The 144,179-nt window shown below is 36.5% G+C and overlaps 2 protein-coding genes across 2 annotated transcripts in view; both read left to right on the top strand.

Annotated features, from left to right (window-relative positions):
• The window catches only part of ADAMDEC1 (ADAM like decysin 1), a 16,614-nt gene extending 7,027 nt beyond the window's left edge, over nt 1-9,587 (top strand). The window contains exons 8-14 of the mRNA XM_026518979.4: nt 701-772; nt 1,067-1,236; nt 1,590-1,671; nt 2,354-2,484; nt 3,680-3,857; nt 7,549-7,634; nt 8,896-9,587. Of these exons, the coding sequence (XP_026374764.1) occupies nt 701-772; nt 1,067-1,236; nt 1,590-1,671; nt 2,354-2,484; nt 3,680-3,857; nt 7,549-7,634; nt 8,896-8,902 (726 nt within the window). The 3' untranslated portion in view covers nt 8,903-9,587. The remainder of the gene's footprint in view (nt 1-700; nt 773-1,066; nt 1,237-1,589; nt 1,672-2,353; nt 2,485-3,679; nt 3,858-7,548; nt 7,635-8,895) is intronic.
• Nucleotides 9,588-40,143: 30,556 nt separating this feature from the next.
• ADAM7 (ADAM metallopeptidase domain 7) lies at nt 40,144-124,057 on the top strand. Its single transcript, XM_026519084.3, has 23 exons — nt 40,144-40,285; nt 43,222-43,284; nt 44,277-44,380; nt 48,697-48,773; nt 72,470-72,548; nt 73,291-73,367; nt 74,174-74,366; nt 76,508-76,561; nt 79,586-79,657; nt 90,175-90,344; nt 92,747-92,831; nt 94,518-94,648; nt 96,220-96,394; nt 98,065-98,154; nt 99,157-99,352; nt 99,746-99,848; nt 100,826-101,015; nt 108,733-108,813; nt 109,948-110,026; nt 110,545-110,650; nt 111,018-111,117; nt 117,842-117,918; nt 123,817-124,057. The coding sequence occupies exons 1-23, from the start codon at nt 40,144-40,146 to the stop codon at nt 124,055-124,057; spliced, it is 2,685 nt and encodes an 894-aa protein (XP_026374869.3).
• The last annotated feature ends 20,122 nt before the right edge of the window (nt 124,058-144,179 follow it).

The raw sequence follows: 144,179 nt of genomic DNA, 5'->3' as shown, positions 1-144,179 counted from the left end.
AGTCAACTTTTAAGTTTTCTTATCAAACGAACAAAGGAATTAAGCTATCCTAGCTGAAAATGCAGACTCTGGCTACCTGATTGTCATGTCTTTTCTAACTGCCTTGCTGGCTGTAGTTCTTTTTTTTATATAATAATTTTTTATTATATTCTGTTAGTCTCATTCACTCGCTGACCCTTTAATATCCACCTGCTGCCAATATATTCAGATATTGGAAGTATTCTTATACAAGATAGCTGTAAGAAATCAACCATAATAATGAAAAACAAAAAAGAATGGGTTATTAAAATATTTTTAAAATTCTAACTCTATTATGTAATTATAAAGTAGATACAAAATTATATGTATTTTACAAATTATACTTATAGCCATAAAAATACTATAACCTGTGATCCTAAAGTAGCAAATATTGTTTTATAATCAAATTTTAATAATACTGAAATTGTTAGAAATATTGAAATTGTTAATTTGATTTCCTCGAGTTAAAAATGAAAAACACTGATAATATAAGAATTTCTACTTCTTTTCTTACCAAAAAATTCTGACCTTTAAAAAGATTTTGTTGAAACACGGTGTTATATAAGTCAGACATGAATGAATACACATTTACTTATGTTGAAATGTATAATTTTTCTTAAAATGTTAAATCCTGTACCACATCAACTTTTTAAAAATTATGTTTGCATTTTGTACTTTACAGTATAACACATATAAGGGGAATCTAACTTTGATAAGAAGCTTTGTGTTTGATGTGATGAACCTACTCAATGTGGTAAGATATTTGTCCTGTAAACATGTATTTCCACATACAAGCTTGGGTCTTCCCTATGGTTTCACCAAATAAGGAGTTGGGAGGGTCACAATGGCTTAATGTCAGCAGTTTTGGGAAATTTAGCAGGCAAGGATCAACATCAAGGTAAAAATCACATGTACTATAGCAAAGGCAACTTCCAGGATTTCTATTTTCAAAATATTATACACTTATCCATCACTTATGGTCAACAAAAGATCTAAGACAATAAAGAAATCTCAAACATTTTAATGAAGAAAAATGCTCTTCCCACAGATTTATAATACCATAGATGTTCAAGTGGCATTGGTAGGTATGGAAATCTGGTCAGATGGTGATAAGATCAAGGTGGTAGCCAACGCAGGTGACACTTTTAACAACTTTCTGAATTGGCATCGTTCTAACCTGGGAAAAATGAAGATACATGACCATGCACAGCTACTCAGGTGAGCATATGCTGGCTGGGGCCAGGTGTATGTAGGCAGAGTGGAGAGTTAACCCAAAAGGTTCTTGGCAGAGAATTCTGTTCAGTTATATCTCCCCAATCAGTTGTCAGAGAGCCTGAAATTCTACCAGTAGGAATTCACCTGTAAGAATGTGAAGACCCATGTTTACTAAACGAACTCCTGGATCTGGTGATCATCTGTGATCATATAATGCTATGGAACAGCAGAAACATTTCTGGAGCCTAGTGAATATAAAAAGGGTGGAACAACACAGGAAATCTAAAACATAATTGACAAAAGCTAATGGCTCCAAAGACTCAGATCCTGACAATAGATCTTTAATTTTCACACAGTGGAATTGGTTTCAACCATGGACGTGTAGGAATGGCAGCCTCGAATTCCTTGTGTTCCCCAGCTTCGGTTGCTGTTATTGAGGTTTGTAAACTCACAGTAAGGCTCCCTGTGGTTCTGTGTCCTCTGTGAAGACCAGAATGATGCCTTATACAGAGTTAGCCTGAAGAACATTTGCTGAGTCAGTAAATAAAAGTAGAAATGAACCTACTGGTAAATCATTACGCTGAAGGTATCTTGGATTGTGAAACAGAATATCTCCTTACATTGGGCCTTCCAGAAGTCTTCATTCTTTAGTTGTATTAGGGAATAAGAACAGGAAGACTGGAACAGAAAGGGAACCCAGATGCCCTCTGTGGCCTGAGCCAACTTCAAATTATCTTCAGTATCAATGGTCAGAGAGGTCAGAGAAGGTGCATTTTGGTGTCATATGGCCAAGTACTACCTATGTCAAGCATTATGACAATAGGTTTTGGAGGCCTTTGAACATCTAGTGTGGTACTTCCTAGGTAGAATGTAATTACCTTAATTTACTCCTTGTTTACCAAGAACTCCTCATTAGCTCAGAAAATATTTATTGAACACTGATTCAACGGTTAGATTCACAGAAGCCAGCCATTTCAAATGTTAATTCAGCATTTTACAATAGCCGATGACAGGGAAAGAAAGTTAATAACTCATTATTTTTCATCTGTCAAACTATTCTATTAAACTAGGAAATAACTGAATATAAGTAATAGATCTTTCTTCTTTTTTTTTTTTCCAGGCTAAGACAAAGAATAATGTGGCTCTTGTAGGAGTGATGTCACATGAGTTGGGTCATGTCCTTGGTATGCCCGATGTTCCATATTATACCAAGTGTCCCTCAGGGAGTTGTGTGATGAATCAATACCTGAGGTGAGACCTTGTCACCCTTGAGAAAAATATATATATTCTTATATCTTAAAGAATTCAGATTCAGTCTATATAGTGAATGGGTATTTTTTGCCAAGGGCTATGAATCACATTAATTCACCCTATAGTCTCTTGATGCACAGGTTTTACCAGCTTATCGGGGCTCATTATTTAAGATTTCCAAGTATGCCAAGTTAGAGATGATGAGTATGGTAACTGTGTTATTTTAACTTAAAATAACTTTAGCATTAAATAACATATTTTTTAACAATAGCCAAGATGAAAGCAACCTAAGTGTCCATCAATAAATGAATGGATTAAGAAAATGCTACACGCACACACACACACACACACACACACACACAGAGACAGTGGGATATTACTCAGCCATAAAGAAGAACAAAATCTTGCCATTCGTGTCAACATGGATAGACCTAGAGGGTATTATGCTAAGTGGAATAAATCAAACAGAAAAAGACAAATATATCATTATTTTACTTATAAATGCAATCTAAAACATAAAACTAATTAACAAACAAATGAACAAACAGACAGAAACAGAAATATACTCATAAATACAGAGAATAAACGTGGTTAACAGTGGGGTAGGGGATGGGTAAAATAGGTGAAGGGGATTAAGAGGTACAACTTCTATTAAATAATAATATGTTTTCCAAAAATATGTATCTAATTAAGATAATGATGACAGTCATATATCTCCATCACTAATCACTCAATCCATTTTTATGTTATTATTAATTAGCTTCTAAGCCAGTCACTTTGCAAGGACTTGGGATAGAAAAATAAAAAAAGAATACCTTTCTCATGAATAGGTAGAGAAATACATCCACTTATATCCAAATATATCCTAAGTCTGCAATTCTTCCCTTTCACTAATTCATTATTATTATCTCTTACCTCTCAGCCCTCAATGGTGATCACAAATGGTGAGACTCATTCATCATTCGTGCCATTTAGGACAGTACTGAATCCACACAGGAATTTAAAATCTTCCAGTTCCACAAGTTCAATTTTCCTAGTGTAATATGTATGCTCTTTCATCCTCCACATGTGACATAGTGCAGTCCTAAACAGATACTGAATTTGGAGTTCCCATTGAACCAGGTGATAGAGTTAGACAAGTCAGATTCTCATGTTAATTTATCACTAGATATCATGATTTTTCTTCTCTTTACAGTTCAAAATTCCCAAAGGATTTCAGTACAACCTGCCTTTCACATTTTGAGAAATACATTTTATCTCAAAGACCAAAGTGCCTACTGCAAGCACCAATTCCTAAAAACATAATAACACAACCGGTGTGTGGGAACCAACTTCTGGAATTAGGAGAAGACTGTGATTGTGGCTCTCCTAAGGTATGAAAATATCCACAGTTTAAAAATTTATTAGAGAGTTATTGCAGCATGAGAATTATGCTGTTTTCTTTTTCTTTTCCTTCTTCAGGGAATGTTCTTTTGGAAATTCTTTCTAAAGACAAACATGGCATCATAGTAAAAAAAATAGGGTTGCACTTGTGGTTTTCTTTTTTTTTTAAGGTTTTATTTATTTATTTATTTATTTATTTATTTATCTATTTATTGAGAGAGAGAGAGAGACAGTGCAAACAAGGGGAGGGGCAAAAGGGAGGGAGAGGGGGCAGGGAGAAAATCCTAAGCAGACTCCACACTGAGCACAAAACCCTACATGGGGCTCGATCTCACAACCCTGTGTTCATGACCTAAGCTGAAACCAAGAGTTGGAAGCTTAACTGACTGAGCCACCCAGGTGCCCCACACTAGTATTTTTAATACTGATTTTAGCCATATTTTGAAAGGCATTTCAAAAGCCAGCATACACTTATGGGATGATTGTATAAAGTTCAATGTAAAGAAGTAAATCTTTAACATGTCACTTACAATCTTTCCTAGACATATTGGTCAGAAATTCTTAAATCACCTAGTCACAGTTGATCATTTGTTTAATGAAAACAATTACAAATCTAGAAGAAAGTTCTCTCCATGAAGAGAGCTGGCCTTCCTTCACCAAGCCAGTGTATAAACCAGAAAGCAAACGAAACAGAGGAGAAAAAGAAAAATCACATAAACCTGGAGAAAATGGGATATTAATATAAAACATCTAAGATAATTACTATAATTCTGCTAATCTTTATAAAAATCTGACACCTGCAAGGTATCAGTATACTGTAAAGAATGTCTCTGATAAAATATTGGCCAGCAATCCCACACTAGTTTCTAAGAGAACATTCTGATTTCCTAGTAATCTTCTCTTGCTTTAAGACTGAAAAAAAATGAGTTACTATTTGAAGAGATTTTTTTTATGTGTCAATCAGCAAAATAAATTTTTAAGCACACCATATCTCCTTTATTACTCACAACAAACCTACAGAATGGGTTTTGTTATTATCCCAATTTAGAGAAGTGAGACTCAGAAAAGTTAAGTAACTAGTTCCAAAGATCCAAAGCCAGTAATGAATGAAGCCTGTGGCAACCCAAGATTAATTCATTACTTTAAGAGGCTCTATGACAATGGAGAGGGCATAAATTTTCTCTGTCCTTCAGTTATTTATTCAGACATTTTAAGCTGTTGAATTACATTAGTAGATTTCATGGTGTGACTTAATCATTTGTAAAAAGAGTACTACAAATACTCTTTCAGTTAGAATGAAATGCGAAATAATGGAAATGATTTGTAACTTTATAATAGGTTAGATATAAGTTTATCTCATTCCTACTTGCTTGCATTCCCATATGGCTTCTTGGGTGGAAGACCACTGAAACTGTTCACAACCCAGGGTACTTCTGATCTCAGCAGGCCCAGGGCCTGTAGTCAGTGCACACTGACAAAGAGAGACAGGGAGAGAGAGAAACACCGTCTATGTGATGGGTGAGGTCTAATATTCTCTATCAGCCAGCTCCTGTATGGCTTCCATTTTGTGTTGATTTTCTTCTTAAGGAGTTGAATAAAACTAGAGGTCAGACTTACGAACAGCTGAATTTTAAATAGCTGTTTTCCTATCTAAAAAGTAGTATATAAACATTATATAGTATCTTTTAGTGAAAAATCCAATTTTCCATGATCCCATATGCTATTTTACTATTTTTATGTACCCATTTAGGTCTTTTTCTAGATCTTAAAAACAACCATTCTACCGATCTACCTAGATATTATCACACAAGCATCACACACTATTTTAGTGACTTTAGTCATAGAACACATTTTAATATCTGCAGTGCCAAGTGTGTTCATTTTTTGAGGTGGAATATGCATTGTCATTCTTCAGTGTTCATTCTCCCATATAACTTGGTATTTTTTTTTGGTCAGTTTGCTCATAAATACAACTGAGATTCTGATTGAAATGCATGAAATTCATATTTTGCTCTGAGGGTCACTGGGATTTTCATGATATGATTGTTTTATTGTTTTAATTTTTTAAAAGATTTTATTTATTTATTTGAGAGAGAGAGAGAGAGAAAGACAGCAACAGAGATAGCCAGAGAGAGCACAAGCTGGGTGAGGGGCAAAGGGAGAAGCAGACGCCTTGCTGAGCGGGGAGCCTGATGTGGGGCTCAATTCCAGGACCCCAGAATCATGACCTGACCCAAAGGCAGATGCTTAACGACTGAGCCACCCAGGCGCCCCTCGATATAAATATAAAGTTCTTCATGTAGTTCTTGCATATGATGAAGCTCTTTTCTATTTTTCTTTTTGCTATTAGTATGTGTAATGTTTACTTTTTTATATTAGGTTCTACTTTATTACTCCTTTTGATGCTATTTTATTATTATCTTAAAAAGTGACTTTATTTTAAAAAGTGACTCATCTATTGTTTTTAGAGTTGATTCTCTATTTTTTCCCAGGTCAAATATTTTACTACATATAAAGAATGAAAATGTGATTTATACTTTCCAATTATTATTATACTTTCATATCTTTTCTCTCTCATAGCATTTGTCATAATTTTCATAAAAATATAGACTATGAATAATCCATGTCTTACTATTTATTTTATTAGTTATATTTTTGCTATTTATTAGATAGATTTTCTTTCTTTCTTTATAGATTATCTTTATTTTCTAATCTTTGCCATCTATCACAATAATATTAGTTGTTTTTTACCCTCAGTCTCTTAATGTGATGGATGATATCACTTTATTCTGTATTGTGCAGACACCCTTGTATTTTTGGTGAAAAAAAAAACCCTGCATAGTTGTAATGGAGAGTTATAATATTAATAATCTGTTGTTCTGTTAATATTTTATTCAAGTTTTTGCATTTATATTCAAAAATGAGAATTGTGTATGTGTATGTATGCATGTGTGCGTGTGTATATGTATGGGTGAGTATGTATACATGTGTATGTGTGTGTATGTGTTCATGTATGTATGTGTGTATGCATACGTGTGTGTAAATGTGTGTGTGCATGTGTGTGTGTGTGTGTGTGTGTATTCATTACCAGCTGTCATTATCAGAATCATGCAGGCTTAGTAAAATAAATTGAGAGTTTTAAATTTTTTTCCTACCTTCAAATAGTTTGAATAGTATAGAAATATTCTTCTTGGAAGTTTTAAATTAATTTACATGTAATATCATCTAGGTCAAATCTATTTGTGGTAATTCTTGGATAATTCTATTTTTGTCCTTTTAAGAGTAGTTTTCATTGCACTTAACATTATTTTCTATTATTGTCTCCTTGGTCATTTCTTCTGGAATCTGTATAGTAGAGTAATTTAGTTTAAAAAGTGAAATTTCTGGGGCGCCTGGGTGGCACAGCGGTTAAAGCATCTGCCTTCGGCTCAGGGCGTGATCCTGGCGTTACGGGATCGAGCCCCACATCAGGCTCCTCCACTATGAGCCTGCTTCTTCCTCTCCCACTCCCCCTGCTTGTGTTCCCTCTCTCACTGGCTGTCTCTATCTCTGTCAAATAAATAAATAAAATCTTTAAAAAAAAAAGTGAAATTTCTTTGCCATCTTGTACTAAAATTGTACGCACCTGGTCTATAGAAAAAAATGCTGAACCCACTTTCCCATCGTGTGTGTGTTTTAAAGGAATGTTCCAATCCTTGCTGTGAGGCCATGACCTGTAAATTAAAATCTGAAGCTGATTGTAGAGGAGACACTATGAACCATATCATGTAAGACATTTTTTTCTCTTTCTTTGTTCCCAAATATTTTCTCACTTTTATTTCAGATTTGAGAAAGATGTGTCACTGAGTTCTGCAATACAATAAAACAAAATTCACTTCACATTTTTATTAATTTTTTGAAATTTTTATTGTTTATTTTTTAATATTTTTTACTTCATATTTTTAAAATAATTCAATTTCAGAAAAGAAAAAAGAAAGCCGCCACACTGAACAAAAACAACTCAGGGTTGTGTGTTTACTAATATACTAATGAGAACAGTAGCTACATGGTCATCTGGGAGATGTGAGATTAAGACTGCTTAAATCTACGCTAAAAACTATAAATTTCTGTGAGGTTGTAATGAGTTTAATACAAACTAAGATGAGGGAAAGAAAAGTTCATTTAAAAAAACCCTCTGTTGATTAAGAGCTGATAATTGTAATTTAAAAGGTAGTCAGAAAATCAGTAACATTTAAGAACATATACTATATGATTTGACAGTTTTCTTCCTTTTAAGTGTTCCAATAAACTATAATCTATGTATTACTCTTGGGTTTTATAGAATCCTACATCAGTTGGGCTAGAGATTCCAACTGCTCTGACTGAATATGGTATTTGTTTCAGTGAAAAATAGTCTCTGAACAACAAAAATCATAAATGGGGAAAAATTCAGGATAAAATACACGGAAAGTGCTATTACTCCCCACTCCCTCCCCTGAATCTTTTCTGGAATTGAACCTGCAGAAACATTATAAAGGGAATAATTGACTCAGAAACCATCGACTACCACTTCCTTAAGAAAGGACCAGCCAGGTCCTAAGACGAGGAGCAGCACCCATTCCTTCAGCAAGCCCCATTTGACCCGGACCGTGTGATCCACTCTGCAGGGAACTCTGGAAATTATGCCCATCTTCTTATTTGGTCACAGAGACAAAAACTTAGCATCTCAAAAGATACCCATTCAACCCCTCAGGGGCTTGGAATGATAGGTGTACATGTCCCATTACTGGGCAAGATTGGCAATCTAGTATCATGGAAAGGAAATGGACTCAGGAAACTTCACTTCTTTTCTTAGTTCTGCCCAAAACTAGCTGTGGGACTTCAAACCAAGTTATTTAATTAGTGTTCTCACCTACAAAATGGAGCTACTGTTGTTGTCACCCAGTAGGGTTCTTAGTATTATTTAAACTTTATAAATGTTATCAATGTTACATAATATTTTATAATTTGTAATAACCGTGGCTTCCAATTTTTTTTTATTTTAATCAGACAATGAATCAAAGAATCTACTTCATTGAGATGCTCTTTGCTAGGACAAGAATGAAGAAATCTAAACATCCCAGGAATCTCGTATTTAGATATATTTTGCTTTTCACTTGGCATTGTACTTCTTACATTGTTATCAGTCCAGCCAAGAGGTAAATGTACTCAGTGAAATTTCCTGTTTTCTAAAGCCTGATCTTTATGTATTTTTAAGGATGGTGAAGGTTGTTGCCTAGCTCTGCTCTTTGGAGAATGAAAGAAATTAGCCCTTGACCAAAACCCCTCAAATTATGCAAGCTCAATCAGAACTGTAAAATGACAAGTGGCTTATGTTTTTACCCCACTTTCATGTTACTAGTATAGCCCATGACAAAATAAGACCCCTTGATGAGTGAAGCCTTTGGTGGGAGAAGGGAGAACAGAATTCATGTGTCATGTACCGATCCTCAGTATTCCACTTACCTTGCTCTTAGAAGTGAGATAGTTGTCTGTATCATGTGTCTGTATCATGTCAAGATTAACTAAGCATAAACATTTTTCATTTTGTCTTGTATAATCCTCTCACCATCACAGATAGTGTTAATTTTGAGAAATCTTCATGCTCACAATTTAGCCTAACCATCAAGGAATGCTTCATCCATCTGTTGATTTAATGTACCCTATAATGTCAATGAATAAAACCACAACTTTTTGAGCCTCTTGTGTGTGGTCATTTTCAAAAATGAATATTTTCCAGCTTTGTTGTAGGTTTGCATTAGGTGTTAAAGTCTCACATAATTAATTTGACTATTTCCCCTGTGGTCCTCTAATAGTGTTGCCACAGGCAACCAGGCATCACCATGTGAAGATGAAAAAAGAAGGCCACACCATCTTTTAATGTCCAAAATGAAATGACTTGAGGCCTGTCACACAAGAAGATTAGATTTCTTTCTGAGGTTTCTTTCTTTACAAATTTTTTAACAATTATTGAAAAAAATTACTCAAAATTCCACTGATGCTTATACTGGGAGAACAGGAGATGAGAGATACATCTAAAGATTGGGCTTTGAAAAGAACAACCTTCCAGAAAGCCCTGCTTACAAGTGTCACCTGTTTCCCCCTTCACTGCCTCACTGTTATTGTTGGGCTTGGCACTACGAGGGCTACAGGTGAAGCTGCATGTCCAATGTCACTGAGAGCCATGCTACAGCCCACGTGCATAAATTGTCAATATTTTCACTGTCCACTGGTAGGATACAGACTTCCACCAATTCCTCCAAGGCAAAAAGCTTTCTTTTGGCATATTTCCCTCCCCTACTTCATGCTCAGGTAAAGGTTTCTTATAGTAAAGTTGCCTGAGCTGCAAAAATTATAGGCAGTGAGTATGTGAGTGTCAATTGTTAGATTTTCAGGAATATTATGAGTTGGTTATGAAACACAGCCATTACTCAAAACCAATAAATTTTTATAAATATAAATTTATAATTAAATATGTTATATTTAATCTCATAGAGTTCTCAGAGGCTTTTCAGAGTTTTTCAGAGAAACAGAATATAGATGATAGATAGATAGATAGATGATAATAGATAGATAGGTAGATAGATAGATGATAGATATAAAATGAGATATATTTATTTTATGTATTTTATGTATTTAGTCATGGATATATATTTATGTATTTTATTACATACATTATTTATTATATATCATATAATATACATATTTATAGAGAGATTGAGATTTATTATGAAGAATTACTTATTAGGAGGAATTTGCTCACATGATTATGAATGCTGAGAAGTCCCAGAATCTGCCATCTGCAGGCTGGAAAGCCAGAAGAGCTGGTGGTATAATTTAGTCCAAGGGCAGGAGAAAATGAGATGGAATGTCCCAGCTTAGGCAGGCACACAGAAAATAAAAAGAGTGAATTCCTTTTTCTTCTGCCCTTTGTTTTACTCAGTGCCTCAACAGACTGGATATCAGGCACCCACGTGGAGGAGGGCAATCTGCTTTACTCAGTCCACAGATTCAAATGTTAAGCTCATCCAGAAACACTCATACAGACACACCAGCAATAATGTTTAATCTGGGCACCTCATGGTGCAGGCAAGTTGATACATACGATTAATCATCACAAAAGCAAAGGGCATACTCAAAACTGACAACTTCCTATTACACTACATTTCAACCTATGTTCTTCTGATTGTTTAGTTCTACCAAAGCTGCATGCTGGCAGTGCTGTACACCCACGGGGGGCATATAGCAATGGTACACCTCTACTGCACGTTCAGTGATGTCACACTGGTAGCTTGAAATGGACCATGGTGGGAAAATTATATTACAGAAAAAAGAAAATACTATTAATCATTTATTGATTTGCTTATTGTCTATACTTAAGAAAGTGATAGAAAAAATGTTATAATGCAGATTAAATTTTAAAAAATGTGTTTTTATAGCAATTATGATGTGAATAGCATAAAACCCTGAGATACTATTCCTTCAGTATTTGAAAACTCTTATCCAATTCAGCAAAAAAGTTATTTACATCTTTGATGAATGAGTGAAATTCCAACATATAGCTTTGATGTTTCAATTTCACTCATTTGCATAAACAAAGATATGAACTAATATTCATACCAGAATTAGACTCACACATCACATGCAACTATAGTTTGGCCTCAGACATAAATGTTCAACAGAAATCAGTGAGAGCATTCTGTGAAAACCTAATGACTGTATGGAATTTACAATAAAGAATATCACATATTTTATTATTTTAAAATTATATGTCACACATACTTTCTACCTGTAAAATTTACAATAAACATATGTATTTATGTGCATACATGCATTTGTTTTTCTGAAGAGTCAATTATTAAAACTTTACCAGCATACCACTGACTAGAGCACACTAAGTGTAAAGTTTTTAAGTCATATACATGCAACCATTTCACTGTATTCAGAATAGGATGGATTCTATTAGCCTAGAAATCTGATCCTGAACCTGTCTCCACACTCTTCTCCCCTACTGAGTAAATCCGGGTATATAATCTGGTCTTTTTCTCTACCTTCCAGTGTTTTATGTTTTTTTACCTAAAAGATCCCTTGTGTCTTTCTGAAATTTGCCTTGATCAGGGCTACTCCAATCTATCCAACATAGAATTATAAACCTCAAAGGAAAGCAGTCAGGATTCTGGTTCTTTTCCACCTTCAAAGAATGTTCTACCTCAGTTACTTGAGACAAATATAGATATATGGGCTGGGCAATGAGGTGCAGAGGGCCCTTCCAAACTCTACCTAGTAACATTCAAGCTTCAAAAACTGGTGTATATCATGGCAGGGGGCGGGGGGAGCGCAACACCTAACTCCAAGTGGCTTCAGTGTCTAAGTCCTAAACCTTAGTCTAGTGAAAAAGACCTATTACGTAATTTTCAATTTCTTAATGATTCTTCATTTATCATGAAAAGATATGCATCTTCCAAAAAGGGGCCTAGAGATTTGGGCAACTTTAAAAGCTGTGTATACCCAGCATATCACCAAAAACCAGTTTAAATGAAACTTTTTCCACTGAATTTATCAGGTGTCATAGAACTATTCAGGAAAGAAAAAAAAAAGAGCATGGCTATAATAAAGATATAAATACTCTTTTTGGAAACCTCCAGATGGCTGACATGTTGGTAGACCAAACATCTGAATAGTTTCCTTTTGATGTTTGGCAATATGCATATAGTCTAACAGTAAAATGTGATGTGTTTTTATCATCAAGAAATTCTTTCAAAAGCACAATTCTGTTTCCAACCAAAGCAAAATCAAAAGACTACCATCTATCTGCTCAGTGTTATAAGTTTTTCAAAGTATTTTTATATCTTTTACCTAGTTTGAGTCTTAATGAAAGCATTAAGAGACAAGCATAACAAGTGTTATCTTATTGATCAAAATGATTTTCTGTGAATCAGTTGCATTTCTATACACGAATGACGAGACTGAAGAAAGAAAAATTAGGGAATCCATCCCATTTACAATAGCACCAAAAACCATACGTTACCTTGGAATTAACTAAACCAGAGACGTAAAGGACCTATATTCTAGAAACTGTATATCACTCTTGAAAGACATTGAGGAAGACATAAAAAGATGGAAAAATATTCCATGCTCATGGATCGGAAGAATTAACATAGTTAAAATGTCCATGCTACCCAGAGCAATCTACACTTTCAATGCTATCCCGATCAAAATACCGAGGACATTTTTCAAAGAACTGGAACAAATAGTCCTTAAATTTGTATGGAAAAAAAAAAGGCCCCGAATCTCCAAGGAACTGTTGAAAAGGAAAAACAAAGCTGGGGGCATCACAATGTCGGATTTCGAGCTGTACTACAAAGCTGTGATCACAAAGACAGCATGGTACTGGCACAATAACAGACACATAGACCAATGGAAGAGAATAGAGAGCCCAGAAATGGACCCTCGGCTCTTTGGACAACTAATCTTTGATAAAGCAGGAAAAAACATCTGGTGGAAAAAAGACAGTCTCTTCAATAAATGGTGCTGGGAAAATTGGACAACTACATGCAAAAGAATGAAACTTGACCACTCTCTCACACCATACACAAAGATAAACTCCAAATGGATGAAAGACCTCGATGTGAGACAGGAATCCATCAAAATCCTAGAGGAGAACATAGGCAGCAACCTCTACGACGTCGGCCAAAGCAACCTTTTTCATGACACATCCCCAAAGGCAAGAGAAACAAAAGATAAAATGAACTTATGGGACTTCATCAAGATAAAAAGCTTCTGCACAGCCAAGGAAACAGTCAAAAAAACTAAGAGGCAGCCCATGGAATGGGAGGATATATTTGCAAATGACACTACAGATAAAGGACTGGTATCCAAGATCTACAAAGAACTTCTCAAACTCAATACATGAGAAACAAATAAACAAATCAAAAAATGGGCAGACGATATGAACAGACACTTTTCCAATGAAGACATACAAATGGCTAACAGACACATGAAAAAATGTTCAAAATCATTAGCCATCAGGGAAATTCAAATCAAAACCACACTGAGATACCACCTTACGCCAGTTAGAATGGCAAAAATAGACAAGGCAAGAAACAACAATTGTTGGGGAGGATGTGGAGAAAGGGGATCCCTCCTACATTGTTGGTGGGAATGCAAGTTGGTACAGCCACTCTGGAAAACAGTGTGGAGGTCCCTTAAAAAGTTAAAAATTGAGCTACCCTATGACCCAGCCATTGCACTACTGGGTGTTTACACCAAAGATACAGACGTAGTAAAGAGAAGGGCCATATGCACCCCAGTGTTCATAGCAGCAATGTCCACAATAGCTAAATTGTGGAAGGAGCCGAGATGCCCTTCAACAGATGACTGGATTAAGAAGTTGTGGTCCATATATACAATGGAATATTACTCAGCCATCAGAAAGAACGAGTTCTCAACATTTGCTACAACATGGACGGCACTGGAGGAGATAATGCTAAGTGAAATAAGTCAAGCAGAGAAAGACAACTATCATATGATTTCTCTCATCTATGGAACATAAGAACTAGGAAGATCGGTAGGGAAAGAAAGGGATAAAGAAAGGGGGGGTGATCAGAAAGGGGAATGAAGCATGAGAGACTGTGGACTCTGAGAAACAAACTGAGGGCTTCAGAGGGGAGGGAGGTGGGGGAATGGGATAGGCCGGTGATGGGTAGTAAGGAGAGCACGTATTGCATGGTGCACTGGGTGTTATACGCAACTAATGAATCATCGCGCTTTACCTCGGAAACCGGGGATGTACTGTATGTTGACTAACATAATATAATAAAAAAATTATTAATTAAAAAAATGATTTTCTTTGGATGGTGATGAATGAAGAGACTCTGAAGTACAAAGACAGGAGAGCTTAAGACAACTTGAGGACTTAAAATGACACTGCATGGCAGATGAGGAAACAAAGACAGAGACAAGACAAAAGACCTTTGTGAGCGAAGTTGTGTGATATATTTTTTGGAAAAGGAAGAGAGAAACAGGATTGTGAACACTTAAAAGGGGAGACTGAAATATTTTCAAATCTTAAGGAGCCCATGTTTGAAGAGAAGAAATAGGCTTAGAAGATAATTTTGTAGGGTCAATTTTAAGAGAGTAGCTCTTAAAAGTAACAGTAAAAAAGTAAAAGTAACAGTAAGCATGCTGTTGACATATTGGAATAGATCATGGAAACATGTGGCACAAACACTGCGTTTTAAGTGAGGTATTTGCAAGTGGGCATTCTGGAATTTTGTACTAGAAGATATCTCTGGATTGGACTTTCTTATGAGAAGTTTCTTTAGAACGAGGGTTTGAGGAAAGAGTAGAAGGGTGTCCATAAGCCTAGCACCTTAACACCTAGCACTTACCTTAATACCTAGCATATAGCTTGGTACCAACTAGACACAAAAACAGAGAGAGGGGGTGGGAAGGAAAGGGAGAAAGAAAAGAAGAGAAAAGGAGAGAGGGGAGGGAGGGAGAAAGTCATGAGAGAATGGGAAAGAGTTGCACACAAAGTCTGAGGAAAAGTTATGGTTCAAAAAGAAAGACTGCTTAAAAGGGCGTTTATAAGTCCTTCAAACTCTGAAGCAATGTGTAAAAAACACAAGAAACATGATTTTGACCTCTACTCAGAGTGGGGTAGAATTTTCAAAGAAATAAAGTTAAAGTGTAAGAACAAGATTATGTAATGCAACTCTGTACGGTATAAATCTATATTTTGTTTTAGAGAGAGGGGGTCAATTATCTGATGATACAGGCCAACTTTAAGAGTAAGAACAAAGTACAATAAAACCAAGCTCGTATTAACTAATTTAACCTCGGTAGTTTTGAAAATTTGCAAAGTGCAATGGTCCATTTAATGAACTAATTTATACTTCCACTGAAGTATGCATCCCTATCTGCAAGAGAGCTGCTGTGGAAGGCCAGCGCTTAGCCAGGGAATTAGCCAAGGCAAGCACCAGACTCCATGACTCTACATGTTGTATCTGGTCATACTAGTGCTGAAGGTTCAATCATTCCTGAGAGGTGAGAAAGAACTAGAAATAAAAGAGGTAGAAAGAGACAGACAGTGAGCAGTAGGGGGAGAGAACCCTGAGGAACCCTGTCACCACCAACTCTGGACACAGCAGTATGACAAAAGGCTGGGTTTTCTCTTCTCTGGAGGTTTTTCTGCAGAATACCATATTTGGGGCCCATTAATGCCTCAGCATCCAAATCTCCCTCACATATCACAGCAAGTAAAAACAAACAAACAAAAAACCAACCTTGGGTAATGGCCAAGTGAGGGGTCTGGCCCTACCTCATCTCTTATGACCTTCTTCAAAGAAGGCCTCATTTTTCCTGTCATGTTCTACCCAAGGGAGGGAGGAGAGTGGCTTATCCCTCAGCCTTTCTTCATTATTTCTAAATCTGTTCCCTCTTCTCTGTTGTTCACAGCATCAACCAGTATACCTCTTGGTGCTCTCTGAACATTTTCAACACCCTTCCATCTGTGTCAGGGAATGAGAGATTGCCTTATGTGTCCACATCCTTAACATTTGCATGCTAATGCTCTTTTTCTTCTTCTTCTTCTTCTTCTTCTTCGAGAGAGAGAGAGAGAGAGAGCGCACATGTGTGTGAGCAGGGTGATGGGGAGGGGCAGAGGGAGAGGGAGAGAGAGAATCTTAAGCAGACTCCATGCCCAATGGGGAGCCTGAAGTGGGGCTTGATCTCACAACCCTGAGATCATGATCTGAGCTGAAATCAAGAGTCAGACACTTAAGGGACTGAGCCACCTGGGCGCCCCAATGTGCTAATACTTCTTAAAAGCAACACAAATAATTGCTCAGACATTTTTAACTTGATAACACTTCAGACTTCCTTAAAGACCAGTGGGATGCATTGGGGCACCTGGGTGTCTCAGTGCCTGTCCCACTCACCTCTTGCGCAGGTACCCTCTACCTCTCTCTCAAAATAAATAAATAAAATTAAAAAAAAAAAAGACCAGTGGGATGCAACTTTATGCCAGCCCTTGGAGCAAGCCTTCTGCATGTCTTGAATGCCTTGAATGCCATCAATTACAAATGGCTTTTATTCTAAGATTTTGGAACTGGGACTTGCCTTCTATGACTGTTTCTGCCTTGTTTTCTTAAAAACTCCCATGTCTGCCCATTCTTGTGGTGGGATCTGCTTCCATGTACTGACTTTGTTCTAGTTATTTATACCTTTCCCCTCTCTTGACTTTATGACCCAGATGGAATCCCATAATTCATCATTTCAGTGCTTTCTTCCCTACTCTACTCTGTCCTTTCCAGTCAGGCTCCTATCATGTTAATCACACACGACCTTGGTATCCTTACCTTCCATTTCTCAGGTTGGCTGCACCACAGAGTCACATGAAATTCAGCAAGACTCTTGCTGCTATTCACCATTTCTTTTATCAACCTCACATTAACTCCTGAATCTTTCCCCTGAATTGGCTGTGTTAACTCATCCTCCCTTCTTTTCAATTTAAGGACTGCTTTTCCCACAGAGCTGAAGTGAACCATCAGAAGGGAATTCCAGTCCCCAAATCTTCCTTCATTGGCATTTCAGGCCATCCCTGGGTCCACATTGGTCTCTGCCAGGACCCGGGACACCTGCACCACTCACTCTTCTGCTGCCATTTGCTGCTTCAGAAAGGATGACTTCTTTTTATTTCCTGTTTTTCTGTCCACTTCCTTCTTGATTGTTTCCTTGTTGACTTCTTTATTGATTCCTTCTGCTTGAATGACTTTAGCAATCAGCATCTTTCTTCACTATTCCTGGCCCCCTCTTCAGTTACTCCTCCCCCCTACCCTGTTCTATTCATGCCCCCTCATTCATTCCTAATGCCTTCACCACAAGCTGCTCTTTTGTTTTCAGTTGCCCCTTGGGTCTCCATTCCTCCCCTCTTCTCCACCCTAGAAAAGGCTTAACAAAAAACTGAGGGGAGGAACACTCTCAGCAGGCAACTGCTTTTCATGGAGAAGAGGAAGAATTCGGTAGAGAGCACAGCCTTCCTTTCAGGTCTTACCAATATCAAGGAAAGAAATTAAATTGTTATTAACTCTAAACTCCTTCCCAGAGAGAAGGAGCTGCCTCAAGATGGCAGTCCTGAAAATTACCTGGAGAGGAGTTAAATGTGGCAGGAAGGACTTGGGGTCTTCCCTGACCATCTACATCAGAGGTGGCAACAATGAGGGCTCCCTGAAGGTGAAGGAAGCAGAGAAGCAGTAGTGGCCAAAAGAACATTTGCTATGTAAACATTTATGAGCATATTTGAAATACAGTAAATGTTTACTTTCACTGATTATATTTTACAAATTCTCAATAATTTTAAAATAAAATATTTATATTAATATTGGCAAATTTGTATAAAAAAGACAAACCACTGGCATTGTCATTTTGTTCCCCTCTTGCGACAAACTTTTATGTATATCATGTCAAGTTCTCCCTCATCTAAAACTATTTTGCCCTCCATTCTGAATGCTTCTTGAATGTCTTCTCCATTTTAGTTAACTTCTGCAAAGAATAGGCTACCATCACTGCCTCATTTTCCTACCACTTTGTCCTTCCTTAGCTCTTTGCAATCATGTTTTTGACCCCACTGCACTACTGGATCTCCTCTTTGCAAAACCAACAGCTGCTTCATTGCCAGAAGCTATTGGCTGTCTCTGATCTCTTCCTTTTGTAGCTGAATCTCCTCTTTGAAACTCTTCTCCCTCAAACCCCATGATGCTGTAACCCCATCCCTTCCTTCTTCCCTGCTTTCACACTGACAAGTACACTCTCAGCCCTTTATTCTGTCTGCACTCTTCCAAGTTAAGAAGGTACCAGCTATGAACCCGACCCAGTTGAGCCCTGTTGAACTTAGCATGGGTGTGTGTGAACCTGCTTTCTGAGCTGCAGGCCACGGGGATTCTTCAGCCCTACCAGACATCTCCACCCAGCTGTCTGGCTTTCATCTCAAATGCAACATCTAGGACTGGATTTTCCTGCTGTTTCTCTCCACGGAGACTGCTTTTCAAATAAATGCTTCAGGAAGCTTGAAACATAGGAATCATTGCCCTCCTCTCTCCTCCCTGTTATCACACACTTAGTAAAGTCTAAGGAATGGCAGCAGAAAAATCTCACCAGGAGAACGGAGGCGAGAGAAGGGGAGAATGAAAAGAAATCCCGTTCTCCTCAATAGTGGGATCAGAGAAGCTCCCTTTTAGGCAGATACCCCACTGTTGCAGGAAAGTATAAAATCATTCTTCATCTTGACATTAAATATCAAAATATCAGAATATGAGGAAGTCACAGCATATCAGCTTCACCCATCTCCAAAACCACCACCACCTAGTGACGGCCTAAAATTGACAGACCTTTCCATTTCTGAAACCACATTAACTTGGATGTTGGTATCTTCATAGACACATGACAATAATCAAGAACAGACAAACCCATAAGATAAACAGATAAACAGATATCCCCCCCCTCCCCCGGCCAGCACAAATCAATCTTGGGGTAAAAGAAGTACTGTTTCTTCAGGTAGAATTTGGTCCATGGGGTGTGAGAAAGCAGTGAGAAATCAGGGTAACGTGAGGTGGTAAGATTTCTGTGGACAGACAGGAAGAAGCTGAGAGGGAGTGAAGCCTATTATTCCTGCTTTTGGGGACCCTGCGGACCCTGCGGGCTGTGGTCAGGAGCGATCAGGGTTCGGGAAGGGCGCCGTTCTGCCCTGAGTGGACCAGGCGTTCCCAGCCGCTCCTGCTCTGAAGTCCACGCTGAAGCCCTAGGGGCTCACAAACATGTTTTCCTATTACAGCTTTAGCATAAGCTCTCGGCCAGGGGCCGGGGCAACTGTCTGCTTCATAACAGCAAGAAATAGCAGTATAAATCCATTGTGTAGGATTTAAGTAACGCAAACATGTAAACGCAAACATAAATACAACCTTCTTCCTGAAGTTCAGCTCTGCTCTTTTGATAAGCTCCAGCCCAAAGCACTGGCACATTTTTGTGTGCTTTGCCCAGGTCCCTTAATCGTCTTATTCATTTCCATGTGAAGATTCCAGTTTTTGTTTACCTATTAACCTTTCTTTCTCAATTTCTGATTCCTGTTCATCCCTAAAAATCCCACTTGTGAACCATCTACAAGGCTCCTCCCCAGAGGTTTATAGGAAAGCCACTTACTTCCCTGCTGGAGACTCTTTCCCAAAATTCTTCTGACTAGGAACGCAGTTAGGTGGTGACCGAAAGCATGAAGCAGATTCCCTCAGCCCAGCGGCCCGGCAGCCCACAGAGCAGGCTTCGGGGCTTCTCCAAGGTCGGGCTAATCCCAGGCCCTCCAAGAGCAAGGACCTCTTGCATCTCAGTCTACTCTACTTTTTCCCCCCATTTGAGGTGCTGTGGCCGGTGCGCTGTTGCTGAGCAAAGTAAAGGATTCCAGCATGGGGGCAAGTAGGCTTTAGTCTAAAGTTTTGAATCTTAAGAGAGGGGCTCAGACCAGCCCCCTTGTTTTGTGGACTCAGAGAGGACATAAACCTTTGTAGACAAAATCTTGGGCTTTGGGCGCCCCCCTGTGGATGTAAAGTGCACAGCAGCAGAGCCCTCTTCTGAATCTGTTCAGCTCGGAAATCCTCAGTGCTAACACCACCCTCAGGCAAACCCAGCTCGAGAGAGAGATTATTTAGGGCCTGTTTCTGAACCAAGTCCGACCTGCAGCCTCTACCATCAGTCCAATCTGCACTTCCTGCAGGATATTTAACAAAGTTGATCCTCTCTGGCTGGAAGATGCATTCCTAGCCAAGCCTTACCCGTTCAGCCTGATACCGGCTACAACAAGCAGCTCTTTTGTTAACTATTCAATCAGTAAGTAGCTGACCTCTGTCTTCACCCCAATTCCTTGGTTCTACTTTTGATTTGAAAACAAACTTGGGACTTAGAGTTTACAATAACCCTCTTCCTTGTTCATTAAAGATTTGACCAGTTTTCTACCTCAGCAGTTTTTTTTTAAGTTAATTTTCATGTGTGGTATCAGGTAAGATCTAATGCTCATTTTCACCGTATATAAAGCCTGTTGTCCTTGCACCATTTGTTGGAAAACATGTCCTTTCCTCATTGAGTTATCTGGATGCAATTACAAAGGCAGCTGTCAACGAGTATGTATGTGAGAGCCATTCTGGTCTCTGCTCTGTTCCGTTGATCTATATACCTGATTACCTTTCAGTTCCAGTAGCTTTTTCCTCCTAATTTTATACTGCTTTCCTTGTTTATGTTGCCTACAGGACTGCAAATGCCAATGTTCTTCATCAGCTTGTCACATTATTTAAACACCGGTTGGCCATTCCTAAATCAGTTTGAGCAGCCAGTTCAGTGACTGCCAATTCTTATTTAGTCTGGGTCTGGCACGTGTGTGCTGTTCCGTGTCCCGACACCTGACTCTTTCCTACTCCTGCTATGTGATGACTTCGCTGTCCCATACCCAACACCCTCTCACCCAGAACCAGGCCGATATGATCCTCACTCTCTCTTCCCCATCCTCCTCCAAGCCGGTGGTATCATCCATATTTTGCTTAGACAATAACATTAGCTGAGTAATTCAGTTTAGAGACTGGATCTTTCAACCTTTGCCCTGAAGAAGGCTGTATCTCCATGGGAGGAAATATCCCATATTCATTGGTAATTGGTCATTTAAAAGATGTTTACTTTTTGTCTTATTTTATTATTGTTTATGTATTTGACTAGTTAGGGTAATATTTCTTATTCTTGTGGAATAAATAGAAATAGAGAAGAAATATTTTCGAAGATGATGTATCTATGTCTGGAATATGCTAGGATATTTTTCACAGCTCACCTGCTGGAGGACATTTTTTTTTTAACACAGTACAAATACAAACAATAGTAAAAGCTTCTCTAAGAATGGGAGCAAAGGAAGATAACAGCTTCTGCTGAACTGAGAGGCGAAATTTCTCATGGTCTGCCGCCATGGTTGGGATGGATATTGTCCAGAGATGATTAGCTGGTTTATTTTCCTTGCATTTATTGAGCTATGGGCCAAGTACCAAAACAGCAGGCACTTGCTGTAGGCTCCTATTATAGGAAGCGGGGAGAGTTCCTTATTTCTCTCCTGACCACACCAAAAATGCAGATGAGAAGAAGAGTACTAGCTCCTGTGTCCCTCAGCAAACTCCCAGGGACCACTACCATCCTTCACTACCCCAGGCCCCGCTGGCCTCAAAATTCCTTGTTGTTTTTTGGAGGCATCAGCCAGCAGGGATGTTGGCACTCAGTTGGCATCCTTCAGAATTAGAATCCGCGTAAGGAAAACTGAACCTGGGAAACTGGGAAGCAGTGGAAAATAGTATGTGGTTCATTACTGTATTTCCTTGGTGCTAACGGTGACATTCTTTCACACTTTGACATTTATGAAGTTGAGATACTGCTTGTAGTATACTTAGGTATATGTTTTTACACATATATGCTTACATGCATTTGATGAGATAGCAGTCTCTTTTTTTCCCTTAATAACGATTATTAAATCAATGCTGTAGCTTACCAGCATGTGACTTGTCAATAGAGGAAATGTGCTCATTACCATGTCAATGCTAACATGCTAATGGTACCAACTGAATATTTTAAAGGCATATTTTAAAGTGATTAGTGCCTTTCTCTTTTGCATTAAGGAAACAGACTCCTTCTCTTTTACTAGGCAATTGTGACACCTGCTGTCAGAAATAAGGAACTTACTCTCCCGTTGTCAACTGGCCTTTCTGATGGATCAGATATAAATACTGCTAGAATGGAAAACTTCTAGGAGAAAATGGGCAAATAACGGTTTTTATGTTTGCATTTATTAAAACTATATAAGTTATACACAAGTAATGAATCATGGAACTTTACATAAAAAACTAGGGATGTACTGTATGGTGACTAACATAATATAATAAAAGATATTATTAAAAAAAACTATACTAATTATTTCTGACCATTAAAATTACAGTTTTGAGCAGGTAGCATTTGTGTTGAAACATTGTAAGCAACCCAAGGCCTGTCTTTGTCCTTCCCCAATGTTTTCCTGAGGATTTGGTGCTGAGTGATTTAGCAACCACTAGATGGACAAATATTTGCAGACATCTACCCTGTCTTTCACAGGTAGGTAGCACTGTTCTTTAGTTTCTAGTTCCCTCTATGTTTGTTTCTATTTTTTCTATTTTTCAAAGTACAATTTTATTGAAGTATGATTTACATAAAAGGTACTTACTTTAAGGATACAGTTCAATATGTTTTGATCAATGTCACCACTACCACAATCAAGATACAGAACACTCCCATTCCTTTATGTCCCTCTCGGGTCAACCTCAACCCCACCCCAGGTCCCAGGCCATCACTGACCTGCTTTCTACCACTATAAATTAAATGTGTGTTTTCAAGTTTCAAGTAAAGGAAATCATACAGTATATATTCTTTATGTTCAGTAGCTTTCACTCAGCCTGTTTGGAAGATTCATCTATTATTCCAGGCATTATTAATACATAACTATTCACTCCAAAATTTAGTGGCATAAAGCATGTTAGTATGTTCCCTGATTCTGTGGGTCAGCATTTCAACAGTGCTCATTTCAACAGGGCACAGTGGAGACAGCAAGTTTAGAGAGGGTCCTGAGCACAGGGGCTTCTGTTCTCATGCAGTTGGGGTGCATCAGCCTCCTGGTGGGTATGTTTACCAACCTGGAAGCTCTTCAAACCCCCTTCAATTGGGATTTTATGGAGGCTCTCTCATGTAGGCATAATCTATTATTAGCTCTGTTTCCAGCCCCCGTCCCCTCTCTGGAGAAGTGGGGGAGGAGTGGAGCTGAAAATTCCAAGCTTCTCATCATGGTTTGGTCTTTCTGGTAACCATCCTCCATGTTGGAGCCCATCCAGAGTCACCTCAATAGAATGATCCTCTAAGGTTTATTAAGACTTGTTTTGTGGCATGACATGATCAATCCTAGAGAATGCTCCATGTGCACTTGAGAAGAATGTGTACCATGTTGCTTCTGGATGGAATGTTCTACATATCTCTATTAAGACTATCTGGTCTAATGTGTCATTTAAGGTCACAGTTTCTTTATTGATTTTCTGTCTGGATGATCTATCCATTGATATAAGTGATATAAGTGGGTATTTAAGTTCCCTACTGGTATTGTATTACTGTCCTTTTCTCCCTTTAGGTCTGTTAATATTTGGTTTATATATTTAGGTCCTCCTATGTTGAGTACATAAATATTTGGAAATATTATATGTTCTTTTTGAATTGACCCGTTTATCATTAGTAATGCCCTTCTTTGTCTCTTATTAGAGTCTTTGTTTTAGTCTATTTTGTCTGATATAAGTATAGCTACCCCAGGTTCTGTTGGCTTTCATTTGTGTGGAATATCTTTTCCCATCCCTTCATTTTCAGTCTCTAGGTGTCCTTACATATGAGTGTGTCTCTTATAGGCAGCATATAGATGGATCTTGTTTTTTAACCCATTCAGCCACACTGTCTTTTGATTGCAGAATTTAGTCCATTTACATTTAAAATAATCATGGATAGGCATGAACCAGTAAATATAAATATCAATCCGTGCTTGTTGTGTGCCCCTCCATCTCTTATCTAATCTATCACTCTATCTACACCAACTTATTTATTCTTATATTACATAGTTAAAATAATATTTAAGGTAACTCATGATACATAATGTACAAAACAAAAATATAAATTTGAAGTAGACAAGAAGAAAAAGGTAAACCTCTGAATTTTTTAATATTCCTATTTTTAATTTTATCCTCAATGTGAATAAGAGGCATTCTGGATCAGTGAGAGATTATTTATTATTATTTCCAGAATAATAACTGTATTGCTTCCTTTGTTCCAACTCCTACCCTGAGACAATACAGTGAGAGCCAAGTGGGAAAACATATTTGGGAAGCCAGACACTCCCTATGCAAGGGCCAGAGAAAAAATGGATTTTTTCTTCTTATATATATAAGGAGAAAGATACAGCTGTCTTTCTGTTCACTCCAAAATGAAGGGAGAAAATCCCTTGCTCCTTAAAGTTAGAAGAGAAAGGATCCTGGGTTCTCACTCTAATCTTTTGGAATATAAATACATCACTCCAAAATCCAGATATGTCCCCAAACTTTCAGCCTTTAATGACCTGTAGGAATATCTCCCAGGTCCCAGGCCTCATTTTCCCTTGAAGTGTAAATTCGTATCTGTGGTGTAAATCAGCTTCTCAAGACTTGCTCTTAGGCCAGAGTATGAAATTTCTGCAAAATTTATTCAGAAAACTACAGATCTGCAGAAACACAAAATAGTTCATTCCTCAGAAATATAATGCTAAGGTCATAAAATGCATATTAACAAGAAGTATAAAAGAAAATAGTGCTAGGTAAAGTCCTTGAAGCTGCCCTTTTAAGTAAACTGCAGAGATCTCAACTAGTTTCTGAGTTAATTGACTCTCTTTAGAGTAAAATACATATAAGTATAGTCCTATGCATGTACACACACACAAAATGAATAAGCAGAACAAACCCATTATTTTTATTCCAAAAAATATGACTGTTTTGTTTTTGTTTTTGTTTTACTTTCACTTGGGAAACTAAAATAGGCTTCACAGAATTAGAGATCCAAAGTATTTTATTGTAAATTGGGGAAAACTCATTAGATTGACTTAAAATGTTCTTTTAGTGATTTTATTCTTTCAGTTTAAGTGCTTTTGCCCAGGGCATGTGGTTGAAGTCAGATTTCTTTATTAGGAACAGAGCATTTTAGAGCTAGGAGAGACTTTCAATATCTAGTAACCGTAATGGATTCAGAGCTAATTTTAGAAAAAGATATGTCGACACACATATTGATTCTCAGTACTGATGAAGTTTGTGTTTCTTCAGAAATATGTACTTCCAGTTATTTTTCCATTTTTCTGTCACCCAATGAGATTTCTAAAACCTTGAATCATAATTCTTGACAGGAGATAGATGACTGAGATTTTGTTTTTCAGTTACTTGCCTTTATTAGAACCAATGTGGTATCCTGAGCAGTAGTGACTTAGAAGATAAACTTGGTTTGGAATCCTTACTCTGCCAGTTACTACCGGTATGGAATTGGAGGGTGAAATTGGTTTAGTCATTTATGAAACTACACTCTCTCTCTCCCTCTCTCTTTCTTTCTCTCTCTCTCTCTCTCTTACACACACACACCGTTTTACAGATGAGAACACAGATGTACACATGCTAGAGGAAGTCTGGTTATATATGCAGTCCTTGGAACTTTAATAGAGATGTATAAATTGCGTTAGTAGTGTGTGTGAGCAGTAAGCATTCAATAGATGAAAGATGATATTAGTGTATAACAATAATAAAAATTGTTTTCCCCTTTGTCCAATCTCAGATGAAATAGCTAAGCATTGTTTATTTTCCATACCACCACTACCTCCCCCATCAAGAGGAGGGTCACTCAGGACACCCTTAGAAAGTTTCCTTAAGCACATCTTTTGAGGACTACATTCTTCTGCATCACTTCTGCTGCCACAATCATTTATACATATTCAACAAAAAGTGGTGCCCCAGAGTCCATGGAAAGAATACCTGGGATCTTTATTAGAAGACTAGATATTCTAAGACACAAGCTTTTTTCTAACAAAAAATATATAGCATTAGCTGACCCAGTGGACAAAATAAATTGTTCCATGCTGGTTTCACCATGCTTTCTTTTTTCTTGTCTTTCCTGTTTTTTCTCTATGTATGTGTGCACATCTGTATGCATATGTGCAGTACTCTAACTCTGGCTATTGAGAGGGCTTTTCTTTTTTTTTTAAATATTTTATTTATTTATTCGACAGAGATAGAGACAGCAGCGAGAGAGGGAACACAAGCAGGGGGAGTGGAAGAGGAAGAAGCAGGCTCATAGCAGAAGAGCCTGATGTGGGGCTCGATCCTGTAACGCCGGGATCACGCCCTGAGCCGAAGGCAGACGGTTAACCGCTGTGCCACCCAGGCGCACCGAGAGGGCTTTTCTTTAGTTGTCCGTTTGAGCTCTTCTTAAAAGCTCTGGTGAGCAAAAGGCAATGCAGGGACCATCTAAGTAGAATAAATACTTTGAAACAAAACATATCTTTAGAAAAATGATTCCTCCTTCTCTCCCTTATCCCTTCTATGTAATAAAATAATGAGTTATGGTCATGCCTGCATAATTAGTAGAAAATCTATTTTAGAAGAAATAACCTGAAGCAAAGAACTTCATAGCTATATGTTTATGTTGGATATTTATTTCCTTCGAATTTAGTTTGCAAGGCGTTATTTTTTTCTCCTGGGGGTGGACCATTGTTCTTCGAAGTAACTAAGAGCAGATATTTCGATAAATCTCAAGTCCATGCTTAGTTTAAAATCCTTCACAAGTCTGCCTTTACTGGAGTTAACCTGAAGGATTATACATTTGCCTGACCATCAAACACATTTATCTTTCTCTTGACTCTCTGGAGTAAGGTCCATACATCACATAGCATCTGCTCTAGGATTAAAATACATACCTACAGTCCCTAATTTCAATTGCATTGCTATACCTAGTCATTTCTGATCTTCGTTTAACCAACAAAGAGAGTGACTACTGTATGTCAGACAATTTGTCAAGCACTGGAAATAGAACAGTAGTCAAGCAGACAAAATTATTTTTGGGTGATAAAGTCAAGGAAGTAAACAGGGGTCAGAGAAGCAGGGCCTTGTGAATCAGGGTAAAACATTTGGCTTTTCTTTTCAGTTTGTTGAAAATCCATTAGAAGGGGAAGGTTTTAAGCCATAAAATAAATTGACGTGGCTTACATTTTAAGAAAAGAAAATCGATGTCTCGAGAAGGGTTGGAGGGCAAGAAATTCTAAAAGCCTTTCTGGGCCTCCCATAAATAGAAACACTGCTCTCCTACCAGGATCCAAGATCATGCCATGTTTCCAAACATGGTCTCTTGAAACTGGTTATAGGTATAAATACTGGCTTGTTGCTCACTAGCTGTGTGACCTTGACAGGGTTACATAAATATTTTATGTTACACAAACATTTCAATTTCATCCACAAAATGGGGAAACAATTTTACCTTCCACCAAGTGTTGATATTGGGATTAAATACTGATACATATAAAGCTGAAGCAGTTCCTAATATACAAAAAACCAGTAAACAGCAGCTTCAAAAAATTGTGTTCATAAAATCTATTGATTACTCTCTGTTTTTGCTGTGTGGACTTTGGAATATCTTACCACAGAGACCAAAATTCTTCCCAGCTTGATTAGTCTCTTAAAATATTGAGCTACTCACTTGTTCTCTCCTGGCCTGAGATATCTCTCTTAGTCTGGTGGATTGCCTGACTATATGATTAGTAGGCACCAGTCATCGTATTCTTCATCAAAGTCAGGGTTTTAAACTTCTTGATTCCACCAGGCCTTTGCAACTACCTCTCCCTACCTCCTGCCCACTGCACTGGAAATCCACACTTATATTCTATGTGTGTTTAATATCAGAGACATCTTATGCAACGTTTGCTGCTATAGTATGTTTAGCCTCTGAGGGTCTCGCTCTCATTTAAACTATACATATTCTCATGTCCATTTTATAATGGATTGATTATATCATCTGCTTAGCTGCTGATTTTTACCATTTGTATCACTACCTTTCCCCTCTAGCCCCCAAAACAAGAATTCTAACTGCCTTCTTGTATTTAGGGTATTTTAAAGTCTTAGTCTAGAAATGTGTTAATATATAAGTCTTTGATTTCAATATAAGGGGAGGTATAAACAAGTGACCTAATACAGAGAGCTCTGAAGGAAGGGGTTTAATTAAATCATCGAAAAATGAGCATCCCAGATGAGTGTCCAGAAGTTCAACTGGCCTCCTAATTTCACTGTCATGACCCTCCAGCACAGCCAGGCTCTCAGTGGTGGTTCATGGTCATTTAAAAATTATCATATTTTGTTCTTTCCTCATATCCTAAAAGTTTGGAGAAGAGAATGTCTTTTGTGACTGCGGTTGTCATGTACGTTTGAATTTGAGGTTAGCTGGAGATTTTTGGATGAAAAAAATTCACATTTGTTTTTACACCAAGTAATTGGCTATAATTTAAAATTCAATATAAGTCATAGAAACAAGTATTAACCTTTTCTTATATCACAACCATTGTGCATTTTATATGAATAATGCCATTTAAATTATTTTTTCAGTCTCCTATATAGAGTTAATAGAGATTGAGAAGCAAATATAATTATTTCCATCAGAGATCCAGTGTCAAATGACACCCTTGCACTATGGTCTATATGTCCCTGGCCTAAAATGTTTTTACAAATGCTAGCCCAGGATCTCAGCAACATAAATACTGTTGAATGTTTATCTTTTCAGTGATTCAAAAGTCTTCCAAACTTAAAAAAAAAATAACACTGACATATAAAAACAATATTGCTTGAAACAGGAGTTGGTATACACTTTCTTTAAGGATCTAGATTGTATATAAATGCTTCGTGGGCCATATGGTCTCTGATACAACAACTACTCAGCCATTGCAGCATGAAAGCAGCCATAGAAGAGACATAAACAAATGGGTGTGGCTGTGTTCCAATAAATATTTATAAAACTGGCTGTGGCCCATAGACCATAGTATTTTGACCCCTTGCTTAAAAAATGCAATGGAACATCAGAAATAGCAGGGAGATCAGTAGGAGAAGGAAGGGAAGAATGAAGGGGAGGGGGTAAACAGAAGGGGGAATGAACCACAAGAGACTATGGACTCTGGGAAACAAACTGAGAGCTTCAGAGGGGAGGTGGGTAGGGGATTGGGAAAGGCCGGTGATGGGTATTAAGGAGGGCACATAATGCATGGAGCACTGGGTGTTATATGCAAATAATGAATCATGGAACACTACATCAAAAACTAATGATGTACTATATGGTGACTAACATAACATAATAAAAAATTTTTTAAAAATGCAAAGGATATGATTTTATTCCTTAATTTTGTAGAAAATCACAAAGCAATCTTCCCAATAGTGTGTTAGAAATCAGTATCTCATAGTAAGTACAGCTGGGATATTCTTTCTCTAAGGAAAACTCCCAGAAATGAAATTCCTCAATCTGAGGTAGAAGAATGACACTTACCCATGTGAGTAAAACTAAAATTATTCTTCCTGGATAGAAGGTCTGGCACAATCAAAACGATTTTCTTCTTTCTCTACTCCAATTCATCTTCCTAAATATCCTTATCATTCAAAAAAATAGGACTAACAATATTATTTCTGTTTAAAATTTTTGCAATTATTGCCTTCAGGATAAATTAACACCTTCTTATCTGGCAAACAGACCTCTTCTCAATCCACTCTAACCCACTGGATAGATTTATCCCATGGCACAGTCCACCTTCCCAATCCCATTTAACCTGGCCCATAATTAAACACATCTCCACTGAGCATCCAGTTCCAGGAACCTGTCAGGGTTTCAGATGTGAATTGACTTCATCTAAACTGTTTTTTAAAAATTTCATTTCAATTTATAGCAATACTCAACTGAAGATTAAATCTCAGCATTCCATTAATATTTAATATTTTTTGGCCCTCTTTAAATGAGTACTAGAATGGCTACAAATATGCATTACTAAGTTGAAGTAACTGAGAAACTTCAACAAAGTAAATGGTAGAGCCAAGGCGGGAGAGTCTCAAACCATATGCACAACAAAAGAGAGCAACGCAACACAACAGAGGCATGCTTCCTGACCTCAGAGGGTGAGAGAGAGGGAGAGAGAAGAGACAGTTTTCTTGTGAATCCTCCTTAACAATTACGCATAAATGAGTATGATTCTTAAAAGAAGAAGCTTTGATGAAATAAAATTTTAAAACTCTTGAATTTTTATTTCTGTTTCTAACTAAGGGCACAAACAGGCAGCAGGAACACCCACAAAGCACAGTGGAAGACAAAGGTTCCAAATACTTTGCATGACTTGTGACTGAAATTTTAAATTGAAGGCGAATGTATTCCTTAATGTCAAACCTTGTGCAGATGCTGGTTACTTTGAGAGACTAAAACGTTTTTCTTCTGTGTGTGACTATCACTAATACAGGAATTCTCTGTGATACTCAGGACTAAGAAGTAGAATGGAATAGTAGGAACCTCATGAATTAATAGTCTAAGATAACTGGGCTTACCCAACTCCACCAGTCACTTATCTTTGAGCAGACAAATTTCTCTTTTGAGACTCAGTTTTTTCACTTCTATAATGGCTAAATAATAATTACACATAGTGTCAAAACTGAATGAGCAGGGTAAGTGCTGACAGAGTAAGTGCTCACGGTATAAGTTTTACTTCATCACGAGGTCATAGGGTTTATTTCAAGCCTGAATCAAATTGTGTGTTCTGAGTTAAGGGATATCTGGGTACCAACATTTCCTCCCTTAACTTTCTCTTTGTGAGAAGACAACCCGGATGTGGGGAGTTTCTGGCACAGGTTTGAGGACCATACTGAGCCTCTTCCTCATGATTAATGGAGTACTGCTGGTACAGGCAGAAGGTACAATTGTGGGTGAAAACAATCTACAGAATTTGAATGGACAGCCTGTAGAGATGCTATCACATTCATTCCTACTTTCAGAAGAAAAGCATGACGGATACCCAAGCTATGAGAAATATTAATGTAACCTCAACTCCTAGTATTTGATGGTGCCTGAAGAGCTCTTGGACACAGGTCAGTCTGAAGCTTTTACACAGCCACAGATTAGCTATACAGAGACCCAGAAATGCTTGATTTTCAGGAAAATAAGAGTTGTGGAATTTGTTTTCAGTCACAGTAAATCTATTTTTGTTTATCATCTATTCTATGAACTGAGTACAGCAATAAAGTTATGAAAAATTAATCAACTTCTTAAACTACTATTTACTGAGTCCCAACAATGAGCAAGGCCTGGAGTTGTTAGACCCTGCAGGGGACACAAGCATATTGGCCATGGTTTCTGTCTTCAAAATGCTGACACATGTTTCAGAAGATAAAATGAAAATTTTACCAGTGACTTTTCAAATGTTTGAGAGCATTTATAGGCAGAGGACTAGCAACTTCAAATATATCACTTTATTCAGATCTAGACAAACTTACTAAATACCTCAGGCTTCCTATATTTAGTCTACAAAAACAAGCAGGGGAAAGAAACAAAACTCCCTCAAAGGTACGCACACACCTACATACAGACTGTAGAGCAGAAGTAGGTAGTGTTAGGAGTCAGGAAAAAGAAAGAGCAGTGTGTGCTATGGTGGGTAACAGAAGTATCATGAAGAATGCAGTACTAGATGTGTGGATTCAGGAAGGGTGGGCAGGGGATGGCCCCTCACTCCAGAGTCATTTATCATATTTGTCAAATCAGAGAAGGGTGGCATGGAATGAAGAATATGATTAACCCACAAAGACTGGTAAGTATACTGAGTTCTGTTCAATCAACCCTGAAAAAGATGGTTCAGCTGAACCTGTAGGAAGATGAAAGGAGAGCTCAGCAGGTGTGCTGAAAAAAAAGGAGCAGGGGCAGCAAGATCTGAGCAGGCCAACCAAGCTATTAGCTAAAAGTAAAGTCCCTAGTCTTCTTTTAGTTGGTCTTAAAATATTTTGCCAAAAGTGTCTGGATGTGACAACATAGGTCTCCTTACATTTGGCCATCCATGCTACTGGGAAATTCCCAACAGAAATGCAGAAAGAGACAGAGTCTGACTCATTCACTGGTAATACTCAGTTTCTTGAACAGAAAATATAAACTTTAAGGACAATATCTTTAAGTAAACTTACCCTAAACATATTTATTGAGAGTCTACCCTGTGTGAGATACAATTCTAAATCTTGGAGATATAGCACTGAACAACAAACAAAATGTTCTGTATTATATTCTAGTACAGGCAGATAGATGAAAAACAAGTACATAATTAAAAGTCTTCACTGATCAGGTGCTTAGTCTTCAATGACCAAGTGGGAAGGCAGATTAGGAGAGCTTAAATGTATTGTCTTAAGGGTGTGTATTTAAAATAGAGCAGGCAAAGGACTTGCTGAAAAGGTGTATTTGAGGAAAGAACTAACAGGAGTGAAGGATGGAGCCTTGAAATGACATGTTGTCATATTGTGTCTCAGTAGAGGAAGAAGGGCAGAATAGCTGAAGAAAGCCAGGGAGAAGAGTACGTGATGAGTAGCAAGGCACCAGATCATGTAAGGACTTTAAGAACATTTCAAGGAATTTAACTTCTACTCAGTTAGATGGTAAACTATTGAAGGATTTTACACAGAGGAATGACATGCTATCACTTCCATTTAAAAAAAGATTTCCAACTACTCTGGAAAATAGAATATGAGAGAGAGCCAAAGACAGAAACAGTGAAACCACTGATTAAAAGGTTCTGGCAGTCATCCGTGTGAGAGGGAGATGATTGTGGATTTGCTCAGAGTGGTATCAGTAGAGGAGATGAGAAGAGGTTAGATTCTGACTACGTGCTGAAGGAAGAGCCAACAGGATGTCCTGATAGATTATATATGGATGGTGAGAGAAGAGAGGTGCTGAGGACAACACCATGGTCTTTGGCTTGAGTGGCTATATTGATCTATAGCATTGTTATTTCCTGAGATGAGCAAGGCATTTGGAGGAACACTTCTGGGGATGCAGATCAGGAGTTTTGTTTTGCTATAAATTAAATTTTTGATGCTCACCCCATATCAAAATGGAGATGCCAAATAGACAACTGAAGCTAAGGAAATACTTCTGGAACATATGAATTTGCAATCAACAGCATAACAAGAGTTTTCAAGACATGTGATTTGTTGAGACTTCCAAGGGAATACATGTAGACAGAAAAGAAAGCAAGTTCAAAGAGTGAGCCCTAGGACTGTCCATGTTTACAGGTCTGAGGTGTGATGAGAAATTAGTGCAGAGAGGCAAGAAGAAGCGGCTATTTGAGGGAGAAAACACAGGGCTAGGAGTCAAGTAAGGAAAGTGTGGAAAGAAGAAAAGAAAGAAAGAAAGAAAGAAAGAAGAAAGAAAGAAAGAAAGAAAGAAAGAAAGAAAGAAAGAAAGAAAAAGAAAGAAAGGAAGGAAGGAAGGAAGCCCAAATAACAAACCAAATATGACCAAGAAGTGAAACTAAGACTGAAACTTGGCAACTGAATTCAAAATCTGGAAGTCATTAGTGACATTGATGAGTAATTTCAGTGGAGTAGTGGGGACAAAGGAGATTGTCTTTTGTCCATGATTGGAGAGGCTCAAAGAAAGAATGAAGAACTAGGGACAGTGATTATAGATAATTCTTTGAGAACATTTTGTTGTAAAGGGATCAAAAAAATTTTTGAAGCTGCTAGATAGGCATGTGAGATCAAGAGACTAACTACAATTTGTTTAAAGATGATGAACATCACAGCTTGTTGAGGAGTGAGAAGAAGGTATGACATAGTCCTATACGAATATGGGATTTATGCATAGAGTCAGGAGTGCTGTCTTCTTGGGCCTGCCTATCCAACAGGAGAAAATCTAATTATATTGCATTTCATTTGATATCATGTCACCATTTAGCTTTTAAGTTTATGTTCTGTAAACCATTTTGACCTTGCTAAATTTAGTACATTTCTTAAAGCTTTTATGAAACAGAGTTAAGTTGAAGGTGAGAAATAACGTCAACCCCTCAATAAAATTGAGTTATATATATTATGCACAATTCATTAATTCATCTCAATCTATACAGCAATCCTATATAAAAAAACTCTATCATCTATAGTTTATCATGAAGAAACCAAAACTCTAGGAATATTAAGTAATTTGTTCAATGTCACTGGCTAAGTAATGTGATTATCAGAATAAGAGTGAAATGACTACAAACCCTATTCACCCTGGGTTTGCCATTTGCCAAGAATAACTTTATCCCTTTGGGTGACAGAGCTAGGCAGTTTGTTATGACTCTTGTTGCATTTATCACATGATGTTTGCTATGCATGTTAATTGATAAATCTGTAATTAGAAATAAAAAATATGATAGTGATTAAAAAAAACCCAAATTTGTCATTATTCTGCCAAGTCAAAATTCTTACTTACAATGAAGTTTTTAGAAAAGGAAAGAAAAATTAGTAAGTATGGAAACAGCATTTTGATGTTAAAAAAATCTTGGAGTTCAAACAATCTAACAATCTCAATTTATAAATTAGGCACTGGGGAGCAGAAAATAAGTGAGTTGCCTAAGGTAGTGGAATTAGTCACAGGAGAACATAGAGCTCCTGACTTTGAATCTAGTGTTCTTTTTGATGCACTTAAAACATGATAAATAGGCTGAAATTAGCTTCTACAAAGAGAATTACAAGTTTCGTTTGATTAATGTGGTTTTGGAGTACTTGATATTTCTTTTACAGCCAGACAGAAAATACTTTTTTTATTCCAGTATTTCTGTGTGAAGCTTTTCCCATTTCCATTATAATTTAAATATTTTTCTTTATTCACCTTATTCTCTTCGTTCACTTGGATTTATTGCCCCTTATCTCCATGTTTCTCTTCACAGAGGTGGTAGAAGAATAAGCATTTAGGGTCTACAGGATGGGCTGTTTCTCATTTCTGATTTAGAATACATTCTGCATCATCTGTCATCCTTCCTGGGGCATCCACTATTGAATACCCTCCTTTAAGTTTTTAAGAGGGTCTGGGGGATTGCTCTCCAGGTTGCTAGCTAGAAGGAGAGCAAGAAAAAATGTTGAGGAAAAGAGAGACACAGGAAGCTCAAGAGGGCAAGCCCAAAGGGTGTCTGGATTGTCAAAAGTAGAAAGTGGATGAGCTCTGCACAAAGCTGGGGTCCTCCAAGACTGTTTTCTGATCTTAGTGGTGATATGGAATGAACACAAGAATCTACAGTCTCAAAACCTCTCACGGAAACCACAATAAGAGTAGATTAGAGAACCTCCTATGAGAGGTTGCTTCACTAATTTGTAGCAAAGAAATAAGAAGAGAACAGAACATTCTCATACATATCTAATCTTCTTTAAAATCTGCTTTTGTCTGACATTTGGACTCCATGCAGTCCCTTTGATATTGAAATCTGTTCCAGGGTTCATTGTTTCCTGAAAAAAAAAAAGTTTTGTTTACTTTAGTGATCATGTTAATTTAAACAGAAAACTCTGACTAAGAAGTGAGAATAACATATAGACTAGTTACATCATAATATTGCTCTATACCAAGTGGCTGCACTTGGTAGAGTTTGGAATTGAGTACAACATTCTCCAAGCTTGAAAGATTGATTATAATGTAATTATGAAAAAGAATAAAGCTTTTATTCTTCCTCTCAAAGAAAGGGGCACCAGTATATAATAGAAAGAACATAGAGTGAGGCAGACATTTTCTTTTAATTTCTGCTTTCCATTTATTGATTATGTGACTTGAGTGAATTACAAAAATTTTTCTTCTTTGCAAATGCTTGGCTGATTCATCTGGGTTAACCATAGATAATGCTGTATCTGTAATATTTTAGACATGTTAGAAAGCTAGCTTAGCTGTAACTAATGCACAAAGACATCAGACAAAGGCCTCAAAGCCTTATCATTTACCATGACACCATAAATAATTGAGATTGCATAATTGGTGTTTAAAAAATTGTTTATTCTATTTCCCACAATTTTGACTGTAACAAAGGCAAGTTCAATATAGTTCCTGTCACCCAATTTAAAATGCTCTTTTCAACTGTCACAATGTATAAAGTTGGCAAATTTCATTTGATGTGTGGATGAGTATTTGTTTGGTTTGGTAATGGATCAGATACCTTGAGGACTCTTTCTTCAACTCTCTCTTGCTGTTGCCCTGAAAGAGTGACGGAGATTCTACTGGTAAGTGATCATTTGGATTAAAGTTATTTCAATTATCTTAGAAATTTCTGAAAACACATGAGAATGTAACCAGGCAAGAATCATGTTGCAAATTTTTTTTGCATTCAACAAATTTATATTAAATGCAGTATCTATATGCAAGACACTGCTAGGTTTGTGGTACCAGAGTAAGCAAAAGCAAACAGAAGCTTTGCTTTCTGGAGATTACAATCTGCTAGAGAAGACAAATAATCAAATAATTGGACCAGTAAGTGTGTGATAACCTAACACAAGTTTTCAGAAGAAAAAAAAAACTTTGGCATAAAGTTATCTGAGGTACAGCTTTATTTTAGAAGGAAGAGAAAGGATCTTCTGCATATAATTTCATTATTTTTAATAGATTCGTACATTCAGGGTTTCTGTTTCTTCTAGTGTCAATATGGACTTTTTACATTTTTTCCAAAAACTGATGTGTTTAATGTAGGTTTCAAAATTATTGATGTATGGTTATTCATGATATTCTTTTAGGTATAAAAGATAACTATCATATTCTTTTTTCCTAATTTTATCAACTTGTCTTCTTTCATCTTTGTCAATTAAATTATTTTCAACAAGAGAGGAGACTCTTGTTTCAGAATGAAACTTGGTCTAGACTGTGGGATTAGGGAAGGCTTTCCCTAGAAAGTGACCCTTGAACTGAAAACTGAAGAGTGAGGAATTGATGTGGCTACAAAGAGGAAAGGAGAGGACTCCCAAGTGGAGAACCATGCAGGTCCTGAGGCGTTTTGATGGGAGAAAGTATGGGTGTGTTGGGGCAAAGAAAGTAAGCCAAAGACCCTGAAGCGCAGAGATAAAAAAAGGGAGATGAAAAGTGGATGAAACTGGCACAGAAAAAGTAATAAAAACAAAAATAAACACTTACATAGTTCTTAAAAAATCAGTACTTCCCCAGCTTTTAATATGCAACAGGCACTGCTTTTAGATGACTTAGATAAATTACCTCTTTTAATCCTCACTACAAATGCTATGAGTTTAGTCTCATTTTGGGAAATGAGAGAACTGGGGCACAGAGAGATCAGATATTGTCCAAGGTGTGCAGGTAGAAATTGTAAATGCTGGGAACTGAACCCAGGTGGTCTGGATTTGAATGTATACCCTTACTCTACTATAACTCCTCAAAATTAAAAGTTAAATAATTATAGTTTAGTTTTATTAGGTGCTTACTATTACCAGACATTGTCCAACTTCTTTAATGTATTAGCATATTCATTTAATAAAAATCATTTAGCAATCTACTGTTCTAGGCTCTGAAGATATAGCAGTGAATAGAACTGCCAAAAACCCTCACGGAGAATACATTTCAAGGAAGAGAGGCAGGCAATTGAAATATAAATAAATATTTCACTTAGCATATTGCTAAGTAAATAAGTCAATCAGAGGAAGACAATTATCCTATGGTCACTCATATGTAGAATATAAAGAACAGAGCAGAGGACAATAGGGGAAGGGAGAGAAGACTGAATGGGAAGAAATCAGAGAGGGAGACAAACCACGAGAGACTCTTTACTCCAGGAAACAAACTGAAGGTTACAGAAAGGAAGGTGGGTGGGAGGATGGTGTAACTGGGTGATGGGCATTAAGGAGGGCATGTGATGTGATGAGTATTGGGTGTTATACACAACTGATATATCACTGAACATTATATCAAAAACTAATGATGTACTATATGTTGGCTAATTGAATTTAAATTTTAAAAAAGGAAATAAAAATAAATAAATAAATAAATAAATAATAAATAAGATTCCAGATGACATCTAATGCAAGGCAACAAAAGGCAACAGAGGTACCAGGATGGAAGTTAACATGTCTGCTTTGCCTAGAGATTTTGGAGAAGATCTCACTAACATGATGATATTTGAATACGGATCTGAAGGCAAAGCGGAAGAGAGACCTGTGGCTGAAAGGAGAAGAAACAAACAACAAGCAAAGCAGAATATGTAGGGCTTGTTCAGTAAAGAGCAAGGACACATGTGACAGGATCTGAGTGGGTGACAGGAGAGTAGAAAGTATGAATCCAAAGAACATCAAGCTAGATCATATCGATCCTAGAGGCTATCACAGGTCTTCAACTGCTACTCTGAGATGGGAAGCCATGGGAAAGTTTTTAGCAGAAGAATCACATAATGCGATGTGTTTTAGTGAGATCATTCTCATTGATGTGTAAACAATATATTGTGAGGGACTAAGAGAAAACCAGTAAGGTCAATCAAGAGGCTATATTAATAAACTAAGCTAGAGATGATAACATGTTGGATTAGCAAAACAGCAGTAAATGTGGTTAGAGGTGGTCAGATTCTTGATGTCTTCGGAAAATGGACAGCTGGATTTGTTGATGGATAAGATGCAAAGAGGGGGAAAGAAAGGAATCAAAGATGACTCCTGAGTAACTGAAAAGATGGAGTTGAAATATCTTTTTTTATAGTAATTTTTTATTTTGTTATGTTAGTCACCATCCTTAGTTTTTGATGTAATGTTCCATGATTCATTATTTGCATATAACACCCAGTGCACCATGCAATATGTGCCCTCCTTAATATCTTAAAACAAGAAAGACTGTGGAAATACCAGGTTTGATGAAGAAGTTCAGAAATCTAGCTTTGTACTTGTGTTTGAGATATCTATTAAATATTCAAGTGAAGATGTTGAAAAGACAGTTGTTTCTATGAGTCTGAAATTCAAAAATGCTTGGATTAGATAAATAAAGTTAGCAGCCATCATGTCACAGATGATATTTAAAACCGTGAGGTTAGGTGAGAACTGCTTTGTTAGTGACTATATATAGAGACAGGTGATAAGAGTTGAGCCCTGGGAATCTGGAATATTTAAACACTGAAAAGAGAAGAAGGATCCAATAAAAGCAACTAAGAAGAAGCGCTGAATAAGCACAAAGTTGATCCATGGTATACCATGAGCTAAAGTCTTCAAAAGGTAGAAGCTATTGTGTCAAATACTGCTAAAAGGTCAAGTTAGTGGGGATTGAGAAATGACCACTGGATTTAGCAAGGTGCAGCTCCTCAGTAGCATTGATGAGAAGTATTTTGTTGAGTGAAGGATAAAAAATTTGATTGAAGCAGTTTCAAGAGCAAATGGGGGTAGAGGAATTGCAGACAAACTGCACACTCATCTTTTAAGAAGATGTGTTATTAAAAGAAGTCAAGAATGGGATAGAAGCTGGGTGGAGGAGACAGTGATCTAAAAGGAGACAGTGATCTAAAAGATCTAAAAGGAGGAGACAGTGATCTAAAAGACAGTGATCTAAAAACATCTTTTAAAAAATGGACAAAAATGACAACATATTTGCAAATATACAATTCAGATGATGGAGTAGCAAAAGAGAACAATCACCAGAGTGATGACATTGGATGGGGAAGAAGAAATGGAATCCAACATATTAATGGTGGCTGGACCTTACAGGCATGGGCAGTCTATCCATAGACTAGAACTAGTCTATATTGGCACACATTTTGGAAGTGTGGTAGATGTGATCATAGAAGGTGAGATTTCTTCCTTCTGGTGATTTCTCTGTTTCTTAATGAAATAGAAAGCATGGTGATCAACTAAAGTAAATAAAGGAAGATTTGAGATTTGAGGAGAGGAAAGAGAATATAAAATAGTCAACTAAGAAAATTGGCGAGGGGCGCCTGGTTGGTGCAGTCGTTAAGTGTCTGCCTTCGGCTCAGGGCATGATCCTGGTGTTCTGGGATCGAGCCCCACATCGGGCTTCTCCGCTAGGAGCCTGCTTCTTCCTCTCCCACTCCCCCTGCTTGTGTTCCCTCTCTCGCTGGCTGTCTCTCTCTCTGTCACATAAATAAAAAATCTTAAAAAAAATTGGCGAGTAAATGAACCATGGAATGTAAGATTGCCTTTCAGCACAGATTCATTTAATATTCATACTGTCCCATGAGATACATGCTATTATGCCCAATGGCCATTTTATAGATGAGAAAACAGAAGTACAGAAATATTTCATACTTTTTCCAAAGCCACAGAGTTAAAAAGTAGCAGGCAATTTACCTTTTGAGGTTTTAAAGCCAAGTGAATCTTAATGCTAATACCAATGACAAACTATTGAAGCATTTTCAACAGGCCCATGACATGTTCAGATTTGTATTTTGAGAAGATCACACATGTTGCAGTAAAATCAAAGAGAGTCTATAGGAACTTGGACTATGACGGAGGCAGAAAAGTTGGAGAAAAGATGTCAGGATATTTTTTAGAAGGTAAAATAAACATACTTCGTAATGGGATGATTATGAGAGATATCAATGATGACTACTGGGTTTCAGACTTGCAATGTGGAATGGAAAATTGACATCATTAATGAAGGCAGAGAACAAGTTTTGCACCTTCTAAATTTGCAGGGGCTTTGAGCCCTTCCAATAAAGATGTTGAGTAGAGAGCTGGCTGTAAAGGTTTATAACTCAGGTGGCTAGAAGTATAAATGTGAGGCATAGTAGAGAGATGATAATTAAACTATAACTGAAGATGAGATGGCTTTGGAGCAAGCATACAGTTGGAGGAAAAAAGGTATAGCATAATACCTTCAAACTCCAAAATTTAAAGGTTGGATAAAAGAATATATGCCCACAAATAGCCAGAGAGCTAGGAAAATGTTAGGAAGACTGTGTCAAGGGAGCTAAATAGAATATTTCAAGGGAGGAGTTATGGTGCCAAATGTTGTTAAGAGGGAAAATAACATAAAGAACCAAAATATCCATTGGATATAGAAATTATGAAATTATTGGCAAGATCAGTCAGTTATATCAGCAGAAGAATGAAGGCAGATGCCAGAGTACAATGTGTTAGAATGAGCTGGAGGGGAGAAGACTGCCACAAGAAGTAAAGATGAACTTTGTGAAAAGTTTAACTGAGAAAGGAATGAAAAATAAGGTGATGGCAGGGGTCTGTGGAATATAGGATTAAGGGTAGGATTTTTTGAAAGGGAGAGACTTGAACTTATTTAAATGTCAAAAGAAAACTTCTAGTTATCATAGATTTTTTTCAGTTCATGAGATTAGAGGTATAATCAATAATGTGAGGTGGGGGGAAGACAGAATACCAAACACAGAGAAGGGATGGTATTGGCAAAGGGTATCTTCTAAAATAGTAAGAGATCACAGACATACAGATAGTCTTATACAGGTTCTTTGCACATTTGCCTATTAATGTTTTATTTTTTGTATTGATTTGAAAGAGTTCTATATTATGATATTTACCTTTACCTTTTATTGTATATATTGCATACATTTCTGGAGTTTGTCTTTTAATTTAAATTTATATGTGATTTATGGCATAAATATGTTTTCTTTTTTTATTATTGTGTTCAGTTAGCCAGCATATAGTACATAATTATTTTTCGATGTAGTGTTCAATGATTCATTAGTTGTGTGCAACACCCAGTGCTCATCACAACCCATGCCCTCCTTATACCCATCACCTGGTTACCTCATCTCCCCACCCCCTTCTGCTCTGTAACCCTCAGTTTGATTTCATAAATAAGTCTGGATTAAGGTGGTCAAAAGTGCAAACTTACTGTTTATAAGATAAAGATAAGATAAATACATACTAGGGATATAATCTAAAACATGATAATTATAGTGAACACTGCTGTATGGTATATTTGAAAATTAAGAGAGTAGATCCTAAGGGTTCTCATCATAAAAAAAATCATTTTCTTTCACTCTTTTTTTTTATCTGTAGGAAATGATGGATTTTAACTAAATTTATTGTGATATGACTTAACGATATGAGTACGTCATCGTGCCATGTACCTTAAACTTACACAGTGCGATATGTCAGACCTCAATAAAACTTCTGGGGGAAATCAAGTTATTTTCTCTTGCCTCAGGACTTTGGGTTCTTTTATCGGGGTGGGGGTTGAGGGTGGAGGTGGAATATGGATGAATATCTTGTGTTTTTTTACAGCTTTTGAAAGGCTATGATGCCCATGCCCCACATGGCACAGACTTTTATTTAGCTAGAAAAAAAAATAAGTTCTCAATATTTCTATCTAATTTTTATGAAATTTTCCTTTATAGTTTCTACATATGGCGTTCTTCACATGCACTTTCTTAAACCTAAGTTTCTATAAACATTCTTCAATATTTTTTCTAAGACACACATGATTTTTTTCACTTTTGAATTTTTAGTACACCTAGAATTATATTTATATCAGGCATGAAGTAGGGATCTCTGCCCAGCCCACCTCCACCACAGCACGTCAGTGGTGCCTTCAATTAGTACATGATGTCCACCCTCCAGGCTTTAGCCTCAAGCACCTCACAGGTGATGCAACACAAGCAAGGAACGCTTCCTTGTGCTAGATCAAAACCGCCTATCCACCTGTTAGGTTCTTCCACCCTGCTGTGGAAGCAAGGGCAGGGAGCCACACACATCTTTTCTCAAGCACCTGTGCCCCTTCTTCCACCAGAATCATTCAGAATGTTTCCCAGGAGTTTGCTTTTCATGATCGTACTCATGTCTCAGATTAAAGGTATGTCTTAATCTTTTTATCAGGGTTTTCTTACAAGGCTATGAGGTAATGTCTCTTTAGTCACGGAGTTTAAATGACAAATGATAAAAAACATTAAAACGCATTGATGATTTTGCTGAGGACATAGCATAGGACTTGGACTAGTTATGGCTAATATTGAGATTCTATGATTCTATGAATTACTTAAGCGGTCTTACACACTCTGATTTACAGTGAGGAGGAGGAAGGAGTGGACATTATTTAATATCTGCAGTATAGAGACACTGCACTAGCCATTAGCCACTGTGTACATTAGCCTTGTACAATCTTAAGTTATTATCTCCACTTTATAGATAAAGAAATTGAGAATAATATCTTCCGATCAGAGAGAATAGATACAGTATTTATGGCCATACTGCTAATAAACTGGTGAAACTTTGACTCAAATAATAGCAGACTCTGAAAATCTTATGGTCTTGCTTCTTTATCACTCTTCAATGAGGTAAGCAGGGCTCATTCACAAGTGGATGACCACCACTTGTGAAGACTATTTAGCACTGATTCAGGAGTACCTAAATCCTTTTTACAAGGGAGAGCCTTGTATTTAGCTAGGAGAGTTAAGATTTCAAATGCAAATGTCCCTGGGAGATAAAATCAATCAGTAATTTACACTGAAACAATCCCCTCCAGTAAAGGCTTTGACGTGTGGCAGAACCCAGAATCAGGCAGGAGGAGATTAAGATGAAGGTGGTGACTGCAGAACAAAGTGAAAAGATGGAAGAACCTAAAAGATCTATTTTTTTTACCTGTTTTCCAATTTTGCTTATATTTTCCTAATTTGGAAATATCAGTCTCAATTTCCTTACCTGTTAAGTGGGGGTACTACTTCATAGTGGTGTTGTACACGGCTGCTAGTTGGGAGCAAGTGAACTCTGTGAGAATAATTCTTATCCAGTCACTGTGTGTGAATGCTAATGCTGGATGTATTTTCCCCCTTAAACATTTCCTTTCAGAAAAGATAATCCTCGGAGTAGAAGGTCAAGAAGTGGTTTATCCTAAAAGGCTACCTCTGATGCAGAAGCGAGATGTTTGGCACATCCATGATTATGACATACCGGTACATGTTTTGATTTAATAAATATGATTTATTACTTTCACAGGATATATAGAAAGCAACCTCTGGCTCCAATCAGAAGTGAACAAGAGAGGAGTCTTGATTTTTCTGAGAACTCCCTCTCAGTTTCCAGCATGCACTTGGGGTAGGGGGGAGGTTGGGGAGGATGCAACATTTTGATGGATTAAGAAACAAAATGGGGTAAAATTTGGATTTTAGAGAGTGCCATTTAAAATTTTCTCTAAAACATGAGGATTTCCACTAACAGCTTTCCAGGCTGATTTAAGGCAACCTCATTTGTTCTCAGCTGGTGCCTATGGAATATAACCTCTGAGCATTTTGCTTTCCCAGTGATGTAATATGCAGGTTTACTTGCTTTACAGATTCAGCAGCAAAGTTGGACAACTTTCACAGGAACACATTTGGCCTGTTGCTTAGAATAGTGCTTATTCAGGTGTTAAAATGTAAACATTTACAATTTTATTTTCAAAAGAAACAAATGTTTATTCAGACAATATGTAATACATATAATGGGAAACAAGCTTCAAAATAGTAATTTTCAATTCCCACTACTATAGAAGACATTCAAGGTCTTACATATTTATTACCAGGCACTTGCATTGTGGGCCTGAACTTTCTAACTTGGTCCATGGAGAATACTGACTGTCACTTTGCCCCAACACTCTTTGAGAGGGCAAACTTTTCCTAATGCAACTACTTTTCTTCCCTCCACCACTAGGGGAGACAGCCTTCCAGGCTTTCATTTGTTAGGTTCCTCAGTCATAAGCAAGACACATTTCAGCTTCCCAAATGATCCCACTAAGATGTCTTTCCCATGGTTTAAGATAATGAAAAAGCAGCTCTTCATCTGTTGCCATTTGGAGATAATGTCTAACCATTTTTCTGTAATAATCTCCTTATAAATAATGTTTTCTCTTGATCTCCAATTCCTTTATCCTTTATTCCTTCTTAAACCTTTTATTAATATAACATTGCATGTCAACTATACTTCAATTTAAAAAAGCTTTTATTGGTTGAAGTTTGGTACTCATCTAAGAGGGCAGAACAAGCCCTCTATCACCATTGTGCAAATCAAGACAACAATCCCATTATAAATATACAAGATAGGCCTGGACTGGGGCAGGAGATACACAAGATGAGTTTGAAGCATCTTATACTACTGGAAAGTAAGGAAATTCTCAAGCAAACAAACAACCCAAACTTGCATTGATGGGAGTATGTCAAAAGAACATAGGAGCCAAATGAAGGAGCTCCCGATAGTCAAAGAAGGGACAATTTGAGCAACAAAATTAATAATGTAGTTTTGGACTTTAATAAAGTATAAATTAATATCTGTGAACTCATACTGGTATAAATAAATAATTGAATAAATAAATAAATGGGGAGAATAGATAAATCTCCCATATATAAGAATTAAAAAATTGATGTAGACACTCCCCTTCCCAGGAGGTGGAGCATAACTCCATACCCTTTAAGTATGGCCTGTGCATAGACCCTTCCAAAGAATAGAGTGTGGAACGGGGGGACACAGTATAAACTTAGAGTGGAGAAAGGCTGACAAATGCTACCTCAGCCTGGTGATAAAGGTAATCAATAATCATCATCAGTAATAAATCATGTTGATAGTAGGTACTCTTAATATGATGTGATAAAAACGGCACTTTATTTTGTTGTTTTCTCTCAAATCTCCACAATTCCAGGGTAGGAATGAGAAAAATATTGGAAAAACCTTAATTAAGGAGCAACCTATAAAATACTTGATCAGTACTCCTCAAAACTGTCAAGGCTGTCAAAAAATAAGGGAAGTCTGAGAAACCGTCATAGAGTAGAAGAGTCTAAGGAGGCATGACAACTACCGTAACGTAATGTGGTGTCCCGGATGGGATCCTAAGACAGTGAAAGGAAGGTAGACAAAAACTAAGGAAATCTGGATAAGTGTACACTTTAATTGATAATGTCAATCTTGGTTCATGAGCTGTGACGAGTACACCGTAAGATGTTAACAATGTGGAACCCTGGGTTGTGGCATACACAGGAATGCTCTGCATTATCTTTCCAACTTTTCTCTAAATCTAAAATGATTCTAAATAAGCTCAAATTTTAAAATAAAATAAAATTCTAAAATAAAACACAAAGTTAAAAATTCTGTTTATATAAGAACAATATTAATGACAAGATTAACAAGAATGTCATATTTGACAATATTAACAATAGTGTCTGAATATTAGCTAATATGAAACGCATAATCACACATTCAAATTTTACAAAGTCCCATTATACCACTTTGTTATTCACACACACCTGCATGTTCATCATGTTGTAAACGGGATTCAACCTTTCTTATCTGAGTAAGTACCTGGTTCTTGCCTGCCAACTGTATTTATAATGAAGTCCCAATTTTATGTTAAACTTGCAATAAAAAAAAATGCCCTAACTAATACACAGCTCACATTCAGCAAACACAAAACTCCCCTCTCCCTCCCTCAAAGTTGTCCCTCTTCAGAAGACCCTCCTTTCAATAGCATAGTTTAAACAAACCAGAAGACTGAGGGTATTTTTTTTTTTGAGAGAGAGATGTAGAGAGAGAGAGGTGGGGGGGGGAGAGAATTCTAAGCAGGCTCCATGCCTAGTGCAGAGCCAAACATGGGGCTCAATCTCACAACTCTAGATCATGACCTGAGCCGAAGTCAAGAGTGGGATGCTGAACTGACTGAGCCACCCAGGTGCCTCCTAAGGGAATTCTTTACTCCTCTCTTTTGCCTCCCCCACCAAAAAAAATCACAAACTTTGTGCATTCTAACATGTAAATATCCTTTGAAATTATCTACTCTCCCTTTTTCCTGCTGCCACTCCCCTGCCCAAGTGACCTATATCCCATCAACAGCCTTTAAATGCTTTTCCTGCCTACAGTTGTGATTTTTGCTAATCCATTATCTGTAATAAGTAAGCCATTTAAAATACCATACCTACTTCTGCATTTTTTTGCCTAAATCTTTTTCTTCTCTTTGGTCTTAGGATAAGATCCAAATCTTCTTAAGTGGCTAACTAGTCTGTACATGATTTGGCTCCTTCTTACCTTTTCATTTCTCATATTTATTCAACTTACCCTTGATTCTCCAGCTACCTTGAACTTTTCTGGGTTTCTCAAACATGTCAAGCTCCTTCTCACCTCAGGGCCCTTGCATGCTCTGTTCTCTGCCTCTGATTCCTCCCTCACACAGTCAGTGCATTTCACCTATTATGATACTTATAATACTCAATTACATTTACTTGATTTTCTTCTTTGCCAAGCTGTGGTTTCCATAGGGGCAGTGACCTCTATCATGTGCACCATTGTATTTTCCAAAGTATCACTGTGCCTGAAATAATAGCTATTGAATACATGAGTGAATAATAAACTAAAGAAATGTGCTAGATAAATGACCAGTAACTATGAATCCTTAAATTATAAATAATCTTATAAATCACAAGGAAATAAAATACCACAAAAGAAAATATTTAAAGGACATAAGTTAGGAATTCATATACAAATATGTAAATAACAAAATAAACTAAACAAAAGAAAAATATCACTTCCAAAGGTTATTAAAGAAAAGTTTGTCACAATAAGTTATCATTTCATTAATGTTAATATCTAAGGCAAGAAAATAAGAACCACTATAAATTTTTAGTGAAATTCTAATTTTGTGCTTCCTTTCTTCAGGGTTATCTTGCAGCATTTATCAAACATTTTTTTCCATGTTGCCAACATAGGAATGATGTCTAACTATCGTGAATACCCAAGTCAAATTTCTGGTCTGGGTATAGGTTAAATAAATTCACATTGTGATTTTCAGCCATAAAATACATACTATAAAAGAACATTTATTGGAATAGGAAAATGGTCATGGTCATGATTTATTTTTATGTGAGAAAGTAGACTATAAAACAGTACACCCCAAACTGTTAGCGATACATAAACAAAAGATCTGTGGGTGAGGGGCAGAACTGCAAGGACACAACAACTTGGTATCTCTGGTTGAGGAGAGAATATATATATTTTCATTTCATTTCATTTTATAACTAGAAAAAATGCCCATCAAAAAATGTAATTAAAAAATAACTTACAAGCAAAATCCTCCATATATTGGCTCTCATAAATTCAGCCTAATCTATATTTATCATTTTGCCTGGCTGGACTGCTGGACCGCTGGGTATACTGATAAAGTCTAATTTCTCCCTGCACCCACCCCACTCCCCACCCTAACACACACTAAATGAGCACACATTTAAGTCACATGATGGATATTGTTTTGCAGGAAACATATGAAGAAGAATTGTTGTATGAACTAAAGCTAACTAGAAAAACCTTAATACTTCACCTTTTAAGATCAAGGTAAGTTCTATTATAATTCAATACCTTATAGATTTATTGGTCTGTAGTATCCCAGTTTTTGTAAAAACTGCCAGTGAAGTGAATTCATCAAGTCACTGTTACCTATATATAGACTGAATTCCTACTCTTCTAATATAAGCCCATCACATTTCAACATTTGAACAACAATTAGAGATGCTGCTGTTCAGTTCCTGAGTTACCCTCTATTTGGGGTACTTGGAGCCTTTGAGTTTCATATACTCACTCTAAAAAGAGAGTTAATACATTACTTCTTTGTGAGTCAGTAGAACAAAGGAAATTTGAAAAACATGGTTTTTAGAGTGACTGCTAAGTTATTTAAAATAGGTATCAAAACAAGTTCTTCTGGAGAATAAACTAAGAACGGGGAAGAATTTACTTCATCAAGCTACCTTGTGTCAGCTGAATAATTCTAACTCCTTTAATTTCTTCAATTAGCTTTCTCCACAATCTTTGTGCTGTTATTGCTGAATTTCTATAATTTTCCTTTGACCATTCCTAAAATCATAAAGAATTGTCAAATGTTAAGAAAAGTGGAAGGATAACTCTACTGAAGAATTGAGACTCTGGCCTATTAGCTAAAAACAGCAACAAAAAATATAAAACAAACATCCTTTCTTCTACTCTCGAGTTGCCTGTTGGACAAATGTGCAGAAATATAATTAATCAAATAACATAATTATATTGATAATTTATTCAGACTCTGCATACATTCTCAGAATGGAAGAGGGATAACATCTATTGAGCAATTTCCATGTGCCTTTTCTCAAAGTTCTCTCTTAGTTCCCACAATATTATACGAAGCAGATGTTGTTTTACTTCTATTTTACTGAGGAAGAATCATAGATTCACTGAAGTAAAAACTTGTCAGGGTCACAATGCAGATGATGGTGCTGATTCTCTAACTCAGATCTGCCTGCTTACAAAATTACCCCATGCTGCCTATACCTCAAGTAGCCAATCTTATTATATTAGCTATCGTTTAATTCTGTTAATCAGCCTGGAGTGGTATATTATAGAATTGTAGACATACAAAGCAGTTTGATCTGATATTGATACCTCTGATGGGCAACATTACCCTTGTCCCCTCAGCAACATGAAGAAAGTGAATTTAGTGCATACAATGGAGCCTCCCATTGTGAATATTATTTATTCAGATGTTTTCATATCTTATGGTTAACAAACAGAAACTTTCAATGATTCATTAGTAAGCATATCACCAAGTGCTCATCATATCACATGCCCTCTTTAATGACCATCACCAAGTTACCCCATCTCCCCCACCCACTTCCACTTCTGCAACCTTCAGTTTGTTTCCCAGTCAAGAGTCTCGTGTGTTTTGTCTCCCTCTCTGATTTCTTTCCATTCAGTTTCCCCCCCCCACCCCTATTGTCCTCTGCACTATTCCTTATGTTCTGCATATGAGTGAAACCATATGATAATTATCTTACTCTGATTGACTTATTTCACTCAGCGTAATACCCTCCAGGTCCATCCACATTGATATAAACGGTGGGTATTCATCCTTTCTGAAGGCTGAGTAATATTGCATTGTGTATATATACCAATCTTCTTTACCCATTCATCTATCAATGGACATCTCGGCTCTTTCCACAGTTTGGCTATTGTGGACATGGCTGCCATGAATATTGGGGTGTAGGTGCCCCTTTGGATCACTACATTTGTATCTTTGGGGTAAATTCCTAGTAGCACAATTGCTGGGTGGTAGGGTAGCTCTATTTTTTACTTCCTGAGGAACTTCCACACTGTTTTCCAGAGTGGCTGTACCAGCTTGCATTCCCACCAATTGTGTAAGAAGGTTTCCCTTTCTCCTCAACCTCACCAACATTTGTTGTCTTCTGTCTTGTTAATTGTAGACTTTCCGACTGGTGCGAGGCAGTAGCTCATTGTGGTTTTGATTTGTATTTCCCTGATGCCAAGTGATGCGGAGTATTTTTCATGTGTCTGTTGGCCATTTGTATGTCTTCTTTGGAGAAATGTCTGTTCATTTCTTCTGCCCATTTCTTGACTGGGTTATTTGTTTTTTTGGGTGTTGAATTAGGATAAGTTCTTTATAGATCTTGGATACTAGCCCTTTAACTGATATGTCATTTGCAAATATCTTCTCCGTTTCTGTAGGTTGTCTTTCAGTTTTGTTGACTGTTTTCTTTGCTGTGCAGAAGCTTTTCATTCTAGATGAAGTCCCAATACTTCAATTTTGCTTTTGTTTCCCTTGTCTTTGGAGACGTGTCTAGCAAAAAGTTGCTGCAGCGAGGTAAAAGAGGTTGCTGTCTGTGTTCTCCTCTAGGATTTTAATGGATTCCTGTCTCACATTGAGGTCTTTCATCCATTTTGAGTTTATCTTTGTGCATGGTGTAAGGAAATGGTCTAGTTTCACCCTTCTACATGTGGTTGTCCATTTTTGCCAGCACCATTTATTGAAGAGACTGTCCTTTTTCCACTGGATATTCTTTCCTGCTTTGTCAAAGATTAGTTGACCATAGAGTTGAGGGTCCATTTCTGTGTTCTCTATTCTATCCCACTGATCTATGTGTCTGTTTTTGTAGCAGTACCATACTGTCTTGATGATTACGGCTTTGTAATAGAGCTTGAAGTCCAGTATTGTGATGCCACCAGCTTTGGTTTTCTTTTTCAACATTCCTCTGGTTATTTGGGGTCTTTTCTGGTTCCAATCAAATTTTAGGCTTATTTGTTCCAGCTCTGTGAAAAATGTCAATGGTATTTTGATAGAGATTGCATTGAATGTGTAGATTGCTCAGGGTAGAATAGACATTTTAACAATATTTATTCTTCCAATACATGAGCATGGAGTGTTTTTCCATTTCTTTGTGTCTTCCTCAATTTCTTTCATAAGTGTTCTGTAGTTTTTAGAGTCCTTTACCTTCATAGTCCTTTACGTTTCTGGTTAGGTTTATTCCTCCGTGTCTTATGGTTTTTGGTGCAATTGTGAATGGAATTAATTCCTTAATTTCTCTTTCTTCTCTCTCATTGTATAGAAATCCAACTGATTTCTGTGCATTGATTTTATATCCTGTCATGTTGCTGAATTCCTTTATGAATTCTAGATTTTGGGGTGGAGTCTTTTGGGTTTTCCACATAGAGTATCACGTCATCTGCAAAGAGTAAGAGTTTTACTTCTTCTTTGCTGCAACACCGCCTGTGGAGCCACAGCATGATTCAGGAGAAGGATGAGGCATAGACAGGTTAGCTTGTGAAAGAGAGCATGGGTGCAGGGGACGACTGCCAGGCGCGCTACTGCCAAGAGTGCGATCTCCCTGAACAGCTGCAACCTCACGTATTTATTGGCAATAAACAATCAAAGACAATCAAGGGGATGATCTGTATCACATCCTAGTGAATAGTAGTACATCACGGGGAAGGTCACGGGATTAGATGATGTAACGTTCAGCAAGTGAGGCCTATTCTTAAACATCTTCCTATGGACCCCATGGGCCATTGTCAAAAGCAATCAAGTTTTGGCTGGGGCAGCGTTCTTCCCCTTAGCGGACCAGGCATTCCACTTATTATCTGAGGGCAGCGTTCCACCCTGAGTGAGCTGGGTGTTCCCAGTTGCTGTGTAACCTGGGCATTCCTGACCTCTATACAAGCCAGGCGTTCCCGACTGCTGTGCTCTGATGTTTATGCTAAAGCCCTAAAGGTCACAAACATGTTTTCCTATTATATCCTTAGCATAAGCTCTCAGCCAGGGGCTGCTGCACTTCTTTGTCAATTTGAATGCTTTTAATTTCTTTTAGTTGTCTGATTGCTGAGGCTAGGACTTCCAGTACTATGTTGAATAACAGCAGTGAGAGTGAGTATCCCTGTAGTGCTCTTGACTTTAGAGGAAAAGCTCTCAGTTTTTCCCCATTGAGAATGATATTCCTTGTGGGCTTTTCTTAGATAACTTCTGTGATATTAAGGTATGTTCCCTCTATATCTACACTGTGGAATTTTAATCAAGAAAGGATGCTATATTTTGTCAAATGCTTTTTCTGCATCAATTGAGAGGATCATATGGTTCTTGTCCTTTCTTTTATTAATGTGATGCATCACATTGATTGATTTGTGAATGTCAAACCACCCTTGCATCCCATGAATAAATCCCACTTGGTTGTGGTGAGTAATCTTTTTAATGAACTGTTGGATCCTATCGGCTAGTATCTTGGTGAGAATTTTGGCATCCATGTTTATCAGGGATATTGGTCTGTAATACTCCTTTTTGATGGGGTCTGTCTGGTTTTGGGATCAAGGTAATACTGGCCTCACAGAACGAGTTTAGAAGTTTTCCTTCCATTTCTATTTTTTGAAAGAGCTTAAGAATAGGTATTAATTCTTCTTTAAATGTGTGGTAGAATTCCCCTGGGAAGCCATTTGGCCCTGGACTCTTGTTTGTTGGGAGATTTTTGATTACTGCTTTAATTTCCTTGCTGGTTATGGGTCTGTTCAGGTTTTCTATTTCTTCCTGTTTCAGTTTTGGTAATTTATAAGTTTCCAGAAATGCATCCATTTCTTCAAGATTGCCTAATTTGTTGGCCTATAGTTGCTCATAGTACGTTCTTAAAATTATTTGTAATTCCTTGGTGTTGATCTTGATCTTTCCTTTTTCCTTCGTGATTTTATTAATTTGAGTCCTTTCTCTTTTCTTTTTGATAAGTTTGGCTAGGGGTTTATCAATCTTATTATTCTTTCAAAGAACCAGCTTCTAGTTTCACTGATCTGTTCTACTCTTTGTTTCCATTTCATTGATTTCTGCTCTTATCTTTATTATTTCTCTTCTCCTGCTTGGTTTAGGATTTATTTGCTGTTCTTTCTCCAGCTTCTTTAGGTGTAAGGTTAGCTTGCGTATTTGAGACTTTCTAATTTTTTTGAGAAAGACTTGCATTGCTATGTATTTCCCTCTTAGGACTGCCTTTGCTGTATCCCAAAGTTTTGAACAGTTGTGTTTTCATTTTCATTTGTTTCCATGAATTTTTTTAAATTCTTTAATTTCCTGGTTGACCATTCCTTCTTTAGTAGGATTCTCTTTAACCTCCACATGTTTGAGTTCTTTCCAAATTTCTTCCTGTGATTGAGTTCCAGTTTCAAAGCATTGTGGTCTGAAAATATACATGGAATAATCCAAATCTTTTAGTACTGTTTGAGACCTGATTTGTGACCCAGTATGTGATCTATGCTGGAGAACGTTCCAGGTGCACTAGAGAAGAATGTGTATTCTATTACTTTAGGTGGAATGTCCTGTATATAACTGTGAAGGCCATCTGGTCATTCAAAGCCCTTGTTTCCTTGTTGATCTTCTGCTTAGATGATCTGTCCATTGCTATGAGTGGGGTGTTGAAGTCGCCTACTAGTATTGTATTATTATCAATGTTATTGATATTAATTTGATTATTAGTTGTTTATATAATTTGCTGCTCCTAAGTTAGGAGCATATATATTTACAATTGTTAGATCTTCTTGTTGGATAGGTCTTTAAGTATGATATAGTGTCCCTTTTCATCCCTTTGGTTTAATATCTAATTTGTCTGATATAAGGATTGCTATCCTAGCTCTCTTTTTTGTCCATTAGCATAACAGATGGTTCTCCACCCCCTAACTTTCAATCTGGACGTGTCTTTAGGTAAAAGATAAGTCTCTTGTAGGCAGCATATGGATGGGTCTTGCTTTTTTCATCTAATCTGATACCCTGTGTCTTTTGATTGGAGCACTTAGCCTATTTACATTCAGAGTAACTATTGAAAAATATGAATTTAGTGCCATTGTATTACCTGTAAAGTCCCTGTTTCTGTAAATTTTCTGTTTCTTTCTGGTCTGTGTTACTTTGGGGTGCTCTCTTCACTTACAGGATCCCCTTTGATATTTCTCGCAGGGTTGGTTTAGTGTCCACAAATTCATTAATTTCTGTTTGTTCTGGAAGCTCTTTATCTCTCCTTCCATTCTGGATGACAGCCTTGCTGGATTAAGTATTCTGGGCTGCACGTTTTTCTCATTTAGTACCCTGAATACATCATGCCCGCCCTTACTGTCCTGCTGGGTCTCTGCTGCCAGTCTAATGTTTCTACCCCTGTCAGTTAAAAACCTCTTGTCTCAAGCCGCTTTCAAGATTTTATCTTTATCTCTGAAATTTGCAAGCTTCACTATTATATGTTAGGGTGTTGATCTATTCTTATTGATTTTGACAACAGTTCTCTCTACTTCTTAGAATTGAATGCCTGTTTCCTTTCCCAGATTAGGGAAGTTCTCAGCTATGATTTGCTCAAATATACCTTCTTTCCCTTTCTCTCTTTCTTCTTCTTCTGGGACTCCAATAATTCTAATATTGTTTCACTTTATGGCATCGCTGATATCTTGAAACCTCCCCTCATGGTACATTAGTTGTTTTTATCTCTTTTCCTCAGCTTCCTTCCTTTCCATCAACTTGTCCTCCATGTCATTGACTCTCTCTTCTGCCTCATTTACCTGGTGTCAGAGCATCTAATTTAGACTACATCTCAGTTAAAGCATTTTTAATTTTGGCCTGATTAGATTTTATTTCTTCACTAAGAGATTCTCTAGTGTCTTTCATGTTTTTCTCAAGCCCAGTTAGTAACTTTATAATCATTATCCTGAATTCCAGCTCTGACATTTTACTTATATCCATATTGATTAGATCTGTGGCAGAGAGGATTACCTCTGTTTCTTTCTTTTGTTGTGAATTCCTCCTTCTAGTCATTTTTCCCAGAGAAGAATGGACGAATAAGAGAAAAAAATAAAAAATATCAACCATGTCCCAAGTGAAATACATACTAGACAAACCCGAAGAGGTCAGAAACCAAAAAAGAAAGGAAAAAGAAAAAAAGAAGAAAAAAGAAAAAAAAGGGGGGGGGAGGTAAAGAGAGAATATAATCTTCCAGGTGGACAAAACAGGGTGATCCACTTGGTCCTGGGTATATTTTGGTCTGTTAGAAGACACTAAATCCCAAAATTGTAAAGAAAGCAAAATGTGTATATATACAAAAATAAAATTGAATACAGTGAAAGTAAACCAAAAATGAAGAATAAATCTATAAAATATAACTGTTAAAATAAAAGTTAAAAAAATTAAAAACAAGGCGTTGATAAAACAAGGAACTAGTTTAAAAGAAAAAAAAGAAGAAAAAGCAAAGGAAAATTTTAAACTGAAAGATAAATGAATCATGAGAAAAAATCTCAAATTCTATAACTCTTTTTTTCCTAGCCCTGGAGTTTTTCGGTCCTGTGTGCTCCATAAACTTGGTGTTCCCCTGTTGTTTCAGCTGGTCTTCTGGGAGTGGGGCCTGCTGTGCTGATTCTCAAGTGTCTTTGCCTGGGCCGAGTTGCCCCACCCCTTGCTAAGAGGCTGGGCACAGTGTAAGCTGCTTCTGGTTGCTCAGGGAACAAAAGCCCTGAAGGTTTTCCAAGCCTCTTTAGAGGATGAAAATAAAAATGGCCATGACCAATCTCCAGCCCTGGAGGTGAAAGATCACAGCCCCCTCTCTTCAGTAAACCTTCAGGGATAAGCAGTTTTCACTTTTGTTGTGCCAAACTGCAGACTCCTGCAGTGCGACCCCTCACTGATCCTCCCAGGGAAAGGTGGAGGGTCACTGTGTTTCTGTCTTTTGCAGGACCCTGCAGGGAGAGCAGTCACTCGATTGTATGTAGTTCATGGTTTATGGTGAAACAAGCTGAGATCCTGCTCCTGGGCTTGCTGACTATAATCAGTTTTCCCACTCCAGTGCTTGGGAACTCTGCTGGCTCAGGCATCCCCATTATTTCTGTACCCTAGGAATACTGAGACCACACTGTCCCACCTAGGATTCTGCCCTGCTTTGCCATCTGAGCACCTTTCAGGCAGTGACATCTCTCAGTAGAGCAGATTTCTAAAGTTCCCATTTTCTTTAATATAACTGTATCTTTCCATTTAAAATGTGTCTCTTATAAGTTGGCAAGTAGTTGGGTCCTGCTTTTTAATAAATTCAGACATTCTAATCACTAATTGTAATGTTTAAGACATTAACATTTAATGTTATAAATGATATGTTTTATTTAATATTTGATTTCTGTTTGTCTGTTTTTTTTTGTTTGTTCATTTCTCTGGTCTTCTTTTCCTTTCTTCTTTGGATCTTTGAATTATTTGGTTTTTTGTTTTGTTTTGTTTTTACTTTATCTATTGGATTTTTATTTATTTATGGTTTTTTAACAATATCTTTCTGCTTTAGGTTTAAGCTTTTGTCTTAGAGATTACAATATTTGTTTACAGTTAATATTGTATCATTTTATGTAAAATATAAAAGCTTAACCATCATGTAAGTCTATTTATAACCACAACTCTTTTATTTTACCTTGTCATATATATACCTCTATATACATTAGTAATTCCATAATGCATGGCTATAATTTTGGCTTTAAATGTTCATATGTATCTTAAAGAAATTCAGTGAAAAAAAATTTTTTTAATTTACTGAATGCTTTACCATTTCCTATCTTTCTATTCTTAGAGATTCAATTTTCTATCTGCTGCCAATCCCTTCAGCCTGAACGACTTACTTTACCCATTTTGGTAGTATGGGTCTGCTGGCAGAAATTTACCTTGGTGTTCTTTTATCTGAAATGGTCTTTACATTTTTTTGTTCATTTGTGAAGGTTATGTTTGCTGGATATAAAGTTATGGATTGATAGGATTTTTCTTTTGGCAAAAAATATTGACATTGTTCTTTCCTCTGACCCCTGTAGTTTCTAATGAGATGTTAGTGGCAATTTGAATTTCTGTTCCCCTGTACGTGTTATGTTGTTCTCTTGCTGCTTTCAAGATTTGTCTCAGTTATTGATACTCCTCAATTTGGCAATGATATGTGCAGGTGTGATTTTCTTCATATGTATCTTGCCTGTGTTTTACTAAACTTCTTTAAATTATAATTTGTGTCTTCTTCCAAATTGGATAAAATTTCAGTCACTACCGATTTTTTTTTCTGCCATACTCTTTCTCCTCTTCCTAGCAGTCAAATTATCAGTATTTTAGCCCTTTTGATATTATCCTATATGTACCTGAAGCTTTGTTCTTTTTTCTTTTTTTCTCTTCTTTAGGTTGGATAATTTCTACTGATGATTCATTAAGTTTATTACCTCTTTCCTTTATCAATTCCATTTTTATTTTATGCCCATATAATGAAACATTTTATTCACAGTATTTTCAATTATAAAATTTTTAATTTGCTTTTTAAAAAGTAATTTCCAATTTTTTGTGCTGATATTTCACATCTTTTCATGCATTTCAAGCATATTTTCTTTCACTTTCTTGAGAATAGTTATAATACCTGCTTTAATAACCTCATCTATTTCATCCTCTGAATAATCATGAGGTAGATCTTTATTGATTGTCTTATTTCTTGACAGTAGTTCAAATTTTCCTGTTTCTTCATATGTCTGGTAAATTTAGATTGTATACTGAATAATTTGAATGAAATGTGGTAGTGACTTTAGATTCTGTTGTTCCTCTGAAGAGGTTTGATACTTTTATTTTATCAGGGAATTAACTTTGTTGAACTCAAACTGCAAATTTCATCCTTTGGGTGGCAGCTCAAATTTCAATTTAGTTATTTTATTCTTAGCAGCACATGTTTACTGAACACATTAATATGTCATATATGATCTTGGGAACCAAAAAGACACAAGTAAAAAGGAAATCAGTCCCTTTATAAAAGTAGTTCACAGGTAGCCTCAAACACAGACATGATAACATATTAAGGCAAGGCAAATAAAAGCTGGTGGACCAAGCTGGGTTTTTACTGTATGTATGTCCCTGGAGCTAAGAGTAATTTTTAAAGTTAAAATATTTGGAATAAAAACAAAATAAAACAAAACTCAGCAAAGAACATGTAACAAAGATTATATGTGACCCACAACCCAAAATGTTTACCATTTTGATGTTTACAGAAAAAGTTTGCTGACTTCTATAATATAGGATAAGAATGTAGTACAATATAAAAATGGAAGTTTTGGAAGCGTAAAATACACATATAAGAAGGAATTTCAAAGTCTACTTGGAGTTAGGAAGTGTGTTTCTTTTTTTTTAATTTTAATTTTTTTTTTATTATGTTAGTCACCATACAGTACATCCCTGGTTTCTGATGTAAAGTTCGATGATTCATTAGTTGCGTATAACACCCAGTGCACCATGCAATACATGCCCTCCTTACTACCCATCACCAGTCTATCCCATTCCCCCACCCCCCTCCCCTCTGAAGCCCTCAGTTTGTATCTCATAGTACATAGTCTCTCATGATCCATTCCCCCTTCTGATTACCCCCCTTTCTTTATCCCTTTCTTCCCCTACCGATATTCCTAGTTCTTATGTTCCATAGATGAGAGAAATCATATGATAATTATCTTTCTCTGCTTGACTTATTTAACTTAGATTTAACTACTCCAGTGCCGTCCATGTTGCAGCAAATGTTGAGAACTCATTCTTTCTGATAGCTCAGTAATATTCCATTGTATATATGGACTACATCTTCTTAATCCATTCATCTGTCGAAGGCCATCTCGATTCCTTCCATGATTTGGCTATTGTGGATAGTGCTGCTATGAACTTTGGGGTGCATATGGCCCTTCTCTTCACTACGTTTGTATCTTTGGGGTAAATACCCAGTAGTGCAATGGCTGGGTCATAGGGTAGCTCAATTTTTAACTTTTTAAGGGACCTCCACACTGTTTTCCAGAGTGGCTGTACTGACTTGCATTCCCACCAACAATGTAGGAGGGATCCCCTTTCTCCACATCCTCTCCAGCAATTGTTTCTTGCCTTGTCAATTTTTGCCACTCTAACTGGCATAAGGTGGTATCTTAGTGTGGTTTTGATTTGAATTTCCCTGATGGCTAATGATTTTGAACATTTTTTCATGTGTCTGTTAGCCATTTGTATGTCATCATTGGAAAAGTGTCTGTTCATATCTTCTGCCCATTTTATGATTTGTTTATTTGTTTCTCGTGTATTGAGTTTGAGAACTTCTTTGTAGATCTTGGACACCAGTCTTTTATCTGTAGCATCATTTGCAAATATATTCACCCATTCCGTGGGCTGCCTCTTAGTTTTTTTGACTGTTTCCTTGGCTGTGCAGAAGCTTTTTATCTTGATGAAGTCCCACAAGTTCATTTTATCTTTTGTTTCTCTTGCCTTTGGAGATGTGTCATGAAAAAGGTTGCTTTGGCCGATGTCATAGAGGTTGCTGCCTATGTTCTCCTCTAGGATTTTGATGGATTCCTGTCTCACATTGAGGTCTTTCATCCATTTGGAGTTTATCTTTGTGTATGGTGTGAGAGAGTGATCAAGTTTCATTCTTTTGCATGTAGTTGTCCAATTTTCCCAGCACCATTTATTGAAGAGACCGTCTTTTTTCCACTGGGTGTTTTTTCCTGCCTTATCAAAGATTAGTTGCCCAAAGAGCCGAGGGTCCATTTCTGGGTTCTTTCTTCTCTTCCATTGGTCTGTGTGTCTGTTTTTGTGCCAGTACCATGCTGTCTTTGTGATCACAGCTTTGTAGTACAGCTTGAAATCTGGCATTGTGATGCCCCCAGCTTTGCTTTTCCTTTTCAACAGTTCCTTGGCGATTCAGGGCCTTTTCTGGTTCCATACAAATTTAAGGACTATTTGTTCCAGTTCTTTGAAAAATATCATTGGTATTTTGATCGGGATAGCATTGAAAGTGTAGATTGCTCTGCATAGCATGGACATTTTAACTATGTTAATTCTTCCTATCCATGAGCATGGAATATTTTTCCATCTTTTTGTGTCTTCCTCAATATCTTTCAAGAGTGATTTATAGTTTCTAGAATATAGGTCCTTTAGTCTCTGGTTAAGTTAATTCCAAGGTAACGTATGGTTTTTGGTGCTATTGTAAATGGGATGGATTCCCTAATTTCTCTTTCTTCAGTCTCATTATTTGTGTATAGAAATGCAACTGATTTCTGAGCATTGATTTTGTACCCCGCCACATTACTGAATTGCTCTATAACTTCTAATAGTTTGGGCATGGATTCTTTTGGGTTTTCCATATACAGTATCATGTCATCTGCGAAGAGAGACATTTTGACTTCTTCTTTTCCAATTTGGATACCTTTTATCCCTTTTTGTTGTCTGATTGCTGTTGCAAGGACTTCTAGTACTATGTTGAATAATAGTGGCGAGAGTGGGCATCCTTGTCGTGTTGATCTTAGGGTAAAGGCTTCCAGCTTTTCCCCATTGAGAAAGATATTTGCTGTAGGCTTTTCATAGATGGTTTTTATGAGATTGAGGAATATAGCCTCTATCACTACACTCTGATGGGTTTTAATCAGGAAAGGATGCTGTATTTTGTCAAATGTTTTTCCTGCATCAGTTGAGAGGATCATATGGTTCCTGAGTCTTTTCTTGTTGATATGATGTATCACACTGATCGATTTGCAGATGTTGAACCACGCTTGCATCCCATGTATGAATCCCACTTGATACTGATGGATAATCCTTTTAATGTACTGTTGGATTCTATTAGCCAGGATCTTGTTGAGGATTTTGGCATCCATATTCATTAGAGAAATTGGTCTGTAATTCTCCTTTTTGATGGGGTCTTTGCCTGGTTTGGGGATCAAGGTAATAGTGGCCTCATAGAATGAGTTTGGTAGCTTTCCTTCTGTTTCTATTTTTTGAAATAGCTTTAGGAGAATAGGTATTATTTCTTCTTTGAATGTTTGGTAGAATTCCCCAGGAAAACCAATCGGGCCTGGGGCTTTGTTATTTGGAAGGTTGTTTATCACTGACTCAATCTCTTCATAATTAATTGGCCAGTTTAAGGAATCAATTTCTTCCTGTTTCAGTCTTGGTAGTTTATACGTTTCCAGGAAGGCCTCCATCTCTTCCAGATTGCTTAATTTATTGGCATATAGCTGTTGATAAAAGTTTCTAATAATCCTTCCAATTTCATTGGTGTTGGTTGTGACCTCTCCTTTTTCATTCATAATTTTATTAATTTGGGTCCTTTCTTTATTCTTTTGGATAAGTCTTGCCAGTGGTCTGTCAATTTTGTTGATTCTCTCAAAGAACCAGCTTCTAGTTCTGTTGATCTGCTCTACTGTACTCCTGGTTTCTAATTCATTGATTTCTGCTCTAATCTTGGTCAACTCCTTCCTCGTGTGTGGATTAGGTCTGTCCCTCTGTTGCTGTTCCAGCTTCTTGAGGTGAGAATATAAAAACTGCATTTTAGATTTTTCTATTCTTTTGAGCGAGGCTTGGATGGCTATGTTTTTCCCCCTTAGGACTGCCTTTGTAGTATCTATAGGTTTTGGACCATTGTGTTTTCATTCTCATTGGTCTCCATAAATTGTTTAAATTGATTTTTGATTTCCTGGTTTATGGAATCATTCCTGAGCAGGATGGTTCTTAGTCTCCAAGTGTTTGAGTTTCTTTCAAATTTTACTTGTGGTTGAGTTCCAATTTCAAAGCATTGTGGTCTGAGAATATGCAGGGAATAATTTCAGTCTTTTGGTATTGGTAGAAACCTGTTTTGTGACCCAGAACATGGTCTATTCTTGAGAATGTTCCATGGGCATTAGAATAGAATGAGTTTTCTTTGGTTCTGGGTTGTAGTGTTCTATATATATCTATGAGGTCCAACTCATCGAGTATGGCACTCAAAGCTCTTGTTTTCTTTGCTGATTTTTTGCTTAGGTGATCTGTCTATTGCTGATAGTGGAGTGTTGACGTCTCCTACTATTAGTGTATTTTTATCTATATGTATCTTTATTGTGGTTAAGAGTTGGCTTGTGTATCTTGCTGCTCCCCTGTTGGGGGCATATATATTTATAATTGTCATATCCACTTGTTGGATACATCCTTTAAGAATAATATAGTGCCCTTCTGTGTCTCTAACTATAGTCTTCAGTTTAAAATCCAATCTGTCTGATATGAGAATTGCTACCCCAGCTTTCTTTTGAGGTCCATTGTCGTGAAAGATGGTATTCCATTCCTTTACTTTCAGTCTGAATGTATCTTTGGGTTCAAAATGAGTCTCTTGTAAACAGCAAATGGATGGGTCATGTCTTTTTAAAACCCTTTGGCATTTATGGGAGCATTTAGGCCATTTACATTGAGACTGATTATTGAGAGATATGATTTTAATGATGCCATGTTGCCAGTAAAGTCTTTGTTTCTATAGATTGTGACTTTCTGTTCTGTATCACTCTTGGGGCCTTTTTACTTTTCTAGAACCCCCCCTTAATATCTCCTGTAGGGCTGGTTTCATGGTTACGAAATTGGCTAATGACTGGCAATTCTGGAAGATCTTTACTTCTCCATCAATTGTGAATGACAGCCTTGCTGGATAAAGGATCCTTGGCTGCATGTTTTTCTCTGAAAGAGCTTTAGAAATGTCCCCCCAACCCTTTCTCTCATTCCAGGTCTGTGTCGATAGGTCTGACGTAATTCTGATACCTTTGCCTTGGTACGTGAGAAATTTCTTTGCCCTGGCCACTTTCCATACTGTATCCTTGGATCTAATATTTGCGAATTGCACTATGACGTGACGTGGTGTAGGTTTGTCATGGTTGAGCTTGGGAGGGGTCCTCTCTGCCTCTTGGACATGAATGTTTGTTTCCCTTGCTAAATTAGGGAAGTTTTCAGCTACAATTTGTTCAAATATCTCTTCTAGACCTCTGTTTTTCTCCACCCTGTCGGGGATGCCGATGATTCTGACATTGGAACGTTTCATTGAGTCAGTAATCTCCCATAACCTACATTCCTGAGTGTGGATTTTTTTGAGTCCAGATTCTATTTTAGCTTTCTCTTCTACTAACCCATCCTCCAATTCGCTGATACGTTCTTCTGCCTCATTCACCCTGGCCGTCAGAGCCTCTAGGTTTGACTGCATTTGGCTCATAGAATTTTTAATTTCTGCCAGATTCGCTCTCATTTCCACCCTGAGAGATTCTATTTTCTCATTAACATTTTTGTTAATACTTTTTTCAAGTCTACACATCATCTTGACCATTGTTGCTCTGAATTCCATTTCTGATAATTTGGTTATATCCATATCCATTAGTTCTGTGGCAGAGGCCAAAGACTCATTGTCTTTTCTTTGTTGGGGGGGATTTCTCCTTCTCATCATTCTGATGAGGAGAGGTTGTGGGGTTGTCCAGAGCCCAAATTATTGACCAGGACCCAGGCCATGCGCCCTTGTTTTATAAGGATCTTAGGGATGTGGGCTTCTTAATTTTTCAGCCTGCCTTCTGGGGGGGGTGGGGCTTCCACCCCGATACTCAGGCAACCCTGTTTGGGTAGAGTCTCCGTGTCCCCTGCAAGGGGGGATGGGGATGGGCCCACTGTGAGTTGGTATTTCCAGGCTTTTGTTCTCTGGCGGCTTTCCCTGGTGGTTTGCTGTGGCTCTTCTGAGAGTCAGAGCAGCAGTGGCCGAATCACAGCCTCTGCCTCAGAACAGAGGGATCGCGGACCATTCTCCACTGATGTTCTGGCCACTTTAACTCTGTTTCTGTTGGTGCTGCTCAACCCTGCAGCGTCCCGGGATGTGCGCCCCACACCCGGCATCCCAGCCCTCACTTCCAGGGCTGGCACGTCTCTGTCCTTTGTGTTTCTAATACCTCTCGCAGCCAGCTACCCCTGCGCACTCCCAGAGCTCCCAGTCTCAGTCTGTTTCCAGTGAGTGCACCGGAGTTCTTTGAGAAGTCTGGTGGCTCACGCTACCCGGCTCACGGTCTCAGTCTGTTCTCTCGCGGGTGCCGTCTGTGAGTCCACCCGCTCCCCCATGCAGGTAGCTACCGCTTCCTGGCGCCCAAGTGCGGCGGCTCCCGCCCCCTTCCGTTTATCTTCCGATATCTGTGCGCGGTTTCATGGCTCCCCGCTGCGTACCTCAATACTCAGCGCTGGAGATGTTCATTTGTAGAGATCCAGATGTATCTTCCTGCGTCTCAGGCTGATTCTGTGGGTGTTCAGGCTGGTCTAGTACCTATCCAGCTCGACTCAGGGGACCAGCTGAAAAAGGGGTCACCTACTCCTCTGCCATCTTAACTCTGTATCCCAGGAAGTGTGTTTTGAGCCCTTTTTTGAAGTTCTAGAAGTTTATCGTGTTGGAGGTGGGACCAAAAAGTCACCAGGGGTAGTTCAAAGGCATGAAAGAAATAATTTTAGGTTCAATAACTTTACAAATAGTTTGTTACTTATCTATATATCTATTTCTGAGGTATCTTGATCTCTGTGGGTTTTAATAACTGTTACCCTCTAATTTATTAAAATCCTTTAGTATGTTTACTCCTACATCATCCAAGTAGTCAGTGAAATGTTGTCACTCTTAGATCAGGAATACCATGATAAAACAGTACTTTTGAAACTATACTTTTATGATTTGTCAGTTCTAAATCATTTTTTATGGCTATTTGTGTATTATTGGTTTTTTATCATATGTTTCAATTTTTAATTTGAGTTAAATGCTGATGTCTGTTCATCATCTTGGTTAGACCTTAGATTGAAAAGATCTTAGCAATGACAAAAATATTATGCAATGATAAATGTGTTATGATTATGTAATGTGTATGTATTTTGAGATTTAAAATAACAGTAAGCATAACTTGTGGTTGTCTACTAGCAGAGCATAGTGATATTAAAGAATATGTAGAATAGAATTCCAAATGATACAATGGTCTATAAAATTTCTTAAAATTGATGTATTTTGATTTATAAAAGACAATGAGGCTATGAATTTTCACTTCCAGAGAAATGGAGCAGACATATTTTTCTCTATTCTTTCCACTAAGTACAACTAAAACTTCTGGGCATTACATATATAAAGTAAATATAAGAAGACTGACAGATCTGAAGAGAAAGGTAGACCAGCTAGGGATTTTGTTATCCAAGGAATGACAGACACAGTGGTGAGTTTCTTGGGTTGTCATTTTGCTTCATATATCCCAGACTAGATACTGGAGAAATCACAACCTGAAAATGCCCATGAGCACAAATAAACAACGAAACCAAAAACAGGCAAAAATCACACTCTATTTAGCCAAAGGGCTAAGAAAGAAAGGAGCGGCTTAGAAAGACAGAAAGTTTTTAGACAATAACTATTCTACCCTAGCAGACATCACACACACACACACACACAAAGAACAGCATCCCCACTCCCAACCCAGCCAGAAAAGGCAAAATCAAGAGACTAAGCTTCTGCCCTTCTCAGGCTATAAAAAGACAACCCAACCACCCTCTCCTGTCCTGTGTAGTGATATCAGAGATAGCTAAATGGGGAGATAAGACTTTCATCTTGGCCCATTGGTAATGAAGACCCATTTTCCCCACTGTAGTGTGGCTGAAGACTATTTGTGGAGCCTGATGCCATGCCCACCCAGCAAAATGAGGTATCTCTCACCTTTCCTGCTGGGTTAATGTGAGAAGAGGCCTAGTGGAGAATTAGCAGGAATACCCCTCACAGTGACAGTGGAAGCCACATGAAGAGCATGGGTGAAACATCCTTTCCCTTCCTAATCAGGAGATTTCAGCAGGAATGAAAAGACAGAATTTTGACCCTAACCCAGCAATAGCAAGGAACTCATGTAGGACAAGTGGAGACCCTGGATTTCCATTCCTACATGGCAATAATGAGGTACCTCACATTAAAATGGTATCATAGGAGATCTACAAAACCACAAGATTTAAATAAGATCTAGGGGGTTATAATATAATATCATAATACCCAAGTTTTCATTGAAAATCATTTGTCCATCCAAAAGCCAGAAATATTTCAATCTAAAAGAGAAAAAAAAAATTAGTGGCTGCCAATACCAAAATGAAACAGATGTTTGAATTATCTGACACAATTTTAAAGCAGCCATCATAAAAGTACTTCGATGAAAAATTACAAACATACTTGAAACAAATGAAAAAAAAACAGAATGTCTCAGGAAATGAATAAAAAATCTCAGAAAAAAGAAAATAGAAGATATAAATAAGAATCTAAAGGAAATTTTAGAACTGGAAGTAAAATACATGGAAAAAATAAAACTCTCAATAGATGGGATTAAGATCAGAATGGAGAGGAGAGTAGAAATAATCAGTGCAGATAGAATAATAGAAATTACACCATCTGAATAACAAGGAAAATTTTCTGAAAAAAAAAAAAACACTCTCAGGAATATGTGAGAATAAAAAAAAGATGTAAAATGGATGCCATTAGAGACCCAGAAGGAGAGGAGAGAGTATGGAGCTGAAAAAGTATTCAAATGAGTATTTTGATACTGAAAATTTCTAAATTTGACAAGGAAAATACCACATGCCTACAGGTTCAAGAAGCTGAACAACTTTAGAACAGGATAAACTCAAACAATCCCATTCTAAGACTCACATAGTTGATTTTATATATACATACATACATACATACATATGAAATATATTACATAGAGCAACCACTAAGAAATCTATACAGAGAGGTACACAGAAAAGTGTTACAGATAAATCAAAATGAAATTTGAAAATATATTTAAGCAACCCACAAGAAGGAAGGAAAAAGAAATTAAAACATGAAAAAAGAAGAAACAGGAACAAAAAATAAAATAGCAGACTTAAGTCTTAATATATTAATAATTACTTTAAATCTAATTGGTCTGAGTACTCTGAGAATGGCACAGTGGATGAAAAATGCTATTTATACAATGTCTTCCAAAAAATGGAAGAGGGAACACTTCCCTTCTCATTCTATGAAGCCAACATTACTCTGATATCTAAACCAAAAAAGGTAGTACAAATAAAATTGAACTACAGAGAATATCCATTGTGAATGTAGATGCAAAACTTCTTAACAAAATGTTAGCAAATAGAATTCAACAATGCACAAAAGTTCTACACCATAACCAATTCAATATCCACAAGACTGGTTTAATACTCTAAAATTAATCAATGTAATTTACCAATGTAAATTTACCAATTTACCTATTTAACAGTGTAAAGAAAAATATCACATGATCCTCTTGATTGATGCAGAAAAAAACTTTCGATAAAATTCAATACCCATTTATGATTAAAAATTTTAGAAAATTGGGGGTCGCCTGGGTGGCTCAGTCATTAAGCGTCTGCCTTCGCTCAGGGCATGATCCTGGTGTTCTGGGATCCAGCCCCACGTCAGGCTTTTCTGCTGGGAGCCTGCTTCTTCCTCTCCCATGCCCCTTGCTTGTGTTCCCTCTCTCGCTGGCTGTCTGTCTCTCTGTTGAAGGAATAAATAAAATCTTAAAAAAAAATTTTTAGAAAATTGGGACCATAGGGGAATGTCCTTGACTTGATAAAGAGTATTTACAAAACCCTATAGCAAATATCATACTTACTGGTGAAAGACTGAATGTGTTCCTCCTAAAATCTGAAACCAGGCAAATATGTGCACTCTTATCATGGCTATTCAATATATTCCCAGAAGGTCTACTCAGTGCAACTCAGGAAGAAAAGGAAATGAAAGGCATACAGACTGGAAAGGTAGAAGAAGAAAGTCCTTATTTTCAGACGACATAATAGTGGTTTGCATAAAAAATTCTATGGAATCTAAAAACAAGCTAACAAACAAATAAGCACACAAACACCTACTAGAAGGAATAAATGGGTTCAGCAAAGTCACAGAATATTTCATCATAAAAAATCAACTGTATTTCTGTATCACAATGAATATGTGGAAACTAAAGCTTAAAATACAATGCCACTTGCAATTGTTCAAAAAGAAATAAAACAATCAGTTACAAACCTGAGAAATATACACAAAGCTTGTTCAATGAAAACTACAAAATTCTGAGGAAAATCATCAAAAAGATATAAACAGATGAGACCTTATTTTATGTTAATGTACTAGAAGTAGAAGATTCAACTTGGTAAAGGTGTTGATTTTCCAGTTGATATATATAGGGTTATCACAATTCTTATCAAAATTACTGTAAGATTTTTTATAAATATCGACAAGATGATTCCAGAATTTATAGGGAAAGACAAAGGAACAAAAGAAATATGACAAAAGAAAAAAAAACAGGAGTAATCATTTCGAGAACTATTATGTATATACAGAGTCTTACTGTCAGGGGAATAGACACATAGATCAATGGAATCAAATAGAAAACTCAGAAATAGCTCCATGCAAGTAGAGCCAACTGATTTTTGTCAAGGTTTGTAAAGCAAATCAATGGAGACAGTATATAGTCTCTTCACCAAATGGTGCTGAAACTATTATGTATCCATAACAAAGGAAGGAAGGAAGGAAGGAAGGAAGGAAGGAAGGAAGGAAGGAAGGAAGGAAGGAAGGAAGGAAGGAAGGAAAGGAGGGAGAGAGGGAAGGAGGGAGGGAAGAAGAAAGAAAGAAAGAAAGAAAGAAAGAAAGAAAGAAAGAAAGAAAGAAAGAAAGAAAGAGCCTCAAACTAAATCTCAAAGCTTATGCCAAATTTATACCAAAATTAACTTAAAATAGACCATGGGTTTCAACATACAACACAAAACTATAATACTTTTAGATAAAACAAGATAATATATTCAGGATCTAGGGCTAAGGCAAAAAATTCTTAGATTTGACACCAAATCATTTGACAAGAGTAATAAAAGATAAAGTTGATAAACTGGACTTCATTAAAATTGAAAGTCCTTACTCTACAGAAGTCCTGTTATGAGGATGAAAGTCAAGCTGAGGATTGGGAGGAGACATTTGCAAACCACAACCAAGGAATACTAGTCTGGAAAATAAACAGGTTTCAAAACTCAACCATAATAAAGCAAACAATTCAACTGGAAAATAGGCAAAAGATACAAAGATACATCTCACCAAAGAGAATACGCAGATGAAAAATAAGCACTTGAAAAGATGTATGGCATCATTAATCATTCAAGAAATGCTAATTAAACTGTAATGAAATATCATTCCATTCAATCAGAACGGCTAAAACTAAAAAAAGTAATTACATCACCAAATGCTGGCCAAGGGATGTAAAGAAATTGGATTGTTAATACATTGCTGATGGGACTATAAAATATAGCACTCTGGAAAACAATTTGACAATTTTTTAAAAACCAAACATGCAAACTTCGTGAGGTAAAGCAATTGTATTTCTAGGTATTCTCTCAGAAAAATAAAAACTTACATTCACACAGAGAGCTATATACAAATATTTACAGCTTTATTCATGATAGCCTTAAACTGGAAACAACTCAGATATCCTTCAACAAATAAATGGTAAAACACACTGCAGTCCATCCGTATCATGGAATACTACTTTGCAATGAAATGGAACAACTTGGGCAGATCACTAGGGCCTTATGCTGAATGGAAAAAAAAATCCCATCTCAAAAGATCACATACCATATAATTCCACTGCCAAAACATTCTCAAAATGAAAAATTATAAATTGGGAAAACAGGTTGGTTGTTTTGAATTGTTGTCAGGAATTAAGGATGCTGGGGGGGATTATAAAAAGATAGCATGAGGGAGAGTTTTCTGGTGGAATAGTTCTGTATCCTGACTGTAGTAGTGTAACACAAATCCACACATATGATAAAATGGCATGTAAACACACACACACGCATTGTACTAGTGTGTATTTCTGGTTTTGTTATTGTTTTATAATTATGTAATATATAGCTACTGGGGAAACTGAGGGAAGGGTACACAGACATCAGACTTTGCTATGCTATCTCTGTAACTACTTATGAGTCTATAATTTTTTCAAAATAAAAGTTTAAAAATGAGATACTAATACTTTGTATTCATGAATTGAAAAATGCAGGATCCTTTGTTTTATAAGAAAATAACGTTTTAAAATATAATATTTTGGGGGAAACGGGAGTGATGCCCACTTTGATTCAGTCCTTGAGCTAAAATGTACATCCTGGTTGTATGCTGAACACATAATCCTGCCTATTGGGACTTACTGGGAATGAGGGAAGTTATGTTCATGGAACATGGGCACGAAGGGAAATCTACCAGTTCTGCTCTAGTAGAGCAAATTCTGGTTGTTCTGCCAGCTGTTTTTGGAAAGAGGAATAAGAAGGCACAGGTGGATATTTTTAATTCAGTTTAAATATTTCCTTGATTTTGTTTTATAAAATCTATTTTTAAATGCATATTTATGAGATAGTTAAAGGAAGACTGTTGGATAAACAGTTATGTAGAGAGAATCATGTCAATTTTAATAATTAACATGTTTAGTATTTTTAACTACATAAACATCTGTTTGTTTTTCATGTTCATATAACATAGTATATGTTTTACCTCTCAAAAGTTATTTTGAGCTCATTCCATTCAGTCAAACCCAAGTAATCGTATGATACTGGGGCTTTCTCTACTCTATCACCATTTCATCTCTAATTGAGTTAATATTCCACTTTTCTTCTTGTGGACTCATGAATGTTAAAATGGAAAGGCTATTATCCACATTGGGTAATTCAGATAGAACTAAGTGAATTTCAGAGCACAGAACACTGTCTTCTTACTGAACAAGAAATAGGCGAACTATTGACTATTGCCAAGGGATCTCACCAGATAGCAGGACTATAAACAAACTTCTTTTCCTTAGCAACTTACAGTTTGCCATGGAATGAAAAGTTGACAGGTTTTTTTCGGGGGGGGGGCGGATAACTCCATATCCATCCTTTTCCTGGGTCTAGGAGCAGGTTTGGGGCACATCAGGAAGTCTTTGATGTGGACCTTCCTGCTTATATGTTATCTCTATCTCTACAATCTCCTTCCGTCATCATAAGTCCCCCATCCTTTCCCTTCCACTAGGCTTTTTTCCTGGTCTATCCTGACAGTGGGGTATCCTGGTTTCTCTTTTACTATTGTTGGTCTCTTATTTATAGGAAGACTGCCCGGAGCTCTTCATTTTTATACTTTGGAAACATAAAGCTTAGCTCTTATATTTCAAAAGCCTTGAGTTTCAAGACAAATGTTTCTGTTATGAGTTTCAAAAGCCTGTTTTTCAGGATAAAATAAAATCCAATAATTTCCTCTTTTGTTCTTCTGTTCCACTATAGCATCCATGTACTGAGGGAGTTGAGATATATAATCGTAGTTCTCAGTCTGAGGATACCTGTGGGTTTGATACGTGAGCTGTGGGAGAGCACTGATGACTGATTACTCAGAATGCCATCCCTTTACTTGCACGGAGAAAAAAACTATAAAGAATTACATGAAAATATTAACCATAGTTGTCTGTCTATGGTGAGAGTTCAGGAAAATTTCATTTGTTTTTTTCCATGTTTTCTAAATTATTATTAATATATATTGCTTTTATCTAAATATATAACCGTTGCGTTAAAGTATTTTAAGATATATGTAGTGTATGTATACATGCCATATACGTCAAGTATATTTTGTATCAAATGTATTTATATATAATTTTTACTTAGCCAATATTTTCTCTAGGTTCTTCTCAAGTTACTGCCTTGCCTAAAACTGCCAGAATCTTTTTCGGTCTCCTCTAGTGTTTACCAAACCATGAAATCTGGGTAGAATCCCTTTTCATGTGAGTGGAATTGATTTTACTTATGTGTTTTTAGCATGAGAGGAACTTGCTGAGATTTTAAAGTAGCTCGGAGACTTCTCTCCCCCATAATTGGTTTTATCTGTTGACTTTAGAGAATGAGTAAATCTCACTTACCTCTCTGCCATCTTTTCTAGGGAGTTCCTAGCCTCAAATTACAGTGAAACCTACTATTCCACAAAAGGAGAGGCGATCACCAGCTATCCTTCTACCATGGTATCTTATGGAAACTTCCTATGTCTCTTTTCTCAAATTTCCTCATGTGATTTTAAAATCCAATCTAGCTCTATAAGAAGCTCCAGAAAATGTTATGTCAGAAATGAATCTTGCATAGAATACTGGCACTGAATTATCCTGGAATAGAAAACATGACCCTCCAAACTCTAAAGGAATCTGATTACTGCCTAACAAGCAAATCAATATCTGTTAATGTATTTTTCTTTACTAAACTGACTTCTATATACCCAAAATGGTGTTTAGTCTGGAGGAAGGGCAAAGCATTACGCAAAAGCAGTATAAGACACCCTGATGAAATTGTTATCAAGCTAGATTGATAAAACCTAAAGATATGAAACAGTTTTAAAACCTCCATCTGATTGACCCTTATGTGAGTCATATTCCCTGGCCTAGGACTGCTGATGCACCAACATTGAAGCCTTTTCCACTTTCCAAATGAATTTTTGTTCATTGATCATTAATATTATTCCAGTGGATACAGGTTCTAATATATGGAAGAATCCATATATTGTTTAACACAATGTAATCATGCAATTAAAAGGATTCTAAAGGAGTTTCAATTTTCCAAATGACAGGATGCAATAAATGAATATATGAATGAGTATGTGTATAATTTGTGAGAATGAAATGCTGATAAATTGTAAACATAAAATATGCATATGTTAATATTTATGTAATATGAATGTATGTATTTATGTCAATAGCTTCTTCACTATTTTAGGATCACTGTTTTTACCAAGGATCCATCATACATGAATTCGATTCTGCTGCCAGTATCAGCACATGTAATGGTCTGAGGTATTGCACAAGTGTCTATTTTGTTTATAAGTTTGCTTAATGGATTTTCAGAGACATTTGCTTCTCATCTTTCTAACAACCCTCTACATAGAAAAATTAATGGGAAAAAGCTACTGTATATTTTCACCATGAGTATCCATTTTGACAAAAAGATGTCTAATGCACAGAACTCAATCCAAAAATCAGGCTTCCTGACTTCAAATCCTGTGAATTCTCACCACACACTACTTCACACCTTTTTAATAATCAGGAGTTTAGAGTTTTTAGAAATTAAAGTTAGAAGTAAACCCTATTTCAGTTCTCTGTAGATCTTGGGCTTAAAGGTAAAGGAGGAAACATGGGTTATATGGTAGAAGAACAAGAAACTTCCACCTTCATGTATGTGTGCTTTACTTGAGTAGATCCCAATATATTCAAGAATAAGAACACCTTTCATGACAACATTTCTAGATAATAGTTATTTTACTGTCATATATTTACTCTACAATTAATGTATGATGGACATAAAAAATTCACAAAATGTGAATTTTACTAGAACACTGAGACTTCAAAGTAGAGGTTGAACTGTCAAGTTTCTGAAAATCTAGATGAGTTAACTCTTACAAAAGTTATTAATTCAAAGGCCACATGTCACCTTATCTTTTTATCACTCAGAATACCTGACTACTTGCTCATAAGGCCTTGGTCTTATAGTTTCTGTTCTTAAATAGGCAAAGGCAATAAAATGGAATAGAAGAATATTGTGAGAAATATAGAGATAAAATGGAATAGATCTTGAACATACATCACATTCCCATTTTCCACAGGGGATTCTTCAGGGTATATGACCAAAGGTATCTCATTGAACCAATGAAATATTCAGATGAGGGACAACATTTGGTGTTCAGATATAATCCAAGGATGCAGTATGCTGCTAATTATTCTTGTACAGAACTCAATTTTACCAGGACAAATGATTTAAAGGATGATATTAAAATTATGGAAGACCTCAAAATAGAAGTAAGTGCTTTATTTTTAAATCATCTTAATGCCAGGAAAAATGTATCTTATTTCCTTTTGTATTTCAAAACAGAGAGATGAGCCCAACTAATGAAGTGTATGTGCTACCTGAGTCTGCTTTTCATTGTGTGAAATCTAAAATGTCAAACTTTTTTTATCAACATAGAAAATGTTCATTCCCAGGGCACCTGGGTGGCTTGGTTGGTTAAGCATCTGCCTTCAGCTCAGGTCATAATCCCAGGGTCCTGGGATGAAGCTCTGAATCAGGCTCCCTGCTTAGCAGGGAGTCTGCTTCTCCCTCTCCTTCTGTCCCTCCCTTCCCCTGCTTGTGCTAGTGTTCTCTCTCTCTCAAATAAAAAAATAAAATCTTTTTTAAAAGAAGAGAAAGAAAATGTTCATTCCCTACTGTAAATATCAGTTTGTCCCATTAATTTTAAGAAAAGGGAATATTTACAACCATACATATAGATTTATAGCATTAGGACTATAAGTGGTTGGAAAGAATGAAATTTGCAATGTCTCGAAAACTCTCCTAGATATTGTCTTCCTTCATCTTCACTGCCATTTTTTTTTTTTTGCTTGGGGGGAGTTAGGGTCTCCCCTTTCATCAGTCCAAATATTCTAATTATTAATTATTAAAGATAAGTAAGTAATAGCAGCTTCAATATCTGGTGGGATGACTGCACAATGAGAGTCCTCTGTGTTTTAGGCTTTCCTGTACAACTAGTTCATATCACCTCAAATCTGACTAGGTGTTAGCCTTTAAGATCCATGAGTGCCCATCTTCTTCACATATCCATGGTCCAGATTGTGTTGGAAACTTACTAGGTGCCTAACAGATGTTTCTGATTGACTCAGTCAACTAATACATAACTATTTAGTTCATACACAAAATGACTTCGTTAAGTTTTTGTATAATATGACTCTGGTTTATACTCAGATGATATGCACACCCCTCAATGCATAATACTGAGAGCTGAAAACAGAATTTTCTGATATTGGTGATTTATAAAATAAAAGATCTATAATTAACAACTTTTGTACATTTCCTTGGAATTGAGGCTACTGCAAAGTAGGAGATTGGGAGACAGGAGAAGAGTAGAAGGAATACAGTCAGTCCTATTAGCCAGTCAGTCTTATGTTCTGCTTTCCTCTATTGATAAGTCCTTTTTATATGAGCTTAGTTAGTAAGCATTTACTTTATAAACAAACAACCAAAAAAAACCAACTAAACATTAAAAACTGTATTCATTATTCTTTATTTATAGCTCTTTATTTATTTAGAGTATAACTAACACACAATGTTACATTAGTCTCAGGTATACAACATAATGATTCAACATCTCCATATTCATGCTACACTCACCACAAGTGTAGCTACCCTCTGTCACCATACAATGCTACTACAATACCATTGACTGTGTTTCTTGTGCTGTGTCTTTTATTCCATGAGTTATTTATTCCATAACTGGAAGCCTGTGTCTCCCACTCCCCTTCACCCATTTTGCCCATCCCTACACCTGCCCTTCCCTCCGGCAACCATCAGTTTGTTCTCTGTATTTATAGGCCTGATTCTGGTTTTTGTTTGTTTGTTTATTCATTTGTTTTGAATTTTAGATTCCACATATGCATGAAATCATATACTATTTGTCTTCCTCGTTCTGACTTATTTCACTTAGCATAATACCCTCTAGATCCACTCATACTGTTGAAAATGGCAAAATTCCATCCTTTTTTATGGCTGCATAATGTGTGTGTGTGTGTGTGTGTGTGTGTGTACTACATTTTCTTTATCCTTTCATGTACCGATAGGCACTTAGGTTGCTTCCTTATCTTGGCTATTGTAAATAATACTGCAATAAGTATAACTCTTATTACCTGAAAGACTAAACAAGGAAAGGAAGGATATTCAAATATAGAATATCGTTTCAAGTTTATTAAAATCTGATATACAGGGGCACATGTTTTAACAATATATTGAGTTTTATTTAGATAAATTCCTGGAATTATTTGTTATACTCCTGTACCTCACATTCCTGTAACAATAATATTAACATGATAAGTCATGAAATGGTTTGAATTTAAAACATTAAAATGAGGAACATTAACCATACTTCATTAAATTTTTCATAAATTTCCAGAACATCCATAAAGAAAAGTATGTTGAACTGTTCATTGTTGCTGATGATAACGTGGTAAGTTTTCAGATGAACATTTGCTCTTCATTCATGCTTACAAAACTATAGTTGTGATCCTAAAAAAGAGGGGAAAAAGTGTTTCAATCAGAATTCCATTTGAGCTCAATGTTATTTTTTAGCTTCCCCAAACAGATTTATATAAGATGTGATAAGGTCCTTTGGCAGTATAGCAGACTAAGCCAATATAGAATTCTCCTCCCTATTATGAACATATGCAAATGATGAACAATGTATACAAAACTGAAAATATGTGCACAATCTATAGTTTAGCTCAGGAAAAAACACAGGAAATCTCCAAGTCCTAAAAATGAGAAGAGAACCTCTGGCAGAATAGTAAGTAAAATTCAAGGGCATGGTGACATGTAATATATAGAACATATTGCATAATGCCCAGAGCCATAAAGAGCTTCCCCAATCTCTGAAAAGAGAACTGGAGAATCTCTCTTCACTGATACTGCAAAGAGAAGGAATGTTCTGCCTGTCTGTAACAACAGGCAGGGAACATATTACGCATGAGAAAGCAGAAATCCTAAACTTGTGTCATGCAATGATGTGGAGCATGATATAACTTTCTTTAGATGCAGAAATGCCAAGCAAAGCTTTCAACGGAAAAACTGATTGAAAACTTGATAAACTGTTAACGCTCAGGTCAAAACTGCCCTATAAAGACATTTTCATAATCCAAGATAAAACTAATCACATGAGGAAGAGTCAACTAACATAATGGAAAGTAGAATAAGCACTCCAAGAGCTGAAAATTATCCACTGATATTTCAGATTATACACCTAAAAGTAGAGCAGGAAAAGATATGCAACAAGAAATAACAGAGTTATAGGAAGAGTAGGGTTTTTTTAGTTGCCCTCTAGCAGGAATGTTAGAGTTTTTTTCTCCAAAAGTGAGAATAAGGTACATCTGTTTTCACTGCCAATAAATTTTCTTCTGACAGATTAACTGAAATTTTTAGTCATCGCAATAAGACAAAATAAATGAGATCTATGTTAATTTAAAAGAAAGACACAACATTGTTGCATTTTTTTTTAAAAAAAGGAGAAACTACAGTTAACAATTTTTTTAAAAAAGTGGTAAAATTTAGGCACTAGATAGGCTTACATTAAGGTGTTTATGACAACATGTTAACTCACTTTTAAAAGAGTGCTAAAACAAGCTTTCTTTAAAATAATTTATTAGTACAAAGTAAGGATGATGTATTAAACTTAATATTTACTCCGGATACCAGGTAAAGGTTTGCTTGATACGAGTTTAGGGACATTAAACTGGACTTTTACATGCATAGCTCTCACATATGCTGCCTTAATATTGTCTTTAAATATTTAAGGGGTGTTTTTTAGAGAAATTCCTACAGGAAATCACCTATTGTCATTTAACAAATAGTTAATGAGTGTCTAACATGCTAGATTCTGAGTATTAGATATACATATTTATATTTATCTGAGTAATATATGGACACATGCTTACATGTGTATGTTAGCTGAGTATAAAGGGCAACAGCAAGAACAATTCAGGGTTAGTGTATTCTGGTAAGATAGGATAGAAAAACAAAGGCAACTTTTGGAAAATATTTCAAGATATTTACATATCTTGAAGACAGTATGATGAATTTTCAGCATCTAAGTAGAGTAAGGATATGGCTGTGTACACCCAGACCTAGCAATTTGAAAGACTAAGCAGAACACAAGTTTCTTTATACTGGGGAAGACAAGCCATATAATAAAGACTTGTCAATAAGAATGCAAAGATCTCACACCCCTTTCTCTCCCTTATCCCCATGGGTGGATATCACTGACTGATAAAGTAACCTATCCCTGTGATCTCTAAGATAGGCTCAGAATCTTTCTCAACTGTGTATTTTAGGCAAGCACTACCAATTAGTCACCAAGAATCCTGGTGTGAAACTATATTTGCCAACCAGAATTTAAGGGAATGTGGAAAAAAAGAAACCTCTGTACAATAAAACACTAGGGGTGATCGGGTATTAGCAACCAAGGTGATAAGAAATTTCTTGAAAGACAAAATGTTCAATATTAAAGGTAAACAAGATGACCAAGAAGATGATGAAAAGGTGTTCAACAGATTGGATAACTAGTAGGACATTTATCTTCCTGTCAAGAATAGTTTTAATGTAATAGAGGCAGTTAAGCCAATGGATATTAGGTGGAGGAGTGAATCGGAAATGAGAAGTGAAGAGAGTCTAATGTTATATCTTTGAGGTATTTAGATATATAACAGGAGAGCAATGGAGCAAGTAACTGGAGGATACTTGCAGGATTCAGAAAAGCCATGTTTCTTTTACTTTTTATTATGAAACAAGCTTGACCATTTGCATTTATCCCTACATGATACTTCTGTTATTTTTATAAAGTATATTTTATCAGGGCTAAATTGATCATGCTAAGAACAAGGTCCTGATGCCACAAATGGAAAATCCGTTTGTTAGAAGGGGGAAAAAAGACAGAACAGGCTGGAGCAGGGAAGTCTACTTTGTCTTCTCCACCTTTCCCTGTAGAGAAGGGGGAGGCAAGGTTTCCTGTCCTTCTCCATCACATCTCTGGCTCTAGGGTAGTCCTTGATTACATTCCTTAGTTTTTGACAACCATGGACATAGACGGGTTGATAAAGTGTCTGCTTTATTTGCAATATAATGATTTCTGTGGAACTTTAATAAGTTTTGTTTCATCAGCATGATAAATATGGACTCTAAAGAACACTGATAAGTTGCTTTAATAAATCTATGTACTAGAATATATTGTTATATGAAAAGGGGATAAGGTTAGGAAGAAAACCTTAAAGTAGTGCTAACCTGAAGCATGTCTTAGAAACTGCTGTATCTAGTTATTTTATATCAAAAATATAATTCTGTATAATTTGTCCAGATTTTTAGCTGACCAGAAAGAATGCCAATAAGTTTTTCCCCCTTGTAAATATCTCATAGTGAAGTATTTTGTTGAGTTTTTATTCATCTCCTATTATTAATGAATATTGATCTGATGTTTTATTTCCAGTATCACAGGAATAATCATCCTCACAGCAAACTGAGGAACAGAATTTGGGGAATGGTCAATTTTGTCAACATGGTAAGATCTGACATAGTTTGAATTAAGCAAAATTAAAATGGAAGAAAACTTTTAAGATAGATAGATGCTGGATTTTGTGGTAATCTTGATATTGAGACAACCCAAAATACAAAAATTCACCATGTGGACTAATTAGCCAATATCCAATGAAAAATTCACAGCAATAAATGAACCACAGCACTGAGGTTTTGGTTTTCTAAGTAAATGATTTTTAATACTTAAGGAGGTTTCAAATATTGGTTACTAATCACAAAATTTATAAAGCACTGTATAAAGACTTGAATATTCACCATGCATTAATCAAATCCACTAATACATTTAAAATTACTGTTCCATAACCTAGCATTGTTGGAGAGCTTCTTTTTGCTTCACCCTCAACTTCAGGACTTCATCATGGGCCAGTGCCCAATGGTGTCCACTCACATTCTTATCTCTTCTTCAGTAGTAATCTGTTCTTCTTTGTTACTCAGTGATTGCTAGCCTAGTCATGGGACCCAGAGTGTTTTGTTCCCCTGATCTATCCTGTCTTAGGAAAGCTGTCATCCATGGGTATTTGGGTAGATTATTCTCACTGTGTTCTTCCTTCAATGGAGTGAAGGTAGGAGACATTGAATGCTCTGGCCTTAGAACAGCTTCTCGCATCTCCTCCAGGGGCAGAAGATTTTTTTTTTCATTCCCCTTCTTTCAGCAACAATCAGTTTTCACTTGAGTTCTGGGAGTATAAAAAAAAATGCCCCACACTCAACAATTGATAATCAATTGTTATCAATAATAATCAAACCAGACAGATAATCAATAAATAGTGGTTTTGAGCAATACTATAAACCAAATGAAGCCAACAGGTATATACAGAATATTCCATCCAAGAGCAACAGAATACACCATTTCTTTTCTTCTCAAGAGCAGAGGGAATATTTCATAGTATATATTATATAGTAGGCCACAAAGCAAATCTCAACAAATTCTGAAAGATGGAAATTATATTAAGTACAATGACAGCAAGATTACTGGAAAATTTATAAATATGTGGAAATTAAAGAACACATTCCTGAACAACAAATGGATCAAAGAATAAATGAAAGGTAAAATCAAAAAAAATTCTTGATACTAACAAAAATGGAAACAAAACATATCAAAACTTGAGATGCAGCAAAAGAATTCCAGGAGGAAAGTTCATAGTTGTAAATGCATACATACATCAATTTAAAAAGAAAATAGCAAATGAACAAGTAATGTTATACCTTAAGGAAATACAAAAAGAAGAACAAACTAAGCCCACAGTTAGCACAAGGAAAGAAGTAGTAATGAGATTAGAATAGAAAAAAAAAATATTTGTGGAAGGTCATACAGAAGCTTAATGCTTTCATGTCCCTGGCGAACAAGAGCCTGGTAGGTTAAAAATGTTCCTGAAGCAACAGTTTCTCCCATCCTTCAGGCCTATACCACAAAAGGAGATTATCTCCAGTCTCTCACTCTGCCCTCTGTGATTTCGTGGGCATCCAGAGGAGGCTAAAGGAGAAGATTCTGAGTGTAGGTGTGAAATTCCTTATGTCCGTATCTTTCAGAAGGTCCTACACTCTCATCTTATCCCACACTTACCCTTTAGCAATTCCTTACAAATGTCTGGTTAATTCTTCTTATGTCTTATGTGGTGCTCAGCGTCTCTTTTGCTCATGCTCTGCCACGGGGAGATGCTCTAGTACCATCTCTCAAAGGAGGCAATCTTAGATTTCAGGCTACAATTTGCCCCGTGACTTCAGCTAACTTAGGGTCTTACATGATAGCGACTCTGTAGATTTTCTGGCTTTTTCTTTTTGTCAGGGTGTAAGCAACATTCTTTTCAACTTTATACGTCTTAGCCAGAAGTAAAATTTCTCCAGACTTTAAATCTATGTCTATGGAAATTAAAAATCCTCCCCATGCTGTTATAAAAGGTAGGAACAATGTGGAGTGAGATGGTTATATCTCATCGTCACCTCCATTTTCTCCTGTTTCTTTTTATTGATTGATTGATTGATCAGGGTTTTTATAAGTTTATTCATGACTTGGGTCTGATCCTATTTTTCCAATAATTCTTTCAGTTTTTGTAACCATCTTTTCTCCTATCAAGGTTTTTAAGCATTTTTTTTCCAGTTTTATTTAGAAATAACGGACATACAATGCTGTATAAGTATAAGGCATACAGCATAATAGTTTGATTTACATAAATTGTGAAATGACTACCACTGTAGGTTTAGCTAATAGATACAATGAAAAGAAAAGAAAAACCCAAAAGAATAAAGGGAAAAAAATTCTCCTTGTGATGAGAACTCTAAGTATCTACTCTTTTAACAACTTTCCTATCCATTATACATGTCAGTGTTAGCTTTAGTCATGTTGTACATCTCTAGGACTTATTTATTTTATCACTGGAAGTTTGCACCTTTTGACCACCTTCCTCCAATTTCCTCCTCTCTCCACACCCCACCTGTGGTAACCACAAGTCTGATAACTTCCTATGAATTTTTTTTGTTTTTTAAAAATTTCATAGGTAGGGGCGCCTGGGTGGCACAGCGGTTAAGCGTCTGCCTTCGGCTCAGGGCGTGATCCTGGCGTTACGGGATCGAGCCCCACATCAGGCTCCTCAGCTATGAGCCTGCTTCTTCCTCTCCCACTCCCCCTGCTTGTGTTCCCTCTCTCGCTGGCTGTCTCTATCCTGTCGAATAAATAAATTTAAAAAAAATCTTTAAAAAAAAATAAAAATTTCATAGGTAAGTGAGATCATATAATGTTTGCCTTTCTCTGTCTGACTTATTTCACTTAGCGTAATACCTTCTACGGTAATTTATGTTATCAAAAATGGTAGGATATCCTTGATTTTTTATGGCCAAATAATATTTCATTGTATATATCGACTACAACTTCTTCCATTCATCCATTAATGGATGCCTAGGCCATTTTCATGTTTTGATTATATAATAATGCTTGTATAAACATAGGAGTGCAGATATGTTTTTGAATTAGTGCTTTTGTTTCCTTTGATATGTTCCCAGAAGTAGAATTGCTGGATCATATAACAGCTCTTTTTTTTAAATTTTTGAGGATCTTCCATACTGTTTTCTATAGTGGCTATACCAATTTACAATCCTACCAATAGTGCACAGGGGTTCTCTTTTCTCTACTTCTGTACCAGCATTTGTTGTCTCTTGTCTTTTTTGATGATGGCCATTCTAACAAGCATGAGATGATATCTCATTGTGATTTTAATTCACTAGGATATTGAAAATCTTTTCATGAACTTGTTGGCTTTTCATGTATCTTTTTTGAAGAAATGTCTATTCAGTTACTTTGCCCAGTTTTGAATTGGATATTTGTTTTTTTGTTAATGAGTTTATGTGTGTTGGATATTAACCCCTTATCAAATATATGGTCTGTAAATATTTCTTCCCATTCCGTAAGTTGTCTTTTCACCTTTTTTACTGGTTTGTTTTGCTGTGCAGAACCTTTTCCGTTTGATGTAGTCCCACTTGATTGTTTCTTATTTTATTGCTTGTGCTTTAGGCATCATATCCAAACAATCATTACCAAGCCCAAGTCAAGGAGCTTTATTTCTACGTTTTCTTCTAGGATATTCATGGTAAAACTCAATTGAAGTCTTTAATCCATTTTGAGTTAATTTTTGTGAGTAGTATAAGTTAGGGGTCCAGTTTCACTCTTTCACATGTAAATACACAACTGGCACAGTGCAATTTATGAAGGGACTGTGATTTCCATTGAGCATTCTTGACTTTCTTGCCAAATATTAGTTGACCATTGGGGTGCTTGGGTGGCTCAGTCAGTTGAGCTTCCGACTCTTGGTTTCAGCTCAGGTCATGATTTTGGGGTCATGGGATTGATCCCCACATGGGGCTCTGCACTCAGCAGGGAGCGTACTTCCCCTCTCCTTCTCCCTCTGCCGCTTCCCCCACTCACACATTCTCTCTCTCTTTAAAATAAATAATGAATATTTAAAAAATATTAGTTGACTGTATATACTTTGGTTTATTTCTGGGCTCTTGATTCTTTTCCATTAGACTATTTGTCTGTTTATATGCCAGTATACTGTTTTGATGACTTTAGATTTATAGTATAACTTAAGATCAGGGAGTGTGATGCTCCTGCTTTGTTTGTTTTTATCAGGATTTCTTTGACTATGTGAGGTGTTTTGTGGTTCCATATAAACTTTGGGAGTGGTTTTTCTACCTCTGTAAAAAATGTCATTGGAATCTCGATAAGGATTGCATTGACTATACAAATGGTTTTCAAAAAAATAATAAAATAAATGGCTTTCAGTAGTATTGATATTTTAACAATATTAATTCTTTCAATCTATGAACATGGGACAGTTTTGCATTTATTTGTGTCTTCTTTGATTTCTCTTATCAACTTATCATTTTTAGCATAGATATCTTTCACCTCCTTAGTTAACTTCATTCCTAAATATTGTATTGTTTTTTATGTTCATGTATATGGGATCAATCTCTTTATTTCTTTTTCAGAAATTTCTTTGTTATTATACAGAAATGCTACTAAATGTTTGCATGTTAATTTTACATCCTGCAACTTTACTGAATTCATTGATTAAATCTAACAATTGTTGGTTGTCTTTAGGATATTCTATATTTAAAATAATGGCTGCAAATAGAGACAGTTTTACTGGTTCCATACCAATTCGGATATCTTTAGTTCTTTTTCTTGCCTTATTGTTCTAGCTAGGACTTCCACCACTACGTTGAATAGACGTGGTAACAGTGGACACTCGGGTTTTTTTGTTGTTTGTTGTTGTTGTTGTTGTTGTTGTTTTAAAGAGAGAGAAGTGCATAGAGGGAGAAGAAGAGAGAGAATCTTAGGCAGGTTCCATGCCCAGTGCAGAGCCTAACACGGGGCTTGATCTCATGACCCTGAGATCATGACCTGAGCTGAAATCAAGATTTGGATGCCCCTGTTCTTAATCTTAGAGGAAAAGCGTTCAACCTTTCACCATTGGGCATGAGGTTAGTTGTGAATTTGTCATATCTGGCCTTGAATATATTGAGATATGTTCCTTCTATGCCTGATTTGTTGAGTTATTTTTTTAATAACAAATGAAATGAATTTTGTCAAGTTGAGGTATGATTCTTATGATTCATTTCTTTCATTCTATTAATGTAATATATCACATTCATTGGTTTGCTTATGTTGAATGGTCTTCACATCCCAGGGATAAATTCCACTTGATCATGTGAATAATTCTTTTAACCTGCTGTTGAAATCAGTTTAGTAGTATTTTATTGAAAATTTTTCATTTATACTCACCAATGGTACTAGCCTGCAGTGTTCTTTTCTAATAATATCCTTTTCTGGCTTTGGTATCAGGGTAATGCTGGCCTTGTAAAATGAGTTTGGGAGTGTTTCCTTCTTTTTGAGTTTTTTGGAAAAGTTTGAGAATTATTGATATTAATTCTTTAAATGTTTGGTATAATTCATCAGCAAAGCTATCTGGAACTGGACTTACCTTCATTAGGATATTATTGATCACTGATTCCATCTCCTTACTAGTAATTGGTCTATTCAGAGTTTCTAATTGATTTGATATTGGTAAGTTCTTTAGTTCCAAGAATTTTTGCATTTCTTCTAGGCATCCAGGTTTTGTCATATAGCTGTTCATAGCAGCTTCTTATCCTTTAAATTTCTGTGGTGTCCATTACAATGTCTCTTTTTTCATTTATAATTTTGTTGAATTTAGTCCTTTATCTTTTTCCTTAGTCTAGCTAGGGTGTGTCCATTTTCTTCATCTTTTTAAAGAACCAAATCCTAGTTTGGTTAATCTGTGCTCTACTTCATGTCTTTCTCCTATAATTTTTATTATTTCCTTTCTTTGGTTGAGTTTGGGCTCTGTTGCTATTGTTGTTGTTGTTGTTTGTATATATAGTCCCTCAAGGTGTAGAATTAAGTTGTTCATCTAGGATCTTTCTTACTCAATGTAGGCAATTATGGTAATGAACTTTCTTTTCCCTTAGAACTGTTTTTGCTGCATCCCATAAGTTCTTCATGTTGTGTTTCCATTCTCATTTCTTTTAGGGTCTTTTATTTCCCCTTTAAATTCTTCTTTGATCCACTGACTGTTCAGTTGAGTGTTGTTTAGTTTCCATGAGTTCATGAATTTTCCAGTTTTCCTCTTGTTATTGGTTTCTAGTTCCATGTCATTATGTTCAGAAAAGATACTTGATTTTTTGTGATTTTTGAATTTGCTAAGACTGGTTTTAAAACCTAACATATGGCCTACTCTAAAAAAATATTCTATGTGCACATAAGATTATGTATTCTGCTATTGTTGGGTAGAATGTTCTGTATACATCTGTTAGGTCCATTAGGACAAGAGTATTGTTCAACTGTTTACTTATTGAGTCTCTGTCTGGATGATCTATCCATTGTTCAGTGTGGAGTATTATTATTTTTTATTTCTCCTTTCAGTTCTGTTAGTTTTTGCTTTGTAAACTTAGGTTTTCCAATATCGGACACATAAATATTTACACTTATGACTTCTTGATGTATTGACCCTTCTATCATTATGTAATGGCCTTTGTCTCTTTTTATTATTTTTACTTAAAAATCTACTTTGATATATGTATAATTACCCTTGCTTTTTGGGGGAAGAAAGGGGTTATCGTTTGCTTGAAATGTCTTTTTCCATCCCTTCACTTTCGGTCTATGTATGTCTTTAGGGCTAACATGTCTTTTTTATGTTGTATATTGTTGGATTTTGCTTTTTTAATACCTTCAGCCACCCTATGTCTTTTGATTGAATAATTTAATTTGTTCACATTTAAAGTAATTATTGATAAGTAAAGACTTACTATTGCCATTTTGTGAATTGTTTCTTGTTGTTTTGCAGATCCATTGTTCCCTATTTCTTATTCTACTGTCCTTTGTTTGTATTTTGAGGTCTTTGGTATTGGTATGCTTTGACATCTTTATTGTATTCCTTCATCTACTTACTAAAAAATTTTCCCTAGAGGTTATTATGAGGTTTACATGAAATATCAAACTTATCAGATCCTAATTTAAACTGATAACAATTTAATAGAATTCATATACTTTACAATTCTCCTTTTTCTCCTCCTTACCTTTTACATTATTGCTGTTACAATTTACATTTTTTAAAATATTTTGTAAGTAATAACATTGTACATATTGTATTTATGGGGTTTTTTGCTATGTTCATATTTTTAACTTTTAAACTAGTGTTGTGAATTATACATCACTATTAACAAATTGCAGAATCTAACAATGACTATATATTTACCATTACAAGTGAGATATATGTTATCATTTTGTGTTTTTTATGATGTTAATTAACATTTTTTTACTTCTACTCAAAGAATTGCCTTTAGCATTTCTTCTAAGACAGTTCTGGTGGTAATGAACTCCTTTCCTCAGCTTTTGTTTGTTCATTTGTTCAAGAAAGTCTTTATCTCTCCTTCATTTCTGAAGGACAACTTTACCAGCCATTGCATTCTTGGTTGACAGTTGTTTTGATATTTCATTATCTCTTTGCCTAAAAAGTTTCTGTTGAGAAATCTGTCCATAGTCATATGGGAGCTGCCTTATACGTAATGTTGAATGGGCTACACAGTTGCCCATGTGCTCTGGTTAGACTGCCTGGTTGGACAGACTGAAGACTATATTCAGTGAGGAGCAGGATTACGAATTAGATTCCCTGCCCTCATGCAGTGCAAAAAGCAGCTCTAAAACTGGAATATATCTTTGTTGTCTTAACTTAAGCTGGACTGCACCCCAACGTCCCCAGCCAAACAGCACCACTGGCGTGGCTCTGCACACTATGGGCTATGTCTGCCTTTCTCTTGCACCTTTCTTGAGTTTTCTGGGCTCCACAGCTTTCAGGTGTTTTATCAACCTTCAGTCGGATAAGACAGAAGGCACTCTTCACAGTGGGTGGGTTATGTCTCATCTTCCTTGCCTGGGTGGCTACTCCAGGCAACTCCCAATTTCCTAAACATGCTCTCCAGTTAGAAGGGGCCAGAAGCTACCCTCAGCCTTGACTAAAAATTAATCCCCCTGCCTGTGTGTAGCTCTAGAAGCCTTCACACCTGGTATAACTTTCTCCCACTATCTGGAAGTAGAGTATTCCTGTTAAATCTTTCATAAGCCAAAATAGCATAAAACTAAGAAGCAATTACTATTAATTTATATGGGAATATTTTTGAGACAAAAAACAACTTCTCTTAGACTTTTCTAGTACCTTACGACACATCTTGCTAATGAATGTACAAAATAAATTGAGATACAGAACTGATGCTCACAGACACAGTTCGAAGTTACGGTGGCTTGATGATGAGTTTCTGAGTATGGCTCCTGGAGAAAGAGCTTGGCAGTGCCACAAATTTGCCTCTATAATGGCTTACCACACAACAAACATTGAGCATTATTTTTGCTTTTTGCCCTTTCTCATAAAAGAAAAAATCCTCTTCAGATTTCTTTTGTTCGGTGAAAACAGATTCTAATGTAGGTCTTTTGTGAAAGCAAAATGGCATAACACAAACTCAAAAATCAAGGAATACCTGAATTGGCTTTTTTCTGAGAGTAATCAGCTCTATCCACCCACCTCTTGGCTCAAGCCACCACTGGTTCACACATCTTTCAGGAATGTCACTAGCTCTTCTGGTCAGGTGGAACCAGATGACTCTCCCTAGACTGGGTGGGACTTTGTCTCAGTTCTCTTGCCTGGGTTACTCTCAATTTCCCAGTCTTCAATCAGGAAGGGCCAGGAGCTACTTTTGGCTTTGTGTGTGGATTAATCCCCCCTGCCTGTGTGTAGCATGGAAGGGCTCATGCCTAGTACTAGCTTTTCTCTGAGGGTGATGTGTTCTGGTCCTCTGCCTCTCAGCTCGGGCTCCTCTTGCCCTGTTTCTTATATTTTGCAATTGTCTTTATCACTACGCTAACACTGGTCCAAATATAAGACTCAGTCTTTCTGTTTGGGTCCCCATCACCAAAGTAAACATAAATACAACACTGGTACATATTACTGAACTTTTACTAAAAATTTTCAGTTTAGATTGGGAAGTCATACTGATCCTTTAACCTCCACAGTGCCCATACTCATAATTTTACAGAGTCTTCTCTCATTTACTATTATAATGTCTTTTCCCCTTTATCTCAGAAATTTCAGTTTTTTTCTCTACTATGAAGAGTGAATCAACTCTTCACAACCTCCTAAATATGTATATCCAAACCTATCCAAGCATTCCATTGAGGCAACACAGTTTTATTTTATAGGATATGTTCTCACTAGAAGAGAGTGCATTCATAGGATGACAAATGATTAATATTGTTTCCATTTGTACTTTCTCCAGTTTTATGGACCTAAAGCCCACCCATGAATTGCAGAGACTCCAATGAGCCCAGGTTAAAAAAAGAATATTGTTCTATGGGACCTGACTCATAAGGTTTATTCCACAATAAGGTCAGGGTCAAAAGGAATGGACATCACAGGCTCCAGTATGGATTTGAGATCATGATTTGACTAAAGGTCTAACTTCATGAGAGTTTAAAGGAAGCCTAGCTCTCAGACTTCTGAAATGCCTTTGTTGGGTTATTATGTTGACACATGAAATTCAATATATTCATATTATGCAGCTTAAGAAAAGTAGAAAATTAACACAATGTTATTATAGCCATGATGTATCACACTTCTTGATAACTGATTGCATACTCTACTAATATTGTGTGAGTGGCCTTATCATTTTCACTCTTAACTCAGTGTTCGTAGTTCTTCATTCATTCTTTCAACCCACTTTGTACTGGCTGTTATGAAATATAAAATTTATATAACTCTTTTTGTCTCAAAATCCTCATATTTGCTTCAACTGTCTTCTTTTGTGCTGGCATTAAAGTATCTACCAACTTAGTGTTTACAAAAGCAAATGGGAATGAGTTGAGAAGGCTTATGGGCTAAAGCTATTTGTGCCAGTTTTGAGCAATCACCAAAAAGATTTCTTAGACAACAAATTAGTTCCAAAAAATCAAACAAAATATGACACCTACATTATTGGTTTTTGAAAACAATTATCAACATTCTAATCTGCCATAGAACCAACTAATGACTTAAATAGAGAGATGAATAAAGAACACTCATCCCTCTGTGTGCCACTATTAGTAACTTCACATCTTCAGGTCAGTTATAATCTCAGAGCTTTGCTAAATTATTTATGCTAGACACATCTTGAGCCCAGTGTCTGTAAGGTTTATCATATTCAAAGGGAATCAGATTTTTTTTTTTAGTTAAGTTTTTTGTTGGTCATGGTAATTCACCCAGTATTCTGGGCAATTTACACTATATTCTGTTTCAATATAACCATTTGTAAAATAAGGCCTGTGCTTTTTGTTTATGTACCTCACATGTTAAAATTACCTTTTTTTATTGTAGAGGAATATAGTAATGATGAAGGTTCCTTCTGTAACTTGACTCTATGAAAATTTATTTCTCCTTTGAACAGATTTACAAAACCTTGGACATTCATGTGACATTGGTTGGCCTTGAAATGTGGACAAATGGAGATAAAATAGACATAGATTCAAATATAGAAAATACCTTGTTGCGCTTTTCAACTTGGCAAGAAATGATCCTTAGAAAAAGAAATAATTTTGATCATGTTCTATTACTCAGGTATGTAAGTGCTCTATTTTCCTGCATACTTTAGGTGGATTATAAAAAAAGAAAATAAAACAAATGAACAACACAATACTTTTTAAAACAATTGACTTTTGCATAGTACATGGTGACAAAATGTTATGTCTAGCTATACATAAAATTTCCAAATGAATTTTTAATAATCTTTCTCTCTGATATTGATTAATACTAGAAAGTAAACGTACAACATATTTACATTTCCGGTCAGAGTTGAAAATGTCATTAGAAAAGCAATGTACTTTTATTCTTTTTTTTTGCCATTTTTGTTCATTTATTTTTCTAAATAAAATATAAAATTATCTTGTCAAGCTCTCTTATTGAATAATTTGGAGTGACATTTACAATAGAAAATATTGGGTCTTTCTATAAGGGATTGTATTGTGTGCTTCCCTTTATTTTATTTATTTTATTTATTTTTAATAATATTTTTTATTATATTATGTTAGTCACCATACAGTGCATCCCTGGTTTTTGATGTAAAGTTTGATGATTCATTAGTTGCAATGTACTTTTAGAATCAATTTACTTATCAGCATCCAGCACTAACTCCCTTAATTCTTCTACACTGTACCATTCCAATACTCCCCAAAAACCTACCTATTTGGGAAAGCACCTCATTCTCTGGAAAATTTCCCTCAATAAAGTGTCCCTATCCAATGAATAGCACTTTAAGAGCATCTACTCTACTATTCATGATGGATAACTAATCTGCCACAGCTTTAATATTCCTAAGTAAATAAAGGTTTGGATTTATCTACAATATTAGGTCATTCCTAAGACAGGGGGGCCTTTTTTAAAAATCATTTTTGTAATTCAAAATAACTACCACACTACTCAACCTATTGAGAAATGATAAATAGTTGTGGAGCTGAACTGACTTTAACCTTGTGTTAACTGTAGTCCTGTTATCTTAGTTAAAGTATGAAAGCATAACTTTGGAGCAATGGAGCCTTTATAGTTGGAGGTCAGGTCCAGCTCTTTGGCAGATTGATGAGAGTGAACCACACCTTCAAAGTAATATCACTTCTGATTTTCATATCTGGGATGGCCCACAGCACATATCTCCAGGGGGATAGTTTTACCTGACTTGGGAGATTCATACACTAGTATGCACCAAAATTATAGAGGTTAATGTAAAATATCACTATAACCTTCATCGTGCACAAGATTAGCCTCTTTGCCTATTTCTTGAACATGTGTTTTAAAATACTTAATAAATTAGTCTAGTAATATTACACGGCTATAAACGAAAACCTTTTTACTCTCACAATGTCTATTATTCTGAGCAGTAGCTTCTCACAACAATAGTATGTCTGCAAATAAGGAAATGAGAAAAGTGCTCCTAAATATCTAATTGGACATCGTATTTGGGACTTCTTAAGTGTTGAGTTTCTTGTATGTCTTCTCATCTATCTATTCGCATAGCACTAGAAGTGATAAGACAATACATATGGCATTTTCATGTTGTGATTTTTGTTTTTAAGTAACCATGAGCAAATTCAGAATCCACATTGTGTTTTCTCTGATGCTTCATCTCCATAAGTGGTATTCTTCCAAGATCTCCAGAGTCTAGGAAGACCAGAGTTCTAAATTCCTCCAAGATACATAGCCAAACACTGAGAATAAAATGTAGGACATTTCAATAGTAAAGAAAGAAATAGAGCATATCTTCTTGATCAAAAAAGTTAAAGATTGAAAGGGGTCATGTAACCTGACCACCTTCCTCATATTTGAATCTTCTTAATTATATTCCAAGTGTGGTCTTCCAGCTCATGATTGCTCTTTCAAGTGGTCCAATTCTAAATGTTCTTGAAAGCATATCAAGTCTGGATTCCCTGAATATACACATCTACATCTGTCTTTTTAGGTAACCCAACAGTAGTTCACATGACAACTCTTTTAAATGTTTGATTATAGTTATCTAATCCTCTATGATTTTCTATGGTTGATTTAAATTTTCTAAAAATTTTCAGCCATAGCTAATTAATTAATCACGGTATTGAGTCTATTGACTATGTTGTATTTTTCCCTCCAAACACTTTTTAACTTAAGTTTTTGGTCTTTTAAGTGGTTTTATCCAAAGCTGAGTGTAGGGTAAGCCATGTAAAATTGGACTCTAACCTTATTATTTTTCTGAAAGTACTTTTTTTAGGATTTCAACTTCAGATTGTACTGATTTTTTTCAATACCTCTACTGTACCCCAAGTTTTAAATGAGCTTAATAACAACTAAGATCATCCTCAATTCTAGAACTCCATGAAAAAAAGGCACTTCTATGTGCAAAGGCACTAGCATTGTGAGGATTCACTGCAATTCAATGTTTGTGTTAATTAAACCACTACCTCAGACTGAAGAGTGTATTTGCCTCTTGTTTATAGTGGGAAGTGGCTCTACAAACATGCACAAGGAATTTCTTATTCAGAGGGTATATGCCTGCCCTATTATTCCACCAGCATTGTTAAGGTAGGCTGTGTTTTATTTGTTATGTAACTTAATCACAAAGTTTGAATTTAATTTTTATAAATTTTCTGTGTCCTGTTGAAAGGGACTAGGGGCACCTGGGTGGCTTAGTCAGTTCAGCATCCAACTCTTGATCTCAGCTCAGGTCTTGATCTCAGGGTCATGAGTTCAAGCCCTGCGTTGGGCTCTGTTCTGGGGGTGGAGCCTACAAAAGAAGAAAGAAAAGAAAGGAAGAAAAGAAAGAAAGAAAGAAAGAAGAAAGAAAGAAAGAAAGAAAGAAAGAAAGAAAGAAAGAAAGAAAGAAAGAAGAAAAGAAGAAAAGGAGAAAGAAGAAGAAGAAGAAGAAGAAGAAGAAGAAGAAGAAGAAAAAGAAAAAAGAAGAAAAGAAAAGAAAAGAAAAGAAAAGAAAGAAAAGAAAAGAAAAGAAACCATGTATGAATTCTGCCATATATTCTCACCAATATATATCATGATGAAACTGTTATGTTTCCTTTATTAAATAGGAAAAAAATGTTTTATAAAAACTACTGATGAACAATGAATGTAAATCAGTGTTGTTCAGAGCTTTAAAAATCATATACAAATTAACATACAAAGATTAAAAAAGCTTTTTTGCATATTATATATAGCTATTTATAAGGACATGTAATGTACACATGTAAAGTACACATATAAAGACATGAGTTAGCAAGGGAGGATAATTGCTTTTGTGCTGAGTGTATAGTTTATAAATCATTTAAAATATATCAAGACAACCTTGTGATTCATTTTCAGAAAGACTAAGATGTTCAAACTGCTGACTTATCTATTTTCTCTGGTACCTTTCCCAAGTCACTAAGCTTCTAGTAGATGCTGTCCAAGTAGTCTTATTTAAGTCTTATTAAGACCTTGAAATTAAAAATTTATACATGATCTATTTATTACATGGTTCTTTTTGTGATTATGCCCTTGATTATGGTATTTTAATAACACAAATTTTGCATTGTAGAATCCATCTAATCTAATATATAGGCTGTAGCCACTCCAATTATGACATTACAACCCATCCAGAACACATTTTAAAGTTCAAATGAATAAAATGAAATAACCAAATTAGGGGAATTTTACCTTTACAGTAACTTGATATCCCACCCCTTTTAGGAAATTATTTTTTTTGTACTTAATATAGAGATTGAAACATGAAATAGAGCTACAGAGTTAACAATCAACTCTGCCTTGGATTTCAAATCACTGAACTTCTGGTTTTCTTCATAGTAAAAACTTCCTCTTCATGATCACATACCACTGTTATGTAATGCAATGTGAGACTGTACATTGAAAACATGAACCTCGCATATTTTTTATTTTAAAATCAAAAGTGTTTATTTTATTGTGTAGGACATTAGTTTATAAATTTTAGCTACTTGTAAGAATGAGTTTATAGAAATCCAACAATGACTATTACTGTGCCACAAAAAATAATTTTGAAATGTTAGAGTTAGAGACACTCAAAAGGTCATTTGTCTAACCTCATTATATAATTAAAGGAACTGAGGGCAGGACAGGGAGGTAATGAAGTCCATGGACTCTCAAATAAGTACTAGTTAACCAGAAGCTAGAAACCAGGTATCAACCAATAGTTCAAAACACTACGTACTAGAGTGCATTATCTTATAGAAATTTCCAATGCATACCTTTTCTTGGCCTCAGGATCTTTTGCCTGATCTAAATGTAGTTGCAAGCAGAATTGCACATCAGCTGGGTCATAACCTTGGGATGAAGCATGATGATTACCCATGTACCTGTAATTTTCAGAGATGTGTGATGGATCGTGGTGGAAGGTAAGGTTCAAACAATGTAGAGAAGACATTTAAATATTTTGGGTGTGGCTCTTGGTTAGAACTCCATATTGTAGTGATATGTTGTTATTATGTGAACATTTTCCTAATATATTCCATAAGGTCTATTATGAAACCAGCCATCATAGGCTGTTTCTCTTTGGGACTAAATCTTATCAGTTGGTAGTGTCTGTTCTAGTGACATGGTGAGAGAAATTCTAAAACTCTGTCTGAACATATTGCAAAAATATAAAATGATTAATTAGTAAATTATACTAAGGTGCCTAGGAGAGGAATACACTCTATGTACCTTGTTTTATCATCTTTGCTATAAACTCTAATTACCTCCTTCAAATCTTTACTCAAATGTCATTCTCAGCCAAGCTTTCCCCAGCCACCTGATCTAATTTTTCGATCCTGTCTCCTCATATATGCTATGGCATTATCCATCCCTTCCTTGTTTTCTTTCCATTCTTAGTATCAATCACTATCTAATATAGTCTACACATTACCTATTTAGCTTGCTTATTATTTTATTCCTCCAACAAAATATAAATTTCAGGAGGTCAGAAGGTTTTGTCTGCCTTCTTCACTGTTTTATCGCACCGTCTAGAAAAGTCCCAGATACATACTAGGGACTCTATAAATAATTACAGAATGAATGAATGTCCTACATCCCCCCATCATGCTGTGAATTACCTGCAGCCAGGTCCTAAACTTTACATATTTTTGAGCTCCTTCACAGAGAGTACATGGTGCATTTCACATAAGAAAGGTGTTAATGATGATGATCAGTGTGTCTATATATTGATTAAATGAAGTAAAGTAGTGAAAGCACCCAAGTACAGTGACTGGCATAGAGTAAGAACTAAGTAACTGATATCTAATTTTATATCATTATCTACATAATTAGTAGTATTTTTCAGGGCCCCACCATTCCAAAGTAATGTTTTTAAGCCTCTAAAAACCCATCCGTGCCCATCATGTGTCAATAATGGCAAGGGAGTCAAAACAAAAGGAAGACAGAAGGGAGGTGAATTTCAGTCTTTTTAATCTTTGAACTTTTCAGAAGGATAGTGCATTCCTAGGATGTGTAAGATATTACTAAATAAATCATTTGTTTCAACAATGGTTTAGAGAACTGCTTTGTACTAGGCACTCTGCTAATTAGTGCTTATTTTTAAAAAAAATTACAGTCCCTGCATTGAGAATCTTGTATTCTTGCATAAATGATAAACGAATATATAGATTATGTCAAGAGGAACAAATAAAATGTGATCTAGGAGCAGCAATCACATTCAGTCTAAACTATGGGCTTCAGGAAGGACTTTCTGGAGGATATATAATCAGAGTATGTCCATTAAAATATCATGTGTTGGCTGTTTCAGTAAGACATTTTCTATAATAAAAGCTCACTGCTACTCTCCTATAACTGTAAAGTAGGATAAGTAAATGGACTTTTAGAGTCCATCATTTATATTTATTCTTCCTAAATCCTTCATAAAAGTTTATAGCTGTTCCACCACGATACACTGATAAAATTTATCTTTATTTTTAATTTATCTGAACTCTAGCATTCCTGCACTAAAATTCAGTAAATGCAACAGAATTCAGTACCTGCAACACCTGAAGGATTATAATCCAACATGCATGTCCAATATTCCATTTTCTGATAAATTAAGTAATTACCCATATTGTGGAAACAAGCAGTTGGATGAAGGAGAAGAGTGTGATTGTGGCCCCGTTCAGGTATTTGCAAATAATGTCTTTCAATTACAATGTTTACTCTCAGCTAGAACCTAAGCAGGGAGGTAGCCATTAATCAACCATGATATTCCTTGTAAAGTTTTAAATAATGTGTTTTTTTGTCTCATTTCAAAAAAAGTCATTGGTGTAGCCTCATTGCAAGGCATCTTACCAAGTCATGAATTATGTATAATGATCTTACTGGAGACCCACAGTATTACATTTGCCTGGTTTAGATAGTAATTGGCTCTTCTTGTAAGAAAGGCCCATAGGTGCCTTTAAGTCTGATCTCATGCACAGTAGGAATTTGTTCTCCACAGTTAGTCAATTGAGCTTTACTCAGGGCCTTATGAGGCTGGTTTATATACCAGCTGGACAGTTCATGTTATTAGAAAACTGTCTTAATTGAGCAGAACCCTTCTAACCTTCCACATATTTGTTGGAGCCTTGGTCTCTGGAACATTTAGCATATGCCTTTTAAGACAAATTTTAGAGTAATTCTTAATCTGCTTTCCTCCAACATAGAAGCTATTTCTGTTAAGCGCTTATCATATAGGTATGAGTCCTAGACAACCACTTCTCAAATTGTATGTATACACATCACCTGGGAATGTTGTTAAAATGTGGATTCTGATTCTGTAGGCCTGAAGTGAGGCTGAGATCCTTTATTCCTAGCAACCTGCAAGGTTATGTTGATACTGCTGGTCTGAAGACCACATATGTAGTGTGTACACTGTAAGCACTACAAAATTCAAAATAAATCTAATAGTAAGTGAATCAGAGACTCCATGATCAGAGTGGGGACAGTGACATGTAAAGAGTTTGCAACACTTAGTTTTCGAATGTCTCAGATTAAATGCAAAGAGGCTCTTAACTTTGGAAATCAAGGCTTTTGTCTGTGCGCATTTTTTAGAATGGTTCTACAGTTTCATTCTAACACATGAAGTACCTTACATTACAATTTGCAATTTCTTTTGCAATTTTAATTTTGTTTCCAGCAGATGAGGCCTATGTGTCCATCCTGCTCTTATTATTGAATGATGCGTTAAAACAACAAAGTTCAGCTTGAAATACTCAACATTTGAAGAAAATGTAAAATTAGATCTTCAGAAGTTCTATTATCTCATATTAAACCTTTAGTATAGAGAAGTAGCAGGGCCCTTCCAAAGAATGGAAGTCATCAGGAAAATGGAAGGTCAGAAACTTTGGACTTTGTAAGCTGCTGATGAAAATTCATTAGTGTAGAGAACTGAACAGCTAATTGGGAAGAAAACAAAATTGGGGCAACTGGCTGGTGGCTCAGTTGGTTAAACCTCCAACTCTTGATTTTGACTCAAATCATGATCTCAGGTTCTGGAATCAAGCCCTGCATTGGGTTCAGTGTTCAGCAGGGAGTCTGCATGAGATTCTCTCCCTCTCCCTCTGCCCTTTCCCCTGCTCACACATGCACGTGCTTTCTCTCTCAAGTAAATAAATCTTAAAAAAACAAACAAAGTAAATTCCCAACAACCAGTTACAAGCAGTAGTCTTCATATACACGTCATAGCCAAGGATCACGCATTTGGATTTAACTCTGAAAGACAAGTAATGATAAATTACACAGAACCACAACTTATTAAACAAGACCTTAACTACAAACCAATTTCCGATCTTTAATTTTTTATTATTGCCAGGAGTGCACCAATCCTTGCTGTGATGCAAACAAATGTGTGTTGAAGCCGGGATTTAGTTGTGCGGAAGGAGAATGCTGTGAATCTTGTCAGGTAAGGACCTGTGCTAGGACTGGGTTCTTCATTTTCAGTTTATTAAGTGTACATAGGATGGAAGAATTGGCTGTCCACCGAATGACCCCACACTCCTAATCCCAGATTAGGGTTAGTCTTGCTTGTACCCAATAAAGCCTCTTCTGAGTTGTTCTGACTTCTAAGTCCTCGGCAATGCTATGGCCTGGGGAGTGGAGAAGCAAGTATCACTTGGTCTTTTAGGAGTAGAGTTATATGATAAACATATTATTCTTGTTCCTTTGTAAATCATTGTCAACCTATTTAACCTCAGCTCATGTGTGGTGGTGGTGGAAGGGGTGGCATTCCAAAAACAGTGAAGGAAAAAGGATTATACTGGAATTGGAAAGTGAGTGTGACTAGTACATGGAGATATCTTCCTAGGAAAGGCAATCAGAAATCCAAATGACTGTCCAAAGTTTAAATGACATTTCCTTTAACACACTATATTGTGAACTCACAAAGGAAAGGAAGTGTGTCTTATTAATTTTCAAATCTTTCTAGGACTCATTATAATTAAATGTATATCGAGTGGCTGAATAAGAGAATGCACTTTCTCCCAGCAATGAGTCAGGGAATTTTTCCAGTTCATTTGGAGAGATGTGATTTCTTGGGAGTGGAGATTCCTCATTACAGATAGGCAGTTATCCCAGTTTATATGTGTGTGCTGGAGATGGTATGCATTGGAGAAAGATGAACAGAATTCTTGTTCATTTCTCCATTTTTTGTCCTTTCCAACTCTGCCCAATGCTGTTCTAATACAGATTTTCAAAAACACCATCATGTCATTCCTAAAATTACATAAAAGCCAACACATTTACAAATGATAATAATTCTCAGTGGAATGGAGAAGAAAGTCATGATCCAACCTTAAAACCCTTTTTTTAAAGATAAGTTAAATGGGTCAAACTCCCTCCTATTTACTGAAACTTAACCTACCTAAATGTGTCCAAGATTTTTTGTCTTTTTGTTTTTCTTCAACAGATGAAAACATCAGGGTCCATATGCAGACCAGCAAAAGATGAATGTGATTTTCCTGAAGTGTGTACTGGCTACTCTTCTGCATGTCCTAAGGACAAATTCCAAGTAAATGGATTTCCTTGCAAAAATGCAAAAGGCTACTGCTTCATGGGGAAATGTCCCACCCGGGATGATCAGTGCTCTCAATTCTTTGATAATGGTGAGAAACAATTACAGTGAATGGCTGATAAACATAATAGCTATTATTTCTGCTATTATCCTGTAAAAATTTAGGGGCAAGATTGAAGATAATGCCATTTGTGGCATTCTTCCCAGATCTTACCTAGAATCTTTCTGGAAATTACCTTTAATATTAGTTGATATTACCTCTAATATTAATTAACCAGCTCAGTTTGTGGGTTTATATCCATACTCCTCTGTAAAATAGTTTCCTGATGCAATAGGATAGCTTTAAATTGATTTATTTATCCCATTCTGCCTTACCACTACATGATACTAAAATTTCAATTACATTAGAAAAATAAGATATTTTATTATTTATAACATTCATGCTTTTATTATTTTACTTTAATCATTCCATTTTGGGTCCTAGAGGTGAAAGATAGTTCTGATCTCTGCTATGAGATGAATAAAAAAGGAAATAGATTTGGATACTGCAAAAACAAGGAAAACAGATTGATTCCCTGTGAAGAGAAGTAAGTACCATGTAAAGAAAAGTAAGTGCCTACTAAGAGTGTTTTTGCAAAATCAGAACTGCTTTTGTTCTGGCAGCTGTTAACCTCTTTTTACTGAGGAGATTGGGAGGAGAGGGAGTAAGGGAGGGAGCACACATCCCTGACTGTGTAACTGGCACTTACATACTGTATTTATGAGTTGAAGGTCGTGAGATAGAAGGAGGAAAGATGGGAAAGAGTTAAAATTCTTAGGAAAGAAAGGGACCAAGAGAAGCTACAAGAAAATAGGAAAGAGCAAACAGGAGGAGGAAAATAAAGTGGAAAGAGGGAAAAGAAGCAGAGAGAAGGAAACAAGTGAAGCCACAACAAAAAAGAAAAGTAGAACTTGAAATTGGAAAGAAGAGGAGAAGTGAAAGTTAGATCTGATTTTAAAAAGTATTAGCTGCGTCATTCTTCCAGATTTGTTACATTCACAAAACAGGATTTGGACTGAAAACAATAACAGAAACCTTTGGTCAAGTTCAACTTTGCTCTTAAATATTCTAGGTGAAACTGGGCAGTCACTTAACTTCCCCTTACTTTCTAATCTGTAAAATGGGTATTATAATAATATCAAACTCACAGGTGTGTTGTGAGAATTAACTGATGTGCTCTGTGCAAGAAAGAATAAGAAAAAAATCTTAACATCTTGATGAAAGTTAGATAACTCAAATTAATAATAGGAAATATTCTTCTGTAAACTTGAGCTAATACTGGTTTGTGAGAATCACAGCACTACAAAGAAATACAATCATTTTACATCTTCACCTACTCATCAGAGTTCCCAGAGTCAGGACTTTGTCTAACCTTTCACCCTGCCTCTCTTGGTGCTTCTGCAACCTATTGATAAGGCTGGGTGGGTCTAGAGAAAAGTGACCAGGCCACTTTATTGCCAGCCTCATCTCTATAAAGTTCTGTTTCCTGGTCCCAAGTCTGAGAATATTCTCCCTTTCCTTCAGAGATGTCAAATGTGGAAAGATACACTGCAGCAGAGGGCAGCACTCATTTCTTCCTGGAAAAGAAAAGATTAATCACCTTAAGAAGATTTCAAAGCAGAATGTCACCACTGAGTGCAAAACTTTTATTTTATACCACAATTCTAAAGATTTGGGCCTGGTTGCTCCTGGAACAAAATGTGGAGATGGAATGGTAAGATGAAAGTCCTTTGTTTTATTAAAACTTCTTGGTTCAGCCACTTTTAAAACATTATTTTCTATAATTGGTTCCTGAGGACCTATATATGGGAAAGCAGAAACAAATGGGCAGCTTTTGTTTTCATTTGATTGAGCAAAGTAGTAATAACACTATAATAAATAATCATTTTGTCCAATCTCTGTTATACAAAATGATATGTAAATGTTATAAGTGCACTTAATTAGTAAAATTGTAGGCATAATTTTTAAATTAATTTGACTAAAAAATAGCCATATGTTCAATTATTTTATTCATTCAGCCATATTTATTGGACACATACTATGGTGCCAGTGGCCATACTGGAAACAAATGATGTAAATATGAGGGTACTTGAGAATTTCATAAATTGAATTATATTATATATATTACAGTCTAACACAAGTGCTTTCATAGTGGTGACCGATGAATATTTAAGTCCAAAGAAGAAGTGATTGCCTGTACTTGGAGAACATGAATGGCATGTTATGATGCCTTTAAATGAGTGACATTTCAGCTTTGACATGATGAACATTTTTCAATGCAGACAAAATGAGAAAAGATGTTTTAAAAAGAAATACCTACATAACATGCAAAGGTACAAAATATATGGCATAGTCAGGTAACTGACAATTTCAGGGTGACCGGAGCTTTGGGTAAAATGCCAGAAAATGAAGTTGAGCAGCTAAAATAAGGCCAGATCAGAAAAGGTTTATCATTCTAAGATGAAAACTTTTGGACATGTACTAAAAACAACAGCCAACTCATCAAGGTTTATAAACACAAGAATATATGGAAAATCTAATACTTTTTTAAAATCAGTTATTTTGAAATAGTATAGCTTCTGTGATATAGCTCCTCTCCTACCATACCACCATCCACAAACATTACAGTTTCATTCATATAATGTGATAGAGAAATGAACTGAAAAATAAAATTCAGAATGTAAAAAAGGGAATTAGAATTTAATAATTTAAGGGAGATCTAGATTTCAAATCCATACACTAACTATTAGTTTCCCATTAAAATAACAAAATATCAAAATGATGAGGTATCTATATTGGTGAAATTTTAGGTTTGTGTACCAACTACATACTAGAAAGTTCAAGGACTTTCAGTGATAGAGTGTATGAGGCATCAGGTTAAAGAAAATATCAAACAATTTTCTATTCACTCCAGGTAAGAAAAATCATCCAGAAATACTAAGCAGAAGTATGACTTACCCCTCATTGAACGCCATAATGAGTGACAGGGCTTGAACAAAGGAATTTATAGGGAAGCAGTTGTTACTTCATCTTGATCTTATAAGCATGTTGTGGCCACATGCCATCACATAGAATGCCTATTCTTTCAAGAGAAGTCTTAATATAGATGTGTACCAATTACAATGTGCCAGTTATTGGGTCAATTGATAATGAAGGAATTCATGAATAGCAAATGCCAGTTTATAGAGGTATCACAAAGGTATTACTTATAGACTTTTCATCTCATTTTTACATTGAGATACTACTTTTAGATATGAGTAAATTAAAATGAATAAAAACATTCTAGTTTCTCATAATTTTCTTTCTGGGTAAATTTTGGCATAGAAAATGAGGGCAAACATATCCCATTGCCCTTGAATGCCTTTTTCCTTAGTAACATAGATAAGAAAAATAAAACAAAAGGAAAACAGTGAGAAGAGATGAAAAAGGAAGGATAATACATTGGAAAAAGAAGAAGAATAGAGAAGAGGGAGGGAAGGTAGGGAGAATACTAGTTAGTCTTCTCTGGCACAAAAGATTTGCTGCAAACCTGTCTGTAGTTTTCTCTTTATTAAACATAAAAAAATGCCAAAATTAAAATAAGAAACATTTCGATGTTTCCTTTAGTTGAGCCTGAAGTATGTGAAAAGAGATTTACATGGCTTAAGGAGCATTTTTCCAGTGTTCACTTGATCACATATATTTGAAAATCCATTCTTTAAGAATAAGCAAAGAGGACGAATACCAACAGACAAAAGAATTCAACAGTGTGAACAATGAAGATTAATTTGAGGACTCATAGATGATAGTCCCCTATGAAACAGATATACATTAAAAAAGAGAGAAATCCTTTAGAAAAAAAGTTAAATTTATACTTTAATCAGATTTAAAAGGATATTAAATCTATAAAAATGGTATTATTTGAAAATAACAAACACTGCCTTCAAATTACAAAATAAATCATAATTACTGATTTACATATAATTTGAGCAGTAAACCATGAAATGTAGTAAACCACAAAAAAATAGTGAATTAGAAGCTAAACTTAACACATGAGACTGAGGTAAGGAATTCTAAAGGAGAAATTGAATAAAAACAGGAAAAATAGTCGTAATAAATCTGATACCGTTTTAATAGGAATCCTAGATAAAGAAAACATAATATAGGTAAAAGTGTAATTAAAGATATAATAATAAAAAATGTCCCTGAGCTGAAGAATATATAAAATAAAAACTCAACTTAATACCAGGAAAAATTCATAGAAAGAGGTGAGCATGTAGACTAACCTTCACAGCATGAAGTCAACAATAAAGAAAATGTTCCAAAGAAGGCAAGTATCATTTTTCAACAACAACAACAACAACAAAATTATCAGGTTATCATTATATTTAACTTCAAAAAAGAAATGCCATAAGATAATGCAGCAAAATCTATGGAGCTTTGGAGAACGAAATTTTGGGACCCTAAAACCATACATACAGCCAAACTATTATCCAGATAGTAAAGCAATAGAAGGACATTCTCACACACTTTATGACTAAAAGAACTACAGCAAATTAGGTAGCATTTATTTCTGAAAAGACAAATAGTCAAGAAAGTACTCATGAAGCTCTAGCAAATGATCTGGAAGAAATGGAGATCTAAGATTTGCCTGACAAAGAATTCAAATTAATCATTTTAAAGAAGCTCAAAACAATATAAGGGAACACAGACAGATGACTAAATGAAATCAGGAAAGCAATGCATGAACAGCATAAGTTTAACAAAGAAATAGAAATCATAAAAAAGAGCCAAACAAATTCCGGAGCTGAAAAATACATTACAGAAATGAAGAAATCAATGGAAAGCTTCAACAGCAGACTGGATCATTCAGAAAAAAAAAAAAAAGTCAGCAAACCTGAATATAAGTCATTTGAAATGAGAAAGTTGGAAGAACAAAAGAAAAAAGAATAAAAACTAGAGAAGAAAGCGTATGGAACCTATATAACACCAATGACAAAAAAATGAATATATGCATTATGTGAGTCCCAGAAGGAGAAGAAAGGGAAAGAGAGAAAGGGGAATAAAGATTATTTTTAAAGATAATGGCTGAAAATTTGCCAAATGTTGGAAAGGATATTGACATTCAGATTCTGAAAGCTCAAAAGACCCCAAGTGAGACCAATCCAAAGATTATCCAGAGATACATTATAACCAAACTGTCAACAACATGGATGAACCTAGAGAGTATAATGCTGAGCAATATAAGTCTGAAAAAGACAAATACCATATGATCTCACTCATATGTGGAATTTAATAAAACAAATAAAGTAAAAAAGAAAAAGAGGCAAACTAAAAAGTAGACTCTTAACCATAGAGAACAAACTGATGGCTACCAAAGGGGGATGGGAACAATAGGTGAAAGAGATTAAGAATATACTTATCTTGATGAGCACTGAGTAACATACAGAATTATTGAAGCACTATATTGTACACCTAAAACTAATATAACACTGTATGTTAACAATACTGGAATTAAAATTAAAAAAAAAAAAACCTAAACTGTCAAAAGTCAAAGACAGAAAGAGAATTTTGAAAACAACAAGAGAAGAGCAACTCATTATATAAAAGGGAATAACCATAAAACTATCAATAAATTTCTCAGCAGAAGTCTCATAGGCCAAGAGAGAGTGGGATGATGTACTCAAAGTACTAAACAAAACAAAATAAAAATAAAAACAAACAAACAAAAAACCCCTGCTAACCAATAGTACTATATCCGGCAAAGCTATGGTTCAGAAATGAAAGAGAATTAAAGACATTATCAAACAAAAGCTGAAGGAGTTCAACACCACTAGACCTGCCTTACAAGTAGTGTTAAAGGGAACGCTTCAAGTTGAAACAGAGGATGCTAAGTAACAACATGAAAACATTCGTAAGATAATTTTCATTGATAAAGGTGAACATATAGTCAAATTCAAAATGCTTTAATACTGTGAAGATGGTATATAAATATATTTTAACTCTAATATAAAAGTTAAAAAACAAGAATATTAAAAATAACTGTAGCTACAATAATTTGATACTGGATACACAATATAAAGAGCTGTAAAGTGTGATATCAACAGCATGCAATATGGAGAGAACAGAAGTAAAAGTATGCCAATGATTTTATAAAACCTCTAGTAGGTACACAAAAGATAAAGAGAAAAAACATCCAAACATACCACTGCAAAAAATTAACAAAGCGCAAAGGAAGACAGGAGGAGAGGAAGGAAAGATCAAAGAAGTTATAAAGCATTCAAGAAACAATTAACAATGAAAATAGTAAGAACTTAACTATCAATAATTACATTAAATCTAGATTTATCTATTCAAAAGACACAAATTGGCTGTTGGCTAGAAAACAACAACCACCAGGATCCAACATTATACGGCCTACAAAACATTCATGTTATGTTTAAGGACACAGGCTTAAAGTGAAAGGATGAAAAAACATTGCATGTAAAAGGCAACAAAAAGGGAACAGTGTGGCCATATTTATATCAGGGAAAATACATTTTCAATCATAATCTGTCACAAGAAACAAAGGTGATCACTCTGTGATGATAATGAGGTCAATTCATCAAGAGGATGTAACAATTAGAAGTATATATGATATTTACCTAACATTGGAGGACCTAAATATATAAAGTAAATTTACACTAAACAGAAAGGAGAAATACAATATAATAATAGTATGGGACTTTAATACCCCACTTTCAACAATGGAGAAATAATCTACACATAAAACCAAAAAGAATACAATAGGCTTGAGTAACTCTATAGACCAACTGGACCTAACAGATATGTACAGAATATTCCATCCAGTGGCCACAGAATACACATTTTTCTCAAGTGTACTTGGAATATTCTCCAGGATAGATCATATGTTGGGCTACAAAACAAGTCTTAACACATTTAAGAAGACTGAAATAATATCAAATATGTTTTCTGACCACAATGGTAACTAGAAATCAGTTTTCTGACCACAATGGTAACTAGAAACTAGAAATCAGTAACAGAAGGAAATTTGGAAAATTCACAAATATTGGGAAATTGAACAATACACTCCTGAAATACAAATGAGTAAAGAAGAAATTGAAAGGGCAGCCAAAAAATACCTGAGACAAAGGAAAATGGAAACCAACATAGCAAACTTATGAAATGCAGCAAAACCAGTTGAAAGAAGGAAGTATATAGCAATAAAGCCTACATTAAGAAAAAAGAAAAATTTCAAATAAGCAAGCTAATGTTATATTTCAAGGAACTAGAAAAGGAAGAAAAAAACTAAGCCCAAAGTTAGCAGAAGTAAGGAAATAACAAAGATTTTTAGAGCAGAAATAAATGAAACAAGAAAGACAGTAGAAAAGATTTAAAAAATTAATTGTTTTGGTTTTTAGAAGGTAAACAGAATTGACAAACCTTTAAGTAGGCTGACCCAAGAAACGAAGGGAGAGGAATCAAATAATAAGATTATAAATGACAAGGAGACATTACAACTGATATCACAGAAATACAAAGGATCATAAGAAAATAATATGAATAATTATACAAGTTGAATATTTAAAAGAAATGGATAATTCTGAGAAACATACAACATACCAAGACTAAGTGATGAAGAAATAGAACATCTGAACAAATAGGAGATCAAAACAATAATTAGTAATCTCCCAACAAAGAAAGCCCAGGAACGGATGTTTTTGTATGTGATAATAAAAGCACAGGCAAAAAGGCAAAAATAAATAAGTGAGATTATATCAAAGTAAAGATTTCTTCCACAAAGACTGCAATCAAGAAAATGAAAAAATAATCAATGAAATGGGAAAAAATACTTGCAAGCCACATATCTGATAAAGGGTTAATAGATGAAAGTTATAAGTAATTCATGCAACCAATAGCAAAAAAAACCCAAATAGTCCAATTAGAAAAAAAATGAGCAAAGGACCTGAATGGATATTTTTTCCCCAAAGAAGATACACAAATGACCAACAAGTAAATGAAAAGGAGTTCAACATCATTAATATTCAAAGGAATGCAAATCAAAGCCACTATGAGATATCACTCACACCTGTTAGGATGGTTATTATCAAAAAGACAACAAATAAAAGATGTTGGTGAGGATGTGGAAAAAAGGGTACTCCTGTGAACTGTTGGTGGGAATGTAAATTGGTATAGTCATTATAGAAACTGTATGGTGGTTCCTCAAAAAATTAATGATAGAACTACCCTACGATCCAGGAATCTCACTTTTGGGCACATTACCTAAAGAAGTTGAAATCAGGAACTTGAAGAGATATCTGCCTGCCCATGTTCATTGCACCATTATTTACAATATTTACAAGAGCCAAGATATGGAAACAATGTAAATGTCCTTTGACAGGTAAATGGATAATGAAAATGTAATATATATATTACATTATAATATATAATATTATTTAGCTTTAAAAAAAGAAGGAAACTCTGTCAGTCGCAACAACATTGATGAACTTGGAGGACATTTCATGTATGCTAAGCAAAATAAACCAGTCACAAAAAGACAAATACGGTATGATCTCACTTATATGTGGAAGCTAAAAAAAAGTCAAAGCAGCAAAAGCAGAGAATAGAATGATGGTTGCCAGGTGGGGGAAATGGGAGATGTTGGTCAAAGAGTACAAACTTTCTGTTATGAGTAAATTCTGAAGATCTAATGCAGATCTCGGTGGCTATAGTTAGATACTATAATATATACTTAAATTTTTCTGAGAAAGTAAATTTTAAATGTTCCCACCACAAAAAAAAAAAAAGTATTTAAGGTAATGGATGTGTTCATTAGGTTTTTTGTGGTAATCATTTCACTATGTATATCAAGTCATCATAACATGTACTTTAAATATATGCAATTTTTATTTGTCTATTATACCTCAATAAGGTTGGAAAAGCATCTCCTGATATATGCTTTTTAAAAGAAATGGGTAAAAATAAAAATAACAGGTAAAAAATAAATGGGTGAAGATACGCCAGTCAATAATCATAAGTAACAAAAACAACAATTTGGTTATAAAATGTATAAAAATAACAAGCAAAATGTAAAACAAAGTTAATAAGCATAAATAAGATTAATTGATATTGACAATAACAAAATGCCTAACCACCAATTGTGACATAGCAAGCACAGATCCTTATCAAATCAAAGTAAAACTTAATAGAAGAAATCATTGTACCTACAATTATAGAATCTTTGGTAGATTAACATTTGAAAAATTGTTAAGAATATAGACATTTTAATAAAGAGTTTGCATATAACAATATTTTAATGTACACTATATTCATTTCAAATATCTATCAAACATTTATGGAGGATTTCTTCTTTCACAGTAGATTCTACATAGAAAAAATCACGTAAATTCTAAGAGCAAGTTATTAATTCATATGGGTAACTTCATTTCCAGGTGTGCAGCAATGGTGAATGTGTGAAACTTGAAAAGGTCTACAATTCAACCAATTGCTCTTCTCAATGCAATGAAAATGCTGTAAGATTTGACTCCTTTTTAAATTAATGTCTTGCCTTATTTACATAGGACTTCATTCTTGGGCATGGTGTGTGTGTGTGTGTGTGTGTGTGTATGGTGATTTTTTAAATCAAGCACATATTTGGGATCCACTTTTTCATGTGTCAGCCATAAAATTGATCTAAAGATCCAAACCAGTATTACACATAGATATTGCCAATATTGCAAGTATATATTTTATCATTGGACTAGTAATCTACAAACCCAATAATTTATGTACATATGAAGTTTAAACCTAATGTTTAAAGTTAGATCTATCGTAATGTCACTTATAGTTAAATTATATCAATGTCAACATTAACCTAAAACTTTTGACAAAACAACAAAATTTATATATATATATATATATATATACACACACACACACACACATATATATCCTCAAATAAATAAATAGTGCCCAGTACTAGCAGTACCCAGTAGTTTGCATTTGTGTGTAACATCTCTCCTTAACCCAATTAATCAGTAACACTTAATGTTGTATACGTATCAGGTACTTTTTCAAGTACTTTATATATATATTAAATTTTAAAAGTTTCATTAACAGCCTTAACAGGTGGGTACCATTCCTATATCCACTTTTATAGATGGAGAATAAATTACATGATGTTATGTGAAAGGAAAAGCTGAGATTTAAATACAGAAAGAATGCATATTCTTAATCATTACACAATGCTCTTTGATGAACTAAAACATTGTGCCACCACTTTTTCTCATGTTAATATTTCATTACTACTAAGCCTAGTTAGAACCTGAGATCTGGCTATAACATGTCTAACTCTAGCAGGGCTGTTCCTTTAATAAGATTGACTCCTTCTAGAAAGATAAGTCAAGCCATCTTGTTCTTCTGGTTTTGAATTTGTTAGAATCATTCTCTTGTCCAAAGGCCATCTTCAAAAGTGGTTGCTTCTTGTAATTTTTGCTTATTTTTTTCAAAGGAAGATTCTGATATGCAGTTTAGCTAATTTATCAGTAAAAAAAGTGTGTGTGTGTGTGTGTGTGTGTGTGTGTGTGTGTGTGTGTGAGATGTAGAACTAAGCAAAGTGAGGTGGAAAACACACACATAATCTGATAAAATTATGACTGCTCTTCCAGGTGGATGGCCATGAACTTGAGTGCCAGTGTGAGGAAGAACAGGAACATGTGGACTGGGGAGAAAACTTAAATGTTACCAGTGAGCATCCTAGAATATAATATCTTGCATATATCACAGCTTAGACAATGAGAAAGCTTTTTTGCCCCATTTCTGAAATCTAAGACATAGATGTTGTGTTTCTCTGTGGATTTGCATGGTATTTTAATTATGTTGCATATTTAAATACCCAAATTTGAATTTACAACAAGTACCTTTTAGAATGAATGTATCTTCTTTTAGTTAAATCTGGATTAGATCTTCTAAGAACCCATAACACAAGGTCTTTTCTATAGTCAGTTATTAACTGACAGTCAAAACATTTCTTGCTGATTGTGGTTCTTAAACAAAATGGACTCTTGGGTGGAGTGTCAATGGATAATACAGATGATAATTTCTGTTATGTCTTGGTCTTCTACTTTATATTTTTTTAAAAATTGGAGGAAGGGGGAATTAAAGTCCTTTAAGGAAGGGAGAAGCTGGATCGTAACAGCTCAGTTAATATTCCACTGTCCTAAATTTGATGTCCTGGCTAAAGCTTATGTTTTTTAATGTTGCAGATATATCCATCCTGGTTGTTGTGCTTGTCCTGGTTATTATTGGTGTTGGGGTAGTCGTATTATTAATTCATTACCAAAAATGTATTAAGTTGAAGCAAATTCAGAGGTATGTATTTTCTATGTACTGAAATGGGACCATTACTGGGAATATACAAGCTTTGTCACTGTTGATGATACTCCATGGAAGAGAAGTATAAGCCCTTACTGAGGACAAAGTAAGAGTAACAGTGAATCGAGCTTTTACATATTTATGTTCTCATCTCCAAATGCTTATCCCATTGGTTTCCAAACTTCTTCACACATTAGAATCACAGGGATTTTTAAAAGAATGCTAATTTTAGTTCCTACCTCAGATTTTCATTGTTACAGGGTATAACCTGAGTATCAATCTTCTAGAAATCTCCTAGATGATTACATGTTAACCACAGACTTATCCTATCACTTACGTCGATATTCAATTTCCTTCTTGACAGCCCACCTAGAGACACACTGGGAGTGGAGAATAAAGGATACTTTGGTGATGAGCAGCAGACAAGGACTGAGCCAATTTTACCTGATTTTCATCCCCTCCATGTAAGAAAATGTCATTTGCAATAGTTAATTAATTGATTTAAAAAGTAGTTGCACATGTATTTGAAGTGGAACTAGCCCCGAGCTAAGTGATATGGAAGAGGCAAGAGAGCAGTTTAACATAATTCCACACCAATGGAGCCTTCAGTCTACATGTGGGGAAGGAAAGGATGGCAGGATGCAAGCAAACCAAGACTGTATTTCCGAACAGCATGGATTAGTTAAACAAAATACGGATTTGTGCACTATTGGAAAAATTCACAAACATAAACTATATTTTGAGACATAAAACTAGTCTTTTTAAAAAGATTTTATTTATTTATTTGAGAGAGAGCACGAGCAGGGAGAAGGGGCAGAGGGAGAAGAAGACTCCCCGCTGAGCAGGGAGCCAGATGCCGGGCTCCATCCCAGGACCCTGAAATCATGACCTGAGCTGAGAGCAGGTGCTTAACTGACTGAGCCACCCAGACACCCTGGGACATAAAACAAGTCTTAACAAATTTACAAGAGTTGGAGTCATACAAAATATGTTCTCAAAATAAAATGTTATTAAAAATCAGTAACAGAAAAATATTGGAAAAATCCCCAATTGAAATTAGATAACAAATTCTAAAGAACACTTGGGTCAAATAAAAACTCAAAGAGAGAACAGAAAATACTTTAAAGGAAAATGAAACAAAACATACCAAAATTTGTGGGAAGTAGTGAAATTAGTAATTAAAGGAAAGTTTATAGCACTAAATGCTTATGTTAGAAAAGAAGAAAGGTATCAGTTCAATGATATCAGCTTTCATTTTAAGAAACCAAAAAAAAAAAAAAAAGAAAGAAAGAAAAAAGAAAAGCAAATAAAGCTCCATGCAAGTAGAGAACAGGAAAATAGTAAGTACTGGGCACCAATGAAATTGAAAACAAAACAAAACAAAAATCACATATGAAAACAATGAAAGAAAAGGCTGTTTTCTAGAAAATAATTAATCTTATAAACTTCCAGTCAGACTGAGCAGAAAAAAAGCAAGAGAGTTAGCATGACTATCAGAAATCATAAAGGTAACATCACAGGAGAGCATACCCTTATTAAATTGACAATATTTTGAATATGGAGATTAATTTGGAAAATTATTATTTTAATATATTTGGCAGTGTAATTAAATAGTAAACGTTTTGAAAGTTGCAAATCACCAAAGCTTATTCATGAATAGATAAACTGAATACCTCTGTATGTAACAGAGAAAACTGAATTTGTAGTAAAAACCTTTCTACAAAAAAAAAAAAAATGAATTCTACCAAACATATAATGATGAAATAATACCAGTTCTACATAAACTTTTCTGAAAAATGTGAGAGAATTGACACTTCCCAACTCCTTTTATAAAGACAGTATTTTTCTACTATACACATAGAGAAAAGCACTACAACAAAGAAAATTATTTGCAAATACTTCTAATAAATATAAGTATATAAATATTAAATTTTAACCAATTGTATTTCACAATGCTTAAAAACGATAATTCGCTGTGACCAAACGAGGTTTATCGTAGGAATGTAAGGCAAATTTAACATTAAAAAATCAATCAAGCTAATCCACTATATTATTTTACAAAAAAGAAAAACCATATGATCATCTCGATAGATGCAGGAAAAGTATTTGAAAAAAATCTAATATATATTCCTGATAAAACTCAGTAAGCTAGGAACATAAGGAAACTTTCTGAACCTGATGAAAGTGTCTATCAAAAAACCTACACCTAATATCACATTTGTGGTTTAAAAAACTGAATATCTTTCCTAAATATCAGGAACAAAGCAATGATGTCCACTGCCACCACTTCTATTAACCATTTTATTTGAGATTATAGCCATTACAATAAAGCCAAAAAAAAAAAAGAAAGAAAAAGTAAACTGTTTTGATTTGCTGAAGACACAATCATCTATCAAAAATCCTATAGTAAATAAAAAGGAATTTAGTAAGATTTTAGATTACAAATTCATATGCAAAAACCTGTTGTGTTTCCATACACAAACAATGAACAATCCAAAAAATAAAATGAAACCACAAAATAACATTTACAGCAGCATCAAAAATAGGAAATACTTAGGGATAAAGCTGACAAAATATGTACAAGAAATGTACAAAATATGTAGATAGAAAAATACAAAGCATTGATGAGAAAAATTTTAAAAGACCAAAATAAATGGAAATACACTGTTGTTGGCTCAGTTCTCGGCAAATGGACCTATAAATTCAAAACAATATTAATCACAGTATTGGCAGGAATTTTTATAAGATAAATAAATTTAACAAGGATATAAGAACAATAAACAAAAATTAATTTTATTCCCATATACTACTAACAAATAATGTGGAAACAAAATCAAAAATAAAATTTGAAATAGCACCAAAGATGTGAAATATTTAAGGACACTTCTGACAAACTACGAACCAGAACTTTATATGGAAAATGATAATACACTGCTGAGAAAAATTTTAAAAGACCTAAGTAAAGAGGGGTATATAGAGTCACATGTATATTAATATATTGATTGATTGCTAGTTGATTTGCCAGTTGATTTTTTACAAAGGTGCAAAGGCAATTCAGTGGAGAAAGAACAGTCTTTTCACAATTGGTGATGGAACAACTGGGTATCCATATGTACAAAGACTAACCGTGATCCATTCCTCAAACCAATAACTAAATTAACTCCAACTGCAATATATACAGAATATATGTATTTTTTCCTAGTAAAAAATTTAAATTAAAAATGTACAAATTAAGTGATAGTGTTGAGAGGTAAATATTTGGGGGTAAATGTACAATGACATGCAAGAGCGAGGTCATTATTTTAAGTCAAGAAAAGTGGCTAATTTGAGGGGAGGGGGTTTGTGGGAATAGTGATAGGAAATTTGAAATGGCAAAGTTTCATTTCTTAACCAAGGCAGTGATTTCAAGGATATTTACCTTAAATGGTTCATTAAGCCATGAACCTGTTTTATGTATGTGTTTTATCTGTATTATTTTTTCCTATGAAATGATTAAAAATGAAGAACAACAATACCAATTACTAGTGGGAATACGGACAATGAAAACTCTCATACACAGTTAATAAGAGTTTAAATGGTACAACCATGTGGGAAATTGGTACTAAGTATTAAAATTGATCATACATATATCTTATGATCCAGCAGTTCCTGTCATATGAATATATCCAACAGAAATCCCATGTATGTGTACATGGGAAAAACATTTACAATTATGTTCCAATAGCATTATTTGCAAAAAGTGAAATCAATAAAAATGTCTAATAAGAGTAAAAGGGATGAACAAAATGCTATATACTCATACAATGGAATATTACAGAGAAAGAGTAGTAAATGATATCTACCATATGAATAAATCTCACAAACACAACGTTAAGATGTCAAATCCAAAAGGCATACTGTATGACTCGATTTATATCAAGTTCAAGAACTGGCAAAGCTAATCTATGGTATTGGAAGACAGGGTAGTGATTACCACAGGGAAGAGAGAATCTTCTGGGAAGGAGATAAAGTTTTGTTTTTTGATTCTGGGCAACTTTCAGCAACTTTCATTGCTCGTTTGTGAAAATCCATCCTCTATACTTAGTACTTGTGCATTTCTTTGTGTATACTTGACACTAAAGGAAAAAGTTGCCTGAAATAACAGCTTTAGCAATATATGAAGATGTAAGAGAAAAACCAACAATCTTGCAGAAGTCCCTACATTTAGTGATTTGTTAACTGCCTTTAACAACAGCTATGATTTCCAGTGCATTCAGCTCGTTGAAAAAAACTGTAAGTGTCCACATTGAAAAGCTACAAAGTCATTGCCTTAAAAAAAAAAATTAACCACTGAAGAAAGCATTATAGGTAGGACAATACTGATGAAATTACCCAATAGGACTGTCTCAAAGGAAGGAATACAAGCCTTCAATTCAGAGACTAAGTATTACCTGACTATTATTAGATGCAAATGCCAAAGAAAATATAATATTAGCATTTTTAAGGTAGGATGTTTTTTGGTTAGTGGTGGTCTGGTAACAGAGCTCCACAGGTTTTGAATGCTTTGCCCAACTCTACATGTCCCATAAGCCCTGTGTTTCTTACTTCACAATATTTCAGAACATGTTCCCACTCGTCCCCCAGAAATACATATATACTGGAAATGCTTCTACTGAACTTCACTCTCGTATTTAAGGATGGTTAGTTAATCTTTCTCTGGTTGTATGATGGTTTATTATTTTGATTTGTTTATATTTTTTATTATGCTAATGATGACCCCAAGATGATAAAGCAAGCCTTAATTGTCCACTGGAATGGATGGAAAGTATTGTGTGATAATTTTTTAAGCTTACACATAGATTTCATGATATGAACAACGTGATACTGATATCAATCTTGTATATTTGCCTTGAGGTTTAAATAAGAAATTATGTAAAGGTACTTATCACACTGTTTGCTAAATATTTAGCACTTAACATGTGTTAACACGCTTCATGAATTAATATGAAAAACAGTTGTGCTCCTGGAGAAGAGAGTCAGGTGAAAAGTGGCCTATGTGATCAATGAATATTCACAGAAGTCAACCAGGGGTTCACATAGAGCTTGGGGCATATTTGTTTCATTTCTAGAATGCAAGTTCCTTAAATGCTTTGACTTGTTGGTTAAATGAGGGAATGTAGAAGAGGAGCTTAATAAATATTTTTTAGGTATATGAATAGGTTAAATTCACTATTAATGGTATATATGCCATAATATGTTATAAAGACAGATTGTATAGGAGAGTTGTGGTGTCAAATCTCACATTTAGGCTTTTTGTATTATTTGTTATAAAAGTATATAAATAACAGTGATTTAGCTGATACTTGTTTGACACATTAGTTACCCATCAGAGGCCAGTTTTCAGCATTGTGGTTTGGGAAAGGTCTTTTGATGTCCTTTTCCTGTTACATTAATGATGCTTAGTTATATTTTTCCTCTGGCACCCAGTACCTCCCCTAGGTAGGTCCTGTTTCCACTAGATCATGCTTTCTTGTTGTATCAATGTCCACTGGGAGTTAACAGAAAATACTTTAAAAAGGATAACCTTATCCAGGCATATCTGTATTACAACAGTAAGTTCTGGAGGTCCTCAAAGCCTTCAAGGTCCAGGAACGATATGGCTGGTTATGGCATTTCAGACATTTGGACAATTCGATTAAGATTTGGAGGCTGAAAGACTTGCCTTGTGCAATTTTCATCATAACTCATAAAGAAACTCTCACTCTTCTCGAATGTAAGTTTATTTTATAAGTTCTTAGACTCCATCATTATAACAGAATAACCTAGGGAAGAGCATTGTTCCCATGTGTTTTAATATTTGAACATTTACTAGGTTGTATTCCGGAGATAGCTAGAAAATTTATATTGTGCACTTAGGAAATAGTCATACTTGCTTGAATACTAATTGCAGGTTAATAGTATCTCTTTTCACTAGCAAAGAACTGCAGAGTCCTTGGAGAGGCATCCAACCAGTTTTTCAAGTCCACACTACATCACACTGGTATGGTCCATTATCTCCTTTCTGTTGGTTGTACTGATCTGTGGCCATTTCAATAATTTTGGTACCACTTAGCCATGTTCTGGTTCCTTGAATAAGTCCAATAATATAACATAGTTCTCTGATTTGAGGCAGAAATAGGACAGGTCCCACTTATCAGCAGGGCTGGGATTAGTTTGAGAAGAGCATGAGAAGTCATGCTTGGTCATGCACGGTCAGATACCACCAGTAAAATACTGACATTGTGTTCATCATGAACACTTGGGAATTAATTTTGATTTTTTAAAACAGTGCATTACCACATTATTTCTCACAATTACTGAGTTTGTTTGTTCCCCTCAAATGGTGCTTTTGAGATGAATGCCTCACTAATCCTACCCTACCCCCAGCCCTGGTTCTCAGGGGTCAAAACCCAGTAATGGCTTCCAATGGTGCTTTATCGTCCTTAGGGCTTTCCACTGACTGAGGTGTATTCCCTTATTAATATTAATGAAAGAGAAATACATTAGCCAAATTAGCATGCATATGCCTTAGAGACTGAGTCAAAAAGGAGTTATTACAGGATCTCTAGGATCTTCTGAACTGCTGGAGTGTCTGTATCTGCATCTGTATCCTCAAGGGCCATAGTAGAACAATTATTCAGAGTTGGGTACTGACATCACCAAGATTCTCAACTATGTATTTTTTTCAAATCAACAATTCTCATTATGCTTTCCATTAATAAAATGGATCACACCCTTTCAGCCTGTGTTTCCACAGAAATTTCCCATCACACGACAGGATCTCCGAGCATGCCCTACAGTTGGGATGGAGCCAAATGAGCATTTCTCCCCAGTCCTCACTCAACCAGTACAGTCTATTTCTATATTGTTTTTAATGGGATTTCAACAGAAATGTTTTATCAATGAAAGTCCTAGTGCTTGAAAAATGTTTGGAAATCTCTTACTAAATGCACTGTTGGAGAGATCCACCACAAAGTTTACGAGGAAAAGTGGTTTCTGATAAGACTTCCCCGGCCAGAACCATCCCCCCATCCTCTCCCATAGCAATTTACAAACTTTCTTAGATTTTTCATAGATCAAGAAGAGATGGTCTACACGTGTGTGTGCTCATGTTTATGTGTCTATGTGTGATATCTGGTGTAGTTCCTGACACAACAAAATTTATTACAGAAACCTGCAAATAAAGCTCCAAGAGGAATCACCGATCCAAATCAAAGTGCCAAAATGGTAGGTTCCTGTGACAGATGGTACCATGCCCCCCCTTTTTAACTTTTCAACTGTTAGCATTCTTTGTGTTCTTTATCTACTTATTGATTGAGTAGGCACACCTTCTGTCCTTATCAGAAGAACAGGATGGTTGGAATTGTTTTCTCTGATATGCTAGCATTTCTAAAAGATAATTCAGCAGAGCATGTTTCAGTCCAGGAATTTCCGACCTCACCACAGGAGCAAGCTAGAATTTGAGAGTGTCACAATCTCAATACATTTTAGACACAACAAAAACAAGACTTCTTTCTCAAACTTTTCTTGCCCAAGGGAATCGCCCTTATGGGTTTTCATTAAGGATTCTCAAGGACATAATAGCACTGGTAATTAAAGAGAAGGTACATTCCTCATGAACAGTTATTTCATGATGGTTTCATCAAAGTTTCACTTACCCAATCCATAACTACTATATCTGAGGGACGATTTCACTTCTGAATTGCTATGGCTATGTTAGAAAATTTATCCAAAAATCGCGATTTTTGTCAAAGGAGACAAAATGAGCATTGTTTGGCTGCATTTCAGAGTTCATTCATCCATTCATTGATTTCTGTTGAATTCCTACAATGTACTGGGTTAATACAAAGCTTTCCTCCACAAAACATTCTTACAGGGGATCTTGCCCAATATGCTTCCTCTGTCGGGATGGGGAAGGAAGGATATTTCTAATGGTCCTTCCACCTCAAAATGATGGAGCTGTTTAATACTAAAGAGTGGAGAGAGATGCTCTTTAGCGAAAGTAAATTGTTTGACTCCCTGTAATGAACACAAAATGATTTTCTTTCTTTTGATAGGCTTGTTCATTTTATAATGACTGTTTAATTAGCCATGGCTAAGGAGATCTGGGAAAATGTGAATAAATGTAGTACAACAGAATCCAGAAAGTTACTGTAATTAGCAAATAAAAATGAGTAACTGAAACATAACATGCTTATAGACTTTGGAGAAAATAACTTCTTTTTAACCATCTGTTTCTATTTAGAGCTTGAAATTGGATATCCAAAATGGCTGTGCAAGCCTAGGTTGAGATTTCTGGCTGAAAGATCTTCACAATCTTCCCTAGGTATTTGCTACACAAACTTCTGGCTGTTTTTCAAAATTTCTTTATCAAGACAGAAAATGTTAACAAGAAACAACCTCTTTCAGTAATATTTGCCTATAGAATTTACAACCTGTAGTGTAGACACATGCTACAAAAAAATTCTTAAAGTTTTTCCAATGCTTTTCGGCCTAACACAAAAATAGTTTCCTTGCTCTAATGTTTTCCTAAAAAATCTAGTTACTTTAAAAAGTCAATCTAGTTACTTTAAAAAGACTCAAAACCTCGAGGATATTAAATTACACCCCTGAGTCTAAGAAGCAAAACAGTGCTTATAAAGGGTTATTTCTTTGGGAGCATAAAACTACTTACTTTAGTTGAAATCTGACATGATTATCACTAATTCTGATTTAAAAGAAATTCTCTCCTGCAGAAATGCCAAGAAATCCAGTGCAGGAAGTCATCTGATTCTACTAAATAATTAAAAGGTAGATGGCTGTCTGGCTTATGTCTTATCAGTGAAGTAGGCAGAATAGTCACCTTAACTACAGCGTCGTTCTTTAAAATTGTGGTGGCAGCAAAGGAAGACATGAAGTGCTCCTGGTTAAATTCCTGGAATCTAATTCTAAACTCTCAAATTTCTAGAATTCCTTATGAACCTGACAGAAGTCAGGGAGTTATAAGAATTTCAGAAAATTAACTCCATCAGAGAAGAAATACTCACCATTCCCGTGAAGTGCTTGTGAGATCTTTAGAATACACAGATTCATGCACTTACTGTGTAATTTCTGTGCTGTCTCTACCCCTCCCTGATGACGGTGTGTGGGGCTATCCCAGGAATGATTTCAGCTGTTTCTTATACCAATGTTTCCCAACATGTTCTCTTGTGTTCTTTATTTTCTTTTTGTTACCTGTTAAAGCTCTATGCAATCGTTTTTTCATTTACTAAAATGCAGTTTTCGAGAGTGAAATGGGAATTTTCTGATTCAATAAATAAAGGCTGCAAATCAAGGAAGAAAGCTGGTTGTTCTTGATGAAACTCTTGCTATATCGACGAGTCGATGGGAGGACAGAGTGAGATCAGCAAAGGACAGCAGGGACTCAGAACTTTATACCTAGTGAGGATTTATTTATTTATTTGAGAGAGAGAGAGAGAGAGAGAGAGAGTGTGTGTGTGTGTGTGTGTGTGCACGAACAGGGAGGGGCAGAGGGAGAAGGAGAGAGAGAATCTCCAGTAGGCTCTATGCCCAGCATGGAGCCTAACAAGGGCCTGAATCTCAGAACCCTGAGATCATGACCTGAGCCGAAATCAGGAGTTGAATTCTTAACGCACTGAGCCACCCAGGTGCCCCTAGTGAGCTTTTAATAAACATTTGTTGTTCTAATTAAAACCATCCATTTAAGAAAGAATATTGGTGATTGCATACTGAAAGCAAAAGAAGCTAATTTAAATGTTTTATGCAAATTTGTGAAAAAAAGAAATTCCGTGTCACATATACAGGGCTCATTAAAGCAAACAATAGTCCTCCAATGTCCCAAATGAGGGGACAGTCACATATTTGTATTTGCTTGAACAATACATATGTTGATGAACAATATATATTTTTGTAATATGTTATTCCCCCTATAAAAGGATCACCTTCTTGATTCATTATTTTTCTTATTGTTCTCATATTTCTTCCAAAAGACTCACCATCCCATTTGCCTTGGTTCCACATTCAGCCAACTACTAATTTCTACTGATTTGATTTTTTTTTCCCAAATATCTTCTCTCTCTCCAATTACGTCTGATCACCTGAGTCCTCCTGTTTCATTGCTTCCTGCCTAGTTAATCACTCTGGATTTCCAGTCTTGTCCCCTGCCCTTCAGATAACCCCAGAAGCCTTCTGACAGTTAAGCTCCTTTTTTATTTTAGGGAGTATTCTCCATGCTTGCCCCTATTGCTTCTCCGAGCTCCTAGAGACTTGACCTACACTTCTTTTAGATGCTACTACTCTGTGCTCTATTTCTTAGGGATCTTCTCCTTTCAATACTGTGTGCAGATTGGGAAGCATCTTCATGGCTTCTCCTCACTAGTGGTTCCCTTGTAGGCCCAGTTCGATCCCTGGTTATGGAGCCAGTTATGATTTCATAGCCCTAATATTTCTGGCTCTTGCCACCTCTGAGAGTTCAAGTCTTTTCCCTTAAGGAACAGTTGTAGACAGAACTCCTGTTTGAATGGACAGACCCACTCGACCTGCAGTCTAAGGACCTCTGTCTTCCTCCTCAGCCCCGTGAGCTTCTTGCTGCCCCACCCCATACACAGACAGAACCCTTCGTGATGCTGGAGCTTACCTCAGTTAAGACTGACCTTGTTAGAGCTCCGGGATGCTATGCTTGGGGGTAGTGAGTTACTCTCCGCAGCTGGCTCACTCTACCCTCTGCCCTGGACAGAGGTGGGTTTATCTGGAAGTAATGAAGCCTGAGCTTCGGGGTCTATCACATGTACTACCCCTTCTAAGACCTTTTATCTAATTTTGTATTTACATATTTTAATGATAGTGGGCTGGTTTGGGTTGAGAAACAAGAACTCAGATGAATTTATCAGCAATAGTGACTATACATAAAAGACAATTAGGAAAAAGATGCCCCTGTGCTGGGCTGAGATGGTGGTCCCAGCAAGTGCAAAGAGAGGACCAGCCAGGTATGGGATGGAGGCACTTGGGAATGAGAACAGCATGGTAGGTGTGAGGAGCTCTCCACAAACCCCTGGCTGACTGGAGAAAGGCTGCCATGGGGGTGAGTCCCCAGAGAGCACCACTAAGAGGAAAATCCAAGAAAGGAGTGAAAACGGACTGCACTTTGACTATGTTCCCCAACCCACCCACAGATCATGGCTGAGGGCCCAAGCTTTACAGGTTAGCAGAGTTTGAGCAAAACCAAATCACTGACCACTGAGTGATGCAAACCTAGTGCAACCCATAGAAAAATAGTATAAAATACAGAAATAAGAATTAAAACCTGAGCAGAGGTATTAGCATCTGTACATCACAGGGGGCAGAGGGTGGACAATAGATTCTGCAGTTTAACTTTGGGCAAGTCCTTTTAAAAAAACAGAAAAATAAATCAGAATTCATATTTGTTGCAATATATTATCTAAATACGACTATGTGAAGGAATCTCAAGTATACGTTTACGTCAGTTCTGCCAGGAATGCAGCGATGGTGATCCAAAACCAAACCAAACCTAACCAGCATCCCCCATACAGCTGCCATTATTCTAAGTATCAATCAGCTCCGCACAACCACTTTGCCTTTTTCTTAAGGCATCTGTGCTGTCAATGATTATAGAATTTAAAAGTGCTCTTGGGATGTGCTGAAATTGGGAAGTCATATTCTAAAAAAACCGGTGATAACTTCCCTATCCGGGCGCTAATGTGTGCAGGGCAGCCAGCACCCCACAACCCATCGATGAAGTTCCTAGAATGACCACTAGGTGGCCACAGAGCAAACTAAATCTCCTGTGAGCTGGAAACGGGCTCAAGGATTTCACAACTAGACAGGCAAAAATCCTGACTTGTAATAAACTTACTTAGAAGTCTGTTAAACTCTGTTCCTGGTTATTAAAGATGTAACATTGGGAAAATGTTGCCAGATGCCACTTTTTCCTCTCCAGGGTTGTGGGTTGAGGTAGGAAAACAGAGACAGAGCCTCTGAACAAAGGGAAGCTGGTCTGAAAGCCTGAAAAGTTTGAATGGGGATTTTAAATTGGGAAGATAAATCCTGTTTGCTCTCAGTTCTGAAGTCCAGTCATCTTGAAGCTGACATTTCGATAGCCCCCCAAAACCCAGCCTCCTGAAAACTACTGTGAGGGTTGACTTTTGTTTTTGTTTTTTAATTTTATATGATCTGTTCATTTATTTAGTTTTTTAAAGGCCAGCAAATTAGCCACTGCTGCCATGGAAGCCCGCAGAGCTCTCCCTTTCCCCAGGGATAGGTAATGGATAGTAAATGTCAGGACAAGTTGCAGCCCCTGAGACTTAGATGACTTTGTGGTGGGCCATTCATGACAATTGATGTTCCCCTACTAATCACCACTGAGGAGTGAGAAATATTGATTAGACTCTGAGCTTATTGGAAACTTCCTGATCACTTTCTAACGGAAGCTCAGGCTTTTAGGAAACTCAAGAGCCATTACGTAAGGAAGTAGCTGTCTCCTGGCCTTGACAGAATCCATTAATATCTTTCTTCAGGAAAAGCTGTAATTGTGAACTGTATGTAATGGGTATTGATTGCTAAGAAAAGAAGATACATATAATCCTAAACCTCAGGGGTCTCCAGGAACAAAAGATATGGAAAAAGGGGCCTTCATAGGATCGTAGGCGTACAAGCTGGAAAGAAACAGTACCAGAGCTGTCTTAGAGCTTAAGTCAGTTCAAAAGCCAGTGCTTCTTGCTCAAGTATATTAGTGATTCGCTACAAGGAAAGCAAACAGCATTTACTGAGTACATACTGTTTGTCAGGCATTATTCTAAGCACTCCATATGCATTATTTTTTTTTTTACTTAAAATAACTCTATGTGTTCACTATTAGTATCATCATTTTACACTTTGAGAAAATTGAGGTCCAAAGTAAAATAATTTGCCAAAAGAGAGACAGCTGCAGAAAGAGCACAGCCAGGATATCAACCCAGGAATTCTATCTCCCGAGAGAGTATGCTTTCAATCACTACCATGTTGTTTGGTGAAAGTATAATTTTGATAGGGAAAAAGCACAAGCCCCTCCAACAGTCAGTGTGTAAGGGAAATTAATATATCTCGCTCCCATTCACATTTTCCATCCACAAACTTCCCAACCTTTTCAGCCACAGCAGCAACGATGCGCAGATTTACACAGCAAGGGACGCCAGGCAGCAGGCACCTCCCGGTTTAGCAGACCCTGGTTGCAGTGCTGTTGTCTGTGGTAGAACTGTATTTGGGGATGCACTCAAGACGTTACCACCTTTCATCAATCTCCTGGCCACTCCCACGGGGGTGCTTGTGATACTGGAATGTTTCTGTGTTTTACTAATTCAGGTTCTGGAAGATCTTTCTCAACTGGGGTAATGTTTTAGTTCAGTTTAGCACGCCTAGGAAAGATGTCTGTTGCTGCCTCCAATGTCTGTACGCAGGGAAAGAAAACCAACAGAATCATTGACTCTAGGCAGCAGCTGGTGGATCGGGGGATGGCAAGAGTCAATGAAGAGGCAGAGCTCTCTGATGAAGCCTTCTTCCTTGCTTTAAGAAATTGAAGAATGGGCACCTTTGACACATAGAGAAAGAGAGAGCAGCTACACTACACCTGTCAGACTCCAGGCACCTGCTAGACCTTTACACATTTCTCATCTGATGCCCACTGCAAAGCTCTGTGTACTTTTCACAGAAAAGTAATACTTTTTTTTATTTTACAGACAAGGAAACTAAGGATAAGAGGTTTCCAGACACACACCTGTAAATGGTAAAACAGAAATCTGAAAGTAAGCCTCAGACCAAAGTCACAGTCTGAACTCACTCGTTTCAAAACTGACCTATCACACACCTACGTGACAGTGACATCACAGGTGGCCACTGAATGAATGACCCAGCGGTCTATTTCGGGGAAAGGCAACTTTGATCTAGAGAAGGAGCTGGCTGGAAAAATGCAGTGGGCAGGCCTAGGTTTTTGTCATAAAAAGCAAGGTGTCAATTTCATTTTCCTATCGTCTCCAGGTTTTCAAAGTGATGATTAGAGGGGAAAAAATGTTCAAAGGTCTACTGTCATTCCAGCAGAGAGGATTCACTGGATAGAAAAATACAAAGGCTTTTAAATAAACCTTCTGGCATTTAAAGTCATTCCCATCCCATATTTAAACTATTCCTTTCTCTCATATTATCAACATCAGCCTCTGGATATAAAAGTTGATGTTCATTACCCAGCGATGATGAAATTTAAAAACAAAAAACAGAAAACTGAAGTTCTGGCTCAGGGGCATGCCTCTTCAGGTCTACCAGGGAAAGTAGCTGGATATTAATTTGATCTTAGAAATGTGTCTGATGCTCTCTCTGAAGAAGGACGGCGTTTAATATATCATTATCTACTGCAATCTTTAGGCTGGTGGAGGGAAGAAAGAAATAATCTTCCAAATAGCACATTGAGCAGATTTGATACCTCAATATTGAGGCACTGCCAACCACTCAGAAGAGAAAGAAATCAATCCCTTCCATCTTGTTCAAGCTGCTTGGTAGTTTAACAGGTTTCTATGCTGAAAATAGCACCAGCTGGACACTGTGCCATTCAATATGCCACCTTCAGAAATGAATAATCAGACACGAGCCCAATCCAGTGTCATATGGCTCCTTGAGATCACTTACATTTTCAAGTGAGCGAACACTCAGGAAGAAGCATGATAAAGTGGTAGATCCGCACATCATTTCCAGCCAGAGCTATAATCTTCTTCAATAGGACCCCTCAGTGACTCTTCCAAAAGGAAACAAGCTAAAAGTAGAAACAGAGACCAATAGTCCTTGCAGATTTCAGAGGGGAAAAAATGGCATAAAAATAACAAAATAAGTAACAAATATAGATTGATACGGTTTAGGCTCTGCTTGTTTAATTATTCATTTACTCCATCCCTCAACATGTACTCACAGCACATTTGCTGTATTGGAGGTACTGTTCTAGGTACAGGAAGATGTATGATGTAGAAAGCTCTGCCCTAAGAAGCCCACGCCTCATGGGAAAGCACACAGGCTCCTAAATGGATGGCCCTAAAATAACAGGATGAGGACATAGAGGAGGAAGGAAGAGGAAGGAAGAGGAGGTGTATCCTATTTGGTAGAATGGAGACTCCTTCAGAAAGGCAAATATTTATCAAGAACTTAACAAATTATAGGTTTGCCAAGTAGAAAATTAGCATTCCAGGGAGAATCAGCAAGTCTATGCACACCAGTTTGATGGGTCCATTCGTGGTGAGTAGTTAGAATTATAAGGTGTATAGCAATGATGATATGAGGGCAGGTTGAAGGTAGGCTGTGCAGGACATACTGTGCTGTGTTTATCTTAAAGGCAGTGGGGATTGTTTGAGGGATTTAAATGAGAGAGGCATGATCAAACTTGTATTTAAGTGGGAAAAAGACAGCCATAATTATGAAAGGTGGATCAAAGAGAAACCAGTGGGCTGTCCAAATTAGAAGACACCAAACTTCGTAGAGACCAGGGAAAGTAGAAACAGAGGGAAGAGGCTGGCTTCACACAGCTTCTTTCTTACTGAGTGAGGGACCAGGGCTGAAGTAGAATGAAAAGTTGATATTGGCTGGTCAGTTTCTGTTTCATGTAGATGAGGCTTCACCGGTTCCTTCACCCAGAAAGAATGTAAGAAGCAGGTCACCCTGAGGGTGATAATGAGTTACATTGGAGGTATTGTAACTGACTCTTACATAAATAAGTATAGTGAATTAATATGATAATAAGAGCAAACTGGGAAAAATTACTCAGAAAAGTTTTCCTTAAAAAAAAAATGATTTGGAGACACCTGGGTGGCTCCGTTAGTTGAATGTCTGACTCTTGACTTCCACTCAGGTCATGATCTCAGAGTCCTGGGATGGAGCTCTGCGTTGGGCTCCACGTTCAGCAGGAGTCTGCTTGAGGATCTCTCCCTCTCTGCCCCTCCCTCACTCTCATGCCCCCACAGGTGTGGTCACACGTGGTGTCTCTCACTCTCTCTCAAATAAATAAATGTCCTTAAAAAAAAGAAGCGATTTAAAACTATCTATTCAATTTATTAAACTATTGTGCTAGAAGCTGACTGTCTATAGCAGAATCCAGGATCAGTAGCACAGAGTAGAATAGAAAATAAGTGCATCGAATAGTGGTTTAGATTTCAAAGAAATGTTACATTTTTAAGTAATGTAAAGAAAGCACAATGGGGTTAGGTAACTAGTGGAAAACAATGACGATGTCAGTAATTCTGGGAGTAGGACTCCAGATTCTCCTAGCTGCTCATGCAGCACCTGGTCCCTGTCCATCCTCAGACGCATTGATGCATCAGAGTTCTCCCCCAAACTCCACAGATTCTGTGACTCTCCCTGCTGAGCTCAGGACACAACTTACTCTGAGCCCCAGTGAAAGCCCTTCGAGCAAGAACAGACAAGGGAGAAGAGGCATTCTCCTTGAAAGATTCTTTAAACCATTTCTATTCAACAAAATCATTCTTATCTCTGCCTTGAAACAATGCAAACATTTAATACATTTTGTATACTCTATGTTTCCCCTTAAGTCTTTGGATATATGAGATATAACTGTCTCAATGACCTTGTCTGGTCCTTCGAAAATCTGTGTCAGTTCTGGTTTGGTTTTGATTGAGTTTTCTACTCATAAGGGTCATATTCTCCTGCTTCTTTAATTCCTGGTCATTGTTGATTAGATTCCTCCCACTATGAATGCCACCATTACTGATACTGGATATTTATTTATTTATTTATTTATTTATTTATTTATTTATTTTGGATTCTTATACGTATTCTTGAACTTTGCTCTGAAAAGCTGTTAATTCTTTGGAGACAAGTTGATCCTTTCAGGTCTTGATTTTAAGATTGTTAGGCAGGCCCAGAGCAGTGTTTAGTCTAGGGCTACTAATTCCTCACTCCTGAGAAATACTGAGCACTGTACCAGATGCCCCATGAATTATGAGGCATCCAATGGAGCCAGCAGGAGCAGGCACTATGCCCAGCCTCGTAAGTGTACCATGTAACTTTCCCTTTGATTTGTGTTATGGGCTGAATCATGTCCCCACAAATATCTTTACTCCAAGCCTCCAGAATTGCAAAGAAATAAATTTCTGTTGTTTAAACAGTACGTGTTATTGTGGTTCAAGGAAAGTAATACAGATTTTAATGCAAGGACAATGGGGGGAAGCTGGAAGTCTTGAGACGCATGTTAGAAGAGGCATAGATTCCCTTTGAGAGACTATTGGCACAAATATGACTGGTAAAGACTATTCTGATGAAGGCTGAGAAAGAAGAGGAGAGCTGTGGAGCAAGTTTCTATCAGGGACACAGATATGATCACCAATAGGATGTTGTTAGAAGTACAAATGTTAAAGGTGCTTCTGGTGAGGTCTTGGAGGGAAATGACGAACATGTGATTGGAAACTAGATGAAAGGCAATTCTTGCTATAACGTTATAGACCTTGGCTGAATTGTGTCATAGTGCTTTATGGGAGGGAGGATTTGCCAGTGATGGACTTGGTTATTTAACTACACAAAGTGTTGAAGGAGGCACCTAGTTTCTCCTTGCTGCTTATAGTGAAATCCAAGAAGAGAGAAAGAGAAATTGAAGATGGAATTGTTAAGCATAACCAGAACTTGAAGATTTGGAAAATTCTGAGCCTATCCATATTGCAAAACTAAGAAAGAATATTCCAGAGAGAACACCAAGAACATGACTATGCAATAAGTTGTTAAAAGATTACCTGTGTGTGACTTATGGATCCAACCACCCATCTCAGCAGAAGCCAGGAATAGGCATGGGTCATACATTCAGAAACACTGAAGGAGATGGAGATGAGATGAAATGAAGGAAGGCTGTTGGACTTCAGAGATTCTACAGGACGGGTCAATAGAGCTGTCCTGATGCAAAATGCTATCCTTCTAGAAAAAGGAAGAATGACCCTAAAGGTGTTCAGAAGTTGGCAGGGATAGTCATTTCACCAAGGGCCAGAAAGCCAAGGCCTGAGGGGTCAGAGTCACTATCCACAGTCAAAGGAATGGGGCCACCACACTTGGACTGGTGGTTATACAAGGCAGGGCTACTAACCAGGTAGGCCCAGAGGATGGAACGTGGAGCCAAAAAGGATTATTCTTGAATCTTAACATCATATGGAATTTTCTCTGCTAGGTTTCAGACTTGCTTGGAACCCATCATCCTTTTCTTTTTTCTAATTTCTCCCTTTTAGAGTTGGAAGGTCTATCTTATGCCTGTCTTATCATTGTATTTGAGGAGCAGTTAACTTTTCTGGTTGCAAGATTCACAGCTGGAGAGGAATTTTGTGTCAGGATGAATCATACCTTGAGTTTCACCCATACCAGATTTAGATGATATTTAGACGAAATTTTGAATTTAGAGTATATGTGGGAATGAGTTAAGACATTTGGGGCTGTTGGGATGGAGTGATTGTATTCTGTATGAAAGAAGAACATGAATTTGGGGGGGTTGGGCAGAGGGTGGAGTGTTATAGGCAGAGTCCCCCCAAAATTCATATATTGAAGTCTTAATCCATAGTGCCGTAGAATTTGACTGTATTTAGAGATAAGCCTTCTAAAGTAGCAATTAAGTGAAAATGAAATCATTAGGGTAGGTTCTAATCTAATATAACAGGAAAAGGGGAGATGAGGACACAGATAGGCACAGAGGGATGACCATGTGAAGAAATCAGGAGAAGGCAGTCATCTACAAGAGAAGGAGAAAGGCCTCAGAGGAAACTAACCCTGAAGACACCTTAATCTTGGACTTCCTGCCTCCAGACCTGTTAGAAAATAAATTTCTACTTCTTAAGCCACTCGGTTTGTGGTATTTGGGACCACAGCCCAGCAAGCTAATACAACCTTAGGTTGTTTCCTGTCATATATGTGCTGCTCAGTGCCCTGTTAGACACCCTAGGGAAACTGGATCTGCAGAGTTCTGTTTCTGTGCAGCCCTCTCCCCTCTGATACTTTCTCCTACGCAGTAGCCCTACCATCACTCCATCTCCTCAGCTCTGCTGGGCTCCCCTTTCTTTCTTTCTTTTTTTTTTTTTTTTAAGATTTTATTTATTTATTTATTTGAGAGAGAGAGAGAGAGAACACAAGCCAGAGAGGGGAGAGGCAGAGGGAGTACCAGCCTCCCCACTGAGCAAGGAGCCCAATGCAAGCCTCTATCCCAGGACCCAGGGATCATGACCTGAGCTGAAGGAAGCCACTTAACTGACTGAGCCACCCAGGTGCCTTTGGACTCCCCTTCCTTTGTGATGTAGCCTATAAACTCTTAAGACAGTGAGCCTGGAAACCATGTAGTTCCACTATTTTGCTTCCAGTTTCTCAATCATCCTTCATTGTTTGCCATCTTGTGTCTTGAAAACTGTTGTTTCATATATTTTAAACTTTATGTTTTAGTGGATATTCCAGGTGGGAGGGTGAATCTGGCGCCTGTTCCAGTTAATCCTTGGTTGAATATAAAAGAAGAATGAAGTAGAATGGCAACTTTTCTTTCTGGCAATATGGTCAACTAGAAAGCTAAAGAAATGTACCTGGAACAGAATACCAAAAAAGTTTTGCAGAAAACTTTGTTTTTTTCCTAATTCATTGCTGCATTGATATGAAAGCAAAGGAAATTTTCAGAGTCCAGGAACAATGAAAAATGTGAATTCAGAGATGTAAGCTAGAGAAAAGCCACTTTAATGACAAACTCAATTTTTATCTCACAGTCAGGGTCCAATGAACAGGACATGACATTTTAGAAAATTACAAAGCAGAGTTGGAATTAGGTCATCAGGACCAAGAATCAGTAGGAAAAAACAGCCGATTAAAATATCCAAATATAATAGATGTTGGAATTAACTGACTCAAAATATAAAATAGGCACATGTACTTAAAGAGTTAAAAGAGCAGAAAACAAGAAACAAAATAAGAAATAAGAAACAAAAATAACCCATTGTTTAAATATATACATAAAGTAATTAAAATTAAAAATTCAATGGTTGTATTCAGCAGTATATTGGATATAACCAAAGAGAGAGTTAGTGAGCTTTATGACAGTTCCAAAGAAATTATCCAGACAGAATGCAGCATAATGAGATAGGATTGGGGGAAAAAATGAAAGAATAGTTTGAAGACATAGGAGGAAGTGAAAAGATTTAACCTATACCTAGCTATAGTCTCAAAGTAGACAACTGAGAAAACAGAGGGACATTATTTATAAAATTGTGGCTGAATATTTTCTGGTAGGGGGAGAAAGAAGGAGATGGGAAGGAAAAAGGGGGAAAAAATCAAAACTAGAGTGTGTGACTGCCCAGATGTGAAGTACCCATCTTAGAAGTTAGAGTGAAGTTTCATATCATCAGATGTAAAGGGAAGAACTCAAAACCTTCAGAAGGAAAATACAGGCTATCAAGAAAGATGAAAGAATCAAGGAAGCATTATATTTCTGAGTGCAGTGCAGGAGGTTAGGAGAAAAAATGATCAAGATCTTCACATGTTGAGGGAAGATGTTTTTCAAACCTAGAAGTCTAAATTCAGCCAAACTTAATAATAAAGATGAACATAGAGTAGATATTTTCCCCATACAAATTCTCCAAATTCTCCCTGTTGTTCATTTACAGGAAGGTAGCAGAGGATGTGCTTCAAAGTTTTAGAGAGTAAAGGAATAAAGGCAACCAAAGATTTGGTAAACAGATGAGTCAACACAGTGGAAAAGCGAAGGGAGTTTCCCAGAAGCGGGTGGAGGGAAGTCCACTGTGCTAGGGAGCCCTAGGGAGCAGCTCTCAGATGGCAACGAGACCACGAACAGCTCCAGAGAGATGTCTCCAAGAGGAAATCAACAAAAGAGGACCTGGTTGAGAACAAGGTGTCTTTATCATTCTGAGATGTGGTTTCTGGTTCTTCTGGGGCAGTGGGTCTCAATGAGGGTGATTTTCTTTTCCTTAGGAGACTTGGATAATGTCTGGAGACATTTTTGGTTGTTGCAGTGAGATGGGGGTGCTTCTGGTATCAAGTAGGATGAGGCCAGGGATGAGACTGAACACCCTACGATGCACAGAACAGCCTCCTGCCCTTCACCATCCCATCAAAGAATTCTAAGACCAAAATGTCAGTAGTTCCAAGGTCAAAAAACCCTGTCCTGAAAAGTTTAAGACAAAAATTTTAAAGGAGGCTATTTTGACTCCATGGTGATGGGGGAGAAGGACAAGAAAAAACAATGTAATCACATGTACTATGCTGGTCAAATATGAGCAATATTTAAGACAACTGTGTTATAACTATTTTGAACAGATTAAGAAACAGAAGTGGTGAGAGAAAACAGGTAAAAGATGAATCTTTATCTCTCTTAGTTGGAAGACAGCAGATAATTCCTGAAACTATCATATATATAAATGGAAGTATAAGTAACTTATTTAGAAACATGGAGGTAGGGGGCCCTGGGTGGCTCAGTCATTAAGCGTCTGCCTTCGGCTCAGGGCATGATCCCAGGGTCCTGGGATTGAGCCCCGCATCAGGCTCCCTGCTCCACTGGGATCCTGCTTCTTCCTCTCCCACTCCCCAAGCTTGTGCTCCCTCTCTTGCTGGCTGTCTCTCTCTCTGTCAAATAAATAAATAAAATCTTTAAGAAAAAAAAAAAGAAAGAAACATGGAGGTAGCTGAGAGTGGAAATAACCTATAGAATCTAATGTTTACTATGTAACAGTGGAAACCAAGAATGGGAAAGTATGGGGCAGAGGCCCCTGTCTTTCATTATAAATCTTTAAATATTATTTGATATTTGAAACCATGTTGTAATGAAAAAAATTTTTAAAGCGGGTAAACAACCATCCATCATGACATTCAGTAATCTAATCAAGAAATTAGAGTTCTGGTTCATATAAATGAGTAAGCTACTTAGACAATTTTGATGACAATTTAATATCTTTATTTTCAGATGGATATGCCAAGAGATGCATTTTTTCTGACCTTCACTGTAAATTGTCCCCATTATTTCAAATTGGTTTCCTCTAGTGGAGAGCTCAGGCAGGGAGGCTGAAGCTGTGTGTTCTGGGGTTGATCCAGCAAGCAGCAAGATGGTCCCATCATCATCTAACATGATGGTAGAAGGACAATGTAAAATTGCAACTGGGGGACAAAACTGAGGCTGATCCAAAGAGACCTGGGCAAAGCAGGTCCTTCCCACTGTAATAGAGGAAGCATCGAGAGCCCGCCTATTGGAATCAAATGGAATTGAAAAGTGCAGTAATTTGGGGAGAATTAGCTGGAATGAGGGATATAGGAAGTGTCTAGAATAATTCCAGAGATGGGAGCCCTTGTCCCACCACTAGGCTCGAATGAATTCTCCATACATTGGCATTTGAAAGGTCACCCACTAAAGCGGATGGGATGTAAAAAACATCAGATGATCACGTGAAGGGAAGACTCAAAAATTAAACAAATATGCATGCACACACACACACGTAAATTATTTTCATCTTTTTTCCAAAGATTTTTTTATTTGAGAGAGAGAGAGAGAGAGAGCACGAGGGGGTGAGGGGAGAGTCTTCAAGCAGACTCCCCGCTGAGCACAGAGCCAGACACAGGGCGCCATCTCAGGATCCATGAGATCATGACCTGAGCTGAAACCAAGAAATGGATGCTTGACCGAATGAGCCACCCAGGTGTCCCTAGTCTCTGATTTTGAAATTCAGGGCACAGCCTCCGTGAGCCACTCAAATCAATGAAATAGATGAGATTACCAGTCTTTAAGTGATCGGGATAAAACCCTGCTTTGCTGCTGTGCTTAAACAGCATCGTTGTATGACAGCATCACTGGAAGTCTGACTTGACCAAGGACCCTGTTTTCAACCAAGAAGTCCAGCACTGAGGGCTTGCTGCTTCTGGGTTATGGGCTTGCTTACCTCTTTGCTTTAAGGAGCACTGCTAATATAGAACTGTTTATAATCAAGGCTTTAATAATAACATGAGATTTTTAAAAGCGATTTACTATTTTAATTAGATGTGGTCATGATTAAAATCTTCTGCATTGCTTCATAATATTTTGAAGATGACAGTGCAATTTTCCTCTTATCACTAAGAATAATTTGTATTAGTACATTCAGAGAATATACACCATATGGAAGACAAGTTGCATTGGTTTTTAGAGGAGGAATAGCTGTATCACATGGAAAAATTTTAAATCTTATAAGCTAATGATGTTAATATTTGCATTCATGTGGTGAAAACCCTTCCCTTTTTCACAGTCAAATTTTTCTTCTATGTATATGTTAAGTATATATATTTTTTCCTGTGGTCAGTAGCAGTACAAAGTTGTTCTTCAGGGCAGTTGCATTTTGGCAAGATATTAGAAACAGAAGAAATACAAGTTTTGTTTTAGTTATCTTGTTTTTTATAAAGCCCACGATAGCCAAGGAAATTTCAGAATTTCTAATGGTAACGGGAATATGGTTGGAAAGGACAAGAAGGATCAGCAATGCATTTTGGTGCTGGGTGACCAGGGTGGGTTTGGGAAGTGGGAATGTATTTGATAGGAAGCACAGAAAATATTTTATATCATCCTGGTCCTCAAAGCACTTATACCAGCTTGAGAATTAGGATTAATACATAAAGACAAAAAATCCCATGTGAAGTGCAAGCACTAATCTTAAATAGATTAGGAGCACAGAGTGAACTACTCCGAGTGTGAGCATATAGGGGTTTGAACCTGAAGGACCTTGAGAAAGACTATCTTTCAGGCTCTAAACATTAATCATTGTGGGGGTGTCTGCGTGGCTCAGTCGGTTGAGCAACTGGCTCTTGATTTCAGCTCAAGTCATGATCTTTGGGCTCCTTGCTCAGCGGGGGTCTGCTTAAGACTCTCTTCCCCGTCTGCTGTCCTTCTCCCCCGACCCTCACTCCAAAATATATAAATTAATCTTTAAAAAGAAACACATTAATTATTATGGGGAAGAGGAAATAAATGAAGCAAGGCGACAATTAAATTCCTCTTTATTATTTTGCATAATTTACTAGTTAAAACCGATGGAGATTACGTTTTGTAATTTAAAAAGAAATAATGTGTGTTTTAGATAGAAAAAGGAGTGATGTCTGATTTGCCTCCTCCATTCTCAGCGTAGCAAATGGCTGTCTGATGTCCTAGAACAGCCAGAACCAGAACGAATTATCTTCTCCCATAACAAAGTCATCACCTCCTCATTCTCTGCTAGCATGGAAGGTAGATCAGTGCATTTTTAGCCCCACTGCCCACCTTTCTCCTAAGCAGACAGCTACTGAGTTCTGCCCTGCATGTTACTGGAGAAAAAGCACTGAGGATGAAGATACTTGGTGACTGTTTAGTTAAATGTGGCTTCTTAATGAATAGCATGAGAGAGAAGTCCTAGTTAGAAACACAGACAAACAAAAAACCTTGGAAGGACATTAAGTAGACCAAATAGGGAGGTTTTTGTATCCGGTTGATGTGAAATGTTTGGCCTGTCTTATTTTCTCAGTTTTTCATTATTTGATTTTAAATGAGAATAGCCAATTCCCCTGCCATACCAATGAACCACATAGCAACAGTCATTTGTAGAACACAGTAGTCGACCTGATTTATTCATACAGCAAAGCGTTGACTCTAGCTTTGGATGATATTTCTCTCTAATTAATTTTCCATAGAAAGTACCAAAATCATTCTCACTAAGTCCTGTTCGTGATATCCTAACATCCTTTGTTCTTACCAGCCACAATATACACCAGATATAGAAAACATAATAGCTTTTCTTCTCCTGTTATGTATGAACCCTTGGGAATGGAGATACGCAGAAAGCAGCTTACAGCAACTCATTTACAGATACTTATTTGCATCTTTATGTGTCATTCACTAGAAAGTTTTTTTGGTTAAGAGAGCCAGAATCAGCCAGTTGCTTTTATCTATCTAATCTATCCATCTATCTAATCTATCCATCTATCTATCTATATCTATCTATCTATCTATCTAATCATCAGCTGATTTTATTAAAGTCTCACTTTCAAAGGCTGTTAAGTCATCAGCAAATATAGGACCTACTGTGTGCCCAGCCCTTAAAGATAGTATTAAATATATATGATAAATGTGGGAAAAGATAGTTCCTACCCTTCTACTTAGATTGTGAAAATATCTACCATTAAATAATACAAAAGAGTATGTCATTCAAACCTGGATGATTGGGCACAGAATAGGAAGTGTTATATAACCCAAATATCCCAAGTCTTTCCATACTGTGACTTCAATTAGAAGCAGAAAGTGAAGTCACCCTGACCGTGGACTCTGCAGAAACACGAGCTGATAGGACTTCTGGGTTCTGACACCTAGTAGTGGTATATTCTTGGGCATGAATGGACCTCTCTGTGCTCCCCTTAAGCTTTCCTTGAAGATATTATCCTCACCTCAAAAATGTCCTCCAGTCACTTCTGGGAGGTCCCACAGGGGTTTTTCACATGAGGTCAACAAACCACAGGCTTTGGCCACGTGCATTTGCCTACTCAGGTGCATGCTTGCCCGTGTCTGCTGTCTCATCCCTGTTACCTGCACTGTCCACACCTCTTTTCTAGGTCATTCAAGACTTCCAACAATCAGCGTGCTTGCACCACGGGCTCTCCATTTGCCCCTCAGATTCACTTTCTACCCCTGCCTTCCTTCTGGGTTTGTCTGATTGGAGGCAGCAAGCAGGAATTTAGGGACAGAAGAGTGCAGCAATCCTTTTATTTCCCCAATCCTTCTATGTTGGACTGTGGCGTGAGAGTTGCTGTGCTCCTCTACCAAAGAGCAGCCGTCTCCTACAGCAATCCGCCTGCCCTGTGCCCCTTCGGACTAAGGGTGGTAAGGGCCAGCTGCTCTTGATAGTCTTGGGATGCTTCCCCCTCCTTTTTGAGCCCCCTGAAGCCCTAATCACACCTTTTTACAAAATAGCAATTTCTCCCCTTGCTACGCCTTTCATTAACACTCACCAATTACCCCACATATGGCATCTGTGATCTGCCCAGACCCTGATGGCTACCATGTCATAATTCCACTTAGTTTCACGCAGAAGTTGTGGAATATTCATCCTCCCTGCCCCCTCTTTTCCCAATGCAATTACATGGGCCCTAAAGCAGATCAGCTTATACCCAGTTAAGTCAAATAGTTACAACACATCTCATGAAACCCAGTTCCCCACAATTTTAGAAAACAAGTGGGAAGGAAGGAAGGAAGGAAGGAAGGAAGGAAGGAAGGAAGGAAGGAAGGAAGGAAGGAAGCATTCCTTCCATCTTTCTCATTAGGTCCTACTCCTATTCACAACACCCTTTCTAGGCATAAAATATGAATACAAAGACACATGGTTAGACCCAGAAGAAGAAGAGAAGGCTTGGCTTAGAGGGCACTGATTTATTCAAGCAGAACATTCTCGGTTCCAGTCATAAAAATGAGGGTGTTTGCAGGAGGTGGGAGGTGTGGAGGTAGGGCAAGAAACTCAGAATCACAAAGGTTGGACTGATCAGAAAAGTTTTTATGAACAAGGTGAGACCAGTTTGACCTTGATAGAGGAGAAAAATGGGGATACATTAAGAAGCTTAGAGTATATTTCAGAGAAAGGTAACATTTACATAAGGGTAACAAGATTACTCCAATATTAATAGATTGTGGGTACCATGTGCTGGGGAACAAGGCACGATGGGTTATGAATAAAGCCATATGATAGAAGACCTATGTATAAATATTTAAATAAGATGTAGCCAGCAATGGGAAAACATTGAGGTTATAAGCTAAACATGGCTAGACCATGGGAGAAATTCTGATTTAACAGTTTCAATTGATTTAACTGGATTTTGGAGCTGTGATGGTGCTAACCTCAGAATGACCTTAATAGACCTCCAGGAATATGTGGAAACCAGTAGAACCCAAGCTAATTTTTCCAGTAGGGCTCATGAGGAAATACTGAAATTTTAGTTAAGGGATCTTACAGAGAGTTATGGTGCTTTTCTAAATCTTTGTTCAGCAGAGGAGAGATGACAGATAAATAGGCCTTTAACACAATTCTGCACTTGGAAACTGCAAAGCTGTCAAAGTGTCCAGAAACTTATGCAGAAGCAGTTGCCACACTAGAAAAGTCTTTAATTCCATTTCTTGAAAAATGAGTCTATAATAATTCTTCAGGCCCATGCTACATCTATTATGACACATTGCTTGATTTGCAGTCTAGAAGAACTGCTAATGTAGAAAAGGGCAAAGAGATGGAAATAACCAGAATTGGTGCAAAGTGCAGTTGGCATGGACTCCAAGATCACAGGTCATAAAGTGGTCCAAAGTTCTTGGTCATCTAAACTATCTGCATATGACCTTTTTTCTTTTTATTTCATAGAAATACAGAATTAGTGGAGGGGAAAAAATAATATACTTTTGGACATTTAAGAGGGGCTAAACTCTGTGCTATATTCTTTACATTTCCTCATTTATTAACCGTTTTATTAATAACAGGGGTGTTAGCCGGTTTGTTCAGGATCATACAGCAAAAGGTTTTAAAGTAGGGTGCTCCAATCTTCAACAATTGTATGCTACTCACCTGGCATAAGTGTGCAGAAAGAGTCTGAATATGGATATGCTCAACCCTATAGATCTGAGTTTTCTGCCAAGAATTTTCAACAAGTGTGCTACAGAGCTAAGCTCCTGCCTGCTTGCAATCATCCTCTACCTCTCCGATCTAAATCAAGCCTCTATTAAAGAAGATCCACTCCCTATTTCTTTCCTAACACTTTCATGTAGTTTCCTTATGTATGTATGTATGTATGTATGTATGTGTGTGTGTATGTATGTATGTTCCGTCATTTGTGTGTGTTTGAAAGAAAACGAGATTTGATGTCATTTATTCATTTATATTTTTGTATATCTTAGCACCTCCTATATGTAAGGTGTTAACAAGAACTAAAAGAAAAATAAAATTGCAATCTTTTACTCGAGGAGTTTTTAAAAAGGTAAGGAATAGACAATTACGTTGCAACCTCTACCTCTAATATTGTATGTATATTGAATATTGTACGTTCAAAATAACCCTGGAAAATGTATCATATTGAGGTGATAAATTGTATGTTGTAAAGGATTTGAATGCCAGGTGTAAGGTACTTGAAATTTACTGAGCACTGGGGAGTCATTTTAGAGTTTTTAGTATCCCTTAAATCTGTGTCTTTTCCAAATACAATTGTGGGATTATCAAAAATTCCAATATATGCATAGAGTAAAAACACTGAATTTAGAGCTGGAATAAACTTTGTAAATCACCTTGTTCCACTCTGTCATTTGTCAAGGAGGATGTTCCAGTTCAAGGAGGTGAAAATTACTTACCTGAGTCTGAGAGGGTCTGTGTAGGGTTTCTTTCTAAATTTAAATCTCTTAGTAGATTGTCATTGAACTGAATGTCCACTTACTTAACTCACAAATCAGTATTTCACAGGATCTTTGTGACCACTGATTCATTATCATATTGGCTGAGTAAACAGTGGAGTACCCACGCTGTGTTCCGTGCATAATGAGAAAAGCAATAGCAGGGCCCTGCCCCAGAAGAACTTCGTTAAGATGGAGGAGGCTGAAATGCCAAGGAAGGCATTTGCTGATACATTTGGATTCACAGGGTATTGGGAGAGCACAAAAATGTACTGTGGTATCTTAATACCCAGCAGGCTTTTCAAAATGCATGGATATTTCATAAAAACATTCCACGTGAAACGCCTATAAATACAGATGACTTTGTTGTAAAATCCTCAAGGTCTAGAACAACTATTAATGAAAGGGCCAGGCAACATTCCCATCTGGAAGAAGGTCGTGTGTGCTTTACTACTCAGGGACGGAGGCCCCTGTTTTGCCCACAGCCAGGACTCCAGGGACGGCTTTAGCTAAACTCGCATTCAGGAAATGACAGAGCCCGGTTTCTTGCCCACTCTGAAAGCTCAGAGCTCTTCCTTAGCAGCTGGCCTATTTGCTGAGCTGCAGAAAATCTCTCTTTCATGATGGAACTTCATTTCACAAATTCAAGGAGTGGTTCAAGGCTATCAAGGTCATTGGACCATTTCCCTCATTTTTTCAGGAGAGAAAAATGACACCCCCAAGGGCTCAGTGATGTGCTAGCTACAAGCAGATGCAGCCAGGTCCCTGGGCATTCAGGGCTAGTCCAGCATTGCATCCACTGCACCATGTTTCTTTGATATCTTCTCCAATGTAATTTTCCCATTATGAATGAACTTACAATGATCCATTACGGAGCAGTGTCAAGAAGAGTTGCATCTATTCATTCAACACTATTCTGGGGCCACATGGATTTTTATTCCAAGAGAAATAGCTAGGATGGGAAAGAATGACATTAACAGAGTTTCCTCTTTGTGACAACTTTGCTGGGATGCACCTCTTATTAGCCTGTGTCTTATACTGAGCACTGCCCACTTTAATGATTTAGCATTTAAAACTAAAGGAAAACTAGATGGAAATGCTGCTAGACAAATCTCTGAGGGGTGTGAAGTGTGTGTGTGTGTGTGTGTGTGTGTGTGTGTGTGTGAATATCCTTATTATGTAGATTAGAAAACTGAGCTCTGAGGGATGATCTGTCCAGGTCTTACATTAGTAAATGGCAAAGCTGAAAAATAAATTCAGATCCTTCTGAACCCAAATCCAAGCTCTTTACACTGCACCAATTTATGCATTGAATGCATCAACTCTGCTCTTAAATTAAACAGAAACAATTCCTTGCTTTCATGCCAGGTGATCTCAGTGTATAGTTCTGGGTTTAGGATGAACAGAACCGTGCTTAAATTTATCTAGCATTTTGCATTTCCCGAATGTATCGCCTCCTTTTTTATTACTTGGTGGATGAAGAAAATCTTTATAAGCAATTTTTGCAAGTCATAGTGGTTTAAAAAAAAAAAAAAAAAAAAGGCAGGGCACAGGGGCCCTGAGGAATGATGGCTCTGGCATTGTATGGCCTCAGAGGCAGGAAAGGATTACAATGTTTAAAGTTTCCCAGATTTTGTCAGTGTCCTATCAGTCTCAAGTATAAAATTGACATAGAATTTCCAAGGCATTGAGAACTAGTGTCTAAAATACCAGGTCTCTCTGCTGAAAAGCAAGATGAAAAATGTTACAAATATAAATCTGGGAGTCACAGGAATCAATGTTTGTGATTTGTGGAAGTCTCATTACCACCACTGAAATCTCAATGATTCTATGCAACCTAATAGCCATCAGCCATAAACCACCTAACATTGTAAAATGTAATAAAAATCCACTGGGGTGGGAGCGCAGGAGATGGTGTTACTGTGTTACAACCTTTCTATACAATGGCCAACACACTGACAGCTTTCACATCCTTTTCCTTTGGCTGTCTTGATTATGCTGTGTGAATTTGCTCACACGTAGCATAGACGCAAGTCTGGTTTATATTGCAGGGGCTTCTGGTTAGCAACACCAATTCTCCAGAGACTCTAGTCTCTTCGTTCCCAGAACGGAATACTTGCAAATGGTATATTTAAGCAACAGAGGTGCTGCCAGGTTGAACTAAGATGTGGGAGTTTTTCTTCTCAGCTCCCTCCAGCTATAGAAATAGATAGACTGCAAAAGTCTACTTAGATCAGAAGCAGAAAACAAAACAAGAAATGGAAAAGTGATAAAAGACTTCCACCAGCAGGTTGGAACGAGTTGCAGGAACAAATTCTTCTATGAAACACTGTGGCTAAAATCTACTGGGTTACAACTAAAGTCTAAACCAGGGGCTTAGAAAAATCTGAATTTGCCCCTAGTTGAGCACTGACTTTTTTGAGCAACCTTAGAATCAAAATCTGAACTTGGGGTATATATCTCTATATCCTACTAACAACTTGTCTTTCTTATATATTTATCACATCTGGAGCACAGTTCAGTGTCATAGAAGATAGTAAAGTTAGGTTTATTGAATAAATTAGAATTTGATCTACTTATTGCCTGTGGCACTGAGACACCATTAAGAGGCAGGATATATGGTGGTTAAATGTATAGACTGGGCTAGAAAGCCTGTGTTTGAACCTTAACTACACCACTTACACGTGTTAACCTGGTCCAGTGTCATTGCCTGTCTGTGCCTCATTTTCCTCAAATGTAAATGTAATAATAGTACCCATCCCATAAGGTTATTCTAATAATTGAGTTACTATAAATAAAGCAATTAAGACTGCCCATAGAAAACACTACTACATGTCAGCAAATACTACAATGTTAAAAAGAGCTCATGAACTGTATGATTCCCTATTTTCACTCTCTTCCACAATATTCTATTAAATATATTTATGAATACTGAAATGCCCAGTGAAGAGCAGGGAAAACTGAAGGCAAAGATTAATAATGAAAGAGCAGGAATAAATATGTGACACATCCCCAGATTCCCCAGTTTGCTCTCATGTCCGAGAGTACAAACAAATCAAAGCATTTTAAGGAAGCTCTTTCATAAGATACAAGACTTTATTCATTAACTCAGAAATTTGAAAATGAAAGGCATCTTCTCATAACTGTGAAAGAGAGCTAGAGGGCAGGTATGCTACCTAATTCTCTTGTTTGAATTCATATTGCAGTTTGCATTCTTTTTTGAGTAGAATACCCTGATCATAAGATGTTTATTATAAGCTTTGTTTTTGATGCCATTAATTCACTGGTACTTCCTCCCTGTGCGTACCCACTGCAATTAATTTGCTCGCACTTCTTCCTCATGCACACTCATTAGAGTCCCGCTGGGGAAGCACTACTTCTGATTCCATATCTTACGTATAACTTAGAGGTTTACCTGTCTTAATTTCACATTCCACTGAGAAAAGAAAATTGTTTCCAAAGGAATAAGGCAATAAAATTCCTAATTTTGTCTTTGAAACAGGTAATTTACTTAGAATTAAACCTCCTTGAATACATATGGTTGCAACACTTTCCAATATCATGATTATGAGCCCATTTTCTGCCCTAGCCATCAGGCTTTGCTATAGCTCTTCACCTATCAGGTGAAGACTCATCTCTGAACCAAATTAGACAAAACCAAAGAAGTCTAGAAGGAAAATGACTGCCTCCCTCAGATAGGATCAAGAATTGGTCTTACTTCACCAAGTCCATGGACGGTTCTATCTGTAGTTATTCACATTCAATTGGCAACTGAGCGGCACTTTTGCACTAACCTCAACCATCAGTTTCCAGACCTTGGCGTGGGCTTCTGTCTCTACTTCCTGATTGGCATTCCAGGTCCTGACGGCATTGGAAATTGTGGGTGAAGCCCAACCGAACTAGATAGGACTCTGACATACAATTCAAGCATCATTGGTATTTAATCTGGGGACTGGAACTGTCTTCTCTACTGTGTTTGTTGGTTTCTATTTTGTTTACACTGAATAGACCACCTGCAAGCATGACGTTGATTTTGTTTGATTAGGTGTATATCCATTACCAAGAAGTTCTCCTTATTTGCACCACCCATGAGAGCAGACTCCTTTGTGTATAAATGACAGCTCAGATCAAGAAATAATTAATTTTACTTGTGGATAATCTCATTTTAATGCTGCTTGTGGATAATCTCATTAAGGTTTGTTTATGTTCTCAGAGATTAGGACTGCATTTGGGTTTGTTAGTTCTGACCTAGCCTATGTCTACTTGCTCTGCAGCTCCCTCCCTGAGAAGCTACAGATGCTTTATCACACCCCATAGCAGGGCCTCTTGTACCATGCTTCCTTAAAAATTAGAATTTTTAGGGGTGGCTGGGTGGCGCAGTCATTAAGCGTCTGCCTTCAGCTCTGGGCGTGATCCCGGCGTTATGGGATCGAGCCCCACATCAGGCTCCTCCGCTATGAGCCTCCTTCTTCATCTCCCACTCCCCTTGCTGTGTTCCCTCTCTCGCTGGCTGTCTCTCTCTGTCACAAAAACTAATAAAATCTTTTTTTAAAAAATTAGAATTTTTACACACACACACAAATTAGAATTACACACACACACATCTATATGTAGGTACAGGTAGATGTCGGTATACACATATACAATCTGGGTTACTAGGAGATATTTTCTCATGTATTCATCTGCTCAATCCACTTCTAACTCATTTGTTCATTTACTCATTCAGCAAAAATTATTTGAGCAACTACAATATGCCAAGCATTGGAAAACAGGGGAAGAATAAAAGATGAAGGAGACATGGTCCAATACAAGAAGAAATGGAAATTTTGAATAATTTTATGTGTCTTAAAATATCAAAGTCATAGTTTATGAAAATTTAAAAGTTCCCACAAAGTAACCCCTAGGCCCAACTGCCAAACCAATGAATTCTACCACGTTTAAGTAATTAACTGTTTCAATTCTACTCAAATTCTTCCAGTAAGTAGCAAGATGAAGACTTTCCCCCATTTTATTTTGTGAAATGAGAATGACCCTGATGCCAAAACCAGAAAAAGAACATTTCCAAGTGGAAAATTACAGGTCAATCAAGAATATGGTTGAAAAGGT

Source organism: Ursus arctos, unplaced genomic scaffold (genome assembly GCF_023065955.2).
Source record: "Ursus arctos isolate Adak ecotype North America unplaced genomic scaffold, UrsArc2.0 scaffold_11, whole genome shotgun sequence".
In the NCBI taxonomy this organism is placed as follows: domain Eukaryota; kingdom Metazoa; phylum Chordata; class Mammalia; order Carnivora; family Ursidae; genus Ursus; species Ursus arctos.
This window is presented reverse-complemented; position numbering and strand designations above follow the sequence as displayed.

Excerpts from the sequence above, each read along its gene's own strand:
- ADAM7 (XM_026519084.3), top strand. The coding sequence starts at position 40,144 with ATGACATTGGATGGGGAAGAAGAAATGGAATCCAACATATTAATGGTG. Across the intron at positions 92,832-94,517 it reads ATTCCACCAGCATTGTTAAG|GATCTTTTGCCTGATCTAAA; the intron begins GTAGGCTGTGTT and ends TCTTGGCCTCAG. Across the intron at positions 94,649-96,219 it reads GTGATGGATCGTGGTGGAAG|CATTCCTGCACTAAAATTCA; the intron begins GTAAGGTTCAAA and ends TCTGAACTCTAG.